Source organism: Castanea sativa, chromosome 5 (assembly GCF_040712315.1).
Source record: "Castanea sativa cultivar Marrone di Chiusa Pesio chromosome 5, ASM4071231v1".
NCBI lineage: Eukaryota > Viridiplantae > Streptophyta > Magnoliopsida > Fagales > Fagaceae > Castanea > Castanea sativa.
Window position 1 is genome coordinate 47,443,405 of NC_134017.1, and position 144,179 is coordinate 47,587,583.

The window sequence follows — 144,179 nt, forward strand, 5'->3', positions numbered from 1 at the left end:
ATCCCACACACACTGTTTTGGAGCTGAGCTGAGTTAACTCGTCTTGTCTCGTATCGGGTCCGATATTTTAGAATTGCGTGCAAGTGTAAATCATGGTGCTTTTGGTAAAGACCAGAATCGACCTTGGCAATTGGGGTTTTTTTAAAAAAAATTATTGGACCGACATGTGTATATTTATTTGTGATTTGTTTGTGTATAGACAAAAATTGAAAAAGAGAGAGAGAAAAAGAAAAAGTTGGACACAACAAAGTGGGGTACGGGATGTTGAAATTGAATGAAGTAGTCATGGTTTGTTTGTTTTGTTTGAGCAGAGTAGGCAGAGAATCCCACTTATTGCCTGTCTCTTATATGAGAGTAGCTATCATTTTTCCTTTATCTTTTCTTTTTCTATACTATTACTATTTTTCTTTTCAGATTCATAGCTATTCTTTTCTTTTTCTTTCTTTTTTTGCCTTTTATGTTCTTTTATTTTTTAATCTTTTTCTTTTTTCTTTTTTCTTTTTTCTTTTTGTGCTTTATTCTGTTTTTTTTATTTTTTTATTTTTTTGGTTTTGTTTTTTATGGTCTATAAAGAAAAAGAGATTGATAATTTGATACCCATCATCACCCATGGCATTTCTATTTTTTCATAGTTACGTGATTGGATTCTGCATAGTGAGGGTATTTTTCATTAGGGGACCTTTGGGGGAGATGATGTTAACTTTGTGGAATAGCTTTTTTGTTGATTTAATCAAAGTCATATAATTGTGGTATAGTGCATGGTGATCTTTCAAAAAAAATCTGACTTGTTTTATTGGTCTAGCCGTCTATTTTGTTTGCTAATTTGTCCATGTTATGCTCAAGTCTACATTCATCTAGTGGGGATGTTTTTCCACTTTACAACTATTCTTGAAGGATACACTTCCAATTGTTTGAATCGGCAAATGATGATAGAATTTAGCGTTTAGAGTCTTTTGTGCACTGTGAGATGCCTCCAATTGCAGCCAAGAATGCATTTTTCTTTTCTTGAAATCGCAGCCAATAGGTGTCAGGACTCAGGATATGTCTTTCTCAGCTTAAAGATAAGTCTTTTTCTCTAAAAGTCAAGAAGTAGAGTTTAATAATCATAATATATGCAAGCTGAAATCTAGATAAATGATACGGTTGCTTTCTTGTGGAATAAGGTTTAGGTGGAAAAGGAAAAAAAAAAATGCTATCTAAAGTGTGGTTGGATATAAACTTATGTATTATTGTCTAAATCACAATAAAATCTCACAATATTTTTACAAAGTTTAAGGCGTTAGTTTACCAAAACTCAAAACAAGATTATTGTGAAAATATTATAAGATTTTTGTTATATTTTCACAACAATTTAAGACATCAGCCTACCAAAACTCAAAACAAAATTATTGTGAAATTTTTTTTTGGTCTATAAGCTTATACTAAATTTATTTTTATTGGGTTTTTTTTGGGACAAAATTAATTTTAAAGTGTAAATGAGCAATAAGTTTATTATTATATCTAAACTGACTCTTAGCTTGGGTTTGAAAAGAGGATTACTTTATTTGCATTTCTAAGATATTATTTTTGGTTAAGTGAACACAAAGGTAGAAGCCAAGTATTTTCCAAGGTTACCGATACCGTACCGGTACCAGCCAATGCACCGGTACCGGTACACTTTTATTTTGTACCGGAAAAAATACCGGCTGTACCGGCCGCGTACCGACCAATTTCGGGCAAAACCAGCCGATACTGGGCGTACCGGCCGGTACAGAAAAAAGCTTTTTTTTTTTTTTTTTTGTAATTTTTGAATTTTGTAAGGGCATAATGGTAACTTATTTACATTAACTTATTAATATTATTTGTTTTCTTAGTATGCAATGAACAACTAAGCTTTCTATTTTTTATATTGTGTTTTTTTTTTTTCCTTTTTAATTTATACTAAAGTCTAAAACTATGAATAATTTGTTCTAAATTGAGGTAATATTTTATGATAAACTTTTATATTTACTATAATATAAGTGAAATATTATATGCTTATGAACATGGTTCTAGAGATTTTGGTGTGTGTGTGTATAAAATAGCGGTAAAGCCGAAACGGTACACCGGTATTGACCGGTATCCGAAATATATCGTACTGGTGGCCAAATCGGTACAGCTTCTGGTACGGTATTGACTTCCTTGGTATTTTCCGATTGAGCTACTAAATGCAATTGATGTATTTATCAACTTATTGTATTATTTTTCTCATAGACTATATGGTATAAAGTAAAAGTCTTGTGAGAAGTGAGAATTTGTCATATACTGTTACTCGTCAATTAATTAATTCACACTTTATTTGGAGCCTTGTTATAATTTCCAAGTAGTCGGTCTCGAAGGCTTAGTTTCACTCAACGGTTAAATTATTAAGTCCCTCATCATCCTTTGAAGCTGACATTTCAATTCTCAGTTGGACATGCAACATGGAGAAAAAAAACAAAGGAATGTTGAATGAATGTATTGTAAAGAAGATAGCGATGGAAGAGTCAAGAAAATAATGGAAGAAAATGCCGTGACATTTGCGTGGAGAGACTCAAACTCTTAGAATAGAACTCACATAATTAATATAAAACTAGTGATAGAATTCTCGACATGGCTGTATTCTGATCACTGTATCTAAGATAGGTATTTCATTCGCATCTTATATAAGTAACAAGGAAAAGAAGACAAAATCTTTAGCTATTGAATTGAATTTTAACTAGCTTTGACGTATCAAAATCATCTAATGCTTTTTTATTATTCTTTATAATCATTAAAAATTAGAAAAAAAGAAAAGGAAAGGTGGGTGTATGTTAAAATAAATGCATAGCTTCTAGTCGATGTTAGGACTATCTGCTTTACCAATCTCTTTTGGACCATAGAATTGGGACTCTCTCATGGAATTTAATCATTTAATTAGAGGTCATACTTTTAGCTACGTTTATGGTATACTTTTCCTTCTTATGAGTTTCTGATAATTAAGCAAATCTTGTTTACGTGAATTCCTCTTGTACATTAATATGGCGTTTGGAGAGTTCAAAACTAGATTGTTTTGAACTTTCTTGAGAAAGAAATTGGTTTTCCAATCTAGTTAACATTAGACAAAGACTACATGAAAACTACATGCAACAAATAATGTAATCACTTAATTACGTGAACCTTTTTTCATCATCATTGTCATGATCAATTGATTGACGTTAGGAAATCATGATTAAAACATGATGAGGAGGTGACATCACCTAACTTAGAATTATAGATATACGATGTTAAATTTCATCAAAAAAAGAAAAAAGAAAAAAAGATACACGATGTTAAAAGTGCAGTTATTAGAATTCAGAAAAAGAAGTTGAACGCCTAATGATAACCATGTGGACAGGTATGCTAGAGGGTTAAGGATACAGCTCAATTTGGGACAAGTACTAATCATCAATAACTTTGTTATTGGTAGATAAAATAAAAGGTGGCGTCAATGATTGACCCATATAAAAACTAATAAAAACTTGCGAACTTAATAGTTGTAAAACATGTTATGTATGTAGTATTACTAGTAATTATCTCCATCAATTTAATTGTTACTTGCTGCTTGTTTCTATATGGATATAGTGTAACTATCGTAATTACTTTTGATACAAAAGACTCACCTTTAATAAAAGAAACGGCATCTCTCTTGAGGGAAAATGCACCTATAACCATTGAAGAATGAAGTCAAATCACAAAACTAAAACAACTATAATTGGACGCTAAGATTTAGTCTAAACATCAACCTTCGTGTTTAGAGTTTAGACTTTGCAAAGAGGAATGATTAATTTATGAAGAATGGTAATTTTTAGATCTAGCCTTTTACGATTTGTGGTGTTAACATGCAAAATTAGAATCATATGGTTTACTCTTCTAAAGAAAATAAAAGAAAAAAGAACCATATGTTTCCCTTTGTTTCCAAACACTTCAAATGATAAAATGTTTAGTACCAATTATTAAAAATTAAAATATTCATATTAATAAGTTGTATGATACAGTTTACCACTTCTAATTGCAAATTTTCTTCTTCTCAAAAAAAAAAAAAAAAAAAAAAACTGCAAATTTTCTAATGCATGACAGGGTGAAGAGCAATAAGTAGGCAATAACCAAAATGTAAAACCTATAAGGCTCCATAGTAATGAAATTAATGCTTATTTATTAGTTTCCTTGCTAGTATGAATAAGCAATAAGTGATTGATATGGGAGTCATTTAAAATTGCTTAACATTAATTACTATTGGATTAAGTGCAAAAAATTAAAGTTTGGGCTATTGCTAAGTACCACCACTATAAGAAAATATTTTTTTCTTATTTTGCATGTAATACCCTTATTTTCTTGTCAATAATGTTTCTTTTTTGGGAAGAAGGATCAAGCCCAATACAATAAATATTGATTTTTTATTTTTATTTTTTAACGCTCATGTCTCCTCCCCTCTCTCTCTTTCCTTTTCTTTCTCGTCCATACAAGAATAGAAAACCCTAAATTTTTGTCTTTGATTCTAAGACTATAAGCGTTTACAAATTCAGAGCTTCTCTTTGAATCAAATTACAGGTGAGATTTTTTTTTTCTTTGATTTACTAGCTACACTTTTGGCTTTTGATTCAAATTCATTTGGTTGTTTTAGTGGAGAGAGAGAGAGAGAGAGAGAGTGTGAGAGAGAGAGAGAGAGAGAGAGTGTGTTAATTTGTTAATTTTTTGTGAATTTGCTTTTCGATCTCATTCTTTGAACTCTAGTTTTCAATCTTTTTTTTGCTGTTTCATTTGCAAGTTTAGAATAAGTTTTCTAGATTTTTAATTTAAAGTCGCAATGATAAAATATAGGGTTTATTGAAAGTAGCAGATATATTACCTACAAATATTAGGTGTGATTTTATTTTCCTTGTATTCTCATTTTCTTTGTTACTCGGCTTCAATGCATTCTTCATTATTGATTGATCTTGATAAATTAATGCATTTGAAGTTTAAAGTGTGGTTTTGTTAGTTTGGAATTGGATATTGATTTTTGATTGATCTTGTTAGGGTAGGTTTTTTTACTCATGTGGATCTATGTGCTGTGTAGTAAATAGTAACCGATTTGTGTTTTTTGTGTAATTTGCAACAAGTGTGAGTATTTTAAACTGTGAAGTCATATTTATAAAATTGATCGTTAGCATGAACTATAAGAAAAATAAAATACTCAACTTAAAAAAAATGTATTAGTTACACAACAAAGCATTTCATGCTACTTACTTTGAATTGGTTTGACAAATACGTAGGGTAGACAATTTATGTTCTCTGGATGCAATGAATGGATTCAACAAATTATTGTGCTTGTTGAAAAGAATAGATGATCAGGTGGTTCACTTTGTCTGACATCTTCTTTTAATCGATATTTTTCAAAGCTATTCTTGTTTGATTCTTGAAATTACATCTCCATGTACAAATGTTGAGTCATTTTGATTATTGGTTGTCATTTCCACTAATATTAATTTGTATAAGAGGTTTTCTAGAGTCTTCTGGGATTTTTGGCTATGGATTGTACTTTATATTTGTTGATTCTACGTATAAAAAAAAAATGGTGTTTGGATGTGAGTTTTTTATGTTTGGATATTTCTCATGCTTTTAATTTTTGGCGGTGTTTTTTTTTAATATATATATATATATTCGGTTTGTTTTTAAAAGTGTTATAATTTCATTGGTATTGTGAGGGTTGGATATAGTTTTTTGTGTGAATTTAGAGGAAAATCAAGTAGTGTCACAAAATGGGGTTCCTTTAAAAAATTTTAAGCTCAAACTTGACAATTCTTAAAGGAACAAACTTTTAATTCAATTTGTGTGAAGAATATTTTGGGTTTACGTTATATTTTATTGAATTTCTCTTTTTTACGTTTGCCCTTCAACTATCAACTAGCTTTTTCAAAACAAGAATAGAAACAAAATCATACATATCATTAACCAGCTTTTTCAGAATTTCAAACTATGAACTCCAATGAACCATTAGGGTTCGTTTGAATACAGCTGAAAATTGAAAATACTGTAGCAAAATAATTTTTAAATGTGTGAATAGTACTGCGGGACCTATTTTTAATAAAAAGTTGCTGAAAAGTGCGTGAACAGTACATGTACAGTACGTGCACAGTAACGTTGTCCCCAGAAACGCATAGCAGAAAAGAAAAAAAAAAAAAAAAAAAAGAAGAAAGAAAGAAAGAAGGAAAACGCGTTCAGCGCAATCCAAACAGATACTTAATGAGAAAGAAGGGAGACCCGTTATTCTTTCTCTCTACAAAAAAAATTTCAAATTATATTTCGGGAAATTACATTTTGTTACCCTAAATTATGCTCTAGATTACATTTTGTACCCTAAACTATTTTAATGCATATTTTGCACCGTAAACTATCACATTTATCACACTTTACACCACAGTATTGCTTTTGCTATTATGTTTGATTGAATTCTACTCTATGTGACAAACACATGCTTTTTACTTAGGTAGAACAAACTTAAATGACTAAACACCCTTCTTCAAAATCAATTAAAATAAAAAGTCAATTTTTTCCACATTTCTTTGTCTTGTGTGTGTGCCTCTCCCCAAATTCAAATTCTTCTCAAAATCTCAGGCCAATTACAAAAAGTGAGAAAAAGTAAAAAAGTGAAAGTGTTAAAAAGTTTTTATGAGTGGAGAGGGAGTAATTGCATTGGGTGAAATAAGCCTAATCTTAATCCGATCCGGATGCAAGGAACCCCAATCAATAAATAAAACAAATCACATAGTTCTGTTTTTAATTGAAAATTTGAAGCCCCTAAAATTTAAGAAACTCTTAGATTAATCATTTTGACATTTTGTCTAAATTTCCATCTCCTTGCTTCGAAAAAAAAGAAACGTAAGAAAAAAATAATCTTTAAACAAAATTTTAACATCAAAAGATGATTTTGACCCCCAAAGTTTATGTGATTTTTAATTTTAATTTTTTTGTTGGTTGTAATTGACCTAATATTTAAAAGAGGTCATAAATGGGTCCATGCAAGTGTGAACATCCAATTGCAAAGCCATCCATTAGATCACTATTTAGAGGTTTTGGGCTTTTAGCCCATCATAAAGGTTAAAGACAAGCCCAAGTTGAACTTGACCCAAAAGCAAAGTCCAAAACCAAACCCACACTCTCACACGGTAAACCAAAAGCTCAACCCGCCCACCATTCACTTGAATTTCTTACTTTGCATTCCCATCTAGTTCTTGCTTCTTCTTCTTCTTCTTCTAAAAACCCTCAAATTCTTTCACTCCAATTCCTACTTAAAACCTTTGCTTCAATTTCCAAACCTTCAATTCTAAGCTTCCTCTTAATCAAAACCAGTAATATACTCATTCAAATTTCACTTTCTAAGCCCTAATTCACCAATTCTCAAATTCGACTTTACTCAAAAAAAACCCTAGCTCCCATGGCGTCGAAGAATAAACAACCCGAAGGCATTGCTCTGTTGTCAATGTACAACGACGAAGAAGACGAGGACATGGAAGACCTCGACGACGAAGAAGAAGAACAAGAACAAGAAGAAGAAGAAGAAGAAAAGGAAAATGAAAAAGCGGAGCGGAGAGAGGCAGAGGGAGAAGAGCAATACGACGATTACAGAGATTCGGGAATGGCGGAGGGAGACGATTCGATGGACATTGGAGAGAGAGTGATTGGCGGTGGTGAATCTGCTAACGATGGAACGCCGCCGATTGTTAACGACGATGCGGTGCCGGATAAGGGGCGGTTTGGGAACTCAACGCCGCAACAGCCTCAAGTTTCGCCGCAACGAGAGTCGGTGGTGCCTGCGGCGGCTTCGGATAGTTCGAGGAGGAGTAGGAGAGGGACGCTCACCATTGTGGACTATGGTCACGATGAAGTAGCTATGTCTCCTGAGCCTGAGGTATTCCTTTTTCCTTTCTGAGTTTTAATGTTATAAACTTTGTTTGGTTGCTGAGACAGTTGAAGGAATGAAGAGAGTTGAATTCTTGCATTTTTCGTTTCATGTTGTTTTAGGCTAAAGTTCTGTATTTGTGTATGTGTGTGTTATTAATTCCAAAGAATGAAAATTTCAATATTTCGCATTAGTAAAGAGAGGTTGTAATTGGTGTCTTTATGTGAAATTGAATTATGCATTCACCTGCTGCTGGTGTTTCCAATAGAGATGTCCAAGGTCCAAATCCCCCTCCCCCAACTATCGAGTTATCAAAAAGTTGAATTTTGCTTTTAGTTATTGAAGAGTGTAGTTTTTTTTTTTTTTAATAAAGTTTGTGGAAATTACTTGAATCACTTGTGAAGATGAGTTGATAATGATTTGAGACGATGGGTCTGAGTTGATCACTGTGGGTGTGTGCCTTAGGGTGGGGGTGAGGGACAGTAGGGTGAATGGTGAACCTACTATAAACTGCATGGTCTTACTTTATGTTTTGCTTTTGTGCGTTTTTTGGCAGGAGGGAGAAATATATGGAAGTGGTCGGGTCATGTTTGGAGAAGAACTTCAAACTGCTAATGGTATGTATGATGTGCTTATGAGCTTTATATTATTTCCTTTTGTTTGTTTCGGATCATCTTTATCATTTTTTTAATGTGACATTCTCCTTTTCATCTGACATTCTATATATTCATAATGCCCTCATCCTTACAAGTAGCGTGGTGAATGGGTTATGAACTCTTGCTTGTCAAAATTGCCCTTTTGAGTTTATATCATCAGAATAAGCTTGTTATATTTTTTATTTTTGAAGGGACCAAACGTTGTATGTTGGAAATTATCTTTAAAACAAGGAGTTTTATTCATTTATTGAAATGGTCACACTTGGAATTGCCAAATATGTGCCTAAGTTAATTGTTCAGCTAAATCCTCTGCCAGTTTTCCTTTGATTGCCAAAGTTAGGCTGCGTTTGGTTGAATGTAAAATATTTTTCGAGTGTAAAATATTTTCAGGTGAATATATTTTCGGGAAAGTAAAATATTTTTTTAGTGTTTGGTTGCATTTTGAAAATTGTATTAGAAAATATTTTTAAGTGTTTGGTAACATTCTGAAAAATACAAATTTTCTACTGGTTTCTCACATTTTCTCAGCTTCCAAACAAATTTATAATAGAAAATTGCAAGATGTAAACTTTAAAAAAAAACAAAAATCAAAATAAAACCATTAACTCGGTCAAACAGAGAGGGGGAGGAGGAAAGAGTGAGAGATCGAGAGAGGTTGAAATCGGGTCAAGGCTCTGATCTGTGTGTTGGCGTTGCCGACGAGCTTCAGCGGCGACGAGAACGAGATGACAAGGCTCTGATCTGTGTTTGGCGGTGACGACAAGCTTCAGGCAGCGACTATGAACCAGCGGCGGCGATCTGATTCTCCCAGGTTCAAGCTCTCTCTCTCTCTCTTCGGTTTCACTTTCCCTTCAAGCTCTCTCTCTCTCGTGTCCGGTTTCAAAGCATAAAACTTGATTTGAAGGTATGGGTGAGTTTGAACGAGGGATGGGTCGATGGAGGTGGGTCAGTGAGGACGAGGATGAGGGATGGGTCGGTGGAGGACGAGGACAAGGGATCGGTTGGCGAAGTGGCTTGCATGCGACGGCGAGGCCGTGTGTAGAGGGGTGGTTCTGGGCATCACCGGCGAGGATGGGTTTGAACAAGGACGGCGATCTGAACAGCGAGGATGTGCCTGGCTTCTTTAGGTGGAGTGTGCTTGAGCTCTCTCTCTTTGGGTGTGTATTTTTCAGAAATTCATTGAAGGTAAAATAAGAATGGAAATGGATTTACGGGTGAGAGGGGTTATTTTCTGGTCAATGTGGATTTGAATTTCCGTTTGACCGAATTTTCTGTAGCTACCAAACATTCAAAAGGCTGGAAAATAATTTCCTGAAAGCATTTTCAGCCGAAACAAACGCAGCCTTAAATTGTTGGAAATTCAGAACTGTAGAATTTTATTGGAGTGAGAATGAGCATTCTGTATGAATTTTGTCACCACCCAGTCAATGTCCTAGTAGATTGGATTATAGCTTTACAATCCTTATCCTGTTTTACTCTTTTTGATATGTTTGAGCATTGTAATTTGAGAGTTTGATTGTACTGATCCCATTGTACACCCCCAGTGTTCTTGGCTTTGTTTTGTTTTTAATAAAATTTTCACTACTTATAAAAAAATATATAAATAAAAAAATGAAAGTATAAAATGCAAAGTGCTGATAAAAAAAGTATCACAATGGATGTTCTAATTTGGATCCTTATTTGAACATTATTTATGTTCACGTTATCCTTCTCTCATAACAATGGGTTGGAGGGTGAGGTCATGTGTTGAAGGCTCAAATTTTTCTGCGTAATTGAAAAAAAAAGAAAAAAAGAAGAAGTATATTTGAGATCTTGGGCCTTGGCTCAGGTTGTGAAGTGGTAGTGGGGTAGGGTGGAGAGGTCATGTAGACATCTTACTGAAAAAGAAGAGAAGTGAAAAATCAATGAAATTAAAATGATATGAAATCAGATGTTTTTGTTCTTTAGTACTTTTTATGCCCTATGTCCCTTCTTTTCTATCTTTAATTATCTAAAAATTGCTTGATATAGGTCATTTCCAAGACAATACACCTCCGGGTACTGTTCAGGCACCTAGCCATCAAGTAACTTCTCCATCATTTGATCAATCACAATCTGATGCAATGAATTATATTGTGCGTGATTCGGAGGGTGCACAGGTTGAGGAAGCTGTTATGGAAGAGGGAAAAGAAGTTGATCCATTGGATAAATTTCTCCCACCACCACCCAAGGCAAAGTGCTCGGAAGAGCTGCAAGTAAGGTCCTTTTAAACACGTTTTTTTTTTCTTTTTTGGGTGAAAAGATCAATAATGTTTGAATGTGAAGACACACACACACTTGACTATGACAAGCTTACAGGTACAGTTTTGAAAAGTACAGGACTATCAATCCCAAACTGTTCCCTTTAATATCTTCTTTGAATTAGTTTGAAGTAATGTAATTTCTCTCTAAAATGATAAGTTCAAGGCATTGGCCATTATGTGCAATATACATATGGTAATCTATGAGTTTATAAAGACGAGTTTTGTTTCTTCCCTCTTTCTATCAGCGTGCTTTTTCATATATGTTCTTCTTTGGGTGGGGGAAAGTGCTATGGCTGCCCCTTGAATAATCACTCTCAACAGTGTTCACTTTTAAAACATGTAGTGTGGAGCACAATATTTGCAATAAAACATACCTTACTTATCAAATATATATATATATATATATATATATATATATATATATATATATGTTTTGTGATAATTCAATAGTTACAAAGGGGGAGGTGGTATTTGAACCCTGGATGTCATGGAGATACCAAGAGATGCCCACCATTTGAGCTACAAGGCTCCTGACAAAACCTTTATTACCTATCCATATATATATATATATATATATATATATATATATATATATAAAATGTAGAGCACAAGTAGCCCCTAAACTTCACTTTTGAAATCAATGTTATGAATATGAATGGAAAGCTATCACATGAGTGGCTCATGGTAACCTATTACCTATGTTTTATTTTAATACAAATTTTCCCTTTCAAATGGAATTGTAACATTCGAAGATAATTGACGTAGGACAAGGGGGAACAAGGTAATCTGATTTAGAACTGTTGGGGCAGATCTGGTATTACCTCTGTTTTGAGGGTTTAGGTTAGGTTTTGGTGGGGAATAGGCTAGAAAATAAGAGGGATAATAGGGTTTCCAAAGGGACAAGGATTAGTAGGGTTTGGGGATGAAATAAAGGAAAACAATCCAGGTTTGGGTTGCTGTTCCTGTGTTGTGAACAGTGATCCGTGAACGGTAAAATTAAAGAAAGAAAATAAATAAATTCTAGGAATCATGCCTAGACTTCCTTGGCATCACACCTAGGAGAAGGTTGCGTCACACAAACCATAAAGAAAGCTTTATTGCTTTTAAATTCTAAAAACATTCTTCAATAATCAACTCAATAGAAAGTGCTACAACTCTTTAAATAGAATACTAATATAATTCTAGTTGAACTAGGATTTTTTAAAACCCTAATAAGATTTGGACTTGGACTCCAGCTTTTACTACTAAGCGCAACTAAATAACCAAACTTAAAATAAAGCCCAAAAGAAGATCTAATGGACTGTTAGCACAGCCCATTCCAAAACATTATGAAATTACAAAACGGCCCTTGATACATAAAATCAAATAAAATATTATAAATCGGTCTTCCCATTGCCTCCTGCATCAATAATATTGGTTGAATGAGATATAGGTTTTTGAGGGTATCACAAGGATCAGGTAAAAGCAACATATGATTGTGTGGTTAAACCAAGTGTAACCTTGCTGAAAATTAGGGCCAGTTTGTGCCAGTATCACTTAATATAACCTGAACTCCTTACATATCCAATTGAATTGTGTATGCAAATCTAGGTGATAGATTGTAGGGATATGCTGTGGGCTGATTTTTGTATGAAAAAAAAGCATGGGTTATGCAGGACAATGAAGTCTATCGGGGAACTTGTGTTTTTATATGAAAAAAAAGCATGGGTCATGCAGGAGAATGAAGTCTAAGGGGGAACTTGTGTTTTGGGATATAAAAAGATAACAAGAAGGGGTAGGATCTAGGAGTTAGGTCTTAGGGTTTGCTTGGAGTCACAGTAATAAGTTGATTTGGTGGCTGCTTTTCTTCATCTTTTGGATTCTTATTTTCCTTCGTCTAGGGGTGGAGATCAGGTGCATAATGTGCATTGGAGGTTGACTAAAATGGAAAGTTTGATACTCGTTCTTTTTACATTGCTTTGAGGGGGTACTCTCTTGTCACTTTTCCTTGGAAGGGTATTTAGGGTGTGAAGGCCCCTCGGAGAGTGCTATTTCATTGGAAAGTGGCATGGGGGAAGATGAATTCTGGTGACAATCTTAGAAGGAGAGGACATACTATAGTGGATTGGTTTTGTATGTGTCAATATAGTGGGGAGGGAGTGGATCACCTTTTGATTCATTGTACGGAGGCTTATTAATGGTGTTTTGTATTTAGATCTTTTGGTATCTCTTGGGCCTCGCCAAGGAGTGTGAAAGATCCTTGTTTGGTTGAGAAAACATTCGATGGATATTTGGAATTTGGTTCCACTTTGTTTGATGTGGATTCTTTGGAAAGAACAGAACGGGAGAATGTTTGAGTATATGGAGAGTACAAGGGATTGGCTTCTAATTCACTTTTTTGGAACCTTGTTTGATTGGTCTCGAGTTTGGGGACTCATGAATAGAGATTCTGTTCCAATGTTTATTGAGTCCATCTCATTGGAGACAATCTTTTGTATTTATTTGTAATTCGTTAGGATACTTTATGCCTTTTTGCGTATAGTGGTCTCTTTTCAATCAAATTTTCTTACTTATTAAACAAAAAAACTTATGAGTTAGCACCTCAAGTTGCTTGGAATTAGTACCAAGCATGTGATAATGATAGGAATGTGTGGTTGGGATGATGGAAAATGAGAGGAGAAAATAGAGGTGATTTGTGTATTTGGTTGGGAAGGGAGGTGGGACTTTTGGTGAGACCTGGGTGTTTTCTCCCTGGGCCCACCATTTGGGGTGATTTTGGAGTCTCCTTGAATTGGGGAGAAATTGGGGAGGGAGAGGGGCTTAGATGGGAATTTACCCATCTGCCCTCTCTCCTCCCCTATTAGGTGTTAGTTCCTTTTTTTTTTTTTTTATCAAAGTAATGTTCATTTTTATTTGCTTACAAACAATTATTTATACATGTAATATGGGCATGAGAGTAAATTTATACAAACTACATTTTCTATCCTCTCATTCTTCTTCTCAACGAAACAAAAAGAATTTTTTATCTCTCCACTTTTACATCCTCCCAAACACACATGAGGGGAAACTAAACCTTTTCTATCTCCTCTCTTTCCATTACCCCACCATTTTCTATCCCCCCAACCAAACAAAGCCTAAAGGTCCTAAACTTGCTTGGAGTCTACCAAGCATTGGATGAAAGCTTCCAACCCAATTTTCATTAATCCATGATCAACTATTTACAATAGTGAACTTGGGCTCATAATGAGATTACATCATTATGAAAGAAATACAAATAGCAATAAAATCCCTTTAATAAAAACGGGGAGTTTTTTTTTTTCTCCTGTTTTTGTGCTTCGTTTTGGGTAGGTTTTACTATTATAAAATTATTTTCTTATCTAAATGAAGAAGGATTTTTTTTTTATGGTGTCAAGCGAAATTTTATATCAAAGAGTTTCCTTGTATGATAGGATGACTGCCGTGGGTAGCATGATAGCATCCCCTTGATGCCGTTTGTTGATTTTATCGATTTTTTTGTCTATGTAATTATATTCTTTAGAAAAGGATAGATTCACATCTTTCGTAAGTGAGCTTCCCTTCTTACTGAGAGAATCTAAGTTATTGATTTGTGCTTAATACATCATAAAAAATTCTGTTCTCTGCTAACTTTGGATTAATAAAGTACTAAAATTACAAGCATGCTGCTATTGCTTTCAGATATAGGACATTTTATTTACTCTTATTATCCTTTTCTTTTCTCTCATGTAATTGCAGAGGAAAATAAATAAGTTTCTTGATTACAAGAAAGGTGGAAAAAGCTTCAATGCAGAGGTACGCCATAGGAAGGATTACAGGAACCCTGACTTCCTGGTGCATGCAGTGACATATCAAGATATTGATCAAATAGGGTCTTGCTTTAGTAAAGATGTATTTGACCCTCATGGATATGACAAAAGCGACTACTATATTGAAATAGGTCAGTAAACAGTTCCTTTGCAGCTCTTTGTCTGCGTGCATGTGTTGTGTAGGTCTGTTTGAGTGGTTTATTTATTTATTCTTATGTGTGCATATGTGCTTCTATTTGTGTGTCTGTGTACTTGCTTTATAGTATTAATTCGACCTCATGTCTAATTACCCAGAATGTTATTTTTAGTCAGGGGGGAATATACCATTATAGGATGTGTTTGGTATAGTGGAGAGTTAATTTTAAAGTTGCTGTGGGCTGTATAGGTTTGTCGCTAGTATGAATAGTAGATGCACAATCCAAAACCTTTTTTTTGGGGGGGGGGGGGAGAGGGGTGTGTCCTTTTAACAATTGTGAAAGTTAACAACTTAACTTTTGTCTTTCTAGCATTAGGGCCATGCAATGCAAGAGTTATTGAATTTTTACTTTTAAAAAAAAAAGTTGTTGAATTTTTTATTCCATACTATGGTTGATATGTAGAAATGTGAAGAGTGCATTTCCTTAGCAGCCTTGAATATCTTAGGTATATTTCTTTTCATAATTGACTGTAAAATTTTATTAGTCTTGGCTTTGCCTAGTTGAAGATCTGCAAGGTTGAGGTCCTTTATATTTTTGGGTGGGTGGGTGGGTGGGTGTGTATGGGGGGGTGGGGGGTGGTTAAGGTTGGTCTTTTATTGCTTTCCATGCTTATTTGTGAATTATGCATCTTCCTATTGCATTAGTTTCTTTGTTTGCTGGTTGTTTGTCTTTTAAATTATGTGATAATGTCTACATATTACTGCAATCATAGATTTTTTCAACATAATTTCTTGCCACTTGTTTTCTGGTATGCTCTATAAAGCAGAAGCTGATATGAGACGTGAGGAACTAGAAAAGAAGAAGAATCCAAAGGTTGATTTTGTTTCTGGAGGAACACAACCTGCAACAGTTGCGTCTGCACCAAAAGTTATCATACCTATTCCAGGTCCAGAAACAATCTTATTGTTAATTCAATGGGATAAGTTGGCTTTCAGAAAATATTCCCTTTTTTTACCCCATTTACGTGTGGGTACTGGTGTGTTCTTATATTGAGTCATTTTGCAGGTGTTTCATCTGCAGCTGCCACTGGTCTGCTACCTGTGCCACCTGCAACTGATACCACTACTAGGGACGGTAGACAGAACAAGAAATCTAAGTGGGATAAGGTTCTCATCTGTGCATGTGGTGTTTGCAATTTCTCTATCATATCATCGCCATATTTTATTATTAATTTGTTTTTCTTTCAGGTTGATGGGGATCGAAGAAATCCTTTGCCCTCTGGGGGGCAGGATTCTATTTCTGCAGTTGGGGCTCATGCGGCACTCTTGTCTGCTAATGCTGGTGCAGGATACATGGCTTTTGCGTAAGTGTTCTTAACACGGGATGCCTCATAATCATCCTGTACAATATTTCTTGTAATATTTAATAAAATCTTGTTAAAAAACAATATATTAATGATCAACTCTTTACCCCAGTATTTATGCATGCATGATTCTAACTTGCGTGTCATTGAAGCTGCACACATGACGGGTTGGCTCTTCTACTTCACTTATAATATAGTTGCCATTTTCTAATTCTACTCTTTCATCACTTTTACAATTTTTTCTATTGACTATCCCTTCCTTGCACTCTTTCGGTAACTTTTTTCATATGTTAAAGCAACTGGTGACTAAGTTTCCCCTAATGATTCTTAAAGAATTCTCTGATATCTATTGTTTACAAGTGTTGCCTTGCAAGTTGTACTAATTAAAAAAAAACTTCCAAGTTGTTAGAAGAATATGAAAACTGCCAATGAGCTCTAGCTCAATTGGTATCTCATCCCCTTGCAAGTGCTAGGTGAAGGGTGAGGTTTACCCATGAGATGTGTGTGTAACTTACCAATAAAGGCCACATTTGTCTTGGCATAAAACATTTTCTGGAAAATGCATTCCTTATTTTCAGGTGTTTGGGATGGTTGAAAAACTTTCAAACCAAAATCAGTTAATGTTGATCATAAAAACACCATCTACGAAATTAGAGTAGTAAATGAACCAAGCTATTAAACAGCTCAAGCTTGACCCAGGAAAATGCTTGTTTGTGTTTGTTTATTTAGTAAATGAGTCAAGCTCAATTCTAAGTTTAGGATCGAGTATTAAACAAGTCAAGCTCAAACATAATAAAGTGTTTGTGAACAAGCTTGTGGGTATGAGATTTGATTTAACTATATATAATATTATATGGTTATATGTATACAAGTATGAACATATGCTTGCTTAGACTTGAAATTGGATTGGGTAAGTTCGTAAACAAGTTCATAATATATCAAATTATTAAATGTAATTTATTGATAATATAAATAGTTACCTATCAAAAAAATTGATAATATAACCAGTCCATTTATTAGTTAAAATTATATGTATACTTTTAACAATACAAGGTTGATGAATCTAATTTTTATAAATTCATAAATGAAAATCATTCATTTTAGGAGTTCCCTTGGGTTCGATTCACATTGGGAGTTTCCCTAGATTACTTGATGCACAGTTTTGACAAGTGGGAGATACATAGTTTGACGAGTAGGGTCATGTATCTGTGGTCTACTCCCTAGGGGTGAGTCCAAAAGGCCCTGCCTTGGTGAGGTTCCACATCATCAAAGAAAAAAAACCAAGCTTAAACATGCATTCTAGTTTGGTGATGAGCTCAAGTTCAGCTCGTCTTTGAAAAAAAATCAAATGAAAAATCCTAGACTTTAATACTTGCTTCGGCTTGGCTCTTTTCTAGTTTTATTTTGAATTTAAATATATCAGCCTCAAGATAACAAAAACCTCCAAACTGAACAAATACCTTGAACATTTAAAATGCCATTGAAGCATTTAAAATGACCAAAATTTCCTCGAAACTTCTCTAATGTAAAAAAAGACTCTAAAAACGTCTAAAATGACAAATATTCCTAGAACCTACAAAGTGAATTCCTTAAAAACCTTCAATATAACTGAATTTTTCCATTTTGAAAATTTTAACACTAATTTCTATTTGATTTTGCTTGTAATTACATTTAGTACTATATGTTCATCATCGTGAACATAGCCGTACTCTTTTTGATTAATATACTCCTATTACATGTCCAAAAAAAAAAAAACTGAAATTCCCCCTAAGACCATCAAAATTACAAAAATATACCCCCGAAACCATCTAAAAGATGAACATACCTCCCAAAACCTATAAAATGACCACGATATGCCTCACGATTTCGGGATTTGCCCCCAAACTTTTGCAAGTCGCACAAAAAGAACTTTCAAGTGTCCTTTTAAAGGTTTTAGCTGTTTTAAATTATGCCTGTGAATGTGCAAGTTTAGTTGATATTTTTTTGTTAATTTGTTCAGCTTTTTGAATAGTTTTATTATGATTGTACTTATTTAAATTTAGCTGTTTTGTTTTAATAATTTAAAGTGGTGAATTAAATTTTTTTTTTTTAATCTATATAAAAATATAGGAAAATTTGTGACTTTTTGTACAAGCCAAATGCTTGAAAATGTTTTCTGAGCATTTTTAGGTACACAACCAAATACCAGAAAAGAAGCAATTTTCCCTGAAAATGTTTTCGGCTTAAAAACGTTTTTCTACAGAACATTTTTCATTGAAATAAAGGAGCCTAAATGTGAGTGGTGTATTAGGTTTCTTAACTGCACTGTAATTTACTCATTTGAGGATACTTAGGGTTACATACTTGAGTTTGGATAATATATTACGCTCCATAATTCATACGTTTTACCATACATTTTTGCAGCAATGGCTAGTACGTCTAATTTATTGGTTATAAAAACTGGATCAGTCGTGTGTAAAGATTTGTCAGGGTTCTCAATTGCCATAATTTACCCATTATTTGTGGACTGAGGGTCCCGTAGTTGGGTTTGGGTAGGTTTGCATATGATATATCATTTTGGTCTATGTACAATATAAATTCATCATTTATGTTTTTTATAAATGCTAGTACACAGTTATTTGAGTTAAACGGTAGGTTGTAAAGCTTGCAACTTTGATCTACTACTGTGTTCAGTATTGGAACTGACATGTAACTTCTCTACAAATGGCTATCATGGTCAGCCAGACTCAGCCTTTACAATAGTAAGGTAGTGTTGTTATATGATAATAAGTGGTTTGATTTTGTTTTGTTGCTTTTGATGGGTAGATATGCATTGTTTTCTTGGGGGATAACTGATAATAATTTTGTTGTCACTTGAGCTTGATTTGATGGTGAACTGCCTGAATTCTTTGGTCCTGTTGACACTTCTGATTAGATAGTGTAATAAAGAGTGTTTAGTCAGAGTGTTTCACTAAACGATCCATTGTTGATTATGTTGCAGGCAGCAAAGACGGCGAGAAGCAGAAGAAAAAAGATCCAGTGAGAGGAAGGTAGATAGAAGATCTTGAACCATTCATTGTACTACTCACAAATGTATTATCATACAACATTTTGAGGTGGATAAATGAATTCTCTTTGCCCTCATTTAAGGCAATGGTAAGGGCTTTTATTTTTCAAATTTAAATCATACATCTTGTATATGGCAAAAAAAATGAAAATAGATTATCTCATTAGTGCCTTTCAGCTTGTAACATGACCCTAGCCCTAGGAACCATTTTATCTTTCGAAAAACCAGCAAGCCCCTTTCCCTTTACTTTAGATTATATTTGTAAAGGGCAAAGTGAATGAAATTGTGAAAAGTTTGGAAGATCTGTCTTAAGAATGTGATAGCCCTATTGGGGGATAAGCCCTAGGAAAGTTGAGTTGACTTGTTTTAACAGCTTAGCACTTCGAAAAAGTTCGATACAACTTTGATCATTATTAGAACTGCTGGCTTGTAAATCATTTATTTTCTTAACATTTCTGCAATGAATAATTTTTCTTCAGTGAAGTAGCAGTGTTTATCCTGATAGGTTAATTGTTTTGCTTTTGTTTCCTTCCCCATGCGTCCTTTATTGCGGCTCATCTTAGAGAGGGGGGAAGGGGAACCCCTTAAATGGTCATGCTTTTTGGGACAAGTTCATACTACTATAGCCACTGTAAGTTTTTGAGCCATTTTCAGTGCTGCTGCTTTTAAAGCCGATATAAGTAGCTACACAGCTTTTACCGAATTTGTTATAGTTGGTGTTTGTGGAGTTCGAGATTTCTCTTTTGTTCAGCCAACATTATGAAGCTGTCCTTGTGTTGGTTAGCATTATCAAGGACCTATAGCGGCTAGCCAATATCTTTTAGTACTTTATTGAAAATATGCAATCTAGATTAGTTGAATATAGCTTGAGGATCGAGCAATTGGCCAATTGTAGTAAAAGCGTGTGGTAAAAAGTGGGAGAGTTCTTCCTCTCCAGCATTCACTCGCTTTATGACACTTGACCCTGGTCCTCAAAGCCAAAAATGCCCCCCCAAAAAAAAAATAAAAATGCACATGCTAATGAAGAAAGTCGGTAACGAAAATGTCATCCTTTTAAGATAATATGCCTCAGTTGAATGCTGCCATCTTTCGAGAAAGGTTACAACCCATAAAAGGAGAATAGTTTAAGAAGGAAGCCGTTCCCGTATTGTAACCTACTACTAGTGCAGTTTGATTTTTTTTTTTTAATAAAAAAGTAGAGAGAGAGAGAGAGAGAGAGAGAGTGATGAATTTGCATTGTCATATTTTTATTTTCCTAGACAAAATTATCCTGTAGATGCACGTTTAAAATCCCAGTCAAAAGAAATCTCTTTGCAAAGTGTTTTAAAATGAGGCAATAACCGCACCTTGTCTCAATTACACTGTCATTCTTGGATGCCATCTTACAATCATATTCATGAGCAGTCTTTTTGCCTTCGTTTCGATATTCATGCCACTCGACAAAATTATCCTTTCACTCATTCTTTGCGAAGTGATATTCGATGTTTGGTTCATGATTACTACTGACCCATCAAAATGATATTCTTGGAACCCGGTTTCATGGGTTCAATTGAAAAAGAACCTCATTTTTTTAGGCTTCATATAGTAACGGTATTTAAACAACGAAAACTGTTATTTAAACATCACACTACATATTGATGTGGGATGAAAACACTCAACCCGTCCTTGGACGGTCACCACCTTCGCAGCCGTCCAGAAGTTATCCTCAAGACGAGAGTAACGGACAAGGACATCCAGAGGGTGATAGCGAAGCTACATCCCTCGTCCATGGGATGCGCACAGCCTACCTTATGAGGACTCGTCCATATAAAGATTCGTGGACTAAGATGTTACACTTAGAATTAACAGGCGCGATCGATGAAGGAATTCCAGGACGAGGGTATCATACTTAGGAGAATCTCCGAATATAATGTGACAATCCCTTATCCCACGCATAACGGTCATGAACCCGTTGTGGAATAGAAGTGTAACTCCTAAACGGTTATGGCAGTTACGTTAAGCCTCCTTGAATCCAGGAGAGGTTCCTGTCTCAATAACCGTCTATAAGAACACTATATAAAGGCTGTTTCAGACAAGGCCAAGGCATGTTCAGTTTTTACTCCAAAAAAGTTGGAATTCGAATAACTTAGAGGAAAAAACTAACTTTGCCATCGGAGGATTTTTGGCCGGCAGCCCCGGTCGCCTTTGATACGCTTTTCTTTCTTTTTCAGGCCGTAGAAAGAACCAGTAGTCCTTTCAAGTCCGAAGCATCCAGCCTACTGATTTTCTTGGCATCATCACATATTTTTATACAATTTTTCACCCACGTATTTCTACAAAAGTATTTATATATTACTAAATGAAGCATAGCATTTAATATTGCTATGCTTACGTTGAGTCACATCAGCAGCCACATCATCATTTTATTTTCTAATTTTTATTATATTTTTTTTAAACGTTTTCTCATTTAAAGTGACTTAAAAACTCCATTATTTAAAAATTAAAATATCTTTTAACTATTATTTTTATTATTAATTTTCCAAAACGCTCCCTCCCTTTTACCTCTTCATCTCCCTATTACTTTTTACCTTAATATCATTATTTCTCTACCTTTTGATCTTCATTTATTTTGACTCTTCTTATTCTCAACATCTTACTATAAATTTGACATTTTCTTTTTCATTCTATGCATAGGTTTCTTACACAAAAAAAGTTACTTCTCTCTCTCTCTCTCTCTCAATTTGTTTTTCATTTTTTGTTTGATATTTTTATTTTTATTGCATCAATTCTTTAGGTTGATGAATTTTTGTGTTAATTAGAATTCTTCTTTGGGTTAATGCAATTTAGTTTTGTGTTTTAAGTTTTTATCTTTTATATTCTCTTTGATTAAATATTATACTACTACATTATACATATAGTATATAATAATATTGTAGATGCTCATTTTTTCTGGGAAGCCCAGCAAGAAGAAGAAACCCAACAACGTGGGCAGAAGAGAGTTGAAAATTGGATAGAAAAGCCATTAAGCCCAAGCGGTAGAAATAATGGATCATAGGTCCATAAAGCAAATAAATGGACCTTGAGGAAGCAAATTAGCCTAAAAAGGCCCGGAAAGGAAGAAGTAGCAGACCTATGGACAGTATGGATGTAGGAAAAAGTGAGAATGAGCCACAATTGCCACAGCAGGCCCAAAGTAATGTAAGTAAAGAAACTAAGGGGCAATGGAGAGTCCATAATCTCCAAGGATGAAGGATAAAGTAATTGGGCCAGGCAAGCCCAAGGAGTTAGTAAAAGCCCATGGGAAGCACAAAATTAGAAAGGGCCAAGGATGCCCCAAGAAAGTAAATGGGCCAAGAATGCCCAAAAAGAAGTAAACGGGATACGGGAGCCTACGAGTAATGTAATAAAAGGCCTAATAAGCTTCTTGGGCCATTAGAAAAGAAATAAGTAACAAGCTCAAAGAGGCCCAGCAGTTCTGGGTCAAATAACATCACGACAGGAATAGCAGAATGATGCGGCAGGAAGTAACAGCAAGACCGTAGGAATAAAGCAAGGAGAATGGCACGAAGGAGGGGAAGCCCACAATTGAGCAAAGCCCAACCCCTAAGGGAGCAAGCCATAAAGAATGGGAAGTCAGGAAAACAGCCCACACCATAAGAAGTCAAGGACGAATGGCAAAATGGGCAGACGGACTTCCAGATCACGGCAAACGCATGAGCAGCAAGTAGATGTTGGATGAACATGGAAGTGAGGCACGCGTAAGGCCCAAACACCATCAGCCTACACCTAACCAATACAGGAAGTGGTGGGTCATGGGTCAGAGGTAAGAGGGCATGGTCTGGCGGTGGGGAGAGGGGAAAACCTATTTTGAGGTTCCTGCTCAGGCTCTTTTGGAGGAAGTGTCCTGTTGGGATGACATACCACCCAAAAGAAGCAAGGCTGAGTTGGAACCACTAGGTGCACGCCATGAGGGACGGACAGAGAGAGAGCACCCACGCCGTGGCAGGTAAAAATGTCACGGCAAGCAAACAAACAAACAAAATAGTCTTCTTCGTCTGGTAATGTGAAGTGGCCCGGCCAACACAAGTAAGTGGTGCTGGCTGGGCGACTAACTAATCAGTAATGGTCAGTAAGGACACCCACACCAGACAAAGACGGTTAAAGGCTAAAATGGTAAAAACCAGCCGCGGTAGGCATTATATAAAGAACCCTTACTGTGCATAGAAGAGGGGACGGTAACAATAACCTCTAGGGAAAGAACCACAACAACTAAGCAAAAAACCGAGAGATAAAAACGAAGGGAAAAGAAAGAAAGAATCGGAGAGAACAGGAAAAACAAAAAGGGGAGAGAATAGAATGGCAGGGCATGCACTGGATAGGTTGATTCCCTCTCTCCTTCTCAAATCATGCTCTCTACTAAGGCGAGGGACTTTTCAGGGCACAAGTCATTTAGGCCCATTCCCTCAAAGCAGTTAATTTCTTCCCTAGAGAGATTATTCGCATTGAGGAAATGGCTTCCTTCTTGACTTAGACCCCATAACGTAATTTGACATGGCAAACTAATATTTCTTTTGATCCAATAAGCTCATTACTACCTCTTTCGTATTTATTTTTTGTTACTATTTCATAAACCATGCATTCATTGTAATGACTCATTATTTACTTTTTTCTAAATAGTGAACGAATCTTTGTTATTATCTTTATTATATCTGCTTGCCGTAATTACCATAGCGGCTCTGCTTGCCATGAGCATGTGATCAAAGCCTTGGCAAAATGGGGCATAGTTTGTGCACAAGCCGGATCAAGGTGGGTTGCAATTGGACCGATCCCAACTCCCTGATCCAGAACACTTTGGGCCTAGCACGACAAGAAGCAGTCCAGCCCAATACTGCACAAAAGGCTTACCACAAATATAATGTTATTATATTACATAGGATGACTTGGATAATTTGATGTTTATTGCTATATATTTTTATTTTTACTCTTTTTTCCTCTCATTTTATTTTATTCAACATTTAAATCCAGTCACATTCTCCATACTATTAAATTATGCAGTACAAATCAAGAAAATCGCTAGACACAAACTTGTCTTCCTTTACATACATTGAGGGAATCAATATATTTGTGTGATAAAGGGTCATATAATTTAAAATTTAGATAACACCCTTTGTATGTGTCTAGGCTCATAGATTGAACAGTTTGTAGACTTAAAAGCTATTGAGAATGAACTTTTTGAATCAAGTCTAAAAAAATATGAAATACTATATATCATTTAAATAAAAACTATTATCATGGATACGTTAATTTTTTTTGCCACAAATTTAAATCACGCAAATTTAATAATTTTATATTATGTGTTAGCATCGTCTCTACTTCTTTTTATTCTTCTCACAAATATTATGTATCATCTTTAAAGGATGCCAACAATATTTATCTTATGGGAAAAGTTATATAAAATATTGAGAAAAAAATGTTTTATATTACAATCTACTAAAAATGTTTTTGAAATATCTAAACCTTTCTATTTTTCGTATCACTAACGTGATTTATAACTACCACATGTGTACTTAAGTCTTAATATTCTTAATTTTTTCCGCCCAAAAAAAAAAAAAAAAAAGGTTGTCACAAAAAAGGAGTTATTGTAAAATTTCTTGCAAAATGAAATATCTGTTTTGTAAGGCCACCAAACTTGATAATTTGCAAATGATGGAACCACTGGCAATAATATTTGCACAGTTATATAGTTGCAGGTAAAGAAATTGTATATAATTTTAGTCTTCAAAAAACACACATTTACAAGTGGTTAAACGTTCATCTTGGGTAGTTTTAACTTTTCATATAATTTTACCTATATTCATCTATTTTAATTTAATTTTTTTTCAAATTTTTTTTATTATTAATTTAGATATTTATAAGTAAACAATGAAATAATGATTCATGAATAATAATAAAAAATTAACTATACATAATTGTCTTGTGCGGTTGTAACTTTACATATAATTTTGCATTTATATATTATACTTTAATTTAGATGTTTATAACTTGATAATGAAATCTATAAACAAGGTAATAAAAGCAATTGTAGGGATACAATTTGTACCTAAGCCCAAAAGAGGAAAGGGAATAGGCGTAAAGAGCCCAATACAATGAATTTGTAAAAAATGGGTTGAAATCTAGGTTCTAATGAATTGTATATCAACTGTAGTGGGCTAGGATGACCATAGAATAAAGATGAAGTAGTTTTATACAGTAAAACCCCTCGGACTAAATCCGAGGAGGCTGGTTCCTCTATATATCTCACTTAATGATAGCTTACAAATATTGTTCTTCAGTCTACAGTGTTTTCTTTCATTCTTCTCTGATCCCTCCATCTTGAGGGTTTCCTCTCTTTTTTATACCATCCTTCCTCCTCTCTTTCCCCTCCACGTATGGATCAGATTATTGGTTGGATACTTGTCCCATCAGTACCTTCCCGAGGCTTTTGAAAGTAGTTGTAAGGCTGAATACTGCTGCTCAGGTATCACTTCCTCATTAATGCGACCGGAAAGTTAGTTGCAAAGCATTCAATGTGATGGTAACATCTTTCTCTTAGATATTTCATAGCCTTTCATTGTGTGCTCTCACGATGTATATCCTTACCTGTAGGATCTCCTAGAACGTTGCTTCTGGGTGGTAGACTGCACTTTTCGATCTCGGCTTTGCTCAACTAAGGAAGTATTCCTCCTCAAAGCACCTCCTCGAATGATCTTGATCAAACTTTACATCTTTACTTACCAACACGAATTCTTGAGAAGATATTGTCCCATCCTCGGACTACTTAATGTCCTTGGATTGGGCCTCTGGCCTAATAGATACATAGATATGTACTCCTAGGCCTATCACCCCTACAACAATCATATTTCTACAATTCAAGAAGTCACTATTTCTTTTTTCAAAAAAATTCCTTTTACATTTCCTTGGAATTATTTAAAATTTTTTTTTTATAAAATCTTTGACATACCACTAACCTAACCACTTCATACATTAAAAAAATTTAAGGCTCATTATTACTTCCGTTAATATATTATGGATATCTTAATTGATTGAGACCAAACTAGAGAAATGACTTTCATATTTCTTGAAAATTCAGAAGGAAAAAAAAACCCTTTGACATACCACTAACATAACTACATCTATAACTATTTAAGCTTGATATCTATTACTTATTGATAACCATAAAATTTACAACTAGCATGGGAACATACAAAATAATAAAGAATAAATGAAGGAAGAAAAAAATAAATGAAATCAAACGTCAATTAATAACTGTTATTTGGAAAAATTTGAACTTAAATATAATAAAATCAACAATTAAATATAATAATACAAAATTTAAACTTAAGACCAATCAAACTCAAACTAGGCAAATAATTTTTATATATATATATATATATATATATATATATATATATATATATATGAAATCATAATCTTCATACACCCTGACTTAAAAAAATTTAATGGATTTTTCTACCTCTTGTTTAATGTCTATGTTATACAAATCATCAACCAATAAATATATGATAATGGTAAAAAATGTTGTAGATGAAAAATATGATAAAACTTAAAAAAAAAAAAAAAAAACTCTTTATAAAGTCTAGAGACTAAAATAATATTTTATCTAAAAAATTATCATGCGCAACGCGTGGGTCTGCGATTAGTTTCTACAAAACTTAGGCAACATTACTAAATATCTCTTACCAAACGGGCCCTTAACTTCTTGAGTAGTTAGGGTTTTGCGATCAGATTGCTTACAATTAGCTCAACTACAATTAGTTCAACTACAATCAATAAGGTTTCCATTTTAGAGAAAGTATGACCTTGGTATTCAAAGACAAATTTGTGCTGCTTCATTACAAGGTTTATGCTAAGAGTCTTATAATTTAATGACACTTCTTAATGTTTTCAATGGAGACATTAGGTTCAAACCCCTCATCTTCCAATTTTCAAATTATTTTTTTAAGTTTTATATTAAATAATAAATTATTAAATTCTAACGCCAAAAAGAAAGTCAATCAACTAGGTGTTAAATGCCCAAAAGAGAAGAAACAATTTTTAATTATCTTTACAATTAAGTTTTTAAGAGTAAAAATGTTCTTACACTCTTGTACTTTTATTTTAGTTAATTTGGTAATTAAACTTTGGTATTGTAACAAATAGACTTCCTTAACTCTTTTTTCCCCAATTGAGGACATAAACTTTGATATTGTGTGTGCCAATTTAATTTCTTTTTGCACCAAACTATTAAAATTAAAATTAAAATGAAGGTGTCATGCACTTATTAAACAAAATAAAAGTTTAGGGGTCTATTTGTTATAATACCAAAGTTTAGATACTAAATAGGCCAAAAAAAAAAAAACCCTTAAAAGGCCTATTTGCTATAGTAGTGGGTATAAGAGCATCAGCATTGAATGGGCCAAATCTCAAATGCATGCCAAATCCCAATGTAGTTTATAATCCAGGCCCAAAAGAGAACTCCATTAGATGCCGCAAAATACAACTATTGCAAAAAAAAAAAAAAAAAAAAAATTGAGTTACAGTGCGATTCTAAATGTAGAATCGCATTGTAGCTCAAAGGTAAAAACAAAAAAAATATTTTTTAATCGATTTGGTTCTCTCTCCTCTCTCTGTAGATCATTATTTTCATTATCTTTCTCTCTCTTTCTTTCTACTCTCTCTTCTTCTTGCTCTCTCTTTTTTAATGGCATGGAGGCAATGGCGTGGAGGCTCGATCAGCTTTTGTGGTGGAGGCGTGGAGATCGTGAGTTTGTTCATAGGTTTCTGGCGTGGGTTTGTTCATGGGTTTACGGTGTTTGGGTCGGATTTGGATTGGTGTTTGGGTTGGCATTTGGGAGATTTGTTCCGATGGGTTTGCTAGGTTTGATGATGGATTTTGATTTTTGATTTTGATTTGGCTGGATTTTGCTCAGTGGAGGTGGGTGGTGTGATTCAGAACGGTAGAGATTGGCGTGGGTTTTGACGAGATCGGTGTAGGTGTTGACAACAGTGGAGATCGGCGTGGTGGAGATTGCACTACAAAACACGCGGGTCTTAGGCCGCGTTTGCAAAAACGCGGCCTAAGACCCTAGTTGGGCCACGTGAATTGAACGCAACCCAAGCCCAAGTTTTTAGCTGCGTTTTTTTGGTACTACGACCACGTTTTTCTAGAATGGGCTGAAGCCGCGTTTTAAAAACGCGGCTTCAGACCCATCTGAAATATATATATATATATTTAATTTATATCTTGAAGCCGCGTTTTAAAAACGCGGCTCTACATTGTCCTAAGCCGCGTTTATTAAAAACGCGGCCATAGATATGACTGAAGCTGCGTTTTTTAAACGCGGCTTCAAGAATCCCTGAAGCAGCGTTTTAAAAAACGGGGCTAAAAACCCTAGTATAAATATGAAATAAAAACTCATCTCACCAAAACTTCTGTCAAGCCCGATATCTCTAAGCCCTTTGAACCAAATTCCCTCAAAACCCAAACCAAACCGATCGGTCACCGGCCACCATCCCGGTCCTCTCCTTCACCGGCGGCCAAATCGGCGAGACCCAACTCAAACTCAAGTCCGCCCCATCGGACACCGCCCACGCCACCCTCACCCACATCGTCACTGACCTCCAGACCAAGCGCCGCGGCACCGCCTCCACCTTCACTGCCTTGGGTCTCTCCCTCTCTCTCTCCAGCTCTCAATCTCACTCAAGACACTGACTGGGCCGACTAACAGTAAGTTTTTTAAATTTATTGTGTTGATTTTTGTTTTAGGGTTTCAATTTTTGGTTTAGGGTTTTCATTTTAGGTTTAGGGTTTCGATTTTGTGATTGTAGGGTTTCAATTTTGTGATTGTAGGGTGAATTTCTTAGGTTTAGGGTTTCGATTTTGTGATTGTAAGGTTTTGATTTTAGGTTTAGGGTTTTGATTTTAGGTTTGGGGTTTCGATTTTGGGTTTAGGGTTTCGATTTTGGTTTAGGGTTTTGATTGCAGGGGTTCATTGATCTATAGCAAGATAAACAAGAACCATAGTTATTTATTTATTTATTTATTATTATTAGTATTGATAAGGATTGCTAAGTCAAACAAAAACCACTCGTACATGATAAGATTGTTTCCCTTTTTTTATGATCTAAAAAATTCTCTTCCGCCAATTCCTCTTCGACCAAACCCACCTTTCTCAGGTACTTTTTTTTTTTTTTTTACATTACTTTGTTTAAGGTTTTTAAGGTTAACAATAACACAAACACCTTTCGTTCAATATTTTAACGTCTTTAACTTCTTGTGCTGTGTGGTAAATTAATTTGAATATGTTCCGATTCTGAATGGTGAAACTGTCAAATGGGTTCAGCCCAATAAATTGGTTCGGTTCCGAGGAATGATACAAGACATGTTGGGTAATGAATTTTACGTTGGTGCTTTCAAGGATGGTGATGTTTGGAGAACCAACAAGTTTATGGATGTTTCTCACTTCCCTATGCCTATGGCTTCTACTTCTTCCTCTCATATGCGAGTTTGGGAACGCCGTTTACTTTATTGTGTTCCTGTGAGTTCTCTTCTCATATATATAAAACATGCCCACCTAGCGTCTTTTGTTTTTAATTAAGTTTTCTTTTGGTTTGATGTGTTTTTTTTTTTTTAAATGGTTGTCTTAAGGTTCCGGGGCGGAATTCTTGGACGGAACCATCGTCTGAATCGTTGGTGAATCGATGTGTGGATTGCTCATCCCAACAGAGAGAGAAGCGTCGGAGAATGGATGATGAATCCGTTGATCACATGGATATGCTTGTAAGTTCCATCCCTGCAATTGTATTTATTTTTTTATTCATTTTAAGTAGCTGCTCAAGAATGATTATGTAATTAAGCATCAAGAACGAATGCTAAAGACAGAAATTTTCACAACTTTCTAAGGCGACATGTTGTGATTGGAGCACTGTTACTTTCACACACGCTGAAACCACTAATATAGTATGTACTAATCACAATAGGTAATGTCAGCGGTTGTGGAAATAAGGACTTGATTTAAGTTTGAAAGTGTAACTACTAACTGCAATGTGCTTCCCCTTTCATTACTTTGAGGCCGTATTACCTTCCTATTTTGGGTTGGCTCCAAAGTAGTTATACATCAATGTTTTAGTTTGTAAAGTTCTATGGGGTTAATGTGATAGAATTATACACTAATCGTACTCACTTTTTATTTGGACTTTTGTTTGGATATTGGGTGATTTTATATGTCCTTGGTTTATCTAACTGGCATAACATGTTCAATGTCAGGTCTCAGATGAGGGATTTCAAGGTTCCCCTAGTACCAAAAAGATGGTAAGTAGAGATGATTATCAATTGTTTTCTTTTTTTGGTTTTCTTTCTTTCCATTGGTTGGATAAGAATCTGCTGATATTTTGATTCCTATAGTTAATTAATGTTATTAACACCTGGTATGCGTAACCTTAATTCACATATGTTGGGAACCATGAAAATTCTGGGTTGTTTGGTTAAAAGGAAAGGTGTCATGGACTGCCTTGATCTAAGTCTATTGAGAAGGGTGATGATTAATCCAGGAACTTGTAGACCCTAAAAACCTCTAAATGTGGAGCTATAAGTCACAAATGGGAAATCCTTCATGTCTCATAGGGTCAATGTCTAAGAAATGTCACTATCGGCTACACAAGCAGAGAAAATGGTCTACTTCATAATTGCTCTTAGTTTACGTAATGCACCCATATTTGTTATTTTTTTATAAAATGGAGCTGTCAACCTAACCATTTTTCTTGATAAGTTGCAATTCCCTAAGCTTGAGTGCATGCATGCACACATGCTAACCAACAAGATAATCAAAAGTTATAATAGTTAATTGATTAGAGGCTTTAATTAATTTAATCTTAAACACTTTTGATACTCATTTTCCCGAGTCTTGACCATTTCTTTCTTATCAGTTAAATGAGATTCTTGAGCTGGAAGCAAATAATAAGGAAGGCTTCCTTTGAGAGATTTTCAGCTAATTAAGAGGCTTTTAGTTTCCGGTTAATGCAAATTGTGTGTATCTACGAAAACTACATCTTTGTATAGAGGAGCAGCCATGCCTAGTCTCATTAATTTTCAATCTAAGAAAATTATTATGTAATCATAGTACAACTAACATGATATTCTAAACTAATAATAACAAATTATCTTATACAAAAGTTTACTTTTCACCTAATTCTTGAAATTATGTCATATTATTTATTAGGTGTACGACTTTTTTTATTGACATTATCAAAGTGATATAATTCCAAAGTTCTTAAGAGTCCAAACTACTGTTTTTACCTTTTCTTGTCCTTCCATCTCCTCCCAAAAGCTTTGATCATATTTTAGCATCAAAATGGAGCAATGGTTTTAGATTGATGTAATTGTCAAAACGATGGTAATTAATCATCAAATTTTACAGGTTTGTCATACAATTGTTTGATTATGAGACCTTGAGCATATTGAAATTAACCACTTCAGCACACAAGGAGTATCAACTAACCAAATACCCCAATTTAATTAAGAACTGTTCTCAACAGTCTAATATGAGCAACAAAATAAAATTTTCAAAAAGAGCGATGCATTTTAATTTAGTCAGTTGCAGATGGTGTTATAGTAGTCAATCATTCACAGTTCTTGAAACTCAAATATTAGGTGAGGTAGAGCCTAACTTTATGAATTTCTTGATTGCATAAGGTCTTGCCAACCCTAAGTGCCTGTCAATTTTGACTTTTATTGATATTACTTAAAAGTTAGAACTTATGGTGCTCATAATGCAAACTGTCCATCCTTAAAGTTGCTCCTTTATCAATTTATTTCATTCTTCATGTACTATTGCAAAAGTTTTTTCTTCAAAACACATTTTGACTTTGGACTTTAGCTGGTTCACTAAATAGCCGACAATTTAGTTGACAATCTTATCAATCTGCTGTTATAATTGTATGGTTCAGACCAATTAACACCCTATCATGGGGTGGATTCTACATAGTTGATCTCCAGCTGTAATAGTTGCACAAACAAACTAGCATTTCCCTTTTTTCCTCGCTGACATAGCTTATTTTGTTCAAAATGATATATATCACTTTCATTTAGAATCATCATTGACACTTTTCTTATTATGCACCAATTACAATAAAGCCAGACTCAATTTTGTTCTTTTTCTTCTGTTAGGTTGCTCATGTTTGACTGTTGAATGTTTTTTGTTGTCTGACAGTGTCTTTTTCCTTAATTATTTAATTCATTTTCCCTTTATTTTATTTTATTTTATTCTCTCTTAGTCTCAAGAAAGAAGCTTTTAGTCTCGAGAAAGAAGCCTTTTCAGTTTTGCGATCATGTGGTTGGTCAGATGAGGTTTTTAGTTTCATGAGATCAAAGAAGAGGTTACGTGAAGAAGCTGGAAATGGTCCATCAAGTACTAGTGAATTCAAGTGAGGTATCCTACAACTTTTACATGTATAATGTATATTTAGGAACTTTTATTGTATAGTCAAACTTCAAATACTTGCATTTTCTTGAAGAAACGTATCTGAATTCCTGTGTGGTCCTTTTTATCTTGTAAAGTGCAATACATTTCATTAGTAGGAAAGCTTTGCAAGGTTGTAACAGTTCTTTTTTTGATAAGTAATAAAAATTATATTATAAAAAGAAGAAAAGTGTCACCTGAGTATACAGGGAGTATACATCAGGGACAAAGAAACAATTCAAGAGCATAAAGTACAAAATTCCATAAACCCATGAACTGAAAAAATATCATGAAAAGATTTTCTGTGCTTTGTGTTGAAATTCAATCTCAGCTGTCAAGCTCTTGACCTTATTAGAATCATGTTTGACTTTAAGGGTCTATGTTAGTTTTTTTTTCCTCTTTTAATTGGCATTCCAGATTGTTTTGGGTTCTATCTGGTACTCATGATATGAAGGCATCTTCTGGAGGTGTTAAGAAAACAATGCATATGAAGCATGGATATCTATGAACAAATCATATAAGCTAGTTGCCTGATTTTCCGGGAAGAGTGGAATATATTTATTCAGTTCAGGGATTGGATTATTTAGAGTGGAGTGGCATCCTACTTCGAGAATTGAACGTGATTCCAAAATTTTGAATCCTGTTTGATATCAGTAGTTCTATGTATTCTGTTGTACAATTTATTTATTGTTAGTGTTTTCTGGCTATATGTTTCTTTGTAAACTGTGATAAATATAGTGGTAAATAGTTAAATATGTTGCCACTTTGAAAGCTAAACAAGCATTTTACTATTTTGGCAAAAATGATGTCTGACCTGCTTCTGTAAGTTATTACAGATCTGTCAATTTTTAATGTAATTAATATTTGCATTCATTGTTACTATTTGTCTTTTACTGTATGTTTGTTTGATGTTTTTGAGTTACTTTAAAATTCCTGAGTGAATATTTGTGGTCCATTGGATAAGAACCTAGAACCATCTGAAAACCAAAATTGCAAGTTGTTTTTTTATTTTAGTTTTACTTTCTGCTTCCAATTTGTGCTCTGTGTTTTCTTTATTTCATACATTTCTTTCTTTTTTGGCTTTCACTTTTATGTGCAGCAAATATATATGATATACATAAATGGTTCATTTATCTGATTTTTATTTTTATTTTTAAATTGTTTTTTGCAACTTTTCTTTCTTTGAATGCCCCATTAGATGCTTGGTCTCTATTCTAGTTATAATGAGGCCAAATGCAAAGGCTGCTATCATGTAGCTGGATTTTTTTAACGGTTCAGACTGTAGAGTATAATCAGATATTGTGGACATCAAAGCCACGAACCAACATCAAACCTTTATCTTGTCTCATTTGTTAGAAGCTTGTTGAGCATTTTTTAGGAGATGTCCCAGGCTAGCTGCATGTTGTTTGCTACAGATATAGTTTTTATTAGTGAAACTTGGTTGAGAAAAGTAAGTGGCACCTCATATTGGTTAAAGTAGGAGTAGAACTGGGCTGTGGTGAAAATTTATGCCTAAGAGGCCTTTTATCTAATTTTAGATTGATTGTACCTGAGGGAGAGATTGAGCCAGAAGTTCCTGCTGATATTTATTTGTTTATATGTTTGGATGGTTGAGGGGAACTGGTCTAATATGACTTTTCGATCTTTGACCTATTTCAATGCATGTGCTGGCATGAAAACGCGGAAGGACATGTATCAATTTGAGAATAGACTAGAATAGAAAGATTTAATAGAAGATATAACTCTAGCTATAGTTAATGGAGTTGAATTTGGAGGCTTTTTTGTTCTACGTAACTTATACCAAGATGGGTCATGATCTATGATTTTAGTGTACAACTTGAATTGAAATAAGGTTTCTTGTGCTCTATCCTTTTGGCCTGGCATGTGCCATCACGAGTGAATTCGCTTATTGATTGCACATTACATGCGTTAAGAGTACAACTCTATCACACTGTTTTATTGCATTTAGTCTACAACTGTGTCATATTGTTTTATATATAAATTTAGGGTGCCACCAAAAGATTTTGATAAAATGATGGAAGAACGCTACAAGGATGGTTCTAATTTCGTCAGATATGGCGAGGATGATTTTGAGAACAAAAGAGCAATTGATAGAAATAATATTATACCCAATTTGACTTCATTGCTCTCTGGCTGCATTTTTTACTTATATACTTTTTCTTTTTTCTTTTTTAATTGTAGATTGTGGCTGTGAATGATGCACGAAAAAGAGCAACAGTGAAGCTTATACCAAGAATTGATCTACAAGCAATGACTGCAAAAATTGTAATGCCAATTTTTTTTCCTGCAGTATTTTCCTTATTTTTAGTTTTGTGGAAATAATTAATGTTTTTTGCCAGTATCATTTGATATTAAAAAAAATGACTGCATCAAATTTGTATACCTTAAATGATGGGTTTTATGGAATTGACAATGACAAGTCTTAGAGTCAGTGGCTATTTCCTATGCAAAAACTTGCATTTTATGTTACCTTTTTTATATTTAACCATAATTGTATATCTTCTCTTGCTTTTTTAAACAGTAGAGTTGTACCATTATAATTCCCCCTTCCCCATGAGGGAAAATTAGGATGTGTAGACGATGTTCTCAACAATTATGGTTTGCCAATTCACTAATAGTTATAAATAATTAATTCCAAATATGTGTTGTCATGTAAATATACTTCTTAGTTTCCATGCAACCAAGAAATGTTGGGTGTTGATATTCAGTTGAGCCTGGCCTACTCTACTATGTACTGAGCCTCTCAAAGATACTAGGCAGCCATGAACCCTTTTGCCTTTTTTTTATTTGCTATACCCTTTTTCTTATCACTATAAATAAGTAGATTCCAATTGAGTTTGTTACAATCAAATTTTGGTTTAATTGGAAATCTAGTTGTTTAGAAGTTGTGGTGCTGTGTGTGTTAAAAATCAGAACATCCTTTTTTTACAGGGTGGGGGAGTTAGCCTCAAGAAAAACTCCACTCCAGCACCAAGATTGATCAGCACAAGTGAACTTGAGTAATATGCATGATCTTGTCTTTTATATACTTTTTTTTATAGTTCATCTTGGATGTATTTGTAGGTAGTTCTTTCATAAGATTATATGCAGCAGTGGTTGCAATAATAATGCATGATATGTGTGTGATAAAATGCCTGTCTTGAAAAGATTATATTATGTGGAATTTTTTGCTAAATGGTTTACTTATTGAAGTAATTCTCTATAACTTTTTTTTGAAATCAAATCAGCATGTGCATGAAATGCTTACTTATTGGATTAATAATAGATTTTTAGTGTTTAATTGGAAGAAAAACTAAGCTTGAAATTGATCCTATCAAACTTATCCAACATAGGCATTTCTGCAGTAGATGCAACTGTTAGGTCCTAATAATAAACTTAAGTTCAAGTTTTGTACAAGCTCTTGCTGATTATTCTGTTTATTCCTCCCTTTCACTTGCTTTTTCTACTTTGGTTAATGGGTTTCTTGGACATCTTAGTTGGTCAGGTGCTCTTACTTTGTTGGTCACCCTTTCATGTCTCTGTCACCATTCTTGTACTCTTTCTTTGGCTATGTGTCTTTCATTCTGGAAAAGAATGGGGTTGAAGATTCATGGCCAAAGGGAGAGCAGGAAAAAACAAGGCTATAGCCGCGTTTTTAAAATGGGGCCATAGTAATGGGCTGAAGCCGCGTTTTTAAAAACGCGGCTTCAGCTCAGAACTATGGCCGCGTTCAAAACGCGGCTAATCTCTTTTCCAGGCAATCAATATTTGACCTATGGCCACGGCTAAAAAAACGTGGCCATTGGTCCCGGCCTAGAGCCACGGCTAAAAAAACGTGGCCATAGACTCCTCTAGGCTATAGTTACGCATTTTAGGCCATGGGTAAAAACGCGGCCTAAAAAAACGCGGCCATAGACCAAATCGACCTATAGCCACGTTTTTCTGACCTATAGCCACGTTTTAAAAACGCGGCTATAGAACCTTTTTTTTGTAGTGTTGGTAGGTGGGGAGATTGGCATGGCGGAGATCGGTGGAGCTGTGGTGGCTGTGGTGTTGTGATCGGCGTGGGTGTTAATGGTTTTTTTTTTTTTTTTGGGTTTGCTGGTATATGTGATCGGCGTGATGATTTTTTTTTTTTTTTTTTTTTCCAGTTTCGCCGATCTGAGTTGATATGGATGATGGAGGAGTTGGGTTGATTTGGATGATGGAGGAAGAGTCTGGAAAATGTGAAAAGTAAAGTAATGGAGGATTCTGGAAGGTACACGTGGAGGATAAAATTGGGAAAAAACAAAAAAGGAAAAAATATATTTTATTGTGAAGATATATTATTTTAATGAGTAGAATAGAAAAATAAAAATTGGGATGTTGGGTGTTTTGAAAAATAGTATTGTATAATTGATAAAGTGATTTTTTTATGGTAAAATATAATAGAATTGAAATAAATCAATGTTGATGCTCTAAGTATGACTATCTCAAAGTTTAGGGAGTGTAGGTGCATTTAACTCTTTAAAAAAAAAAAATACAATAAATCTCTATTTTTTTTAGAATAAATATAATAAATCTTTTAAGCAATCACATGTACAAACTGTCATTTCTGGTTTATTCTAAAATATTAATAAATAAATATAAGACTATGCAATGTTCATGGTATGGTACAGGCATACAGCCTCAATGGTTGATGACTCGATTTCACTGGGAACAACCTCTATAATTTTCATAAAGAAATTAACGCACAAAGCGAATAATTTCTAATATATGCTCTAAAAGTAATTCTACAGTGATGTTGGAAATTGTGCTGCACATGTTATAGAGTTTTTATTTTTTGGGTTGAAAAAACAGATTAATAATTGCAACAATGAAAAAAAAAATCTGTTGGATGTTAATTGTCAAGTGCCGTAAAACTCATTACAATATTGATTCAGATTATACATAAAAAATAAATGAAATCATTGTAATAATTCAACAAGGTTACTAATTATAGAGTTTTTTTTTTTGGGTTGAAAAAACAGATTAATAATTGCAACAATGAAAAAAAAAAATCTGCTGGATGTTAATTGTCAAGTGCCGTAAAACTCATTACAATATTGATTCAGATTATACATAAAAAATAAATGAAATCATTGTAATAATTCAATAAGGTTTCTAATCATAGAGTTCTACAAACAGGAGACAATAACATGCATATTTGAATTGCAAGTGTATAAAATAATATTTTTAGAAATAATTAGTTGTTGATTTATACTCCGCCTAAAAGTTAATAGTTATTGCATAAAATTTATATTTTTATGAAACCTATAAAATTCACAATTAAATGAAAATATGCAAACTTTTTTTTTTAATGAAGAAAATATGCAAACTTTGGCATTGGGATCAATTAACTACCATTTTTAGTTACACTCTTTGTAAAGGGTTATGAGACAAATTATAATGTTATGTTTTTTTTTAATGATTATTAATAGTAGGTTTAGATAAAGATCAGTAAAAACTTGTTAACTTTATGATCGTAAAATATGTTGTAAAATGTAGCATTGGTCTATAGTGGAGTTTAGAAATGGCACTATAGGGCAGACTTATAGTGACGTTTTTAGTGCCACTATAGCAGCATTTACAAACGCCACTACTGTACTGTCACTGTACACCTATTGTAGCGTTTTACAAAAACGCTACTATAAGTTTGCCTTATAGTGCCATTTCTAAACGCCACTATAGACCAATATTTTTATTTTTAAAAAAGGCTATAGCAGCGTTTTAAAACTCTACTATAAGGCAGACCTATAGTGGCATTTGATAGACTCACCCCTTAGTAGCCAAAAATACCAACAAAAATTAATTTTTGGTAATCAAAAGTTATTTTTTTTTAAATTACAATTTTAATTAAATTAAAAGATATACAAAACAAAACAAAAAAACATAAATTAAACAGGATACAAAAGTGAAGTACTGAGGGCAGATTTCTTATAAGAAGTTTTACGTTGAGTAAGCTGTTTGACCGTTGAATCGTTTTTTCTTCATTGTAATAATGGAATCCAAATCATATGACCCCCCAAAAAAAGGGTATCCAAGTAATGTGATGACATGACCCTTTAAGACCGGGATATCCTTTGTGTAGATGCATCTTAAAAAGTGAAAACTACCTTCTCCTTTTCCCTACTTTGTGATCTGGAAAAAAAAAAAATAGCTTTTACATCTTTTTGGAAAATAATATACAAGTTGCTCTGCATCTATATGCGGTGACAAAAATTTGATTCTTTTGTGTAGCTATTTCTTATTTTATAAACCAAACATGATTATTCTACTTGTTCTAATTACTTTCTAGTTAGGAGACACTGATGTGATATTGTTTGGTTTTTGTTATTGACCATTGAATCCAATCTTGGTTTTAGACCTAGATTATATACACATTTGCGTTATTTAGGTGGTCTTGTCTCCATAACACAACAAAAAAATATGATTAGGATTTAGTTATTGAATTACAAATCCCATTGCTCTTTTTCCGGTCTTTGATCATGCAACAACTTTATATTGGACTATAATATATAAACAATTATTGGCCATGGAATATTGGGCACAAACAAGCACTATTATTCTTCATAAGCATTTAACTTATGGCTAGGTTACTTCACTACACGGATTGGGCCAATGTCCCATATTTTCTTTGCTACATGGATTGGGCAAGGTCCAGGCTTGCAACTGAGATCACCATCAAAGGGAGTGCTCTTAGAAGCACACAATCAACTAGCTCCCACAACGTACTTGACAACTTATAAGCACTTTCCTAGCTAGCACAAACACCTCAGATCTTATCACTTCGTAAAGCAATCCAACATTATTTTCTTTACTAAGCTGTTGGACCATGGAACAAAATCCACTGACAACGCACAGAAACCCTTAATGGTATGCTTGACTCACAGAGAAAATCCTTGAAGATTGCTGATTCTTAAGGAACCTTATCATTCATATCAAAGAAGGTGCTCATATATACTCTTTAGCCTCTTGGAACTCACACAACAACTACTTCCATAATTTCATACGACAATCATTTTCTTTTGGGGCCTAAACCTACGAATCACATACGTAAAGAGAGGCTATTAGTTTGGTAGGTATGAGACAAGTTTCGGGAAATGAGGGACATGGTACTCATGTACCTTGAAACGTATGTGTTTGGGGTACATGCATTAAGGGAATGACAATCCATGTCACAAGTGACACAACCGAGTGCGTATGCCTCATTGAATCGCAGTGCAATTTCTCTTTTTCTCAAGGATGATTTCAGTCATTATTGTAGCTCAATTAGTCTTAAAATTCTCCCTCCATTGATATGTTCATCAATGGAAAAACCTGAAAATTTTCTAGAGGATTAAGTTATATATATCAATAATGTTTAGTTCCAACAAATAGTTTATTACTATATATACTCAAAGCATATATATGTTTGAAAAAAACTTTGAGTGAAAATTTGAGAATCATATAAAAGAAGTGATCACAACAATCTTCCTTTTATATGGATCATTTACTAGGGTTTCAATTGTCGACTCTTCCAATCCCCTTCTTATAAAGTAGTCATTAGATGAGCACTCCAGTTTGAGCAAGCCTTCAAAACTGTATACATATGCAAGTAGAAAATGTTCTTTAGATGAACATTCTAAAGAATAAATTACGCTTATGGTTGAAGAATATTCTACAACATGAACATCTCAAACAGAAAAAACAATAAAGATGGTTTTTATAATCAAAATTGTGGATAACTCAAACGGCTTGTATTAATATAGTTCATTCTTATTGCCCCAAGTAATCAGTAAAGTTAATTATAGACTTTAGTAAGTTTCGAAAGAACAAAAACTTATGTGAGGTGTTGTTCATTAGATTCTCTTATTAAAATTCTGCCATATAGCTATTTAATTAAAAAATACACTTCCATCTCATGAAAAAAATAAATCATATGACAAAATCTTAGGAGGAGAATTTAAAGAATAGTACGTAAATACTATACCTGAATCTTACCCATTTAAAAAAAATATATATTGAGAAAAATTATTTTTAAAATAATTTCAATTCATGCCTTAAGTCACTAATAACTAAAAGTAATACAAATTCACATAAATTGTGACAAAAAATCCTACCATGTAAAAGTATAGGAATTTTGATCTATTATCACTAAATTAGTTATTATCGCCAAGATAGTACGATAAGATTATTATTATTGTGAGGACAAAGGGTCCATGCCATGTTTTTGGGCATTGGGCCTGATCCGAGGGTATTAACTTGTCCGAGGAGGGTTTAGTGGTAGTAAAGGTGTCTAACTTAAAAGCCCACAAGCAAGCTATTGTGAAATAGGCTGATGGAAATTATCTGAGGAGAGGCAACTCCTCGGCTAAATGAAGTGAAGATCATATGAAACGCCATGATGTTTAGAAGGAGATTCTAGTAGGTTTGGTGAATGAAGATGCGTTCCACAAGGGTATAAAGAGGAAGAACGAATGAGAAATATCTTAAAAAAAACTGCTGCCACCGCATTAAAGACTCTGCACCTACCCCTCTGGTCATATTAATGAAGAAATAACATCTGAACAGTAGTGATCAGCCTTACAGCTATTGTGGGAAGACTTCAAGAGGGCGGTGGATGTGACAAGTATCTGGATCGGTGATCTAATACATACGTGGAGGATGGAGGAGGAAGGAAGGGAATATAAAAGGAAAAAAAAAGGCATTCAAGAAGGGGGATCGGAGAAAAGAGAGAGAAGCATTGTATACACAACCCTCAATTGTAATCTATCTTTAGAACAAGGAAAAGCAATGCAAATCGTCCTCGGCATATGTTCGAGGAGAGTTTTTGTTACATAAACTGTTCGTTGCATGTGAATTGGAGATTTAGCCCATCATTTTTGTTATCCAATATCCATAGAACCTAGGTTTCAAGCCCATTCTCTACAAATTTCATTGTATTGGACTTTTTGGGTCTGGTCTCTTCATACAATTGGGTTCGGGTGCAAATTTTGACCTTACAATTATATAAACTCATGTCATGCTCAAATCATATTATATCTACTATATGTAATAATAAAAAAGTGTGGCTTGGTTGCATCAAATGGATGCACTCCCCTTTTGTTATCATACATTCTAAACAATGGGAAAATCTATAGCCAAAATTTCAACAAAAAAAAAACTAATATGATTAAAATTATAATACCAATTTTTTCCTATAAATTTCATTATTTATTTCATAATGGATTAATAGTCTACCAAAATATTTTTGTTTTAAGTTTTAAGGGAAAATTATACTTTATAACCCTAAAGTAGTGGTAGTAAAGGTGTCTAACTTAAAAGCCCACAAGCAAGCTATTGTGAAATAGGCTGATGGAAATTATCTGAGGAGGGGCAACTCCTCGGCTAAATGAAGTGAAGATCATATGAAACGCCATGATGTTTAGAAGGAGATTCTAGTAAGTTTGGTGAATGAAGATGCGTTCCACAAGGGTATAAAGAGGAAGAACGAATGAGAAATATCTTAAAAAAAACTGCTACCACCGCATTAAAGACTCTGCATCTACCCCTCTGGTCATATTAATGAAGAAATAACATCTGAACAGTAGTGATCAGCCTTACAGCTATTGTGGGAAGACTTCAAGAGGGCGGTGGATGTGACAAGTATCTGGATCGGTGATCTAATACATACGTGGAGGATGAAGGAGGAAGGAAGAGGATATAAAAGGAAAAAAGAAAGGCATTCAAGAAGGGAGATCGGAGAAAAGAGAGAGAAGCATTGTATATACCACCCTCAATTGTAATCTATCTTTAGAACAAGGAAAAACAATGCAAACCGTCCTTGGCATACGTCCTAGGAGAGTTTCTGTTACATAAATTGTTCGTTGCATGTGAATTGGAGATCTAGCCCATCATTTTTGTTATCCAATATCCATAGAACCTAGGTTTCAAGTCCATTCTCTACAAATTTCATTATATTGGACTTTTTGGGTCTGGTCTCTTCATACAGTTGGATTCGGGTGCGAATTGTGACCTTACAATAATATAAACTCATGTCATGCTCAAATCATATTATATCTACTATTTGTAATAATAAAAAAGTGTGGCTTGGTTGCATCAAATGGATGCACTCCCCTTTTGTTATCATACATTAAAAACAATGGGAAAATCTATAGCCAAAATTTCAACCAAAAAAAAAAAACTAATATGATTAAAATTATAATACCAATTTTTTCCTATAAATTTCATTATTTATTTCATAATGGATTAATAGTCTACCAAAATATTTTTGTTTTAAGTTTTAAGGGAAAATTATACTTTATAACCCTAAAGTATGTCCTATATTATACTTTGCGCCCTAAATTATTCAAATGCACGGTTTGCAGCCTAAACTATGACTATTGTTACACTTTGCACTCTAATGTTAGTTTTACTGTTAAGTTGGATGGAATTATGAAGCATGTGACTTGCATGTGTGTATTTCTTAAGTGACACAAACTTAAAAGACTAAAAACCCTTCCCCAAATCAAAATCCTTGGAACCCTAAATTCCCAAATCAAAATCATCTTCAATACCACCACTACTCCACCACTGCAACAAGTAGCTTGACAAGTTTGGTAAGAGGCATTATCTTTCTCACCTCGACGTGCAATGTAAGAAATTTGGCTTCTTTACTGGCCATCTGTTGATTGATGTTGAATTTCTGCAATATAGAATAGGCGTTGCAGAAATATTATTTCAAAGAACACTAATTGTCCAAAAGCTTCAGTGCTTTGTCTTTTGTTCCATATTAAATATATACCGTGCTTCATGGAGCCTACCTCGTAGAATAGGGATACGCAGTAAAAGGCCAATTCCTTAGCTTTTGAATTTCATCATACTTTCAACTACAAATTTGACGGTTTCTTTTAAGGGCTTCTTTTGAGCAGTGGTTTTATGGTGGTAGAGCAGTGGTGGTGTTGAAGATGGATGATTTAGGGATTAAAAAAAAATTGTTTTTAATTGATTGGAAAGAGGGGGTTTTGGTCTTTTAAGTTTGTGTCACTTAAGTAATACACACATGCAAGTCACATGCTTCATATTTCCATCCAACTTAACAGTAAAACTAATGTTAAGGTGCAAAGTGTAACAAGAATCATAGTTTATGGTGCAAATCGTGCATTCGAATAGTTTAAGGTGCAAAGTGTAATTTAGGACATACTTTAGGGTAGTAAAGTGTAATTTCCCCAAGTTTTAATAATAAAATGTGTGTGTGTCTCTCCTACTTGCAAGCATCACAAGTTTTTTGTAATATATGTAGGTTAATGTAAGCATTACAATTGTATAACATAATTTAGTCATGTGAATCATTGTAAGTACATTATAAATATTAATATACTTTACTTTAAATAAAACTCTATTACCAAAGATTTAATAAAAATAAAATACCATTCCAAGTAGAACTCAATTACCAAAAGTTTCAACCAAAAAAAAAAATTTTAAAAGGTATTTTATTATTTATTTTACATTATTTTATAATCAATTATAATCTTTAATTTTTTTTTTTAATAAAAACTTGATCTTATAAGATATGCATTCATCAAATAACTTGAAGTAATTTTTGTTCTTTTATTTATACTATCTAATTTTATTAATAAATATTATTAAATAAATTTCTTCATTTTACATATTATGATGTTTTCTTTTTCATAACATGATTCTTTATGTTAAGCCATAAGTGGCATGGACATAATACTAATTAGAATAATTTTTAAAAAAAGATTATTAATACAATTTTGTTAAATAAATTCTAGAGAGGTGTTATTAGATAAATTTAAATATATCTTCACAAAACATTTGCAGTGAAACTTTTAAGAAGTTAGACCATGGCTTCACACACCTCTTTTCTACTATTTTTTTTATACTTGATGATTGAGTTAGAGAGAATTTGAACTCTAAATATCTTTGTTAAAAACAAGGATTGATGTATTAAATTAAGCTACATGACTCTTCTCCCTCCCTCCCTCCTTCCTCTTTTCCTTCTTTTTTTTTTTTTTTTAGATAATTCCTACTCATTGTTAAGAAAAGTAAAAATTATATTTATATGAGGAAGGAAATTTCCCCACTTTAATTGTCATCCCCATCACCCATAGTCTTTTTACATGCATCTTTAATTCTTAACGGCATCTTATAGTCAATCATGTCTCATTCCAATTTTTAATGGCTGAGTACCTTGGTCAGCATCAATGCTATCCGTGGCCACTCGACAAACTCATATCCTTGACCACACTAATTCTTTCGGTCTTTGTTTTGGCCCATCAAAAGTGATATTCGGTGTTTGTTTCAAGATTTCTGGACCCTAATTTATCAAAGTATACTCATTTGTTTTAATTACATTTATTATTATTATCATTGTTTTTGAAACTCTTGGGATTGCTATTTTATGAGTTATAATCGAAAAAAGTTGTGCCTGTTGCTGCATTTATTGTCAGTTTGATTCAAATCGAATAGGCTCCCAACTGTTCTTTTTTACAGGTCAATATAATATAGTATGCGTGAAAATGAAACACTTTCGTGGGATTATAATGCTGTAGAGTATAGAGTATAAAGTAAGGACTAGTAGCTTTTTACACATATGGATTTTGAGTACATGTTAGCAGTCTCTTTTTTTTTTTTTTTTCAAGTACTGGTATCCAAGTAGTATCACCTATGACAGGGGAGGGACATTCTTGGAGTACACGTATCTTCTAAAGTGATAGTTAGCTTTCCCTTATCCGTTTTGACCTGGGAAAAATAATTGCTTTAAATTGATCTTTTGCATCTTTCCGGAAAGTATACAACTTCTTCCTCATCTATATGCCGTAACAAATTTGATGCTTTTTGTATATCTCACTTTGCTTTCTGGGTCGTAGATAATTAAACCAAGCATTATTAATTAGTTTACTTGTTCTAGTTATATTTTAATTTAGGAGGGAGTGAGTTGATCAATGTAACTTTTCTTCCTCATCCACATGCTATTAGGATATTTGTGTGTCAGTATAAGAATATGAGTGGTCTTGTCTCCAATACACCGCAAAGATAATATTATAGAGTTTTGTAATTGAATAACATATTCGATCAGTTAAGTGCAAAAGTCTCCTTCCTATTGCTATCGTTGGTGGTAGAATTATCTCTTATTATCGTTGCAAGCAATAGACCTCTCAAATATGTAACTCCAATCTCCGCATATTCATAGGGTTCACATATTGTGAGAGAGAGACCGACTGTATGCAGCTAATGCAATGGACATGTATGTCTCCTTTTAGTTTTTTGAGACTTGAACTTGAGTACTAAACCTTTTTTCCCCTTGGAAAATTCATTATATTGCATTGAAATAAACCTAAGAGAGTTAGCTACTAGAGTGGACACACACCTGGTGCAGCTGATTAGATATCCGAGTGATTATTCTGTTGATTTCTTATTGAAAAATAGAAAAGAATTCTGCTGCATATGTATTAAGAATCAAGAAAAGTTAGGGATTCTAACGTTATCGGAACATTTTTCAATCATACATTTAACGGATGGGAAGGCAGCTTTGGTGTAGCAGAACTGAGGAACTTAATTTGTCCTTTTACAAAAAGCAAAGTACTTTTGGAATAAAGTCCAACAGGAGGACCACCTTATAACCTACACAGTTTTTGGGTTAGCTCCCATCTCTCAAGAAGCATACAGCATCAGCATTATCCTTTCAGAAATTACTCCCACTCCCACTCATAGATTAGATTTTACCTATGAAGCACGGGTGCGGGTGCGGGTGCGGGTGCGGGTACGGGTACGGGTGCGGGACTCGGCAATTTTTAAAAAAGTGGGTGCGGGTGCGGCGGGACTCGGCAATTAAAAAATTATTAAAAATATTTTTATTTATATTTTCTATATATTTTTACTATTAAAATATTCTTAAAAAACATATTACTAATTTACTATGCCTTGATTCACAAAACAAAGAAAGAAAAAAGCAAGAAACACAAAACACAACACAAAACCAAAAAGAAAACACAAAAGAAGCAACAAATATTCAAAATAAAATTAAGGAAGGATAGATTTAGGGTTTTTGGGTCTCATTTAGAGCTGATTTCGGCGGTTGCAGCATGATTAGAGGCATTTTTCGGCCTGTTTCGACCGTTTCGGGTCTGTTTCGGCCGTTTCGGCCGTTTCGGTCGCCGGCCGATACGGACCGATACGGCCGAAACAACCCGATTCTGGCCGATTCTGGCCGAATCGGCCCGAATCTGCTTGAATCGGCGCCGCGTCGGCGCGATTCAAGCCGCGTCGGCGCGATTCAAGCCGCGTCGGCGCGAGTCGGCGGGAAAAAAAAGATGCCACGTGGCCGACTCAGCCGGACGCCGCACCGACGCGCGAGCAGCGGCGTCCCTCGCGCGTCGGCGAGTCCCGCCGCGTCGGACGCGGGTGCGGCACCTCCGGTGCCGCGTCCGTGCATCCCAGGATTTTACCCATACATGTTAGATCTCCTAAAGTTTATAAGAAAGAGAGAGAGAGAGAGAAGGAAAAAACTTTATATTTGGCCTAATCTATCGGGGGTAAAGATGGTGCGAGCACTGCACAGCAACAGTGCTCACTCTCTAGGTCTAGGACCTTAAAGCTGAATCATTTCAAAATTTATGGTAACATAAAGAGACAGCAACATTTACTTTCTCATTGCTGGAGCTTTCTATCACTTGGTGGGGTTTATTCCATGACATCAAAGTGCTTTTGCAATTGGTATTAGAGACTTTCTTGGTAGCCAAAAGGTAGTATCTTTAGCAGACCCAAAAATGATAAAGATGTTATCTTTTGAATTTTTTCCGTCCAAAGAAAGAGCCATCCCCAAAGCATCTTACATCCTATCCTCCCTTTCGCAAAATTCTCCTTAAACTACTGACTGCGAGAGTCACAACTCACAAGAACGGTATTTTATGCAAATTTTCATTTTGGCCATGATTTCATGCGGCTTTTTTTTCTTGGGGTAGTCACCACTGTTGGCTAGAAAGATAGGAATATAGCCTCTTTGGACCTTGAAGTGCATAAACTGAATCTTAAGACACTTCCTAATTGACACCCTACAAAAATAGGATCCTAATTTGACTTAAAAAGACATTAAATATACCTAAAATCAAGGAAATAATAATCCTAAATCTAAAATTTTGAAAATTAAAAAAAAATTATAATTAATATAAAAAATATACTTAACTGTAGATTATGTCTTATATTAGAGATGTTCAGTAGAATATCATTAAATTGGAAATTTGATTGGAATTATTTTTTGGTAGTTACAATGAATAGAGGAAGGGTATCCATATAAGAAAACCAAAATTATCACTAAATTACAAGATTCATAAGGAAATAGAAGGCTCTTGATCACTATAGGCAAAGTTTTTATTTCATTTTCATTCCTTTGAGTAATCCTTTTTTTGGTGTGTAAAATAAAAGCCAAAATGCATAAACACATGATTCCTTTCAATTTTTTCGTGGTAACTCCTTAATATTTTCATATTCATAAAATGGACCATTGGCATTAACTTCTATCTACTCTCAGCAATAAAAAAGAATCATGCAACCATCAAATTACACCCAACAACTGATTCGCATAAAATAAAACATAGATAGCAATGACATAGAAGAAATTAGCAATTTTTTCTCAAATTTGATAAAATAAATTTCTTCTATCATTGATACACTTGTTGCTATGAATTAGCTGAGTGTTTATTATATGATGGTCGCATGATTTTTTTTTTTTTTTTTCCATTATTGAAAGTAAACAGAAGCTTATCATTGAGAGTAATCAGAAGTTTGTCCAAATAATCGTTTCATGAATGGAAAAACCTTAATTAAAGAGTTATAAAGAAATTTTAAAACCCAAAATATCATTTTGCAACTTACTTTTGTTTATGACTACAACAAAACAATATGTCAAATATCTGGCAGAATCCACAGTAGGAGCTTTGTAACAACATAGCTACGTTCCCTGATACGCACATGCTACGTTCTGATACACTACAAATAACTTTTTATTTCATAGACAAACTGATACAAAAAGATTTAAGCTTTTCAAAAAATAAAAATAAAAGATTAATAAAAGGCTAATATTTTTTTTAATTTGATTTATATTTTTTGAAAAGTTGGTTGGTCAGTTTGGTCTGGGCAAGTGGACAGAGCGGTAAATATCATGAATTTTGCAGCCACTTTGACTGTGAGTGCAGGTAAAAAGTGAAAAAAGTGAAAAATAGAGCAACATGTATTGGGGCACCGGGATCGATGCTGCTGCTTGTCTTGGCATCCAAATAGAGACGTTGGAGATTCGTACACTGTTCTTTCACACGTTGGGGCCTAGTCAGACTCTCTGTTTATTTAATCAGAAACCACGAGCAGAAACAAGGCACCAATCACCTAAAAAAAGAGAAACTCAAATCATTTCTGAAAAAGAAATTTCTTGCCTTGGTATGGGATTTTTAAGTAACTGATAATGACCTGCAATCTTTCAAAATTTTCCCAGTTTTTCAAGATAATTGTATGTTTCTTGAACCATTAATTTGGGGTAATTTACAAACCAACAATTTTTTTTTTAACTTTCATGTTGAGTTTTGAGTTTTGACCTCTATTTTTTTTAAAGGTTGTCTTTTGAAAAAAAAAATTGGTCTAATAAAAAATAAGCCAAAGAAATTTAATAGAATCAAGTTGTGAAGCCATAAATTGAACATTTTTTTAGTTGGTATGTTTAGATGTTTCCATTAGATACACCAATATGTGACAACCAATTGAGTAAATAGGCTCTTGGTATAAATTGCACTCTTAAATACCTCATTTTGGCGAAAAAGGAACCATGAACCTCTCAATTTCTTTTGCTATTACCTTCCTTAAGATCGCATCATATGTGTGGATATACAAATATTTAGAAGTTAACCTTAAAAAACTATAGTTTTATGAGCTTAGGATTCATATGATTTTTTTTGAATATTTTTATTAAACTGAAGAAATAAATTTGATTAGACCTACTATTAAATATTAAAGTCTAGGATTAATAAATTATAAATATTAAAGTTTAGGATTAATCAATTATAAATAATAATTTTTTATCCTATAAACTTCTACTATTAAATCTCAAAGTCTATGTAAATATATTTTATTCATATAGACTTATAAAAATATAATATTATATATACTTAAATCAACTTTTATACTAACAAGCTTATTCAAGTACACATTATTAATATTATGTTGAAGTTCGTCTTGCATAATTCTTGAGCTTAATTTAGACTCAAGTTGAGTTATTTGTTTAAAAAAATAAATATGAATAATTTTTTTTCTCCTACTGCAACGTTTTTATAAAACTGAATTACTTGATCAACTTTTTTTTTTTTTTGAGAATCTTGATCAACTTAATTTAACCCTCCTTAATCTACGGAAAAAAGGATTTGAAGTCACACATGTAATGACACTCATGCAATGACAACGGGGACACCAGATAGCAGATTAGCAGTTACCTTAGCACAGTGGCATGTCATGGATATTAAATGTGGTCAATTCTCAATACTCAATAGCTGTACCTAACAAAAATAATAAAAACAAACTAATTCGCCTATGCGTACAGTACGGTCAAGAGCATTTATTCTTTTTGTTTACACTAGGACTGTGTTTCATAATTTCATTACCATGTTTGGCGCAGCAGAGATTTTTTTTTCTTTCTTTTATAATTATTATAAACAGGTTTAAAAATTTTATTAAAAAAAAAAGAAAATAAAATAAATTACTGTAGTTGGTCAAGTTAAATCACTCGGGATATAATTATGATTAATCCGATAAATAAAAATATTGAAATAAAAGAGGAGAGAAGGAGAGAGAGAGAGAGGAGAAAAAATATATCAGCCAAAAAAAAAGAGGAAAAAAAAAACAATAAATTATACTGCTTTTATTTTGGGAGTTCATAGTTTCCAGTTGTCTGTCATAACTCATATTCTATAGCTTCAAGTAATGATCAAAATAATTGACTATAATGGAGAGAGCATGTACCATGTTCATTTATGCATTAAATTGAGATGGACGGAGGTGATGAACTCTTCATTTTAATGATCCCATTATCCCAATTTTATAGCAAACCAAACATGCAATAAAGAAAGGAAAAAGAAGAAAAAGTTTTTTATTTTTATTTTTTTAAATAGAGTTTCAGTCTATGACGTCCGCTTCGGGTGATTATGCTTTTTATCATTAGAATAAGACAATAATCGATTCTTTGTGTAGACGAAAATTGAATGATTTCTTATTTAACCATAAAAAACTTTACTAATTGGACTAACTGAAACTTATAAAAATGTAAACTCTTAACTCAAATGAAATTCAATCAATTAGTAATAGTAACACAAAATGTGCGAACTTTTTCTAATTACTATTGGAGTGACATTATGATTGATGTGTAATAAGAATTGTCTAAATAATAAATTGGAAGTAATTTTGTACTCATCCCAATCTATTGCCTAGAAAATTGAGAAAAAGTTAACTCCCCATAACCACGACTTTCTTGTGTTGGGCATATATTGGACTAGATTCAGGTGGCAGCCTCTTCTTATAGCCAAGGCTGTTTTACCTCAGTAAACTCAGATGAGCAAAACTGGGTTGGAGCTAGCTAAGCCTAAGTATGCCAAATTGCCAAGTGTATAACTAATTGTGTGATTTGGATGGAGGATACACCTCCATGTGTAGAGCATGTAGTTACTCAAGATACGTATAAGCCTTTACTAAAACTCTATGATCTTTATATTCTTTACATAATAATTTATTCTCCTTTATAAAATTTATGTAATAAGCAATAAATTTTGGGACAATTACATATTAACACAAATTTATGTAAAATGTACTTATCTAATTGTTAAAAGATCTTTTTGTTCCTAAGTTAAATTTTTACTTAGAAAAATAAAAATAATGTGAGCGGTGAGCTAACATGAAAGTGATATCAATCTAATAACATTTTATCACCTCGAAAAAAGATGATGAATTGTTCAAAAAGTCATATACTTAACATGCTCAATAAAATCAAAAGGAAAGTCGTAATGATTATGTAAAATCCTAATTTTGCCACTTATGTTATAACTTGTTATAATTAATATATAATAAAAATAATGTGAGTAATGAACTAACATAAAAGTAATTTTATTTAATTATATTTTATCACTAAAGATAAAAGACGATGAATTGCTCAAAAAGTTATATTCTTAACATGCTCCATAAAATTAAACCGAGAGTCGTGCTGATTATGCAATATAAGCACTACTTTAATATATATACATGAGATCATCATCCACCCACTACCTTTGTTGTCTGTTTTTTTTTTTTTCTTGGGGGTACAATGGATAAAATTTCATTACTTTAAATGAAAATGCCTATCCTTAGTCTCTCTTTTTCTTTCTCTCCTTTTAAGGTAAAAAATTAAATATTTGTAAAGATAGAAGCATCTCCCACACAAATAACAATTTTCTTTTATCATGCTTCCTTTTAAGGGTAACAAAATTACCAGCCAAGTATATTAAAGAAGTTGCCAATGTTAAAAATTAATGGGAAACAGTGAGGCAACGGTAACATTCAGTTTGGCAGTTCCTTAAGGGGCAGTTTGGGAATTACGGACAAAAATAAAAAAAAAAAAGCAAGCTCAACGGAACTTTTGTATAAATCAAAAAGCAGAGCAACATAGAGAGACAGAGTTTTAACTCTACACACACTCACACAGAGAGAGGCCTCAATTTAGTGGGCGGCAACTGCAATTTTTAGTCTCTCTTTTCTACTGTGAAATCTTTCTCTCACTCTCTCTCTCTCTAAACTTTTTTATTTCTTGAATCTCTTTCTTTTGCTTCCTTCAATCCCGTTGGTTTTTTCTCTTTCTGCTTTTCTACTTTCATTGACTTCCTCTCCCTCCTTCTCTTTCTCTCTCATTGATACATTAAGCCAAAAAAAAAAAAAACCATTCATTTTGTGAATACCCCATTTGGATTTGGAAGCAAAAGGAGAGAGATTTTGAAGTGGGAGTGAGCCATGGCAGCTCCAAAACCAGAAGAGATAAGCCACCCAGCAATGGACCAACTTCAAGGCTTGGAATACTGTATTGATTCAAACCCATCTTGGGGTATGGCCAAAGTTTACTCCTTTACTCAACACCCCATTTCTTCAATCAATGATTTATTATTAATCTTTTTCAAAGCTCTAGCCACCCTTTTGTTTTGTGTATCAAGTTGATTGTGACCCTTATTCATTTCTTTCTGCATGTGAAAACAGGGGAGGCAATAGCTTTGGGTTTCCAGCACTACATTTTGGCCTTAGGAACTGCTGTTATGATCCCATCATTCCTTGTTCCTCTCATGGGTGGCACTGATGTGAGCTAATCTCATCTATCTATATTGGATTGCATGTCATTTAAGTAAATCTACTATGAAGTTCCTAAAATCTTCAATATTCATTGTTAAATAAGCAAGTTATTTGGTTCTCAAAAACAAAAAGAAAGTTAAGTTATTTAGATTTTACCACATAGTTAGTGTTTTAAGAAAAATATTTTATAGCATTAGTTTGGCACCTATTTGAGTCATTGAAGACTTGGAAAAAAAAAAGGATCGAAACTACCCATTTACAAATAATTTGAACTTAAAGAACAACTCTAGATTATCTCAGTCCTCCATTTTCATTGACCTTGATATCTCAGAAAATTTTCCCACGATAGGAAATTTGAGAATTAAGTATATTTTATTGTTTTTTTATTCACTGTCTTTTTTTTTTTAATATGTTTCTTGATTTTATGATTAACTAAAATATGCTCAAAGGTTGTTTTTTTTAATGTTTGTGTTTGTCCAATTGATTGTTCAGGGTGACAAAGTGAGGGTGGTACAGACTCTACTCTTTGTTGAAGGGATTAACACACTAATACAAACACTGTTTGGGACTCGATTGCCAACCGTGATTGGAGGGTCCTATGCATTCATGGTCCCCATTATTTCTATAATTCATGACTCGTCCTTGGCGAAAATAGATGATCCTCATCTGGTTAGTCCAATTTTTGTAACGTTTTTCAGCCCCTGCTTCTGTACCATTTCTGTTAAAGCTGTACTCACTATCTTGAAAAGACAAGTTCTTTCGGTGAATAATTGTGTGTCCCACCCACCCACTTAACCCAATTGACTTTATCATATCAAACAATATCAAGGTAAGGGTATATTGGTTAATGACCTTAAACTAATCAAATGTGAGTCATGTCAATGTGTAAAGATCCAAGGTTGATACAGCATGGGCCAATCAAAATTTTTTTTTCCCACATGACATGAACTTGTTGTTGTATACATTAACCTTATGCGTGTGCGTACAGTGTGTATGCATTAATCCTAATTAATACTACCTTTAAATTATGAATTTGTCAAATAATATAATTCCATGGCAACAAGGTGCAACAAGCTTAAATTTACTTAGTAGCATTCCCTGTGAGGTCCTGTTTTAAAATAGATTTTGTCATAACAAATGCTAACTGATAACTAATGCTCTTGTATTTTTTTTTTTCTAGAGATTTCTCAATACCATGAGAGCAGTCCAAGGTGCTCTGATAGTAGCATCAAGCATACAAATTATTTTGGGATTTAGTCAGCTGTGGGCCATCTGTTCCAGGTACAACTTTTGATGTCAAATGAATTTTTGCTCTATTAGTAAAAAGCAACTAATTTCAGAATTATTTATTTCAAATACCAAATGTTAACATTAATTTTACATTTCAGGTTCTTCAGCCCTCTAGGAATGGTTCCAGTGATTGCACTAGTGGGTTTTGGTCTGTTTGATAGAGGCTTCCCTGTGGTATAGTTTAAAGAATATCACCGCGATTTTTCTTTTCAATCCTTAATATTGAACATACTGAAAATATATATCGTCCATTATGCTACTTGTACTGCTTCTCATTGATTCATTGAACTTGTATTAGGTTGGACGTTGCGTGGAAATCGGCATTCCTATGTTTATTCTATTTATAGTCTTCTCCCAGGTACTGCTTCTATTAGTTCTTTTTTAATCGGATTCATGTATAAAATTGTGATAACACATTTGATAACATCTTGTTTGAAAAAATTAGAGAAGCCAGATTAAAGTAACGCACCATGTCAAGTTTTTCAAAATGCAGTTTATCATGCGAAGTCTGCTTTCTTAGTTGCATAAAATAGATACTTGCTAAATAGAAAGGCAATCTAATTATCATTATTCTTTCTCTTTTCTTTTCTTTTTTTGGTATGCAGTACTTAAAAAATTTTCAGGCAAAGAAACTGCCGATACTGGAGCGGTTTGCTCTCCTCATATCAATCACTGTTATATGGGCATATGCACACCTCTTGACAGCCAGTGGCGCATACAGACATCGACCAGATTTAACACAAATTAACTGCCGAACTGACAAGGCGAATCTCATTTCTTCTGCTCCATGGTTGGTAGCTAAAGTAGTCCTTATCAGTCAAATATTAAAATCTAATAAACTAAAACACTTACCGAATGATGACTAAAAATATGCGAAAATTCCTGCTGAAAATCTAGGATAGTTTCTGAATGACCCTCAGGACTCAAATCAAGCAAATACCTTGTGCATTGCCATGCTATGAGGAGGAGGATGCAGTCATCTTATAGGGAAGTTACTGTTCTTAAGAACAAGAAAACTCCACCAAAAGAAAAGATGCAGTCCTCTTTGTTGGAAACTGCTGGTGCAGAAAATGGGTGGCATCCAAATGCTCTTTTGATTTTTTATTGAGTACCACTAAAAGCGGCACCAAGCTAGAAAAGTTTGGCTGCCGTCCTTCATCATCTCACATGTGCACTGAAATGTAATATTATTAGGAGAATCTTTTGATTTCTGATTAGTCAAACACATTTTTTTTTTCCAAACTTAGTAGAGATTGTGAAAAAATCAGATGAAATTTTTAGCAACTGCTCTTTTTTTACCATGAACTTGATTTTTGTCAGGATCAAGATCCCATACCCTCTTCAGTGGGGTGCTCCTACCTTTGATGCTGGTCATGCTTTTGGAATGATGGCTGCCACTCTAGTTTCATTGATTGAGGTAATACTTTGAAATATACGTAGAGAGTTGATGAAGGAGATCATTGTGGATCAAAGAAAGTAAAAACTTGTTGTTTTCTTGACAGTCAACGGGAGCTTACAAGGCTGCATCACGTCTAGCAAGTGCAACCCCACCTCCAGCTCATGTTCTTAGCCGTGGTATTGGCTGGCAGGGAATTGGGATTCTGCTGAGTGGACTCTTTGGGACTTTGACTGGTTCAACAGTCTCTGTGTAAGCATTACTGCTTCTTGCTTTTAACTTTCTCATTTGTTCACTGCAAGTAGACTAATTAATAATGGAAAACAACAGAGAAAATGTAGGGCTTCTTGGAAGCACTCGCGTTGGAAGTCGCAGGGTTATCCAAATCTCAGCTGGTTTTATGATATTTTTCTCTATGTTAGGTAAGTGACTTATTATCACATATATAAGTTCACTTCTTAATGTCAATTTCTAAGTTGATTTCTTGATTCCTGCAGGAAAATTCGGAGCTTTGTTTGCGTCAATACCCTTCACTATATTTGCTGCAGTATATTGCGTTTTGTTTGGTCTTGTTGGTGAGTATCATCATGACTTCACATTTTAATACCATTTTATCTCGTTTCTTGTCTCTTTTCTCTCTGCATATGATTGTTGATACATTTTTTGTTTCCAGCTTCGGTGGGGCTGTCATTTTTGCAGTTCACAAACATGAACTCGATGAGGAACCTGTTTATCACTGGTGTTGCCTTCTTCTTGGGTTTGTCTGTTCCAGAGTATTTTAGAGAATACACAGCCAAGGCTCTTCATGGTCCTGCTCATACCAGGGCTGGATGGGTAAGTTTGTCTTTTCATCAGTAACTCAGGCTTTGTATCCTACGTTGAAAGAGAAATAACACAACCTCTGTTGGCAACTTCATTGGACCCCCGTAATTTGTTTGGGGTTGTAAGCAAATTACCATGAGTAAGAACTGTCTATCTGAAAAATGACAGACTCTGTCTTGAAGATGCTGACAACTTATGTGGACCCTGTTGTGTGGTAGATAGCCTATTTAAAATACCTTTTTACACATGATTGCGGAAAAGAACTTTTTGCAATGACTTGACTCAGAATCTTTGAGCTTAGGCCGTATATTTAGGCTATTATACTCCTAATATCTTCTCCTATATATGCTTATAATGATTTTTTTTTTTTATTGTATTAAGTTGATAAATATGACCTTATAAAAAAAAATTGATAAATATGAGAGCATATCACTAGTTGCTTCTTCTCCACAATTATAGTTTGTATATTTTTGCATTAACTTTGGAGACCTTATTTGCTTAGTATGATTGTGAACATACCTTTTTGGGTTAAACTACTAATTTGGTCCTCCAATTAGTAGGTAAAGTTCAATTAGGTCCTTCAATTATTAATTGTGTCAATTTAGTCCTTCAACTATAAACTTCATTTGGAGGATCAAATTGAACCATATACCCCTAATAGTTCACACACACACACACACACACAGATATTGCAATGTCTATGGACGATAAGGAAAGTTCAATTAGGTCCTTCAATTATTAATTGTGTCAATTTAGTCCTTCAACTATAAACTTCATTTGGAGGATCAAATTGAACCATATACCCCTAATAGTTGAAGATCAACACACACACACACACACACACACACATATATTGCAATGTCTAGGGTATAGAATAAGGTGCAAGACACTATGGACTAGTAAATTCTTCCTATAAGAACAACTTCCTATAAGAGCAACTTCCCTTCCCTTCGTGGTGGAAGAACTCTACATTAATTCTTAAAGCTGTATTCTGAGGGTGCTTTAATTAGTCACATTAACTCACGTTTATTTGATGTGCAGTTCAATGATTTCCTTAATACTATCTTCTTCTCATCCCCAACTGTTGCATTGATTGTTGCAATTTTCTTGGACAACACACTTGACTACAAGGAAAGTGCCAGAGATAGAGGAATGCCATGGTGGGTTAAATTTCGGACATTTAAGGGCGACAGCCGTAATGAGGAGTTCTACACCCTCCCTTTCAATCTCAACCGTTTCTTCCCTCCATCTTGAAGTAATGCCATTAAAAAAAATGAAAGATGTTAGAGGAAAAGCATCATTTCCATATAAGGATTATATGATGATCACAATTACAGTGAAGAAGAGTAGTGAAACAAGGATCCATATGTTCTGAATTGCATAGGAATGAATGAAAATCTTTGCTTTTCTCTTCCCTCTTTTTCATTGATTATATATATATATATATATATATATATATATATATATATATATATATATATATATATATATATATATATATTTGAGTTGGGTTCTTTTGGTATAATACAATAAAGCTATTTTATGTGCCCTGAATTCAGTTTGATTCAACATAAAATTCACCTCATTTTTTGGTTTAGTTTTGAGAGATTTCAAGAATAGAGTCTGTATATTGTAAGGTGGAAGTGATAGTTTCAGCTCAATGTTCATGGAGGTGGTATAGATACAACAACATTTAATTAAATGACTATTCATCAAAAAAATTTAATTAAATGACTTGTACATGTTATCTTGGGAAACCTTCTCAGCCACCCAAGAAAAAGGGGAAAAAGAAAAGAATTTGGCTATATAAATTACAATTTTCAAAGGTTATTGAACAAATCGAATTTTACAATCTGTGAAGTCACTTGAAATACTCGACTATGTTGGACACAGATGAGAAAAATAACAAAGGATTTAAAGAGCCTCAAACCAAGTTATCAGCATGAGATGTGCTAACGAGCTTCTTTGCACATGCATTCTGGGCATCTAGGCTGACGATAAATGCTTCGACCAAAGCCCCTTGCACGCACCCTTTGACCTTCCTCGATCATCTTTTTCACTCTATCTTCAAAACCGTTCCACCCAATGGTGCTATTCTCTGACAAAATTGCTGCCAGCCTCTTCTTGTTAGGCCGCAAGGTAGGGGCGTGGCCGCCACCATAATAAGTCCGAAACCCAGATACAAGGGATGAAAGTTGGCTTCCAGAGTCAGTAATGGCAAAGACATCAGCTGTTGCACATGCAATAAAGTCCAATGCTGCCAGCTGCATCCATACCAACTCTCTATTTTAGTAATGTAATCAAATTTAGTTGACAATTACAGAATTGCATGGTATTGAATATTCAAGGCCACCATTCCTATCAGGTGAAGAAACCACAGTTGGCCCTAGAGATTTGGCTCCTAATGAATGTTTGACGATTTATGCGTTTATAAGAACTAAAATCTTGAGTAAGGAGCATTCATTGAAACTGTTACCAATCCAATTAACAGGCATCCATCTTATGCATAACGTTTGTTTGATTAATGCCATGTGACATAAGGGAAGAATTCTGATTATTAATAACTCAGGTCATGGTGTTAATTAAATACAAAATAGCATTGCACAACAATATGAATATGGTTTGAACGGCAAAATCTCCTTGAGATATAGTTCAATATGTGTTACTATTATGATTTGATTTACACCTTTGCTTTAAGTTAGTATGTAAATTTTAAATACTATTATCAGACCAGATGATATGATAGACAGAGTGCACACAATTCGTAGGTATGCAATACATTTTTCAATGTCTGTTCAAGTCGAGCAGTGAAAACTAGGCACTTGGTCCTGTTTACTTCTCTAGGTTACACATTAACATGGAAAGCATATTTTATAAATTCAAATTCTTCCTAGACTTTCAAGAGATAAATTCCCATACTTCTTGTATGTAACTTGTGTCCATTTTTTTTTCAGAGAATTCTAGTTATTTACCTAACATCAAAACTAATCTGTCTTGAGTTGAATCAGCAAATGCTGCTCTTTTGACTGTTTGGATTTTAGCACTCTGATATTTGTTTAACACTCTTTTAGTTATGTATAAATGAGACAAAGGAATACAAAAAATAGTATAAAATGCTTAAGACATCCCTCCTTAATCTTGCAGTTTTCTGTTTGTTATTTTTTAAAAACTGCTAAAAAAGAATCAAGTGGAGCCTACATGAATTTTGTAACTGGTTTAAAACACCCACACATCATGAATTCATAATCAAATGAATGTTGATAAGAACTGTCAGATACCAGTGAGATTTAAAATAAAGTTTGATACATTTAGAAGTTAATGTGATATGTTACACTTAAAAAATTAAATTGATAACACTCATTTACCTGAGAAGAGAAATTTCTAAACGGTGCAAGTTCATCAGATGTGAGGAGACTTTCCTTTGTGACCAAGTTGGGATAGAGGCTGGTGAAGGGATACATCCTGGATTCTCCTCCATAGATATGGGATCCAGCCAAATAAATGTAAGTTCCACGCTTAAAACCAAGTCCAGCTAGAACTAGTGCTGCTTCTTCTGGTGTCAATGGACATCTTCCCAACTTTCTCAACTTTGTAGGAGAAATAGGGCTGCAAACACCAATATTTTTAAGGGAGATAGATCAGTCATCTAAAAAACTTGCTCATCAAAAAACATTAGAGAAAACCATAACTTGATAAGCCCCAAGAAACTACCTTGAGTTTTTTAAGCGCTCAATAAGTAAAGGAAAATGGGTTTCTCTGTAGGCTTGAAGATCCTTTTTCTCATTTTCTCCACCTCCAAATTCACATAGGGAGTAGGCCACCATATCCGCTTCAAATCTCAAGTGTAAAGCAAGGTATTTGGATGGGCCTCTAGAAGTATCCTGCTTGTTTGAGGAATTTTTGGGCCCGAAGTTTCCAAGCAATTGTTTGTCCAACATTCTCCTGGCAGCATCATATTTTCTTATCCTTCTAACCAACAATGATCCAGTTTGTTGAATTTTTGGTACAAACTTCAAAGCATGGAAGTTGCATTTGCATCTTAGTTTCTGCAATACATCGAAGTTTATTTAACTGGATTATAAAGGCATTGGGATCATGCACAAGAGTTATATGCCACAATATTATACAAATACACAGAATTTTTCACACTTCTGAAAAGTATAGGACAAACTACTTAAAATCAACTCCCAAACAAGTTCTCAAGAAGATATTATGATATTCAATAGGAACAAAGGTAGGACATGCATTTTCTAGCTAGTAGCTTTCATTGCACAAATAACTATTTTGTGAAATATTCAAACCATTAGGGAATTGTTTATAACCTGAAGATTAGAAGGCAATGGATCAAAGCCCAGTCGGTTTCCAAATCCAAGGAAGTGAACAACTCCATTTTTTAAGAGAGGAGGAAGTACACTTCTAATGTAATCAACAGGCTTTGCCTCCTTCACAATATCTGCATCAGTAATCTGAAAAGGCAAGGTTAAAGATTTAAGATATTGTTCTCGAAATGTGTGCAATTTATTCATCTAAAGTATCATACACAAATTACCAGGCTACCAAGTGCTTCAAAGTCAAGTGAACTCAGATGAGGAGGGAGTTCCTTAACAATGTTGACTTCATCCTTCAGGGTACTCATAAAATACTCCTCTTGATAAATATCACCAAACTGGCTGCACTTAAGTCAAATTAAATGTGTGCATCAATAAAGGCATGTACATCACAATTAAAAAAAAAAACACTAACTGTATCTAGGCATTGATTAAATCATAGAGGTCATTTAAAACCTATCAAGTAATCAACCATCCATTCTTGGAATGGATGTACAATTCACCACAAGCAACATTTTATTGTTCTCTAATTGATATCAATCAAATGCTCAGAAGCTTAGTTTAAGCTAAATGATATCCATATAAATATAATTTTTTTTTTTTGTAGATGGGGAAAAGAAATAAATTTTATATGAATACGTCTCAAGCCATCTGTGATAGTTATCAACCACATTGCATGCTTAAGATACTTATTTTTGGTGTGCACCTTAAGATGCAATGTTCACTTAACAGTTTATCACATGAGATACAATGGAGAAAAAACCAAAGATCCCAGGCATACTGGGCTTTTGAAGAAAAGAAAACTTTGGTTTTAACAAAAAATATTTTGCTGAAAGGATAGTGATAACTACAAGTCATGCCTACTATGTGTGTGTTCAAGAACAAGAATTGCTAAACAAGGCAATGTTGGTTTTGGCATCCTACTCTTCTGTAGTTATAATAGCCAAAGTAATACTATGTAATATGTACAGTGGTAAACAAGTAATAGAGAACTGTTATTCATATCTGAAACTATCTTTTTAGGATTCAGCTGAAGTAGAATGACATAATAAAATACCAAGACTGAACTGAGGATTTGTTCTATGAAAACTGAACACAAATCTGAAATTAGATAGCATAACATTCACACATAACCAGAAATTCATGAAGCAAACCATATAACTAGAAAAAATTATTTGTTTATTTGGGTGCTACCAACATTGACCTACAGAACTATGTCAATGCCATCCTGATAATGTGAAAAGTAACCAACCTAAAATTACTTAAAAAATTTTCAAAAATAATATCAGATATGATCTCAAACCTGGGATCCTTCCAAACATTGCTATAAAGAAATCTTGGAAGAACTAGAGTGGCATTAAGAAGAGACGCCACAGCAACGGCATTACAAATCTGTAAGCATTAACAATAACTTAGTCAGTTCCACTAGTGGAGGACATAACTGAATAAAAGATCAGAAAAAGAGACTATAAAAAAGTTCCTCCAGAACACATACCTTAAAAGAAACTAGAACTAGTTGATGAAAAAATGGAATCAAAATTGAAACACGTGAGACATTGTTCACATATGCTTCAATCACTTTTAGGTAGAAGTTATATACAATTCAAATTTTGTTTGGAAAATTAAGTATGCAATTAAATCTGTATCATTGAGACAATAAGAATGGTCCAGTAGAACCAAATCTCAAACACCTAGCCCCATGTTTATATAACACAATTTTTACACAAGCATCCTTTTCTGAAAACCCAAATTCTTCTGGATGTTCATTTCCATGGATACTCCTATATCAGATAATTAGATGAAAGAACTCAGAGAAAATCCATATCAGTTACAAAAGAAATCATGATACTTGATAGTGACCCTATCAAACATACAAAACCTAAGACAAAGAGCTGTCTAATGTCACAAGCTTGGAGCTGTCCAAAGTATTTCTTTTCTCAGTAGATGGAATTTCAAGATTGTCCTAAGTAATTTCATTTTTCCTACTCAAAAATTTCATTAGGTATCAGATTTTTGTTGTAGAAGGAAAACTATGACTCAAGGAAGCCAAGGTACTTACGGCAACTCGCTGTTGATTGAGACCACCATTCGCACTGATTAATATGTAGCCATTATTTTTGTCAAATTTCCCTGTCCAAAAGCATGACAAAATTTAGAGTGATTTGCATGGTAAAGGATGCAAGTTCAACTGTAGTAATTGACTATCATTTGAAATGCATATTTCTCATGCATCGACCAAGGTTAAAGAAGAATAAAATACCCTTATTCATTGGAACTTTTCTGTCTGAGCATGGTTTCCATGCAGAGGCCTGCTGATATGGTTCCTCCAAGAACCTTGATGACTCTTGCTTAAACTCTTTCTAAAGCATAGTTAATGTCTCAGATATTCGCACACCTAATTTCATGAGCTAATCTGAAAATGCGTACCAAACATTACAGTTATGAAGCTAACCTCAGCAAGAGCACTGGATGCCAAGTTTAGAAGCCGGTCATACATCACTGGTGATTTTTCTTCATTGATGTAGGCATCTCTATCTTCCTCCTTTGGAAAATACATGCCATTGAAATTAGATATATTAGTCAGCATGATTTAATAATATTTCCCTAATTCTAGAATTAATAATTTATCAAAGTTTGCTTGTGTATTAGATAAAATCCTTGCCACGTGACTAAAGAAACTCCACACACTAACTAATGGACATAAAGCAGACTCAGAATGCAAATTGCCCATGAACAGTAGCAGCTGAAATCCTGAGCCTGAAGAGTAAAAACACATATGCAAACATGCAAACACAATGTTCCAAGTCTTGCAGATAAAAAAAAATGGACATGCATTTCTTTCATCCCATATGCCAATGCAGACAGATCACTTAGTACAACATATCAGTAAGAAAAAATGTTCTAAAAAATGCTAAATGGATCTATCTTGAGCATTCACCCATAGGTGGAAAAGATAGAAACAAAAGAATCAGACACTCAATCATCACAACAGCAACAGACTATCAATGAACCGGAGGATAAAATAACAAGAAGAAAATATGAAAGAAGCTACCATATTAAGAATTGAACAAATAATATTGACTAAATTCTTGCTATTTAACTTCTTTTCAAACGCTCAGTCGCCTACACTTTCATTGCTACATTCTTGCCTATTTAACTTCTTTTCCTTGAGTTTCAAGTTACTAATTGACCAGTTCTTACCTAGGCAGCTAACTCAAGAATGGAACATAAAATATTGACTCAAGAAGCATTTCAAAAAGTGTTATACCTTGAGTCCAGCTGATTTTCTTTGGGCTAAATGATGCTGAAAATTTCGCAAATCAAAAATGGACATCATGAGAGATTCAATCAATAGAATAAAACACATCAACCCCAACATGAAAGCAATCAATTTCACATGCTTTCTAAGCCACAAATTTTTCTTCCCCACATAAACTCCCTTAGAAGCATTATATTTTGCAGGATCATTCTTCCACCCATGAAGCAATACAGTTTTGGAAGTCCAATGGTTATCACCCCATGAAATTCTCCTTCCAATAGAAGTATCATTACCAGGTAAAGTATCTGGGCATCTAAACTGATACTCTTTCATCACTAAAAAAGAAAAAGCCTTGGGGACACTTGCTTCCCCTTAGACCATTATCTCTCAGCAAAGCTTCGAGTATTCAGAATTGTAACACAACACCACAACTACCATCTCATATTCCAACAAAATTTTGGCCAGTAATTAAGCCTAAAACAGATAAACAACCTTAATACAACGATTTAAACATACCTATCAAGCCTGTGTCACCCTCCATTTCTCATTCTGAAACCGACCCACCAACCCATCAAACCATACAATCAGGAAAGTTCAGTGTTGGGTGGCAAATATTGACATGAAAGGGAAAACAAAATTTATTTTTTGATAAATTAAGAACGTCCAAGAATTAATTCAAAGTGAAGCTAAGAAGTTGGTGACAAAGATGTGCATAAACAGATGAGTGAAAAGCAAGCGAGAAGCCAAAAAACATACATTAAGGAACGAACCTTATGAAACAAGAATCACATATGGAACAGCTACTTGTCACCAACCAGGAAAAAAAAACGTTGGTTCGATCTGTGCTTTCTGGGTTTCCATTGTCGAATCAAATGTATTCCAACGAAAGGTTTTGAACACAAATATGAGAGTTTTATGATTTGGTATTGGCGGGCCCTTTGAACCAACCGTTTATTTATATTTAAGTTGGCTCTCGGTAGCGCACACATTTTATTAATTTAAGCATATGCTAGAAAAAGAATTTTGAACTTTTTTCTTGCGATTGGTGTGGTGTAATATGTAATTTTGATATGGATTTATTATAGACACAATTTTTATTATGCATCAATTACAATGTATTGCTATAAAAATAAAAATTATAGCATACCAATTTAATAGTTGTGTGAAAAGCCTTGTCACTAGATTTTTTGGGTTAACTAGTAAAATCTTGATGGTTGAATAACATATCTGGAGTTTAATTCTCGCCTACACCAAAAAATTGACCGGTATTTTAGTCGAATAATAAAAAGTTATCATCAGAAGCAGACAAAACTTTCTAAAAAAATATCTTTTGTAAAACCTATATGTGCTACTTTAGATTAGGGTGAATTTTAATAAAAATTTATTTATTTAATCATTTAATAAATTGTGCTATTTTATTAATATTTTTTTCTTCTAATTTTAGACTAATGGATATTATTATGTATGTTTTTAGACTTCTAAAAAATAAAATTTTATTATAAATTGACGGAAAGTTGTAAAACAAATGAAGAGGATTCTAACACATAAAAAAGCGATATATAACTTTTCATTTTGAGCTTTTTGACCTTTGAATGCAATGAGGAATTGGTTTAAAGATAATGTTATTTCCTTGAATAATAGAATCGAGGTAAGATTGAGGATTTAAGATTGTATGTTATTGAAAAGAAAATTAAATTATGCGCACTTTTTTTTCCTTCATAATTTGATTGTTACAAATAAAAATACTAAAAATTGCTAGTTAAATTACAACACTTTTGACATACTCAAATGTATAAAAAGTCCTAAATTAATTTAAATTCAAATTATTATAATTTTATAACTTATATTTTTTTTTTTATATAGAAAAACTTAGTGTAATTGTATTATTGGAATATTTGTGATGTCTCTCAATTCAGCATCTTTCACAAAGAATTGTCTTATTTCTGATAACATTCATGTGGCTTTTGAGACCCTTCACAGCATGCATAATCACAAGAGTGGTAAAATGGGGTATGAAGCTCTTAAACTTGATATGAGTAAAGCTTATGATATGATGGAGTGAGATTTCTTGGACGATATTACGAGGAAGTTAGAATTCAATGAAAAATGGATCACTCTTTAGGTGTCCTTGAAATTGTGCACTATGATAAATATTTGGGGTTGCCCTTTCTTGTGGGCAGACGAAAGAAAGCGAGTTTTGATTACATCAAAGAAAGAATGTAAAGGAAACTTCAAAGTTGAGAAGAGAAGCTATTATCATAAGTAGGTAGAGAAGTGTTGATTAAAGCTGCGGTGCAGGTCATCCTAACTTATTCTATGAGTTGCTTTAAGTTGTCTTTGGGTCTTTGCCATGAACTTGAAAGTTTGATCTGTAAATTTTGGTGGGGATAGCGTGGAGATCATCGGAAAATTCATTGGGTTAAATGGGAGGGTATGTGTAAATCCAAATCAGGAGGCATGGGTTTCAAGGATTTACCTCTTTTTAATGATGCTCTATTGTCTAAGCAGACATGGCAATTGTTACATAATATGAACTCATAATTCTATCGAGTTTTTAAATTCAGGTTTTTTTCAAATTGTTATATTATGGAAGCAAAGGAGTTGAGGTCAAGGTCAGGTACTTACGCTTGGAAAAGCATTTTACAGGGCAGAGATGTTATTAAAAAGGGTGCCAAGTGGAGAATAGACAACAATGCTTCAACCAATATTTGGTCTGACAATTGGCTTCCCTCAATCGCTTCTCCAAGAGTCCAATCTCCCATGGTGGCCGAACTTGAAGAAGCCACTGTTAGTCACCTTATTGATTCGTCTTCTCGCCACTGGAATATGGACATTCTACCAACAGTTCTAAACTTGGAGGAAGTTGAGATTGTTAGAAAAATTCCCTTGAGTCATGTTGATGCAGAGGACTCCCTCTTCTGGCCTTATGTGCAATCAGGTGTTTATTCGGTTAGGTTTGGTTTTTTTTTTTGTTTTTTTTCTCAAGAATGATAGCCAAAACCTTTCCCCAAACTCCTTAGCTCAGGTCACGTGGCCTAGTTCTTTTTGGAAAAAAATTTGGAGTATTTTTGCACCTAATAAGGTCTGCAATTTTCTGTGGAGAGCTTGCCGGAATGCCATTCCTACTAAAGCTAATCTGGCTCGTAGGATGGTAGTTGATTCAGCTATCTATGATCACTGCAATCATAACTCAGAAGATGTTCTGCACTCGCTATGGTCTTGTCCACATCTTGCTTCAGTCTAGGATAAGGACATCTAGTGGAGTTTTCGACCAAGCCTACAATTCTCAGATTTTTCCCAACTGGTTCTTCAAGTTATGGAGACAAATCTGGACTTAGATTTGTTTGCTTCAATGGTTTAGACAATTTGGTTTAGGAGAAATTCGATTAGGTCCTCTCCCTTAGCTTTTCCGATTCAGATGGTGATTCAGTGAACCCATGATTCTTTGGATGAATATCAAGCTGCACAACCCCGGTCACAGCCAGTTCTACACCGCCATCTTCGATAGCCAGTTTTGTGGTCACCACCTCAAACAACTAATTTCAAAATAAATTTTAATGGGGCTGCTTTTCAAGACAAAGGTATTACTGGTATTGGAGTCATTATTCAAGATAACAGAGGTTTGATTATTACTTCCATGTGTTGAGAAATCTGCTCTCCCCCATTCAATTGTGGATCTTGAAACCATTGCTGCTGGAAGAGCTTTGGCTTTTTTTTCTTGAGGTTGGCATTTTTTCAGCTATTCTTGAAGGAGATTCTGCTATAGTGATTAATACACTAAAAGATTCCTCTCCCTCGGTAGCTTCTTTTGGTCTTTTAATTCAAGATATTCGCCTCTATATAGAGCATTTTCATCGCCTCTATATAGAGCATTTTCATTGGATTAGTTTTTCTCATGCATGTAGAAATGGAAGCTCTGTAGCTCATAACCTTGCATACACGTCATGTCATAGGTTCTCTTGTGTGGATGGAAGATGTACTTCCACAAGCTTTGTCATTTTATCTTACCGATTTGGCTTATGTTTCTTAATAATATTTCAAGTTTTCTTTCTCAAAAAAAAAAAAAAAAAAGTCTATTGAAATAATAAAAATGCAAAGATTATAAATTTATCGAATTGATGTTAGAGGAAAGCTTGTTCAAGAACTTGGATTGTTTGTAAATCAGGTGGGGTCCTTTTCTAAGAAGGCATTAGATGGATTATTATCAATAGAGATAGTTATTCATCAAAAAGTCTTGTAAGTTGTAGTTTAAGTAGCACCATTTATCATTTCTAACAAACTCATCCAGTGATCATGTCCCCTTTTTTTTAATTATTAAACCCCCTCAAAAAAGGGAGGTCTCTTCTCATGCTTTTGATTCAAGAACCTTAGAGAGGGATGGGGGCATGATGTTGGTAAAGCTTGTGTTTGTTCAATTTAGATTAGAGTTATAATTTTGAGATTCTCTCATTTATCTTACCAAGTTTTATTCAATTAAATTTGAAAGCTATTCCTATGAAATTTTCCTCTTAATTAAATTAGCTTACAATAATACAACGACGTGGTATTTCCTTCTCTCACATAATAACAAATTTTATTAATTAAATTTAAAGTGGGATCTATTGTTTATGTGAGGGGAGGAAATACCAAGGCTATTAGGTCTTATTTATGTTGGCAATTTATGAGCAAAAAAAAAGTTTAAGTGTCTGTAGAAGTTTATTTTTGAAGACAAAATTGCTGCAAAGCTCTGCAGTTCAAAGTTCAAATCTAGAAATTTCGATTGATTGAAACTGAAGTTCGACCAATCAAAAATGATAGATCAAATCAATTTGTAGATTTTAAAGCCTAGCACATCGTCAAATCTACTAGGGTTTTGTGTCATTTATTTTACACAATATAAGAGATTGTATTGGATCTAAAGAAGAGAGAGAGAGAGAGAGAGAGAGAGAGAGAGAGAGAGAGAGAGAGAGAGAGAGAGAGAGAGAGAGAAGTGCCTCTTATGCCTCCTATTCTGGATTTAGGATTTCTAAACCCAAAACTCTCTCATATCTTCTACTAGTGATCTTCTTTGAAAAAAACTCAAGATCCAATGTTGTAGAAGCTGCTTCCTCATTCTAATCATCAATGGTGCTAAAGATATGAATCTTCAATATGATTGAAGTGCATAGATTGGAGGTTCACGTTGCAAAAATTCACTATAAAGGAAATCTGTGGGATTTAGAGCTTAGTTCGGTAATTGAAGTTAGATTTACTACAAATTGATATTCTTTACTGTAAATCTCCAGCTTATAGTGAAACTGTTACCTTAGGATTGATTAGGTCAAGTCTCCTAGGTCTTTCTTTTGGAACAAGTTGTTTCATAAGGTTTCTTAGGTCATTATATCTTGTGTCATTTACTTTTCCGTTGTACATGATATGCTCAATTAATTGTTTAACTTACGGCTTTCATAATAGATTTAATTAACAATTTAGCCTTAAAACTAGTTAAACACTGTGTCCCATGTGAAGCGGGATAGATCAGATTTCTAGCTTTTGTATAAACAAACAATGGAAATATACGAGAAATAAGTACAGTTATACAACTCTACTCCAATCTATGGTTTGTCAAGCCATGATCAAGACAAAGAGAAGAGATAGAAGAGTGCTACATGTACAACAGCTTTTGACGAGAACCTACAAGTTTCATTATAATAATCAATTTGATAATAATATGCTTCATTTTCCCAAGGTCCCTTTACACCCCTTTATAATAAAACCTCACCTACCTTACAACTAGGATTCCTAATCAAATTAGGAAATATAATAAAGATAGAGATAAAGTAGGAAAGTAAATAAATATATATCCTAATTCAAATATAAATAAGACTCCTAAGTCAACTAGAAGACTAATAAGGGAAATAACTAAATTGGAAATCAATCAAAGATATGATCTCCTACTTTCCAACTTCTATGTTTGAACTTCTTATGAAGATAAACATCATCCCTTGGAAATAATTACAACAAAATGTACCTAAATATCTTTGGCAGAATTTATGCATGATTGGCCGATTAACCTTGACGAAGGAACGCAATCTTCTGGATGTGCTGACCTCCTATTATTTTTCCCTAGTTTTTGCCGTGGAATGCCATCAGTCCCTCGGTTCTCGCTAAGTGCCGAATCTCCAAGGTTGCTGCTGCAGAATGCATCATCCTCGCCAGATGTGCTTATACATCATCAGGGGTCTAAAACTAACAAGGCTATACACTTCATGACAATGACTATTGAATAATTTCCAATGCCTAATTTTCCAAAGATCCAAACATTCTTGTCCCTAGCTTGTAACTCCATGCATATGCATGGATACACTTAAAAATATACAATAATATGCATAATATAATTCTTATATATATAATTTAAATACTATTGATAGTCATTTTTATATTGTGTTAACTCATTAAAAAAATTTGTAAAGATATTATTAGATATAAAATGTAAATTGCCCATGTTTATTTATTATTGTGAAACACTTTTTTTTTTTACGATTAATTTATTCTAGACTCTTTGGTTTTTGTACTTAATAACTTTTTTGGATGAATATTTATAACGTGGTCCCACATTTGATTCTAAAATTAAGAAATAAAATTCTTAAAGAATAAATATTTAGGACACAAGGCGCAAAATTGAAACTCTAATTTGGAATTCTCATTTAAATTTCTCTGTTTCACCTAGCTATTATTATTATTATTATTATTATTATTATTATTATTATTATATATAGATTGTGTAAATAATAGCATTCTTGTTAAGGAGGTTTTTGGTTAAGAGGTTTTACTATTTCTCAAATATAAACTCTATGGCAATCTCTCTTGTCCTATGTAAATGTTCCTTCAATCATTGTTAAATGTCACATTTGGGAGAAAATCTACCATGTTTCTATTGCATGCTTCCTCTCCCTCACATGAAAGTGGACTCCGCGTTGAGGGTGGATGCTTCCTCTCCCTCTCCCTCACATGAGGATAGACCTCATATTGTGGGGTCCACCCTCATGTGAGGGAGAGGAAGTATGTTATGAAAACACAATATACCCTCTCCACATTTGGGCATCTCACAGCCTGTGGTTGCCTTAATATTTGTGCTTGTGCAAGTTTGGTTGAGACAAAATTTTGCTTTCTTCGTGTCTTTTCGTCTCCTTGAGATTCCAAGGATGATCCTTTTTCTTTTGTGTTTGGAACCTTTGGCTACACTGAAATAGATATTTTTAAAATGTAAAAAGCTAATTCTAACTTGAATGAAGTTTGTAATCAGAAAACGGTGGAATATTGTCATGCAAAAGCCCTCTTCAAGAGAGCTGGTGACCATCTAGGTGAATTGACAAAAGGCCATTTATGGGCTGGTTTAAACTCTTAACACTTACGTATCTTCACTTGGCAATGTCGGAATTGTAGGTGATGTAGGACTCATAATTAAAGAGACTTTCAAGAAGAATGGGTGAAGGGTTTCTTAGGTCATTGGAATAGTTACCAGTATTTTAGATTTGTAGTAGAGCTATGGGCGCTCTGAGATGGGCTTCTTAGTGCTTAATCTTGAAATTTGGTGTCTTTCTTGTAGAGATGGATACTAGGGTGGGAGTAAGTTAATTTGCTTGAAGGGAGAGACTATTAACAATTTTTTTAAATTTTGCATGGATTGCCTTTTCAAGTTTTCAACTTAGGGAACATTTTTCTCTCTACTACAAAGGGGAGAGGGTCACAAGAGTTGAATTGAGTATATGCCTTAAGAGCAAACCTTAAAAGAGGATGTCTCTGTTTTATTAAAATTCTTCATGTTGTTCATCAGATTATAATGTAAGCTAGATTAAAGTTATGAAATGAATGGTATGGAATGCTTAACGTCACGACAAAATAACAAAAAAAAAAACTTTAAATTCATTTTTAAGTTTTATTTCAATTCTTGAGTATTCTAAGTATTCTTTATTAATAAAAGTTGTAGTGGGCTTGTAAAGAAATGTTAATATTATTATTAGCTAGAATGCCTTTAACGTTTCCTTTTTCATTCACTATCGAATGGGTGAAAAATGTTTTTAATATTTTATCGCCTTATTATTTGTTTTCTTTCATATCTATATTAAAATGACAAAGAAATAGAAAAAAAAAATGGAAATACAAAGCATGTTTTAGTCAAATAAAATTGTGGGATCATACAATTCTATGATCCCACTTTTGTCCAATCAAGCTAGTAGATCAGATTAAGATCGGTGGAGGAGCATATGTTCATATTCAATGGGTTATGTAAGATACTAAGATCACAATCCAAAACCAATCTTACCCAATTAATTATGACATCCAAGAGGTCCAAACCTATGTAGGGTTTCTTCGTCGTTGGGCTAAATGAACCTCGAGATGGGCTGATCTTGTTTCATTTAACTAGGTGTTTTCGGCCCAAAACAACCCATCTTTACACCTTATACCTAGGCTCAAGTTTCATCATTGTTGCATTTTTCCTGTTTCGGTCCAGACCTTTATTTCTATGTACTTTTTTGCCGAGGTATCCAAAACAGTGTCTGAATTCTAACGCTTTAAGAGCATCCACAGCAGTGGAGCTAAAAATTTAGCAATTTAGCTTCACTAAAAGTTACTTTATCTATTTTACCTACACACATGCTGCAGCAGTGGATCTATTTTAGCTTTCAACACAATAAAATAATATAAACATCACAATAAAATAATATATCTACCACAATAAAATAATACATCTCACTACAATAAAAACACCACAATAAAAAAGGTAATGTGAACACAAAATAAAAAATTAATTTTTTTTTAGCTCTCTTGAACAGTGTACATCTATCTATAGATGTGCACTGTAGCAATGAGCTAAAAAAATATAAATTTAGCTCCACTGCTGCATGCTTCTTTTTGGTGTTTTGGTGGAGCTAAAATAGCTATATAACTATTTAGCTCCACTGCTGCAAGTGCTCTAAGGGAACAAGTTCATGTTATCTTCTTTTCTTTTCTTTTTTAATTATCAAAAAATGTTATCCTGTTTTTTTTTAATCGACCCCATCTTTTTCCCTGACCATACAGTAATCAATGGTGAGGTGACTAACATAGACTTTATTGTGTTAAAGGGATAGGATGTGAATAATAAAAAATACACAAAGCTCGTTTATGGTCAATGTCTTCTTTGAAGACTGAGAAAGGACAATGTTACTTTCATAATTTTCAAAGGGAGACCTTTGTGACCGACTTTTTCATGTTTGTTTATTATTCTTTTTCATTTTCCCCTTATGTCTTCATAACTAGGTTCACATAACCATTTCCAGGGCTACCATTCCGTCTTATTGGCAAATGTACCATAACTATAAAATCAGACACCAATGAATGGGTTCCAACAAAGATCTTTTTGCAAATGGAGTTGAAACAGGCACTTTGTTACTATAGGATTACCACGCTCGCACTTTACTTTTGTTTTTTGGCCCTATATCCTTCCATTAAGCAAACTTTTAAGTCTCATTATATATGCATTTATTTTAAGAGATTAAAATGTAAAGAAAAAGAGCCAAATTCATGCAGTGTGTCACACCAAACTCACGTTGATCCCCAACCGTAGAATGTAGATTGCTTCGGTCCACATACATTATAAAATATAAGTATATATATATATATATATATATATATTTTTTTTTGATAAACATAAAAAAGGGGTGTTTATGGTTGTATTAAACCCCCGGACAGGGCGCCGCGTCATACATATTCGTAAACGCGTGTGAGAGTCACCTCATTTCTGAGTACACCCCTCACTAAGGATGTCCACCAACAGAAGGCCGCGTCATATATATTGGATTATCATATGCCCTGCTCATTAATCATAGAATTCTTAAAAATTATTATTCAAATTAAAGAAGGCATTGATTCTCAACAGAAAATAATAATAATAATAATAATAATAATAATAATAATAATAATAATAATAATAATAATAGTAATGAAGGCATTGCGGTGAAAATAATTATATTAGGCATGTTCAAACAAATTGCTAAGCCTGGATATAGGCTTATAATCAAGTGGGGCATTACGATACTTGAATCTATGTGTGAGTTATATGGTTTTAAAAATCAGAATGGTCAAAAAACCAAAAAAGAGATCAGTTTTCGGTTTATATTAGACCGGTTTTAAATCTGATTTCCCGTTCAACCGATTGCACCGGCCGGTCCAATTTAGTTTTTAAAGCAATAGTGAATTGCCAAGGTAGAATCACGGCCTAAGTCCATGGATTTTAATGGGTCAACTCTGCCTTACATGGGCGAGTAGCAATCACAAACCATTGATCATTAATATTGATTGTTTTCCTCACATGTCACACTATAGAGTAGACAAATTTTATCTCACTAGATCATTATATTGAAAATGATGTATAAATCTTTAACAACTACTAATTTTGTATTGGCGAAAAACTCATTTTCATCCCTATATTTTCACGTGATTCCCACTTTGGTCCCTAACTTTTTTTTTCTACCGATTTTAGTCCCTATTCGAGAAAACGCGTTTCATTTTAGTCCCTGATGTTATATCAGAAACAAAAATTGCACAGCTGGCAAACGGAAAAAATTAAAAAAATTAAAATAATGTCTACGGAGTCCACGTGGCTTTCAACGTCAACCTCTAAATTAAAAAAATTAAAAACAGAAATAAAAACCAAAAAATTAAATTCAAGAACAACAACAAATTCAAGAACAACAATAAAAACAAGCACAGCCAAACCCACACCCAAATCCAGAAATTTGAATCTAAAACCTCCACAAACACATAAACAAATTTCTGGGTTTGTTTATCATCTGAGTCTCAGCCCTCTCTTTTCCTTCTCTACCTCTTCGCTATATTTTCTCTCTTCTTTTCGCGTGATAGGCGATGGCGTGGTTCAGTGGGTTTCGTGGATGTGGGTCAGTGGGTTAAGATTGGCAATGGCGTAGTCGGTTTCGTGGTGGGTCAGTTTCACATGACCGGCGATGGCGTGGTTCAGTGGGTTTCGTGGATGTGGATCGGTGGGTTTTGTGGATGTGGCGGTTTCTGATGGTGAGTGCAGTGGTGGCTGGTCTGGTTCAATGGTGGTCTGGGTTTGATGGTGGTTTTTGTGCCTCTTTTGGTCTTAGTTCGACGGTGGTCTGGGTTTGATGTGCAACGGTGGTCTGGTTTTGATGGTGGGGTACTGGCCCAACACTCTTGGTCTGAAAACCAAGCTCAAATCTGTTGGGTTTTGAGGGTGGATCCAAGGCACCATAATCTGGAGGTTGTATCTGTTTATGTGCTTGTTTATGTGTTTGTGGAGGTTTTAGATTCAAATCTCTGGGTTTGGCTATGGTTGTTTTAATTGGGGGTGATGTAGCCGTGGGTATGGTGGATTCTGGAGTATTTTGGTGGTGTGGGGGTTTGAAATATAAATTTGAATTTGTTGTTGTTCTCGTTGTTGTTCTTGAATTTAATTTTTTGGTTTTAAATTTGTTGTTGTTCTTGAATCTGTTGTTGTTCTAGTTGTTGTTCTTGAATTTAATTTTTTGGTTTTTGTTAGGTTCTAAGACCTTTAGGTTTAAATGTATTAGAACACTAATTTGTATTGTTGACAAACTATGATCAAAACGTTTTAGTCTTGTTTAGACTGCTCAAAATATGTCTTATATGTAAAGTTGGAATCGAGTTGCTGCAGAATTTATTATGCAATTCTGCCTGGCTCGATCGACTGAGAATTAGACTTGACCAATCGAAAGTCGTGCAGATTGTTTTTTTTTGTAGATTTTTCCAACTTAGCCCAAGCCCATTAAGGATTAGGGTTTCTGATCTACTTCTCTCACTATATAAAGGAAACCCTAAGCACTTTTTAAATGCTTCTAAGAGAGAGAAGAGCGTGCCTCTTTTTGTATCTAGGGTTTTGTACCCAAAGCTCTCTAAAGTCTTGTTGTTGCTTATATTGTTGTTTGTGTGAATCTCTTGTGAGATCTAAGAGGTGCTTGTCTTCACACAAGCTTAGGAATATCAAGAAGGAGATTTCTTCAAGAGCTTGATGATCATTCAGTTGCTACCATAAGAGCTTAAAGATATACAAGCGAGAGTGCTTGTACTTGCTGGAGAATCCAGGAAAGAAGGAGTTCGTGATCTCGGAGCTTGCATGTGGTCGTGTCAGTAAGTTTTCTACTGGTGGGTAGCAATAAGATGCTAGTGGTCTAAGTCGCTATTGTACAAATTTTGATTCTTTCATAGTAGATTCAGTTTTACCTTGAGAATAGGTAGGTTAAGTCCTCCTCAGGTTTTTTACCGGTTTGGTTTTCCTTGGTCATCATATCATTGTGTTATTTATTTTTCTGCTACTTTGCATGATATGATTGTTTTGTGTTAACCTAGATCTGCATAATCTACTTAATTTAATAACTAGGTTAAACTGGTTGTTTTAAGGGGTCAAAAAACGTACATTTTTTATTTATGCTTTTAATTTTTTTATTTAGTTAAAATTAATAAATTAATTTTTTTTAATTAGAGGCTGACGTGGAAAGCCACGTGGACACAATGAGAATTTTTTTTTTCTCTTTGCCAGCTGTGCAATTTCCGTCTCTGATGTAACGTCAGAGACTAAAACGAGACGCGTTTTCCAGAATAGGGACTAAAATCAGTGGAAAAAAAAGTTATGGACCAAAGTGAGAATTGCGTGAAAATGTAGGACTAAAATGAGTATTTTGCCTTTTGTATTCTTAATTCTGAATCACAGACTTTCTTTTACTTGTTTTCATTAAATTTCAAACACATTAATTGCAACTCGTGACATATTTGTAATTAGAGCTAAAATGATGGTAACCTCAAATTAATAGACTTGTCGAGTTCTTAGCTTACATTTCATAGTTTTTATTTAATTTTTATATTCAAAAGTTACGACTTACTATAGAAGAGGAGGGATTTAAAGAAGAGGAGTTATAAGAGCATCCACATTCATTTTTTTCAGTTCTATCATATTTTACCATCCAAAAAGCCATTTTATCAATTATACAATACCATTTTTCACTACACCCAGCATCAAAACTTCTATTTTCCTATTCTACTCATTAAAATAATATATTTTCACATTAAAATATACAAATCCAAAAAAGAAAAACCCAAGAAACAACCACGCCACCGGCCAGCAACCACCACCACGCCACCGGCCAGTAACCACCACCACAACCAAACTCACCACCAACAACAACCACAAAAAACAACTACCAAGAGGGAAAGAAACACAAAAAATTTCCACCACACAAAAAATCTTAACACTATCAGAAAAACCCAAATCAATCCACCACCTACCGATACACCACCTCGGCACCACCCCGAGACCCACGGCGGCTTAGTCATGGCGAGCATGGCACCACCCTGACCTGCCACATTTGCCTCCACATCAAACCCGAGCACCACCAACCCATGAGACCCACGATCCACGGCGATCTTGGCTCCACCCCGATCCACCACCACGACACCACCTCGAGACCCACGGCGGCTTAGTCACGGCAAGCACGACACCACCCCGACCTGCCACATCTACCTCCACATCAAACCCGAGCGCCACCAACCCATGAGACCCACGATCCACGACGATCTTAGCTCCACCTCGATCCACCACCACGGCACCACCTCGAGACCCACGGCGGCTTAGTCACGGTGAGCATGACACCACCCCGATCCACGGCCACGGCACCACCCCAATCTGCCACATCGAACCATGCTCCACCCAATATGAGACCCACGGAGGCTTGATTCAAGGGAAAATAGAGAAAAAAAGGAAAAAAGAAAAAGAAAGGGAAGACAGGGACGAGAGAGGGAGAAGGATTGAAGGAGAGAATCAGAGAACTGAAAAAGAAGAAAGAAAAAAGAGAGAGAAGAGATGAGAGTACCGGTGAGAGGGTGAGAAGATAAATCAACAGTAAAACTAATAAAATAATAATATTTGGTTTTACAATTGAGCTACAGTGTGATTCTACATTTAGAATCACACTGTAGCTCAATTGTATTTTTTTTTTACAATAGTTGTATTTTACACTTTTCAATGAAGCTGATGTTTTGAGCCTAAATGGTATAATATCCTTGCATTTGCCATATGCCCTCTTCGTTGCGGATGCTCTAAGCTTCTCATAACCAATCATATCAATTATTGGGCTAGAAAAACCCATAAATTAGTTGAGGTTTTTTCATATGATAATTTTAATGCTTGATGTGCAATAGAATCAATGGAACCGACCTTTTTTTTTCCCGAGCAGATTGATTGATTGAACCGAATTAAACAATCCGTTTTAAAAGCTATTGACTTCTTGTCATGGTGACATGAACTTAATGCAACAACTAACGTAATAAATTTTGCTTTGTTCTATACTATATTCATTACTTCTTTATAGCTTCAACTCCCTTGCTTTTTAAGTAAGCACCAACTACTCTGTTATGTGCATTATTCCCCACAATTTGTCCTCAAACAAAACTTTCTTTATCTTTATAATTTTTTTTTCTCCTTTTAAGATTATGAACCAAAGATATAATCTTCCCCTTGCTTTCACAACTAGGGCACTTGGTTCGCAGAACCGTTCTTTTTTATTTGCTTTCTCCAATAACAAGTCTACCATGAGCAACAAGCCACCCAAAATTGACTCCTCTTTTGAGTTGATGCTCAATATGTCGATAATCATCAAAATTTATATATACTTTTTATTAGCGTTGCACTCATACCTAATTAAATTCAATCATTTGGTTGGATTGATCAATACGTTAACATACAAACAATACAATTTTTTTAAGAATAAATAGATTTAGCCACGTCATTTCTGATCAATATAAATACATTGTTAAATTTATTTGAAAAGCTGATGTCACAATACCTAAGAAAATTGTATCAAATTTTACCTTTGAAGAAAGGGAAAAATAAAAAATAAAAAACTCAACAAATTAGACTTAAAATTCATAAAGGAATATCTGCCCATCATTATTCATTATGTTGATATTCAATATTTTTACGTTTTCACACGAGGCCTCAATTATGTTTCAATGTCAACAAAAATATTCTTCAAATTGTCAAGAGGTATTGTATAATATTACTCTACTTTTTGCGGGGTAAATTATATTACTCTACTTTGTACCTATAGATGTGAAACATCCTTTGAGTTTCATAATTAAGTCGTAAGGTTATGTATTATTATGTTATATAGTAGTTGATATTTCATTTTTTCTTCCTTTCACATTAATAACATTTTAAAAAGAAAATACAATTCAAAGTGGAGGAGGGAGATTTAAACTTTAGATGTTGCCATTAAAATTTAGGAAGTGGGATTTGAGTTAAAAGTCATTAGGTATAGTAGCCACAGGCAAGGTTTCAATTAGTATATTCTAATGCCAACAAAAATATTCCACAGCATAAGATAATATTACCTTATTTATACTTTGCACCTAGAAAATGTGAAACAACCCAAATTGAGTTTGATAAGTCATAACATTAATAAAGTAACAACCTAATAATATAGCCTTTACCTACATGTTTTCTATCATTGTAACAGAAGTTATACGCCTAACGTTTGTTTTCCATATTTAGGAAGAAAGCAGCCGCGAAAAAGTTGAAAACACACTCATTAGGCCTAAGAAACAAAAACCAAACAAAAAAAAAAACCAAACAAAGAAAGAAAGAAAATGAATAGAAACAAATTCCTTAAGAACATTGTTTTAGAAAATGTTTTTATGAAGAAAAAAAAAATTAGTTTTTACAAAATCTTTCATAAAAATAGTTTATTAACAAAGGTCTGGTTAACAAATTCGTTTTTTTTAAAAATTTATCAAAAATTAATAAATTTTTTTTCAAAATGGTATATTATTGTGTGCCGGTCTAAGTTAATAAAATTCTATTTGAAATTATCTTAACTGCCCTCGTAACGGCGCCCATAGAAAAAACTTGCGGACGGACAAAATAACAAAAAAAGGTTCAAAAAGCCAATCATGGTTGACGTCGGCAGAGAGAGAGAGAGAGAGAGACGAAATTGTTGAAAAGGTCAGTCTTCGTAATATGAGTGAACAGTGAGGGGTGTTTCTGGCAACATGTGAGAAGAAAAGAAAAGAAAAGAAAGAGAGAAGGGAGAGAAAAGAAAAGAGAGAGAGAGAGAGAAAGTGTGGGAGGAATCAAAATCACATGGGCTTGTTGTAGCTGTAGCTGTAGCTGTAGCTGTAGTTGTAGTTGTTGTTATTGTTGTTGTTTCTCTCTTGGGTCCAAATTCCTCTCTCTCTCTCTCTCTCTCATGATTTCCTTTTTCTTCTTCATCTTCGTTACCAGCTGAGCCAGCCTACAACAACGACAACAATATTCCTCATTCCACTGCCGTGCCGAGCTGGACATGGCTGACGACAAGGTACTCTCCGTCGTTTTCCCACTCAAATTCTTATTATTGTTTTTTTAATTTTAATGTTCAAGTGAATAAAAAATGTGGGATTTTTTTTCCTTTGCTTTCTCGGCTACCAAACGCCGTGTTAGGGTTTTCTTTCTTTTGTTTTCTCGGTTGATCTCGATCGCTGAGCTGTGGGGGGGGGGATTTTGGAGAGAGAGAGATCCTTTTTTGCTTTTTTTTTTTTGGGTTTTTGGTTTGGTTTGATCTGAGATCGGAGCTAGGGTTTTCGATGTTTGAATCTTCGTTCTTCTGCTTCTTATATCTGAGAAGGCTCCGATCTCTCTCTAGGATTAACAATCTTTTTCGTTTTTTTACAAATTTTTTCAAATTTCGGAGCTTGATTAAGCTGTTACCAGGACCAAATTTGTGTTTCCGAGCTGGATTTTGCTTTAGATTACTGTAATTAGCTCTTGAATAGGTTTGGTTTTGATAAACAGTGGCTTCTTTGAAGAAATTGGGTTTGATTCATATGTTTTTTTTACGATTTTCCGTCAGATCGAACTTACTTCGTAGATGCCTCGGCTTCTGACTAAATTTTTTTCAGTGTTTTGTATAATTAACTTAGTGGGTGATCTTTATATTTGGTTAAGATTGCTTTTTGGATAATTTTAACATATACAGAAGAAAAAAGAGCTTTGGGAGGTTAGTGGATTTTGATCCCCATGTGTTATTTAGCAACAATTTCAAGTTCTAAAGCATTAGGGCTTTTTTAGCTGTTTGGGTTGAATTCGTGTCTATAAAAGTTTTCTGAGCTTTTTGGATACCTATTCTTCTCATGGAAATTTTGGGCACTTGTAGTTTTTATAGTCCAAGCTGATAATATGCTCTGAAAGTGCTGTGTTAAGTGTGTTTCTTTTCTTTACTAGTACTCGGCTGCAGTTGCCGATTGTCAGCTATTGTCTGCTAATTAGTGAATTCTACTATATAAAGTTTTCCAGTCCTTGCTGGAAGTAGATCGTTTGTAAATAGTGTGTATAACATTTGAAATTTTTTTTGCTTAAATCCCTCAAGTCTTGATGTGATTTCTTTTGCAGGAAATTTCTGGTCCTGTTGTTGATGGAAATGATCCGACGGGTCACATCATTTCCACGACAATTGGTGGCAAAAATGGAGAACCTAAGCAGGTAAAGCATTCTCGGGAGATGGGAATACCTGTTTGTTAATCTCTGGTTCATTTCCTTTTGTAGCTTCATACTTTTGACTGTTCTAAGCATTAAAATATAAAATATAAAATGCTGAACAATCTTAGAGATTTAGACGGTTTAATAGCTGATGAGGTTTCAGTTTCTTAAAATGGGAAGTTGATGCCTTTGGTGTGATTCTTCTTGCAGACAATCAGTTACATGGCAGAGCGTGTTGTGGGGACTGGCTCATTTGGAATTGTTTTCCAGGTATCCTAGTGTTATGTTTGTAGCTCATCCTACATGTTTATCTGTCATGTCATTTGCCTAATATTTCTCTTTTCTTAGGCAAAGTGCTTGGAAACTGGAGAGACTGTAGCTATAAAGAAGGTTTTGCAAGATAAAAGATATAAAAATCGGGAACTGCAGTTAATGCGTGTAATGGATCATCCAAATGTGATTTCTCTGAAGCATTGTTTCTTTTCCACCACTAGTAAAAATGAACTTTTTCTCAACCTGGTTATGGAATATGTCCCCGAGACCATGTATCGGGTCTTGAAGCATTACAGCAATGCAAATCAGAGAATGCCACTAATCTATGTGAAGCTCTACTTGTACCAGGTATACATGATGGTTTCCTATATTGTTGCGTTATCACACATTCTTCCAGATATTAACCATGGAATGTCTTCAGATTTTTAGGGGGCTGGCTTATGTACACACTGTTCCTGGCGTTTGCCATAGGGATTTGAAGCCCCAAAATATTTTGGTACGCTTCCCTTTTATTTTTAACTGGAATTAGAACTTGGGACTGAAATTTGTTAAAATAGAAATGAACAGTCAATTTGTTACTTTTATTTGTTAAGAAGATTAAAATTACAATGCTGTAACTGGTTTTACTGACTATATTTGGCTTTCTACAGGTTGATCCTCTCACTCACCAGGTTAAGCTTTGTGATTTTGGAAGTGCAAAAATGCTAGTATGTTGACCTCTTTTCCTCCAATATTCAAAAGTTTCCTCCTGTTTCTGCATTTCTTTTATGTTACAATTGGCCAATTATTTATGCTCCAATTATCTTTAGGATGTCCACCTGTTGGTAACTTATCATTCTCATAAACATTCACGTAATTTTTCTTCTGAGAGATTTGATTGGTGAAATTGTGGTATATTTTTATTCTAAGTGATTGCAGTTAAGTTATAGGTTTGAAGTTCCATGTTGAGCATAGAAAAAACAGCTCCAAAAAGTGTCAAACTGTTTAATACCTGCCAATATATATTGTCCTTCCTGCTACAATGTGACATTTGTGTAGCAGTGAGAGCAAGATGGGTCATGCTTTTTATTTGTGAGCTTCCTCGTTTTATCAACAGTCAGAAATAGATATATTTTCTCAGGTTTTTCTGGTTAGGGGGTTGGTTACATACCTACAGTTATTAAAATAGGTGTCAGAAACTATGAGCTTGGACAGGATAGAATGGCGGAGAAGAATACATGTTGATCCTGATTAGTTTGTTGAGAATCAAATTTTGGAACCAAGGCTTTGTTGTTTTGGGGGGGGGGGGGGGGTGGGGTTACATTTTGTGGGTGCTAGTGGATTTGTCATTTGTGTCTTTAAGCTCCCTAGTTGGCAAATTTTTTACTCTGTATTTGTAGAGACGATTTGTGTGATTGCTGATCATTTTATGTTACCAAATATGATTCTATTCTTTAGTCTGTTTTCTAATATATTTTTTCCATTATTCACCATAACTTTACTTTTTGATCAGGTCAAAGGCGAAGCAAACATATCATACATATGTTCCCGATTCTATCGGGCTCCAGAACTTATTTTTGGTGCCACAGAATATACAACCTCAATAGATATCTGGTCTGCTGGTTGTGTCCTTGCTGAGCTTCTTCTGGGTCAGGTTAGTTGTTCCCCCCTTCCCAATTTTAACTTTCCAGCAGTCTTCACAAGGTAAGTTTTTCTTTATTGTAAGTTGTCTTATATCTGACCTATTTGTTTTATAATTTTTGTAGCCACTGTTTCCTGGAGAAAACGCAGTGGACCAGCTAGTAGAAATTATCAAGGTTTGGTTTGATTGTCAATGCTTCAATGCATGCAATTCTAGTGATCATGTGTAGACTTCTAATGTTGTTATTTGTACAGGTTCTTGGTACACCAACTCGTGAAGAAATACGTTGCATGAATCCAAATTATACCGATTTTAGGTTTCCACAGATAAAAGCGCACCCTTGGCACAAGGTTTGCATTTCATTTCCTTCAGTCACGAGATTAAGTTGATATGAGGAGGTGTTGTCCGACTTTTGTATTTAGACTTTTTTAGCAAATATATGTTCATTCTTGCTTATGTTATTTGCATGTTAGATGTTTGTAAACCTAAGGCTCTTAATGATGCAAACATTAGCTTGATTATTCTGATACCAATTATATTGGTCCTCTAACATAGTCGGCAGTGAATTTCACTTAAATTTTTTTTTTTTAAAGAATTTGGCAGTACATTTCAGCTCAGTTTTAAGTTTCTGGATTTAGGTTTTCCACAAAAGAATGCCTCCGGAAGCAATTGATCTGGCTTCACGACTGCTGCAATACTCTCCTAGTCTTCGCTGCACAGCAGTAAGTTCATTTCTAGTTTGTGCTATTTTATTATGGGTATATGATTACAACTTGTATTTGGTTTAGCCAATAATCATGTGAAGTTAGTTCGTCAATACTTACATGCCAATGGATTATTTGGTGTCAAGAGTATTGCTATTATGATATTTTGTGTTTTTCATGTGAATGGGTTTATATTATGCAAGTGTATGTGGATATTTTTTATATAGTGTGTACATTGCACAAGCGTGTGTTTGTAATTGCTCTCCTTTCTTACTAGGATTTACTTTTGTTATTGCAGCTTGAAGCATGTGCACACCCTTTCTTTGATGAACTCCGAGAACCCAATGCTCGCCTACCAAATAGTCGCCCATTGCCACCGCTCTTCAACTTTAAACAGGAGGTACATATTCAAAATTTATCAATTTGTACTGAATATGCTTGTCCATTAGTGATTAGATTCAAAATGATGTCAGTATGGATTTTTAACGTCCAAATACAGAGGCCAATAATTAATATATGTCTCTATGTTAGCGTGTCAAATCTAGGAGAAAGTTAGTCCTTTTCGGTGCCTGCTAATGCATGGATAGGGCACTGCTTTTTAGATTGCTAGTTGCTCACAATTTTTGTAGGGCTAGCCATCACTGTTCATTTTGTGTAGGGCAGAGAGGGAGGTGGAGAGTTGTTAAATGGGAGTTATCAATTGTCCCAGTGGCCAGCAGTAGTCTGTCTTATTGTACATGGTCCTTTTGTCCCCTTTAGGAGGTTTATGATGTTTGTCTTAATCTTCCTACATGTTATAGAGAGTAATTATTAATGGTGGGAAAATATCTTTGATGTGCCTTTTTTGGGTGATTAGGTAAATGTTCTACAACTGATATGTTTCATTTGTAATAAATTGCTTACATGATTCATGTGTGCTGATTACAGTTGTCAGGGGCATCTCCAGAGCTTGTTAATAAGTTGATACCAGATCATGTGAAACGTCAAATAGGTCTAAGTTTATTGCATCCGGCAGGCACTTAAGTGTGGAAAGTCATGTGGGAATGGTTATCTTTCTGGTTGATATGTGACCCAAAGCAGTAATATCTGTGTTCAAATCACAATGCATGAGGCCTGACCAATATCAGTTCTTGCTATACCGAGACGCATAGAGACTCAAGTGGTTGGATATAGCTGCACTTCATGTTGAGTTCATTTCTACGTTTTTCTCCCTATTATCCTCCTCCTCCCTCCCCACCCCTCCCATCCCAAAAAAGAATCGCTCTTTCCAATCCCCCTCCTTTTCTTAAGATACCTTTTTGTTTCTGTACATGTTTGATAGTAAAGGTAGCTGGAGATGAACTGGTCAGAAAGCTGCTAGCAGAGGAAAAGCTAGGGAAAGTGTATCTATAGCTAGGATGAAAAGCCCCGATTAGAATGGCTGAAACAAAAGGGGGTGGTCTTCTTGTTGGTTTTTGCAACTTGTTGGGTATGGTTTACTTGCATGTTGTTTTCCATTAGTTCCTTGGTGGTTTGGGGTGGCTGACTTGTATTTGCAGACAAATGCTTTCACCTACTATTTGTGCGAATTAAATGCTATTGTTCTCTATTTAGTACTGTTTTGCTTACTACTCGATTCATTTGCTGGGCTTTTTACTTATCTTTTTTGGTGGATTCATAACATGTTGGGATTGTGAATTATTCTTTTCTAGAATATGATTGGTTTCTTATCAAAAAAAGAATATGATTGTTTCAATGCGGCATGGATCTTGCAAATTTGCATTTAGAGCTCATAACTGCACTGTTATAAAGTGATGGAAAGCTTAGGTGCGTTAAACTAAAAATGGTGGTTAACTAGATTTTCTTACTAAGCTCAAATTATGACAGGAGAATGCATAATAGGAACAGAAGGTTTTTGTAAAGGATAAGCAGTACTAAATATTAGTAATTTGATGTTGAAATTACCCCGGACAATGATCCATTTCATTCTCCTAAACAATCTCAATTGTGAAGATGGCTTTGAGAGTTGGGACTACTTGTAGGATGTGTTTTAGTAGATTTTGTTAACGAAACAGGCACCCATCTCATCCTCCCTTTCTCCATAGTCCCTGCCACATCCTTCACCCTTTCCTGCCAGCTAAAAATTATGGAAGTATAAAAATGAATTTATTTTAATAATTAAAAAAATAATAATATGGAATGTACAAATATAAATTAAGAATAGACTCTTATCTTTTCCACTATTATTTCTGGTTCTTTAGTCACTTTTATTTTTGGATTACTGGAATCTGATATTTGACTACCAATAAGGGAAGAGTAACACTAACACCTTACTGAGAGCAAGAGTGAAAAACTCTATAGTGTGGGAAGTTAAATTTGAGGCATTCAAGCCATGCCTGTAATTCAAAAGCATTATGAAGAAGTCTCAGGAGGAGAGCTTCTTTGGGGTGGTTGGTTAATCAGAGCAGATCCTATCCGATCCAATATCCATGTCCCATTCTTCCCAACCACAAAGCCGACCAAAACATTAGGGGTCTCATGACTCGTGAGTTTGTTGTCACTCACTCACACCATCACTCTCTATCATACTTGTCTAAATCCAACAAATTTTAATCATTTTTATCTTCTTCAGGATCAGGAGAGCATGAGCATCCCATGTGCTATTATTGTCTTTGACAAAAAACCCGGTCCCTTGTTCCTTCCAAATTGAGACCAACTTTGCTCACTTCCTATATGCTCAAATAAAATGTAAATGTGATTCTCAAAAAAAATAATAATAAAATGTAAATGTTATGTACATCTTTTTTTTTTTTCTTTATATACTTTTTGGTTATGACACTCCATTGGAACAAAGATGATTGCACATAAAGAAGGAAATGTAAATGTTATGGTTGTCTAAATCCAGGAATTGTTTAACATTTTTTTCTTCGTGAGAGCATCACCATATGCTATATATCTATTATTGCCTTTCAAAACCTAGTCCCTTATTCCTTCCAAACATGGTGGTTAGGATAACTTAGGAATCACAGGCTATTTGGGTCTCTTTTTTTTGGTTGGTACACGCATCGCATTCTAATGAGCCAGTGATTGAATCCGGATTCTCCATGATAGTCTAGTCTGAACTCTGAAGCTCATGCCAATGAATCACTTGTTGATTGTTACTGTTGGGTTTTCCTTTTAGCAATATATTATGGGTTTTCCTTTTAGCAATAAAATAATGTAGTAAGCGGGAAAAACAGAAAAATAATGAGAAAAAAGTGTTCTTTTATGAAAATAATTAAGCTTTAAATCATACAAAGAGAAGTGAAAAATATATATGTAGAGAGAGAGAGAGTGTGTTCTTGGTGATGGTGATAATGCTAGCAAAGATGTCTCATTTTCCTCTATTTGATATATATGAATCTTTAACTCAAACAAATGTAAGGGCTCATTTTGTGAGGATCTAGCCCAAAATTCATGTCGCTTAGCTTGATTGGTGGTGGTTACGGATGTTCTTTTAATTCCCTATAAATCCACAAAAGAGGGGGAGGAGGGAATCATAAATATAAGATTGGTTCTTGAGACACATTAAATGAGATAAAGAAGATGGGCAGAAAGAAGGTGAGAGAGGGAAAAAGTGGAGGAAGATAATATAATCTTAGGATCAAAATCTATCACAGTTCATTAGAAATTAGTACTAGCGGTACAGTTTTAGAGGAAATGATTTAAATTAAATTTGAGAAGTCACTCCTCCATAACAAAAATATTCCCACTACTCAACCTTTCCGCGAAAGCAAATTCTAGATCTAGCATAGCTGCTACACTAGGTAGCATTTAACATTCTCCTTTTACAATACGGGTAAGTTTGTCTTTTTTAAGATTTTTCCTTGCTGTTATCTTTTAGGTTTTAAAATAGTTATTGAAGAGAGATACAATTTTTTTTTTTGGGATGAAAAAGAGATATACAACTTGATTAGTATCTCAATGCATTATTTCTAATACCTTTCAAAAATTAGGAAGGATTAGGATTTCTATGGTTTGATCTCAAAATCCCAAAATTTTCTAGGTAAATATAAATCAACCTTTCAAAAATTAGGAAGGATTAGGATTTCTATGAATTGATCTCAAAATCCCAAATTTTTGTAGGTAAATATAAATCAATTAATTGGCTAGAGGTTTATGTGTAGATTATCATGTAAAAGTTCAGTGAAACAAAAATTGGATATAAGGAGAACATAGAGATTATAGAGAAATGAGTTCAATTATTTAATATTTTTTTTTGGCCAAAATTGAGTTTCAAAACATAAGCATTTTGTTAGATAGTTTAAAAAAGAAGAAGATATTTTGCTACATAATTTTCAAATTAAAGGTAAATACTCATTTTGGCCCACTTAAGCCACGCAAAACACTTGGATAGTAACACATAACACCATTACAAGTTTATTGGCATCATTTATATAATTGTTTGCAAGTATTCCCAAATGGGTTTAGTGTCAAACGATCAAAAATGAAATAAGAATACCCAGAAACTGATTTGAAGAAAACCAGAGTCATATAACTGAAAGCAAAGAAAGAAAAGAGTTAAGAGAGTTTAAGAAACATGGTAGACCATCCAAAAGCCAAAGCTGCTTCTGAATTTCCTGATTTTTTTTTGTTTTTTGAAAGTTCTTTCCGGGTCGGTTTGAGTAGGTATTGGCAATCAGGTTTGAGTTGGCTTATGGCCATCCCTACAACATCAGCGTTCAACAACACTAATGGCCATAACAGAAGCTATCATCCAAGACAAACTCTGGGGATACAGCAATCCCATCCTATTACTGCCGATAACAAGGCTTGAACAAATCATAAGTTCATGACGACAATGGCCTTTGGCAAGACTATCAATATGTGGTGCCACTCCTAGTTTTCAAGAAGGTTTACTAACTACCTAGGCAGGCTATATCAATATACCCAACCAACTTATGGTCATGTGCTAGTTAAACTGATCTGTTTTGCTGGACACCCCATCCCAAAACGTTTAAAAAAAAAAAAACTGAGGCAGTACCTAGATGAAAATATATTGACAAATAGAGTGTTTGGCCTGAGCTTATAAGCTCGTGCTTTAATCTTTTAACTTTTATCTTTTAATTTTTATGTATAGCTTTTCAAAACTTCATTTTTTTTTTCTGCATTTTCTTACATTTTCAACAAAAAAAAAAAAAAATATCAAGGTATAAATATACTTTAGCACACTGAAAGTTTAGACTGAAACCTGTACATAAACTCACAGTTAAAATAAACTAACAATTTAAGCTAAACCAAACCAAACAAACATATACTAAATTCATTGGCTTAGCTTAAAAAAAAAGTTTGGATAAAAATAAAACCTAAAAAAGTAATAACAAAAAAATATATATATTTAACGAATCATGCAATCATCACTCTTTATAAATCTCCTTCCCCTACCAGCCCCTCTCTCAACTAGATTTATTTAAGAATTTGGCAATTTTGTCCTTTTTGTCTTAGTAGCAAACATTCCCTAAATGCTTTTTTTTTCCCATAAGAAAATTTACTTGATCGTCTGCCAAGTGATAAATAACTTTTTAGCAATGCATGGAAATGTGATCCACCCCCATGGATAAATTATATCAGAAGCCAAAAAAAAATTTGAACTAAAATCTAAAAAAAAAAAAAAAAAAAAAAATTGTAACAGAGACAGAAGCAAGCCCACAGCAAGCCCACGGCAAGCCCATAACAAGCCCAAGGCAAGCCCACGGCAAGCCCATAACAAGCCCACGGCAAGCCCACAGATTCTCAAAAAAAAAAAAAAAAAAAAACACACGGTCTCGCAGAGCAAACCAAACCCCAGACAAAACAGACCAAACCCCAAACCCCAAACAGACAGAGCAAACCAAACCCCAAACCCCAATACAGAGCAAACCAAAGTACCAGCTCGCTCGTCGTCGCCGCAGCTCGCTCGTCGTCGCCGTAGCACGCTCGTCTTCGTCGTCACTCATCGTGGATCACACCTCATCGCAGATCGCGCGTTGCTCATCGTAGATCGCCCCTCATCGCCTCATGGCCCTCATCGCAGATCGCGCGTTGCTCATCGCAAATCCGCCTCCGCCGCCTCATCAGAGATCGCGCCTCATCACTCATCGCAGATCGCAGATCGGGATCGCAGAGCTGCTCCGGTCTCGGTGCTCGATGATCGGTGATCGGGATCTCAAGGTATTTCCCTCTCTTTTTCTCTCTCACTCTCTCGCAGTCTGTCACTCTCTCTCTCTCTCGCTATCTGAAATGAAATCTATGAAATGAATTAATGAAATAAAATTAATGAATGAGCTTTTTATTCTAACTCTCTCTCTCTTTTGAGTGGTAGGTTAGTGATTGGTAGATTTATTAATATTTTGTTTTTTGCCTTTTTTTTTATTTACTTTTTAAATTTGGTTTTATCTTATTCTTACCCGCTTAGTGATAGTCAATTTGTGTTGGTGTTAGTGAGATATGTGTAATGTGTATTGTAAATTTGTGATTGTGAAATTTTCTGATTGACAGTTGGTTATTATAATTGGGGCATTAGGCATGAGGCTTGTACCAATGTGCTTGTCTCTTGAGTGGGGTAGGGGTAGATGGGCACATGGGGTTGAGTTACACTGCTTTAATTATTGTGTTGCACATAAGATGTGTAATGACTGGCTCTTTTAGTGTAATATGTATATGAGGCTAAACAATATAATAAATTAAAGTAGTATAATTAATGACAAATAAATTAAATCAATATAGTTTATTGTTACGCTAAACAACAATAATTAAAGCAATATAATTAACCAATACAGTATAAAAGATAAACAAATTAAATTATGTTAAACTAAACAACAATTAATAATTTAATAATTAATGAAACAACAATATAACAAATTATAATTTATAAAAAACAAACAAATTAATGAAACAAATAAACAACAATAATTAATAATTTTATTAATATTTCAAATAAATTTATAGTTTATTATTTATTCTTTTGCTAAAATTATGGACAAATATTTGATAAGAAAACCACGCATTCAAAAAAAATTTTCTGAGAAAAATTTTTAAGAACACCCTAGAAAAAATTCCTGGAGCCGCCACTGGAACCATGTACCATAATATTAACCAAAAGTTGGCCACCCTTGATAATCCAGAACCATATTTAGTTTGTCATGTAACATAATATTAACTACAACCAAAAGCAGGACACCACTCATCATACATAACACTAACTAATTATAAATATATGAAAAAGTGAACTTTAAAGACTGATTTTGGTTGAGTGCAGGTTTGTCGAAATTTGTTAATAGATTTGAGCTTTTGCATGTTTGTCAGATGCCACTGCAACCACCTCCAAGTGCGTGAGACATGGCTTCAATTTCGTCGTTGTCCTCCAAATTAAGCTGCACATTCAAATCAATAACTTATAATTAGAATGACCAATTTTAACATACTCAAGTAACCTTAATTAAAAACAATAGCAAGCCAGTGTGAGATAGTTTACAATAGTGCAGACATACATAAGCAAATAACACACATTTGCATGACATAATGCGAGTTAAGAGAGTTTGTAGCAATTCATATGTTACTTAATATGCTTTATGGGTCATAGAATTAGTAATTTATTTAAAATGAATCAATTCTTAATGTTTATGTCAAACACATAGAAAGAGATATAAAGCCATTTACAGTATGGTCATTATGAAAGTGCAAAACAAAGCAAAAACAAATTTCTTGAAAAAATATGAAAGAAACTTACTCTAGCTGGTGTGTGGCTCCCGAGAATGCGTTGGCCGTCATGGAAGAATTGGTTGGTCCTATATTCCAATTGGCACTTGTCACAGTAGGCAATGAAGAGCTTGATGAACTTTGTGTCAGACCTAATCTTAAAGTACAGATCTCACCCATCCTACAGTAAGTAAGAAAGAAATGATGGTAAAATGAAAGCACAAAGCAGCACTGGATTTGTTGTTGTAAAAATTGTACGATATGGCATATGACGATAAAAGAAAATGATAAAATTTAGGAATTTAAGGACATATTGATCTAAGAAAATTTTGTTCAGTTGAATCAAAACGTTGGAATCCAATTCAAGTACTGAATCATATTGAACCAAAATGCATTGTGTAAACTCTTTATCATGAATGACTTATTGCTCTATTTTTGGTTCAATGGACCACAAACACCTTAATCACTAGTTCTGCTCTCAATGAGTCTACCCTTAGGTATGTTTGGGATGGAAGGAGTTTTTCCTTTGGGTGGGTGGGAGAGAGAGAGAGAGAGAGAGAGAGCAAGCTAAGCATTCCTATGAATAATAGCAAACAAACCAAATCATGCGAGTTCAGAACTGTAAAAACTCTCCAAACTCTTGCGAAACAGACCTGACAGAGAAGGAAAATTAAAAAGGGAAGCGGGACAAGATCTAATTTATCATACCTATTACATCTACAATGGATATAGAGTGTCACTAAAGTGGCCTTTTGATCATTTCCTGCCATATAGTCAAATAGAATTTTTCCCATGAACTCAAGCCTTAGTGAGTCATTTTTGCCAAGATACATTCCAATTTTCCTACCTCTCCCACAAACAACAAGCATAATATATGTACAATAACCAGAGCACAGGTTCATAACTATGCATTTCAAACTATTTTAAGCGCTATTGTGGCCACATTAACCTATCTCAATATGTACAATAACCGCCAAGAGCCCCGTAACACAGCGACATTGCCTGATCTGCTTAACGAAGAGTACCAAGGTTAGAGTCTCCCTCCTCACTTGTTGTAACAATTGAATTATCAAAAACAAAGAAAGACATTACAATAACGATTGCTCTGAACATTGCCCTGCCCCTTGATACAATGCAGTGTGGAGTTAACATTCCATGAACATAGAAACACACACACATACACATGCAAATGCAAGTACATCTTCATCTCTCTCCGTTACTCCTCACTCCTATCTACCAAAAAATTGAAAAAATCAGAAAAATCCACATTACCAAATACCCCTTTTTTTTGGCTGGGAATCGAGCAACTTAATACTAAACAAAAATACACAATAAATAATGATTATTAACATTATTACAAAACAAAGACCAGCAGACATTTTAACAATAAAATAATGGAAAGATTGAGAAAGCACAGATTTTTGGGAAAATGATTACCCAGAAACAAAGATTTATATATATACCTGACCCTTGACCTTGAGGTTGATACTGGGCACCTCGCTTGGCCTACTAGACTTACTCATTCTTTTCAGCAAGCTTAGCTACTTCAGAAAGAAATAATCTTTGTCAAAATTCTTAGAAACCCAAGTGTAGTGTCCTTGTCTCTGTGTTTATATACAAAGAGAGAGTAAATGGAAGGTAAGATTGGTGGGTGAGGTTTGGGTCTGTGGAGTGATGACAGGAAAAGAGGGGAGTAATGAAAAAGAAGCGGAAGAAGGAGCTGATGTGATCTGACTTGATTAAGACCAGTCATGACCTGTGGTCTGTGGTGTGATGACATTTTTCATTTGAAAGAAAGAAACAAGGTGCACACTGAGAATAGAAAAAGAATAATGTATGTGAGGGCAATGCATGTGATTTGTGAAGGAAGTGCAGATAAAAATTTGCCAAAAATGGCTACTCTGTCTTCTTTAGTTTTTTTGGCTCATTGCTTGATTCGTAAGAGAGAGAAAGAGTTAATTAAAATGGGTGACGTTGTTTGGATTTGATTTTTGATTTTGTGGTACTGAGTCTGAGAGAGATGTTGCTAGACTTTTGATTTTGTGGTACTGAGTCTGAGAGAGATTTTTTATTTTCATTTATTATCAATTAAGTCATCCATTAACAATATGTTAGTTGCGGCTGTTATCCATAGCAAAACAACATTGTTTCATCTTTTTTTTATTTAAATTTATTTAATTTAAAAAAAAAAAAAAACAGAAGTTTGACTTTGGGCAAAACCCTCCTGAGTCCTAAGCTTTTTGGAAGTGTTTTCTGTTGTGAAAGGTTCATACTTAGAACCATTGAAAAAAATCATTAGAACCATTGTAGAAATCATTTTGCTACAAAGATCTTGTAGTAATATTGAATAGAATTAAATCCCTAACAACCCTTAATCTCTTTAAATTTTTGTAATGTTTAGAGAGTGATTAGTTCATTTTACCTTTTGCCTTTCAATCATTGGAAAGAAATTTGTAGAATTCATCTTACTTTTTGATCATTGGAAAGAAATTTGTAGAGTACATTTAAACTTTTGATCACTAGAAAGAAATTTGTGGAGTTCTTGGTTTACCTTAAGAAAACCATAAACTTAAGACTTTTATTCCAATTCTTTTAGTTGTGCTAGAAGGGTATTCAAAATGAGTTGAAATATGTGTGAATAATAATGAGTCCATATCTAAATAGATATTCTTTTTTTCTTTTCTTTATTTTGCGGTAAAAAGGAGATTTCATTCAAACAAACTAAGAGCGTCCACACAGAAGTTCGCTTTCCTATAGCAGTGCACCACCTTAATTTAAGGAACTTGAGCATTTAGGTGCCTACAATCAGCCATAAGGGATGAATTAATAGCATTAGAGATGTTTTCATTGTTCATCAATTTAACAACAGTTTGTGCATCCAATTCTACTAACTGTCAAATTTAAACACATGATTATCCCATCCCTATTTCCCACAGTTTAGCTAGGAAGCTAGTGGAATTTCCTATGTTTCTAGAGAAAGCTTGTATCCAAGCTCCCGAATCAAAGCAAAGAATGACCCCTCCTCCTGCTGCACTTGGTTTTCCAAGAGAAGATCAATGTTTAGTTTGAACCGGCTTCTGTAAGGTCTTTCCCACCGGATACTGCTCTCAACACGAGGTCTCTTTATAGAATTCCTTTGAGCACAAAATGCAGGCTCAGCTGCTCTTTGAATGATTTCTAAGTGGATGGTTTGGTTGGGGCTTTGCTTTTGGAAAACAACTCTGTTACGATGCTGCCAAAGAGTCCAAACGCCAAAAGCAAGTCTAGCAACATCTCTCTCAGACTCGGTACCACAAAATCAAAAATCAAATCCAAACAACGTCACCCATTTTAATTAACTCTTTCTCTCTCTTACGAATCAAGCAATGAGCCAAAAAAAACTGAAGAAGACAGAGCAGCCATTTTTGGCAAATTTTTATCTGCACTTCCTTCACAAATCACATGCATTGCCCCCACATACATTATTCTTTTTCTATTCTCAGTGTGCACCTTGTTTCTTTCTTTCAAATGAAAAATGTCATCTCACCACAGACCACAGGTCATGACTGGTCTTAATCAAGTCAGATCACATCAGCTCCTTCTTCCGCTTCTTTTTCATTACTCCCTTCTTTTCCTGTCATCACTCCACAGACCCAAACCTCACCCACCAATCTTACCTTCCATTTACTCTCTCTTTGTATATAAACACAGAGACAAGAACACTACACTTGGGTTTCTAAGAATTTTGACAAAGATTATTTCTTTCTGAAGTAGCTAAGCTTGCTGAAAAGAATGAGTAAGTCTAGTAGACCAAGCGAGGTGCCCAGTATCAACCTCAAGGTCAAGGGTCAGGTATATATATAAATCTTTGTTTCTGGGTAATCATTTTCCCAAAAATCTGTGCTTTCTCAATCTTTCCATTATTTTATTGTTAAAATGTCTGCTGGTCTTTGTTTTGTAATAATGTTAATAATCATTGTTTATTGTGTATTTTTGTTTAGTATTAAGTTGCTCGATTCCCAGCAAAAAAAAAAGGGTATTTGGTAATGTGAATTTTTTCGATTTTTTCAATCTTTTGGTAGAGAGGAGTGAGGAGTAACGGAGAGAGAAGAAGATGTACTTGCATTTGCATGTGTATGTGTGTGTGTTTCTATGTTCATGGAATGTTAACTCCACACTGGGCAGGGCAATGTTCAGAGCAATCGTTATTGTAATGTCTTTCTTTGTTTTTGATAATTCAATTGTTACAACAAGTGAGGAGGGAGACTCTAACCTTGGTACTCTTCGTTAAGGAGATCAGGCAATGTCGTTGTGTTACGGGGCTCCTGGTGGTTATTGTACATATTGAGATAGGTTAATGTGGCCACAATAGCGCTTAAAATAGTTTGAAATGCATAGTTATGAACCTGTGCTCTGGTTATTATACATATATTATGCTTGTTGTTTGTAGGAGAGGTAGGAAAATTGGAAAGTATCTTGACAAAAATGACTCACTAAGGCTTGAGTTCATGGGAAAAATTCTATTTGACTATATGGCAGGAAATGATCAAAAGGCCACTTTAGTGACACTCTATATCCATTATAGATGTAATAGGTATGATAAATTAGATCTTGTCCCGCTTCCCTTTTAAATTTTCCTTCTCTGTCAGGTCTGTTTCGCAAGAGTTTGGAGAGTTTTTACAGTTCTGAACTCGCATGATTTGGTTTGTTTGCTATTATTCATAGGAATGCTTAGCTTGCTCTTGCGCTCTCCCCCCCCCCCAAAAGAAAAACTCCTTCCATCCCAAACATACCTAAGGGTAGACTACTTCCATATCGTACAATTTTTACAACAACAAATCCAGTGCAGCTTTGTGCTTTCATTTTACCATCATTTCCTTCTTACTTACTATAGGATGGGTGAGATCTGTACTTTAAGATTAGGTCTGACACAAAGTTCATCAAGCTCTTCATTGCCTATTGTGACAAGTGCCAATTAGAATATAGAACCATCCAATTCTTCCATGACGGCCAACGCATTCTCAAGAGCCACACACCAACTAGAGTAAGTTTCTTTCATATTTTTTCAAGAAATTTGTTTTTGCTTTGTTTTGCACTTTCATAATGACCATACTGTAAATGGCTTTATATCTCTTTCTGTGTTTGACATAAACATTAAGAATTGATTCATTTTAAATAAATTACTAATTCTATGACCCATAAAGCATATTAGGTAACATATCTATTGCTACAAACTCTGTTAACTCGCATTATGTCATGCAAATGTGTGTTATTTGCTTATGTATGTCTGCACTATTGTAAACTATCTCACACTGGCTTGCTATTGTTTTTAATTAAGGTTACTTGAGCATGTTAAAATTGGTCATTCTAATTATAAGTTATTGATTTGAATGTGCAGCTTAATTTGGAGGACAACGACGAAATTGAAGCCATGACTCACGCACTTGGAGGTGGTTGCAGTGGCATTTGACAAACATGCAAAAGCTCAAATCTGTTAATAAATTTCGACAAACCTATACTCAACCAAAATCAGTCTTTAAAGTTCACTTTTTCATATATTTATAATTAGTTAGTGTTATGTATGATGAGTGGTGTCCTGCTTTTGGTTTTAGTTAATATTATGTTACATGACAAACTAAATATGGTTCTAGATTATCAAGGGTGGCCAACTTTTGGTTAATATTATGGTACATGATTCTGGACCGTATATCTCAATTTTCATTTTGCTTCATGATATAATTTATCCATGGGGGTGGATCACATTTCCATCCTCTACGTGTAGCATTGCTAAAAAGTCAATTATCACTTGGCAAACGATCAAGTAAATTTTCTTATGGGGAAAAAAAAAAGCATTTAGGGAATGTTTGCTACTAAGAAAAAAAGGACAAAATTGCCAAATTCTTAAATAAATCTAGTTGAGGGAGGGGCTGGTAGGGGAAGGGGATTTATAAAGAGTGATGATTGCATGATTCGTTAAATATATGTATATTTTTTTTTGTTATTACTTTTTTAGGTTTTATTTTTATCCAAACTTTTTTTTTAAGCTAAGCCAATGAATTTAGTATATGTTTGTTTGGTTTGGTTTAGCTTAAATTGTTAGTTTATTTTAACTGTGAGTTTATGTACAGGTTTCAGTCTAAACTTTCAGTGCGCTAAAGTATACTTATACCTTGATATTTTTTTATTTTTTTTGAAAATGTAAGAAAATGCAGAAAAAAAAATGAGGTTTTGAAAAGCTATACATAAAAATTAAAAGATAAAAGTTATAAGATTAAAGCACGAGCTTATAAGCTCAGGCCAAACACTCTATTTGTCAATATATTTTCATCTAGGTACTGCCTCATTTTTTTTTTTTTTTTTTCGTTTTGGGATGGGGTGTCCAGCAAAACAGATCAGTTTAACTAGCACATGACCATAAGTTGGTTGTGTATATTGATATAGCCTGCCTAGGTAGTTAGTAAACCTTCTTGAAAACCAGGGGTGGCACCACATATTGATAGTCTTGCCAAAGGCCATTGTCGTCATGAACTTATGATTTGTTCAAGCCTTGTTATCGGCAGTAATAGGATGGGATTGCTGTATCCCCAGAGTTTGTCTTGGATGATAGCTTCTGTTATGGCCATTAGTGTTGTTGAACGCTAATGTTGTAGGGATGGCCACAAGCCAACTCAAACCTGATTGCCAATACCTACTCAAACCGAACCGGAAAGAACTTTCAAAAAACAAAAAAAATCAGGAAATTCAGAAGCAGCTTTGGCTTCTGGATGGTCTACCATGTTTCTTAAACTCTCTTAACTCTTTTCTTTCTTTGCTTTCAGTTATATGACTCTGGTTTTCTTCAAATTAGTTTCTGGGTATTCTTATTTCATTTTTGATCGTTTGACACTAAACCCATTTGGGAATACTTGCAAACAATTATATTTTTTTTTTATAAGTAAGAATGATATATATACGAATGTTGCTCTATGCCTGAAAAACACATAGCAACCCAGAAATACAAGAAAAAGAAAACAAAGAGAAACAAGAGAGAAAACTAAACAGCAAAGAAATTACAATAGGAGAAGGGAACAAAGAAAATAAGAGAGTGAATCACTAGACGTGAGTCCCCACGCCCGAGACCAATCAAAAAGAGTTCCACAAAAAGAAGCAAGCAACTGATCACTAGAGCTATCCAAATCCTCAAAAGTCCTCCGGTTCCGCTCCTTCCAAATACACCAAAGGATGCACAACGGGACTAAATTCCAGATCTGAGACGAATGCTTCTCCAGCCAATTCCACCATCCAAAAAGCAAGTCTGGAATCGAACTAGGCATAACCCAAGCCAAGCCAAAAATTATAAAAAGAAAGTTTCATAACCGATAGGCCACCTCACAATGAAGAAGAAGGTGATCTACCGTTTCTCCACAATGACGGCACATAATGCACCAATCCACAAAAACTAATCTCCTCAATCTCAGATTGTCTCCCGTTAGGATCTTATTCCAAGCTACACACCAAACAAAAAAAGAAACTCGCCTAGGGGCCTTTCCTCTCCAAATAGCTTTCCAAGAAAAGATAGTTGAAGGAGAATTTCTTAATTTGTTATAGTACGACCGGATGTCAAAAGCCCCATTAGGCTTCAATTTCCAACTCATCCGATATCCAGCATCCATAGGAGGGATTATAGCACCTAACATACGAAGAAACCGCAGCCCTTCATCCATCTCCCAATTATTAAAAAATCTACTAAACCGAACATTCCAAAATCTTCTATCCTCCGCCCCCTGCCTATGCAAAGAAGCTTCAACAGAAGCCTCCTTATCAATGGCAATGCCATACAGCCTAGGAAAAGCCAATTGAAAAGGTTGATCCCCATACCACCCATCCTGCCAAAACCTCACCCTATTCCCCAACCCAACCACAAACTGACAATTTTTGCTGAAATCCTCCCAACCCATGCGGATGCTTCTCCACAAACCACACCCATGAGCTCCCCTACCCAGCTTTGAGGTCCATCCCCCCAATCTTCCCCATATTTTGAAGCTACTACCCGCCTCCATAAACGACCCTCTTCCTTACCAAACTTGCAAACAATTATATAAATGATGCCGATAAACTTGTAATGGTGTTATGTGTTACTATCCAAGTGTTTTGCGTGGCTTAAGTGGGCCAAAATTAGCAAAATATCTTCTTCTTCTTTCTTAACTCAAAACTTCTGTTTTGAAACTCAATTTTGGCAAATAGAAAATATTAAATAATTGAACCCATTTCTCTATAATCTCTCTGTTCTCCTTATATCCAATTTTTGTTTCATTAAACTTTTACATGATAATCTACACATAAACCTCTAGCCAATTAATACCTACAAAAATTTGGGATTTTGAGATCAATTCATAGAAATCCTAATCCTTCCTAATTTTTGAAAGGTTGATTTATATTTACCTAGAAAATTTTGGGATTTTGAGATCAAACCATAGAAATCCTAATCCTTACTAATTTTTGAAAGGTATTAGAAATAATGCATTGAGATACTAATCAAGTTGTATATCTCTTTTTCATCCCAAAAAAAAAAAAAATTGTATCTCTACTATTTTAAAACCTAAAAGATAACAGCAATGAAAAATCTTAAAAAAGACACTTACCCGTATTGTAAAAGGAGAATGTTAAATGCTACCTAGTGTAGGAGCCATGCTAGATCTAGAATTTGCTTTCGCTGAAAGGTTGAGTAGTGGGAATATTTTTGTTATGGAGGAGTGACTTCTCACAAAAAAAAACCCAATACAGGTAACAGAGCAAATCACTTCTAAATCTATCCATCAGGACCATCACTAAAGGTTTTATCAAAGAAAAAGAAATCACTAAACTTCTAAAGGCCTAACCTAAAGCAAACCTATTACCTAAAGACAGCAACGCCGTTACGCCTCAGTCCCTCAGAGCAAGAGCAACGCCGCCGGAGATCTGATCCAGTCCAGATCGTCGTCGGAGATCGATAGTCCAGATCGTCGTCGCTCGCCCTCATCGCCGTCGGAGATCGCTCGTCGGTCGTCGCCAAATACAAGCAAACCAGCATTCCAACCAAATTTAAAACGTTTCACACATCAAGCTTGATCCTTTAAAGAATCCCAACAGAGCACAAAATAATGACCATGCGAATCTAACAACTGAATCGATAAATGACACCCAGAAATTAATAACCCAATTTTCCTTTTTTTTTTTTTTAAATCCCAGCATCAAAATTCCACAAACTTCATACTCAACGAAAGAAATGGAGAAACAGAGATTGTAATACCTGGAAACTTGTAGAGCTTGACGGAGTGATCGATGGATCCGGAAGCGAGGCAAGTGGAGTTGGGGCTAATGGCGATGGCGGTGACGCCGTCGCGGTGGTGGCGGAGGATCCTGGGAGCGCTTGACGGAAGAAGAGGGTCGTGGATGGAGATAGAAGGATCGGAAGCGGAGGCAGTGACGAGGTGATGTGCTTGCTGGTCCCACACCACGGAGCAGAAGGAGCCGCCGCCACGGCCATTGCTGGAGGAGGAGGCCTTGTGGGCCTCCCTGAGCTTCACTGACCGGACTTTCATGGCGGCTTTGGAAATGGGTTTGGCTTGGCTGGGTAGGTGGGTGGGAATTTGTGGATTTGACTTTTGGAGTTGGGGGTTTTGTGGGGTGTGTTCGGGGATTTGGCGAGAAATGGGGGATTTTTGGTTTTAGATTTCCCGAGAGGGATTTTGAGCGAAAGGAAGAGAATGAAATTACCAAAGAGGGTATAGAGTTAAGAGATTTTGCTTTGGGGGCCATTGGTGATTCTACTCCTTTGAATCAGGCTCATTTGGAATAAAATCAGGCCCATTTGCAATAGACAGTTTTCCTCCAAAGTCCAAATTTACTAAGGCTTGAGTTTAAAAATTCTATTTGACTATATGGCAGGAAATGATCAAAAGGCCACTTTAGTGACACTCTATATCCATTGTAGATGTAATAGGTATGATAAATTAGATCTTGTCCCGCTTCCCTTTTTAATTTTCTTCTCTGTCAGGTCTGTTTCGCAAGAGTTTGGAGAGTTTTTACAGTTCTGCACTCGCATGATTTGGTTTGTTTGCTATTATTCATAGGAATGCTTAACTTGCTCTTGCTCTTGATCTCTCCCCCCCCCCCCCCATCCACTCAAAAGAAAAACTCCTTCCATCCCAAACATACCTAAGGGTAGACTCATTGAGAGCAGAACTAGTGATTAAGGTGTTTGTGGTCCATTGAACCAAAAATAGAGCAATAAGTCATTCATGATAAAGAGTTTACACAATGCATTTTGGTTCAATATGATTCAGTACTTGAATTGGATTCCAACGTTTTGATTCAACTGAACAAAATTTTCTTAGATCAATATGTCCTTAAATTCCTAAATTTTATCATTTTCTTTTATTGTCATATGCCATATCGTACAATTTTTACAACAACAAATCCAATGCAGCTTTGTGCTTTCATTTTACCGTCATTTCTTTATTACTTACTGTAGGATAGGCGAGATCTGTACTTTAAGATGAGGTCTGACACAAAGTTCATCAAGCTCTTCACTGCCTATTGTGACAAGCGCCAATTGGAATATAGGACCATCCAATTCTTCCATGACGGCCAACGCATTCTCGGGAGCCACACACCAGCTAGAGTAAGTTTCTTTCATATTTTTTCAAGAAATTTGTATTTGCTTTGTTTTGCACTTTCATAATGACCATACTGTAAATGGCTTTATATCTCTTTCTATGTGTTTGACATAGACATTAAGAAATGATTCATTTTAAATAAATTACTAATTCTGTGACCCATAAAGCATATTAAGTAACATATCTATTGCTACAAACTCTGTTAACTCACATTATGTCATGCAAATGTGTGTTATTTGCTTATGTATGTCTGCACTATTGTAAACTATCTCACACTGACTTGCTATTGTTTTTAATTAAGGTTACTTGAGTATGTTAAAATTGGCCATTCTAATTATAAGCTTTTGATTTGAATGTGCAGCTTAATTTGGAGGACAACGACGAAATTGAAGCCATGACTCACGCACTTGGAGGTGGTTGCATTGGCATCTGACAAACATGCAAAAGCTCAAATCTGTTAATGAATTTCCACAAACCTGTACTCAACCAAAATCAGTCTTTAAAGTTCACTTTTTCATATATTTATAATTAGTTAGTGTTATGTATGATGAGTGGTGTCCTGCTTTTGGTTTTAGTTAATATTATGTTACATGACAAACTAAATATGGTTCTGGATTATCAAGGGTGGCCAACTTTTTGTTAATATTATGGTACATGGTTCTGGACCGTATATCTCAATTTTCATTTTGCTTCATGATATAATTTATCCATGGGGTGGATCACATTTCCATGCTCTACGTGTAGCATTGTTAACAAGTTAGTTATCACTTGGCAAACGGTCAAGTAAATTTTCTTATGGGAAAAAAAAAAAGCATTTAGGGACTGTTTGCTACTAAGAAAAAAAGGACAAAATTGCCAAATTCTTAAATAAATCTAGTTGAGAGAGGGGTTGGTAGGGGAAGGAGATTTATAGAGTGATGATTGCATGATTCGTTAGTTTTTTTTTTTTTTGTTATTACTATTTTAGGTTTTATTTTTATCCAAACTTTTTTTTTAAGCTAAGCCAATGAATTTAGTATATGTTTGTTTGGTTTGGTTTAGCTTAAATTGTTAGTTTATTTTAATTGTGAGTTTATGTACAAGTTTTAGTCTAAACTTTCAGTGTGCTAAACTATGCTTATACCTTGAATTTTTTTTTAAAATGTAAGAAAATGTGAAAAAGAAATGAGATTTTAAAAAGCTGTGCATAAAAATTAAAAGATAAAAGCACGAGCTTATAAGCTCATGCCAAACACTTTATTGTCAATATATTTTCATTTAAGTACTGCCTCAGTTTTTTTTTGTTTTTTGTTTTTGTTTTGAGATGGGGTGTTCTACTGAAGGCAAAACAGATCAGTTTAACTAGCGAGTCCAAACCTTCTGTCTCACTTTTCCTGCTCTACTCTATATCCCATCAATAAAAACTTGCCACGTGTTTACCTAATTAATTAAATACTATTATTAATTAATAACGATAGCATTAATAAGTTAATAATGGTAATATTTAATGATGTGTTGTTTTTGTTTGACTTATAAGTCACGTATTGAAGAATCTACTGCAATGAAATGTGTTTTTTCTTATATGAGATACTTACACAAAGTTTGATTTTTGCATAATTACACTAGAAAATGAGAGAAATAAATGCGTTTATGCATCTAACAACTAGCACCTACTGACCTACACTGACAACATTTTAAAATATTTATCACATTACAAATGACCTTTTCAAAGGTGTTATTTTATTGCTAGCTCTTAATTGTTCATAAATAAACATTAAAATAAATAATTTTTTTTGGGATTTTTACATACCATCTGTTAAAATTCAAATATGAGAAGATTTTTTTTTTATTACCTTCAAATACTATACAAATAAGTGTTTTTATACTATTAAAGAGAAAATACATATATTTTTTATACTAGCGGATAATTATTGTTCAAACATGTCAAGAATTAAGGATTTTAGGTCTTAAAATTTGAAGAATAATTGAAATTTGTAAGCAAAAAAAGAAAAAGAAAAAAGAAAACAAAGAAAGGACGAAAACGACGTCGTGTTGAAAGTCCAAAAAACCGGCAAGGCGGCAACATAGGTATTCGCGCCAATAGCTAGCACTTGGATTTTCAAAACCTCTATACTCTGTCAGTGTATGTCCCCACCCCCCCAAAAATAAAAAATAAAAAATACTCACCGTCGATTAACAATTCCGAAACCAAATCATAAAAATCGAGCGGTCCCAACAAGCCCATCATGTACATACATCTCAAACGAAACAAAACACAAACACAAACACAAGTACACAACACAACCCTATACAAACACACACTCTGTACAGTGTGTTTGAAAAATTTAACTGAAAAACCAGCCGACAACTCGTGTCCACTTCCCAAATCTCGAGCTTCTCTCTCCTGGTTTCACGCACAGCGCCACCTTCACTTCCATTTTCTAATGCTACTACTTAGTTTTAGAGTATAATAATTATACTATAAATCTCATTTTTTTTAGCTTCCCTAGGCAAGAGTTCATGTTTCAATCAATTGTGTATGACTTTTTGTTCAAGCTAATTACATTAACATACTAGTACATCATTCTGAACCAACCTGAGTGCTTAAAAAAACCCACTAAAGACTTCCAAACTTGTCTGGTTCTTGCTTTTTTTTTTCCCCTTTTTAGTATGGACTGTGCAAAGTTGGGTTTTTTTGGGTTTTGTTTCTTCTTGTGGTCGCCAATGGTTGCTGCCTCTGACAATCTTCTTTCTCCAAAGGGTGTTAACTATGAGGGTATGTGCCAAGTGGGGTCTTCTTCAAAAGACACAAAACCCATGTCTTTTTGCTTTGTTGTGTTCTTCTTCTATTTTTTTTCTTTTGACTGAATCTCTGACTAATTCTGTGTTTTTTGTTTTTTGGGTGAAGCAGTGACTGCTTTGATGGCGGTGAAGATTAAGCTAAAGGACGAGTCGAATGTGATGAATGGGTGGGATATTAATTCCGTTGACCCTTGTACCTGGAACATGGTCGCTTGCTCTGCTGAAGGTTTCGTTGTTTCCCTGTGAGTCTCTCCCCCATTGTAATCATTTGCTCCTTTTTTCACATTTGGGAACTCAGAAATTGAAGAAAAAAAAAAAAACCCTTTTTGCTTTCTTAGTTAGCTAACCTAACAAAGAGGATTTGAAAGAAAGATTGGTTATTGGGGCTTTTTGCTTTTCTTTTATGTTCGTTTGGGGGCATTGCTTTCTTTGTAGTAGTAGTGGGTTGTTATTGGTTAATGAAATCTGAAATGTATCTCTAATGTTACTTGTTTCCCATTGATGTTGGTAGTGAAATGGCCAGCGTGGGCTTATCAGGAACTCTTTCACCAAGTATTGCCAATTTGAGTCACCTTCGGACAATGTGAGACTTCTCTCTTTCCATTTCTGCTGGACTTCATGGCAACTCCATTTGTCTATTTCTATTTCTTTTGCCCATTTAGTCATACTTCAATAAGTAATTAATTGCTACTCATATTTTAAGCTTAAGTAGTTAGTGCTCTATTTCTATTCCACCTGATAATGAAATGATGAGAGAGAATCGCTTGAAATGGTATGTTCTGCTCATGTTTAGAGGAAGGTGATTAATGCATTAAAAAGAGTGAGTTGATTCAAGTGGAGGGAACCAAAAAAGGCAGGGGAGACAGAAAAAACATTAATGGTAGTAAAAAAAAAAAGAAGTAAATTAAGAAAGTAACAAAAAGTATGATTTTGGATAGAATAGAAACTAATACATGTGGTTAATCCTAACTAGTCTGTTGAGGATTTATAGCCAACCCCAAAATTTTGGGACTAAGGCTTAGTTGTAGCTGTAATGTTTTTCAATATGGCTAATTTAGGAGCTTCAATAATGCTTACTTTTAGACAATTCTTTCTGTCTTTTTGTGCGTGTGTGTGGAGATTTTTGTGTTAAAAATTAAAGTAATCAAAGGTAATAACTGGCAATGCATGGTTCATGCCCATATTATGTCATGTTTTAAATTGATTTTGGTGCAGTGCACTGTATACGTGATGTCATACTTAAAAGTGTGTTAGCAGACCTAGATTTTGTAGGAAGCACTGTGCTAGGACAGATGAGCTTGATCAGAATTCATTGCAAGGGGGTATGAAATACTAAGTGTTCTTGTCTGTCTAGTTGCTTGATAAAAGGAAATATTTTGGCGTATAAGTTATGAGATGTCTTATGTCTTTTTTTGTGCCACTGCAGAAAAGATTATTTGAATTTAACATTTACCAATAAATATTTTCCATTTCTATTGTTGCAGGTTGTTGCAGAACAATCGGTTATCTGGCCCTATACCAGCTGAGATAGGAAAGCTCTCAGAGCTTCAAATGCTTGACCTCTCACAAAACCAGTTTGTTGGAGAAATTCCAAGTTCTTTGGGGTTTCTAACTCATCTAAACTACTTGTGAGTATGAATTGAATGATAAATTGTGCACTACAATTACTATGGCTTTAGCATTTTGTTTGCTCTAACTATTTGTTCTCTAAACCTTTGCCATGCAAGTTTTTCAGGCGGCTCAGTAAAAACAATTTATCTGGACAGATTCCTAAGCTTGTTGCTAACCTCTCTGGTCTTTCATTCTTGTATGTGTTTCATCAGATTTCAACTGTGTTTTCTCTTTCAACATGTTTTGAATAATTTTAATTTTGTATAACTGTATTGCATAGGGATTTATCGTACAACAATTTCAGTGGTCCCACTCCGAAAATACTAGCACAAGGCTACAGGTGAGGCCTTTAGTGAAAAGAAATGTTATTTTATAATAATAAAACCTGATTTTTATTTCCAGTCCATAGTTTTAACTGATTATAGTTCATCATTTTATGTCAAGTGGAGCATTCAATGGTGATCAATATGCTAAAATTCCCACTTGATCATTAGATAGGCCATCCTATCTAGTTGCTTAAGCTTTTGCATTGGATGCTCTAGCGCAAGTATCCAGCTCTTGCTATTTTATTCTATTTCTTTTAGGTCCTCCTATGGCTTCGGATTTTTTTTTACCGAATTATAATTAGTTTCTGATATGTAAACAATCCTATCTGATGAATCTTCATTTGGGGAGTTTGCGTTGGATGTTGTGGAATTTTACTAGAAAGGCAGAAAGAACAAAACAAAGATACTAGAAGAACAATACGACTTTTCTTCATACACAAGTGTTATCCTTAAGAGGAATTATGTATGTATCCCAAAATGTGGTAAAACAAAGACATACTGCATTTGCTCTTTTTGAATGTGAGTCATTAGTTTGTATTTAATAAATACAATTTCATATAGATTAGGAAAAGTCAGCTACCAGTGATGTTATGTTCAGTAGTTGATATTAATTTGCAATATTCCATTTGCCTGCGTTCTTCAATTTTTGTTGACACACTTCAACAGCTGAATTATTTAAAATCCTTCCCAATATGTTATTTCAGCTAATTGACAGCTTCATGTTTTCATTGTAGTATTACAGGGAATAACTTTCTTTGCGCTTCTACATCAGCACAAATTTGCATGGGTGCTTCAAAACCAATAAATGGTAATATAGATATAACCTGTAAAATATACTTTGCTAATGAGTGCCTAAATATACTTGAATGAATATGCAAGATGGCGTAATTACAGATACAAGGTCAACTCAGAAAGTCAGTGGTCATCATCAGTGGGTGCTTTCTGTTGCCATTGGCATAAGTTGCACATTTGTGGTTTCTGTGATGCTGCTTGTTTGTTGGGTGCATTGGTACAGATCTCGGCTACTCTCTTCATCTTATGGTACTAAACTACTCTTTTTTCTATGAAACACGTAGATGATAGGGATCTGGAGAATTTCTAAAGATTCAAATGTGTTAAAAAATGCATATTTTCAGTGCAGCAAGATTATGAATTTGATATTGGTCATCTCAAGAGGTTTTCATTTCGTGAATTGCAAAATGCCACTGGAAATTTTAGTCCCAAAAACATCCTAGGGCAAGGTGGATATGGAGTGGTTTATAAAGGATGCCTTCCAAATAGGACAGTGGTCGCGGTTAAGAGGCTGAAAGATCCAAGTTACACAGGAGAAGTGCAGTTTCAAACTGAAGTTGAAATGATTGGCTTGGCTTTGCATCGGAACCTCTTACGTTTGTATGGATTTTGCATGACATCCGATGAAAGATTGCTTGTTTATCCTTATATGCCAAATGGGAGTGTTGCTGATCGTTTGAGAGGTTTGTACCATTGTTGCTTGTCCCTTACCCTCTCTCTCTCTCTCTCTCTGTATTTGAAAATTTTGATTAATTTTTACATTGAATTTTTAGTTGTTCTACATAATAATGTTGTGGGTGTATGTTTTGGTTCATATAATTATTTTTAATTTCTAAAAATATTAATGATTATCCATGTGAACCAAATAACATATTTTCTAGTTCATTTTTAAGATTCAAACGCAAGAAATGAGTCAATTTTCTAAAAAAATCTTTCTACAAAGCGAGTCATTTTCCAAAAAAATAATTTTCCATCAAAACAAATGGAGCATGAGAATCTATTTTCATTTTCAGCAATAGTTTCAGAAAATGATTATGATATTTTTTGTAAGATATTGATTTAAATCCTTCAACTAGGTCTTTGTGTTAGATATCTTTTTTGATTTTATTGGTCTTTGTGTTAGATATCTTTTTTGATTTTATTTATAAGTCCTTTTAAATATGAGTTTTACAGTATAAGTCAATGCTTAATCATGGGCAAGACTAGAAATTTTTGCCTTTGGCTGGGAGGGGTATAGTATTGTCACACAACTCAAGTCAAACTATATGCGTGTGTATTACATGTGTATAGGTGCGAGGAGGGAGGGAAATTTGTTAGAAATACAATAATGGTTTGTGTGTTTTAAGGGAATTCAAGTAGAATATTGAATGGGAAGCAATGAGAGATTAGGTTTTCATGGATTCATGGATATTGGTTTTTTTTTTTTTTTTTTTATATATATATATATATATATATATATATATATTAAATTTTATGGTTGAATGCGGAAGTGTGGGCGTGAGTGGTTAACAGTTTGGAGGGCTTGGATAAGGAATTTAGATCATGGGAGGGTTGGCCACAGCTAAGGCAGCAAGTGTGGATGTGATTTAGGATGGATTCTTGAAAGGAAAATGGCTTAGGGATTGATGGTAATGCAATTGGGGTTTGGAATGGAAAGTGGAAGATTGATGGTTGTTGGAGTTAAGGGTTTGAATATATGAACGGGTTGAGAGATGGAATGAGTTTTGACTGCTTCTTGAGAGTCATTTTCTCCCTCTTTTGAGACCTCTTCAAGGGAGTCTCTTCCTCTAATGCAGGACAATCAAGTCTAAGCAACACAAATTGGCAATTTCATTAATGAATTGGAAGTGTAATTATTTATCGAACCATAGAACTAATTCGACTGGCCCACATGGTCTTCTCTTATTGGTTCTATTATTCCTCTTGTGCAACTAATAATTCTAGCACGTGTTTATATTATTAATAAATGTGTTAAATGTAATTAGCATGCTATGGAATGTAAATAACTATTCTATCTTATCCTCTACTAATTAACTTCTAACTACTTGGACAAGTTGATTTGATTACACGGGTTCACCCCAAGCTAATCCCCTGACTTGAATCTAGGGTTGTCAATACTTGTCTTGAATTACCACAAAGGTTCTGTGTGAATATGGAAGCAAGGAAAGGAGGATAAGGCTGGTTGGAGCATATGGTTATTAGAGAGGAAAGGGTTGCTTGGCACTTATTTACTAGTTCCAAGTTCCTTCTGACACTTTTGGTCAGAAACCGAATCTTTGTGTTCCGCCTTCATTCCTTGAATCAATCAGCTTGTTCCTAGAAAGATGAAAGTATGTGTGCATCCAAAAAAGAGAAAAGAGTATTATATGTGTGTGTATATAGGGGGTACATGTACATGTTTTTAAATTGAGAGAGAGAGAGAGAGAGAGATGTCTCAATTGTTAAATTGTAAAGAAAGTCATAACTCATAAGTATATTTTATATGAAAGTTATCAAATCTAATATAGATATTTATAGTATAATTATATAAGATAATTTAACATCTTTCTGAATTCTATGAGCATGTAAAAGAATTCACCAAAAAAAAAAAGCATCTTCCATTAGAGTTTTGCTTGATGAAGATATAAAATTCATTCACATTCATAATGGGGACCAAATTTTAATTTTAATATAGGGTATAGAAAATTTTAAAGATCACATAGTATAATGTGGTACTGCCCTTGTGCTTGCTCAATATGACACCCTTAAGTTTCCTGGTGGCATCACATTTTTGAAACTTGAATAATTTAATAACTGGTCATTTAAAAATATTTCTTCATGGATCGATATTTAATTACTTAAATTTATTATTTTCAATTAGAGCTACACCCAAGTGCAGCCTTTTTCTTACTCCTTTGTTAATTCCTAAATTGCATTCTTCTTATTAGCAGAAACTTGTCGAGAGAAGCCCTCTTTGGATTGGAACAGAAGAATGCGGATTGCCATTGGGGCTGCCCGTGGACTTCTGTACTTGCATGACCAGTGTAATCCAAAAATAATTCACAGGGATGTCAAAGCTGCAAACATTTTGCTTGACGAAAGTTTTGAAGCTGTTGTTGGGGATTTTGGTCTTGCTAAGCTGTTAGATCGGAGGGAATCACATGTCACTACTGCAGTACGTGGCACTGTAGGACATATTGCCCCAGAGTATCTTTCAACAGGCCAATCTTCTGAAAAAACTGATGTTTTTGGATTTGGCATACTACTTTTGGAACTCATAACAGGGCAAAAGGCATTAGATGCTGGAAATGGTCAGGTTCAGAAGGGAATGATTCTTGAGTGGGTAAGTGGTTTCTATCTGTTGTTATATTCGTAATGAAATACTTAAGAAAAAAAAATTCATAATGAAATTGAAATCATTGGACTTTGTTTCTCTTCGGTCTTATGGTTCAAGATTGATATAAGTTCATGATGATACTGTGACACAGTGAATGCCAGGAGAATACCATGGTTATTGTTTAGTTTCCAGTAAATTAATGGAATTGTGATTGATGCGAGTGTTTTAATAGTATATTATGGTGTGCTAAGTGGTAACTGATTATTAATATTATTTTAAATGCAAAGTGGATGATGCATCTTCAGACTTGAGCATAGCGAGACAATGTATACTGAAACCGTGAAGCTTTTCCTATCGATGCTGGGACACTCGCATGCTTTATATTGAGTGCACGATGTTGAGTCCACATCAAGGAAACATAAAGAAAGTGATTAGTTGATATACATGATTGAAACCCAAGCTATGGAATTAGGGATGGGAGTGGTGTCCTTGCCTTACTATTACAACCATATTCTAATTTGGTTTTTCTAGTGGTATACTGCACTTTACTTTCACCTATTTCATACTTCGTAATTTGTATAAGATTTTTATTCTTTCTTCATACACTTTCAGATATAATTTATCATCTCTGTGTCTTTTGTTCTCTAATTCATGCTGTAAAATATCAAAGCTACGTAACAAATGTTTGTCTTGTATTTGAGCTTATTCCTCAGCAGCCTTTTCATTATTCTCAGTTTTGGCATCAATCATAAGTTTGTAAATAATAATTGAATAATGCAGGTAAGAACCTTGTTTGAGGAGAAGAAGCTGGAGGTGCTAGTTGATAGGGATCTAAGGGGATGCTTTGATGCATTCCAGTTGGAGAAAACAGTAGAGGTAGCCCTGCAGTGTACTCAATCACATCCCAACCTCCGGCCAAAGATGTACGAAGTTTTGAAGGTCTTGGAAGGCCTTGTTGAGTCAGGACAGGCAGAGGATTCACAAAGTGGAACCAACCTTTGTGAGGCAAGGGCTTGTAGTTTTTCCAGAATTTACAGTGATGTTCAAGAAGAATCTTCATTTATCATTGAAGCCATGGAGCTTTCTGGACCCCGCTAACAAGCAGTTTAATTTGTTCCTGTTTAAGTTCAAATGTAAATGAGTTTTGCGCTTTATCATAATCATATACAAATTTATACATTTTCTATTAAGTTAATGCTTGTTGGATTCTATTGTGATTTGGGCTTGTGCAAATAGTATCGAGTCCAAATCTTCTGTCTCACTTTTCCTGCTCCACTCTATACTCCACCAATAAAAACTTAACACTTGTTCACCTAATTAATTAAATACTATCATTATTGACTTATTAATGCTACTGTTATTAATTAATAGTAATATTTAATTAATTAGGTGAACACGTGGCAAGTTTTTATTGGTAGAGTATAGAGTGGAGCAAGAAAAGTGAAACAGAAGATTTGGACTCAATAGTACCACAAGACTCAATTCTATAATAGTAAAGACAAAGTCAAATAACAAGTACACAAAGTATGCTAAAGTTTATGTGATTTGACAAATTATTTATTTTTATGGGCAGTGGCAAGGAGAAATTTCATTATAGAAAATAAGGAGATAATACTGTGGTATAAGAACATTCAAACCTAAACTCCAAAATACATCCCAAAAAAAGTCTTAACAAAGGAGTATTGTCGATAGCGCAACATTATGGTACAACTCAAACTTACCATGGGTGTGGAATTGTGGGTCAAGTTCCCATGGACGAACCTATGAGCAAGGATGGAATTTTTTTAAAAAAAGTGTATTAATTTAAGCAATTTTGCTTTATTCAATTATTTTTTGTTTCCTTTAAACAATATCATTGATTCTTTTAAGAGTAATGTTATACTCAATTTTTTTACAACATTTTTACAAATTGTTTTGATAGCAAATTATTATTGGTTGCATATAGGCGCACTACTTACATCATTTTTTTTATTTACCAGCAACTATTTAACACTTTAGTAATTTATAATAAAAAAAAACTTGTAACTATAGCTTTTTCCTCATTTTAGTGAGCATAAAAAAATAAATAGTTCTAAAAACTAAAAATATATATATAAACCCCAAAAAAATAGCTCAATAGTAAACATTACCATTAGTAAAACTAAAAAAAATTTAAGCTCATTTAACCAATTTTATCCAAAATAAACAATACTGCCCTTTAAAAAATTCTAAACAAAAATAATTTTGCTCTTACTCACACAAAATAAAAAAAAAATAAAAAACCTCAGCAGCTAAGTAGTAGCAGTGTCAGAGGTTGAAACTGCCGCACATAGCCAATGAAGAGCCTTCAGGTCTAAGCAGATTGCATTGGAGATGCTTAAAGGAAGGTTTGTCTACCAATTTGAAAGAGCTAGAGATTATTATGAAGATCTGAAATCTTCAAATCTAGGCCCCACAACTAAAATTAATCTACACACACCCACATTACACTTCAAACGAATGTATGTATGTCTAGCTGCTTGTAGAACTGGATTTATGGAGGAATGTAGACAAATTCAGTCTTGATGCTTGTCATTTAAGAGGGTTTTTGAAGGGAAAACTACTAGAAGTTGTTGGAATTGATGGGAAAAACGGGATGTACCCAATAGCAGTTGCTGTTTTTGAGGGCAAAAACAAGGACAATCGATCATGGTTTTTGGAATTGTTGTTAGCTGATATTGGTTTTGTGAGGGAACATGGCTGGACCTTCATTTCTGATCAAAAGAAGGTATGTAATTATTTGTGTAAGTTTAATATTATATTTGTTGTATAATATTAGACTTTATTAAGTGTTCAAATGATTTAATATCTACGTACTAACCAATTAATTTGTTTGGTTTTGAAAATAGGGCTTACTTCCTACTCTTGCAAAAGTTGAAGCACATACGAGGTTTGTGTTAGGCATCTATATGCCAACTTCAAGGAGGACAAGGACAAACAATTGAAGGATTTAATGTGAGCAACAACAAGAGAGACCACAAAACTCGGGTTTGAGGCAAAGATGGAGATGATGAGAAAGGTAGATGTTAATGCTTATGGGCATTTGATGGGTATTGACTATGCACATTGGAGTAGACATGCTTTTAGTACATGGCCTAAGTGTGGCATGCTATTCAACAATCTTTGTGAGTCATTTAACTATAAGGTTGTTGATGACATGGATAAGTCCATATTGACTATATGTGAGATGATTATGAGGTATTTTATGAAAAAGATCCCAAGAAATAGGAATACAATGTTGAAGAATTCTGGCCCAATTTGTCCTAAGATTCAAGATAAATTAGAAGTTAACAAGGAAGCAACTAGGGATTGCACATCTACATGGCCTAGTGGATCGAAGTTTGAAGTGCATTGTAAGGAAAAACAGTTTGTAGTTGATCTAGAGAAGCATACATGTGCTTGCTACAAATGAGATTTGACAGGCATCCCTTGCAAGCATGCGATTTCAGCAATTGCTTACAAAAAAGAAAAGTAAAAAAACTAAGTGCATAGCTATTACAAGGTTGAGACTTACCTTAGAATATACTCACACCTCATCCAGCCTACCAATGATGAGGACTTTTGGCCAAATGCAGCAGGTGATAAGATTCTGCCTCCAAAGATGCTAGTACAGCCTAGAAGACTAAAGGAGAACAAGAGGAAGAAATGTAGCAATTGTGGACAATTGGGTCACAACAAAAAAGGATGCAAATTACCCCCTCCCCTCCCCCCAGATTTAATAATGCTAATGAGGGCTAGATTTAGCAAAGACAAGGAGCAATAGCGAATAAGGAGCCAAAACCATGTATTTGTTGGGGTTTGTGCTCTAAAATCCAATTTCTTAGCATGTCATAAATAATTAAATTGTTAATTATATACTATTTGCAAATGAACTAGTGAGATATTATCATAGTTTATGAGATGCATTGTATGTGATTTAGTCACAGAAAATATAAATTACAAGTTCCTTGTAAACTCAAAACGTAGTTCATAGTCGGTGATAAAATTAGGCGTTTCATCTGCGAAGACTATAACATATCAATTAAGATGGATTGTCTTAATCATGGAAGTGGAGACTTCTAGTTAATGTGTCTTAAGTGTTAAGACATATTAAACTGGACCGTTGTGAGATTAATTATTCAGTTAAAAACTACCACATGAATGACTAATCTTACAACTTCTAATTTCATAGACTCTACCACTGCACACCCTTGGTGCGATGGTTACTTCACAGGTATAAATGCTTGTGGAGTGTGATGGGTAAGGGCCGGGGTTCAAGTTTTCAGGAGGGAGTTTTACACACATATACACTTAGATTAGGCTAGAGTAGAAATTCTATCTTGTATAAATAAAAAAAAATTTCATAGACTCTCAATCTTGAGAAGATAGTGAACGCGATCATGAAATGTAAGTTACTTTGATATATCAGAAGTGAGATCTAATATTGACGGTCAAAATCTCAGTATATTGGGTAACCACACGTAGTGTTAAGGGAACACATATTCTCAAGATGGAATCTATAATCTCTTTTTATAAAAACACGGAATATTTCATTGAGATAAGTTTAATGGGAACTAGTTATTCAGGGTGCCCACTTTAGTAAGGAGTTACTAAAACTTATATTTATTTAAATCGGGTTTCAATAAATATGAATAACTAAAAGATTAAACCGGGTACCCAAGAATAAAATAGTTGTTTACAAAGTGGCATTTCATTATGACTTTATTCACTATGGATATTTCATGGGGGTGATATCATTAGAGTCTTGGGATATAATTTATTAATAAAGTCTAGAGTGCAATTATATTTATATAGTGGTATTAAATATAATTAATAGTAACTTTGGATTTGTCAATAGTTGGCAGATAAGCCCATGGCCCATTGAAGCTAGAGTCTTATTTGTTCCTTTTGATCCCATCTCAAGTTATAAACTAAAACCCAATTGGGTAGGCTCAAAAGGCTAGCCCAATTAGATAGTCAGTTTTTATTAATAAGAGTTATTAAATAAAGTAATTAGCAAGGTAGTTAAAATGTATATATGATGAAAAGAAAAGAAAATAGTTTTTCTCTACAATAAGAAGAAGAAGAACAACATCTTTTGATAAAGAACTTTTCTTTGAGAATCAACGTACATAAAAACTGATTGAGAGACCACTCTTCTTAGGCACCATGTGGAATTGGGATGTTGATTAAAGGTATTCTCAAGTCTTGATTTTGAACTTCACTGCATCAAGGTACGCTTTCTATTATTTGTTCTAGAATTCAAGGTTACATGTTATCTCTCATGAATGAAGTAGATCCGTGATTGTTATTTCCACTGTGTGTTTTGTATGAGATGCAAAACCAGATTTTCCAACAATATTAATACTTGCTAATTGCTAAATAAGTTTTTTATTGTGCTACTTACCTATTGTAGTTACTAACTGCAAACTTGTTGAACTTGTTGAACTTGTTGTAGGTTAGGAGAACAGGAAGCGATCATGTGTTTATGGGCTTAAGAGTGGAAGAGGATCATCTCCCATTAAGTGTTGTTGGAAGTTAATCCACTATAATAATTGTCATATTATATATATACTACACATTGTGCTTGTTAATTGCATATTGCTAGTAGTTGGTCATTGAGTTTGTTGTGCATACATGCTTACCATATGATCTAATGTATCTATTATTCCAGGTTTCAACCCAAACAAGTGTCACTAGTAGCAATGAAGTTGGTAGATATGGAAAAGGAAATGGAACTGTTGGAAAAGAAAGAGCTAGAAATGGAGTAGGAAAAGGATGAGGGGCAACAATAGTACTAGTTTGAGGACCTTTTATATGTTAGGACATTTCTTTGTTAGAACCTTTTGTGCTTACTATTTTGTAAAGCTGTCCATAAGCTCATTTGATGGTGATAATGGAGAAAAGTAGCCTATTTTGTGTTGGTCTTAGGTAGGACCTTTGGTTTGACAAAAATTATTAGTCACTATTTTGTAAAGTTTTCCATATGCTTATATAATGGTGATACTAGACATTAAGTATCCTATTTTGTGTTAGTCAATAGTTTACAAAACCTTTATGTGAACAACTAAATATTAAGGAAATGTGAAATTTCTAAAGTTTCTCTGTCACTAAGTAAGTGAGTACTCTCTTCTTCACTTAGGCAGTAGAATTTGTTGTCCCTTCCATTCGAAGGAGAGTTTTGTTTTCTCTTGGGATAACAGGCTTATCTTGGGAGTTAGTTGGGTTTCTTTTTGGGGGTGTAGGGAAACACTTTTCTATCTTTCTCACTTGCTTTAGTGAGACATGGAGGATTTGGCAGAACAATAGAGCAACTTCTCCCTCTCTGAAAGGGAGAAAACAGGCTTTGTCTTGAACAAGGATCAACGATCAGGTGAATTCATCATAGCAGCGCAATTCTTAACTCCTGGTTTCTTAAAATGGAAGCGATGGCAAGAACCTTCAAGCAGCTGTGGAGGTCCACCAATGGCTTTGAAATCCATAACCATCAGGACCACAGGGTTCTTTTTGTTTTTGATAATTTAAGCGACGTTGACCGAATATTACAAAGCCAGCCTTGGAGTTTTGATAAACACTTAGTGATGGTCCAAAGATACAATACAGAGGTGCCAGTTTGGGATTTGACTTTTACGAAAGCTCTCTTTTGGGTGCAAGTTCATGAAATTCTAGTTTGGTATATGATAAAGAAGGTGGCTGAAAACCTTTGTGAAACTGTCGGGGAAGTCCAAAAATCAATCGATGCGGTTGATAATGTAGGTGGCCACTTTATCAGAGTTCGTGTGATGATAGATGTCACCCTTCTTGTGTGTAGGGGTCGTCTAATAACAATGGGAAACGGAGCAAAACATTGGATTTGGTTTAAGTATGAAAGATTACCAAACCTGTGCTTCTGGTGTGGGCGACTAACCCATAGTGACAAGAATTGCAAATTGTGGATAGAGAGCAAAGGCACCCTCTCCCCTGACCAACAACAATTCAACTCCAGTTTGAAAGCAGCACCATATTCGGCTACAGGAAAGGATGTAATTTTCGTTCCTGGTTTCTATGAAGGCAGAAAATCCAGTTTTAGAAGGGCAAAAGAAGTAAGTTCATGCTCAGTTCCGGTGGTGGCCAGCTCAGGAACAGGTTCACCGGAAAATATCTAGTCCAACATGGAGGTAACGGTGGAGGAAGGAAGCAATAAATGTAGAGAGCCATTAAATGTAGAAACTGTGTGTAGGGGGAAAACGTTACGAACAGAGGCTACATTTATTCCAAACGGGAAGACTTTACAAACAAAGGCTACCTTTATTCCAAACGGGAAGTTAGCCTCAAATGAATCCGGACCAAATTTGAACCAGATTCCATGTGAGGAAAACATTAACTCAAAGATATTACTTCCCAAATCAATCTCGTTTTTAGAGCTGTTTGATATCCAAATAAGGGAAATTGATGAGGCCCTAATCAAGTTTGGAAAACGCACGGATGGGGAAATAAAGGCAAAAGAGGCAAGCAATGTGGAAATTACTCAGAATCAATGTGATGAAGCAAAGGAAGGGAGTGGGGCACATGAGGTAGGGTTGGTACAAGCACATGGGCACTTAAAGGGCCTGGCCATGTGCATGCACAATCTTTCCAACAGAAAATTAACATAGCCACCCCTAAAAAAACTTATACCAAAGGAGGAAGAAAATATCAAGCATATGCAAGGGTGGTAAAAAAATATGGGGCAACAAAATTAGTATGTGGCAAGAGAGGTGGGGAGGATCATCTAAAGTTACCGGGCAAACGCAGACTGGTTTCTAAGGATGATGGGAGCTCTTTTTCAATGGTGGAGGCTGTGTGTCAACCCCGCCAATCGCCATGAGTAGCCTTGTGTGGGACTATCGTGGGCTTGGGAACCCATGTACAGAGAATGAGCTTGCAGATTTGGTGCGGGTAAAAGATCCCTCTGTCGTGTTTTTAGCCGAAACATGGGTAGATGAAGCTAGGCAAAAAAATATGTTGAGGAAGATAAGGTGCGAGAATATATTCATTTCCCTAAGATCAAATAGGGGAGGTGGATTAGTGTTGTTCTGGAGATCGACCATTGATGTAACTGTAGAGGTTTCAGGCACAAATTACATCGATGCACTGTTTCAAGAAGAAGATAAGGCAAGGATTGGAGTGATTATTCGAGATTGCCAAGGAAGGGCTTGGCACGTGGTTGAAATCATCCCTCTCCCCCTAACTTTCGTGGAGCTTGAAACTTTGGCTACATCAAAGGCTCTACAGTTTGCTGCTGATCTGAGCTTGAATAATGTCATCCTAGAGGGAGATTCAGAGACGGTTATAAACGCTTTGAATGCAAACTCGTACTCTTTGGCATCCTTTGCTTTATTTAGTCAAGATATTAATTGTTTTGCAAATTTATTTCATTGTATTAGGTTTTCACATGTTCATAGAGAAGGAAATAGTGTAGCCCACAACCTAGCTCGACATATACGACATGTCACTGGTTTTCAAGTGTGGATGGAAGATGTCCCATTGCACACCATTGCTACTTATCATGCAGTTTTGCCTACTATTTAATAAAGTTTGAAGTCTTGATTCTCAAACAAAAAAAAAATATTAAGGAAATGTCTACTAATTTAATTATTTTACGTGATGTTTATGTGTATGGTATCTGATAAAGTCAAATTCAATTGGTAAAGATTTAAAGAATTGCAAATATGCATAATTGCACTCTACAAGTCTTATGTAATTGCAATTTGCAGTTATGTAATTGCAATTTTCATTTATGGATGGCTATTTCAATTATAATAAACAATATTTTAATAAGAGACAAAATTAAGTGTGAAATTTCATTGCTAAAAATGCATTTCAATTTCCATTACAACATAATAAAATGAGCGGCCATTACAATTGTCATCACATTAAACAAGATAAGAAACTAACCACTCTTTCAAAACAATTATCACTACAATCTTTCATAATGACTAAACTAGAATTCACCTATTCTAAATACAAGTTCTTTCCTTGGCCTTTTGCTTTCACATTGCCAAACTAATTAGCCTTCTCTAACTGCAAAATTGTAGCTTCCAACTTGCTAGCCTTTCCTACTAATCCAGAGATAATTTGCTTAGCTTTGATACAAATTTCTCTATCAATTCATTTACACTTGAGTGCAATTTTAGAATAAGCAAACAATTATTCAAGTTTGATAATCTGGCCAAAACTGGGCAACCAACAAGGATTCTATCCTTAGCAGGCAAGCCTTATCAACCATCACTTATCTCTGCGCCCTTATCAGCATTATCAATACACACTCTATCAGCATTAGCAACATGCACTCCTTGCAACTTTGGACAAGCTTGTGTCATATCAGAGCCAATGTAGAATACAAAAAATGTTTTTATGTACAATTTAAATTTTACAAGAGCTGAAAAGAAAATGAAAAACTTGTCACTTAAATATGTCAGTTGCATTAACATTTGGGGGTGTGTGGGGTGGGGGGGAATTAGGAGTAACAATGAGCTCCATACCTGTTATTTAAGTTCCTTTTAGCCCAAGGTTGACTGAGTTTGTCCCTCCACTGAGCTGCAAGTAGAGCATCAAAAACATGTGAATTCCAAAGCTCTAACATGGAGGAAAAATCAACCTTTTTTTTTGGGGGGTGGGAGGAGGGATGCACTGGTGCTAGCATTCCATTTTATTATAGTTCATTAGGGGTACTCAGGATGTTTTCGAAAAACCCAGACCGCCAATGATGGGATCCTTAATAGCATCAATGCATCATTCTTACAAAGCATTAACATCTTGTTATTATTGGATTTTCCATAATGACTCTAGTTAGAAAATAGGGTTGTGCCTTCAAATGATTAAGAGCAAATCACTATCTTCATTTTCTAAAAAAAATTAATTAGAGGGTACAATAACTGAATATTTTGATTAACCGAAGAATACCATACACAAAATGACTAGTTCCCTTCCAAGTGATGACACCTAATGGTCAGAAAAATCAAGTTCTTACAAACAAGACTCATAGCCTGAAGCCCCTGAACCCGCTTACTAGCAGAAAGCACAATTTCATATCAAAATCAAAGGCTATTGTTCAAAATTGCATTAAATTGCCATTAATAAGTCACATAACCAAATTCCTCACTATCCATGCTACTAAGTTTCAAAATCAACCACATTGTGGAAGTATCCATGCTACTTAGTCTCAAACTCCATGCCAACCAAAAGGTACCCAGTCCACCACAGTATCCATGCCCTGAGAGGAATTTTTGACATCCCATTAAAATATCATCAAAACACTGCTAAGGACAAACATTATACTCAAAATAGGAAAAAAAACAACAATTTTTTTTTTCTTTTCAATACACTTGAGTTCAGATATATACAGGACAAACTGGGAAAATAGGACAAAAACACTACTAAGAACAAACATATCATCAAAATAGAAGAAATCAAGTTTCTTATTTTCAATGCACATGAGTTCAGAAATATTCTAAACAAATTGCCTACAATAAGAAATTGGTTCAACACAAGGTGCTAAGGGAGGGTATACAATCCTCCAAAGGTCAAAATTACTACAATAAGACTAGTTAAAAGCTACAATATGGACTCTTCAGAATCCAAGAGACTTGCCTGACTTATGAGAAAGGGCTTAGATAAATTCATCCAAGTAACATACATAAATAATAAATTGATATAATGCAACTAATTTAACAATCAATTCACAAATATGGCTTCAAAAATAAAATAAAATAAAATAAATCCTTCTAGTCAAAGATAACTAATAACCGTTGCTATGGCCGTGGCCGCCACATTGGACCTGATCTAGTTGGGCTGATGGGCTCACACGAGCGGAGGAGCTGGGTTCGTGGTTAGGGGAGGTCTGGTCGCGTGGGGTTCAACAAGCTGAAGAGAAGCCTTTGACGGACTAACTCACGGTAGAAGTTGCAGAGCAGAGGAGTTGTGTTTTGGATTTTAGAGGTAGGTCCTCACGGTGTGGTTTAAGCTAGATGTTAGAGAATCTCCAATGGTAAAAGCAAATTAATCTCTATAATAGATAATGTGACCAAAAAAATGGTCTCTAATGGATTCTCTAAAGCATGATTTTTTTTTTTTGGCTCATGAACAGTAGCTCATCAAGTATGATGGGCGACTGTATATTAGCAAAAGAATAAAATTAAATAAATAAAATTGGCAAAGAAAGGAGTGGGGATGGGGTATAAGGATATGTGTGTTAAAAAATGAATAAATAATGAATGAAGAAATAATATTTAAATGAGATAGAGAAAATGATAGAGAATCTGTTGGAAGATGTATTTTATAAAGTGGGTAGATAAAAGATAAAAGTCACTGTTCACTCACTAAACAGTACAAAAATTTGAAGAAACTGCTAAAGATGCTCTTAGTACTTTAACTTTAGGCTATAACGATGTAGTTTTGATTTGTGCCAGCTCTTCTCTTGGTTATAGCTGAAATGACGTAGTTTAGGCTATGTTGTTTTGGGTGAAAATAAAATTTGGAAAACATTTTACACCATCATGTGTGTTTGGGAGCACATGTAAAACTCGGTCAAAGGGAAAATCAAACCCTTTGACCGTAAAATAAGAGCCCTTCAAGTGTAAAATATTTTACACCTTCTAATTACCTTCAAACAAAATTTTACAGACTGAAAACAGAGAAAGAGAGAGAGAGTAGCGGCAAGGTTGGTCAGTCTCTAATCCACCCAAACCTATCACCAGTCAGATCGCGCCGTTCAATCCCCTCCACATGCTGATAAGTACTATCTTCTTGTCTTCCACTCTTCCTTGGTTTTTCTTCTCCTGATTGCCCCGCCTCAGCTCCTCTGTCGTGCTCAAACACATCCCTCAAACCCAAAGGCTTTTCTTCTCTGATCCCTCAAACCCATCCCAAACCCAAAGGTATTTTGATTAATATATATATAAATGAATATTTGTATTTTTTTATTCAGATATATTTATAAGTATTTATAGATTTTGTTGAGGACTCTTTTTTCGCCCCACGTGACACTACTTCATTGGCAACATATGCCACATCAAAATATTATCGATTTTTTGTATAAATCTCTATAAAGCCCAAAATAAGCTTATATCTCACAGATTAGGCTCACATGGCCCACAAGATCCTTACTTCAAGAGGTGAGTTCATGGTCCGCATTTCCTCTTCATCAATTGGGATCATAACCCCACGACATCATCAACATCAACATATGAATCGGGCTTAAGCAATGAATCAAAGCTCATGGCCCATATTACCTTTTTTACACTCATGGCAAGCGGCTTCTTCAACAAGAGCCCATATTTACACAACATCACAACAAAACCCGAGGTACGTCATCTCATCTTCGGCTTATGATCCAAGCTCATAAGTCTCTTCGAGGAAACTTTTGGAGTCGTGGTTTGGAGGGCCAAGAGGTATGTCCAGTAAAGCTCCAGCAGTTTAAAGTTGATAAAAGAAGCATATTGCTTGGCATGTCTTCTCCAACTCCCTAAACTCTGACGAATCCGTGTGTGGCAGGTAACATATAGTAAGCATCTCTTATCACGTAGCACTTAAAATGATAACATTTCTCATTGCTCTTTTCCTAAAGCTTAATATTCATCACATGACACATACTTAATATCCCCAGCCATCTAGCTGCTGGGAATATAACTACTCATTTAATCCTTAGTTGTTGCTATACAAATTTGAAAAACTTCATTATATTATTCTACATAATCTCATTACTGCTTTCAGCTAAAATCCAACTCAAACACATGGCCTAATCTGATTGGCTATCTTTTATCTGTAACTTTGTACAAAATATTCATTATATCTCTTATGCTCAGATGCTGTCTGCCACAACCAGACCATATATTTCTCTACCAGCTGCTAGAGTAAAACATTAAAAACTCTTCTTGCTCACCAAGATTAAGTTACAACACAATAGGACCTCAACTAAATCTCTAAACCTTCATTACCTTTTAACCAATGCTTCTATTACTTGCTAGAAATGTGTTGTAATGGAACCTTGCACCAAAAATACAAACACCCAAAAAGGGAAACATTTCCAGCAGACCCCCAGCAGTTTATTCAGCACTTGACACCTGGCTAGGAGTGACATCAGCACCCATTTAATGCTGAAATCCTAGCTGCCAGCTGCTATGCCTAAAATAGCATGATACCTTTAAAAGTGATCTTACCATTTTCAGCTAAAACCATAAAGTAAATGCTAAATGACATCTCCAAGACTCTTCAATCACCATGCTGACCTCTTTTGCTTCTGCCCAAAGTGACAGCTGCTCCTGACAGCTGGGACAGTTGCTCCTAATAGCTAGGACAGCTTTACCTGACAACTGGGACAGCTTTTTTAGGACAGATGTGACAGTTGTACAGCAGCCTGGGCATTACTTTTTTTTTCCACATTTGGCTAAAACCAAAACCAACTTTGTAACTATATTTTCTCTTGTTGAAATACATTCATTTTCTGTTGCTTTTTCCCCAGCAGCTCTTACCCGAAAAAGCTAGAACATCTTCAAGCTAAACTTACCATTTATGCCCAAATCTTAAGATGGATTTTCTGAAGATTCATTGCTATTTGGGACAGATTGTGGCTGATATTATTTGCTAAAATACCCCCTCAAACTCAGCTTTAAATGGCCTCATCAACACCTCAAAGGTGGACACAAAAAGGGAGGAGAACTCTTTCACAAACCTCTCTATTCTCTCTCTCTAAGCTCTGAATGAAGTTCTGAGTTTTTAGTTTCAAAATCAAGAACTAAACTCTTCAGCACTTAGCTCACAAATGCCTTCATAAGCCCTTATCCACCCTCCAGCAGCAAATCCCAATAGTAAATTCCAGCAGCAAATCTCAGCAGCTTTGCTAAACACACTACAGCCCTATTACCTCTCTTATACTGATTCTCTCACTCTTCATAATTAGAAAATAGACCTATCTTACTGCTCCCATCTCCAAAGACTTATACATATCTCCGTACTCTTCTCCTACAAAATCTTTCCTCTTGGAAAGCAATCTCTCAACTTCTCCAACGGTTGTAATCTCATACTTTTACTATCTTCAACTGCCATATCTTTCATACTTTCATATATCATACATATTACAAACACTACATCCCACAAAACATCTCTTTCTTCACTTCTCTTACACAATCTCATACATATTTACTACAACATTACATATAACACACTACAGTCTTTTAAACTCTACTCTCATACTCTCTCACTCTAAAGTTCTATTGTTTTGCTGCCCATAAACACATATCAATACTCTTCTCTATCTCCCTTATAAAAGCCTTTCTTATGGAAGGCATAAACTTTTAATGCTAAAGCCCTTCTCCTAGAAGGCACCAAGATCTTTTATCAAAACCCTTCTCATAGAAGACACAAATCCATCTTACATAAAGTCATTCTCTTAGAAGGCATAAATACTCCATACAAAAACCCTTCTCATGGAAGGCAACACTATTCATAACTTTACAACAACTAAAATAGCATTGTCAAGGGGAAAACTCATTTAAGTGCATGATAAGAGGAGAAAGCTTAATTAGCCCCTACACACAGCTGGACATACTTTATCTCCCTCCAGTTGCACCCATGTTTCCCCCTCAATCTTGAAGTTGTCATGGCAAACTGCTTCTCTACCGCTGAGCCACTCTGCTGGGATATTATCAGCTCACAAAAGCTGTACAGCTGGGCTACAAACCATACAAAGATAAGTGACTTTACTTCCTTATCTTTAAATTTATATTATTGAGCACATGAATACTTCACATTTAAATATATTTTACTTTATTCCAACCATTATTACAATCATTAACCAAGGCTTAAACTCATTTAAATTGCATGATAAGAGAGTCAAGCTTAACTAGCCTCTACCGCTGGCATTCTGCTATAATCCTATCAGCTCACTAATGCTACATGACTAGGCTACAAATCATACAAAGGAAGGGCAAGCTTAACTAGCCTCTATCGCTTGCAGTCTACTAGAATCCTATCAGCTCACTGTTGCTACACATCTAGGCTATAAACTATACGAAGATAAGTGACTTTACTCCCTTATCTTTAAATTTACATTATTGAGTACACGACTACTTTACCTCTAAATAAATACTACTTTATCTCAACCGTTGTTACAACTATTAATCAAACCTATTATATCAAGCACATGTTACATATTTATTCAACCATTATCATGATTCTTAGACTTTGGCTTTAATGGTTTGGTAGGAGTAAAAGGTACACTGGTAGCCATTGGACCACGTGGCCCAATGTTGAGTTCCGGGATGCAACTCCCCAAAAAGAACCCGGGCCTAGCAAGGTCACCCCTTCAAAGGACACACGTGGCCGAGCAACCAAAAAAGGCCTCCAAATAGATTTTATTTATGAATAAAAAATATATGTGCATAATGTTATCTCCAATAGTGTTTGTGAAGGTATATGGCAGCTTCTGTGTATTTTGGTAAACTGATATTAACATTGTTCTTGAATTGGGCTTGTTACAATACTTTGCCGAGATGATGTTGAATGAGTCTACACTGTCTTGTATTACAAGTTGTGTTTTGGTAAATATCATCTTCTTCCTTACACATTTGATTGAATGGTATGTCAAATAATTTGGTATGCTAAAAATATGTATGTCATAACGCCAAATTGAGTTTTTAAATTGTTTATCCTATTGACCACCTAAAGGGTAAGACATACGTCGTGTTTGTTGGTTGTGTGCCTGGGGTGTACGACACATGGGAAGAAGCCCGTGCCCAAGTCCATGAATATTCTGGGGCAAACCACAAGGCGTTTAAGCGTAAACTGGATGCAAATTGAAGGTGGGAATGTGCAACAAGGTTCTTCATCTAGTACTCCTTCAACTCCTTCAACTGAAGAGAGTTCCAGCACAGGAGATATTAAATACGATTTATTGAAATGTCAATTAAATATTGCAATTGAGCGGCGGAACTATGCAATGAAGATTGCAAAGTTGAATGAAAGAATACTTAATGCAGTGGCATCTCAAGTCTTACCCGATGATGAGCTCAATAAAATGACACATCTAAACTTGGGTGAATGACCAAGAAAGTTGTGTTAGGGTTATGATTTTGGCATGTGGGTACCTTTGCCATTGTTATGTAAAACTTGGATGTGTATAATGTTCATATTTTTGTGATTGGAATTAATGGATGTGCATATATGATGTGTATAGGTATTTTGAGATGCCCAATCATATTATAGATATATTATTTTGGCATTTTCCTGAAATATTTTACATTGGGGACCAAACGCTGGAAAATATTTTCTGGAAAAATGATTTTACATGCACAACCAAACATTGAAAATACTTTTCTAGTGTATTTCCTAGAACCCAAAACAAACATCTGAAAATATTTTCCTTTTCATAAAATATTTTCCCCTAAAATTATTTTACGCTTGAAAATTCATTTACATGGAGCCAAACACAACCTTAGACACTTATTTGGCAAAAATAGAACAATTCAACATGATGAAGTGTCACTTAACAGCATAAATTAACCGTGAGGGTGAATTGCTAAAGGATCCAAACCTCAAAGTGTAATATCAAGATTTTGAAACTTTGAAGTTTAATATCAACTTACACCAAGTGTAACTTGAACCGTTGGATGCAAATTTTAATAAATCAACCGTTGGATTACATAATCTTTGTATATTCTCCATGTTTGCAAAATTTTAAGGTAATCAAAAATCAATAATCAATAGTCATGTCATCAATCAACCATTTAAATTCAAGTTTTTGTAGTTTAAAATATTGCATAAAATATGAGTTTAGAAATCGTATAGTAAATAATATTTGACTGGTATAAAAAATGGCATGCATGTTAAAAACATATAGAACATGTAATCCAACGGTGAGATTTTCAAAATATGAATTCAATAACAAGTTATTGGATGGTGTAACGTTGCTTAGAATTATACAAAGTGTAACTCGAACCCAACCCATATATATATATATATATATATATATATATATATATATATATATATATATAGCCCGTAACTGTTCTTGGGGCCAGGTGCAATTGTGCACTTACATATATATATATATAAAGTCAATTGAGTTTTTTTTTTTTTTAATTGTTGATCCTAAATTTTGGTAAAATCCCTACCAAGTACCGGCCACTGCCATAGATAGGGACATAACTACATAAATTACATGAAATATGCCAATATAAACTATATGAAAGATTTGGTTCAAAATTTTCATTTTTGAACCCCTAAAATTAAAAATTAAAGGTCCGTTTGGTAAAAGATTTCTAGTAATTTTGTTGTTTTGTGGAAATACATGTGGATGAAAAAGTGTGCAGAAATACGTGTAATGTTGTTTAAACATTGAAAACTGTTATTTAAACAACAGTACCAAACACCTCCTAAATCTCCTAAAAATCCAAAAGTTAAAAGTGGGCAACTAGTTCATATATGTGATTGGTGGTCCCTTTCCGAAATAAAAATCAAAATAAAAAATATTATTTTCTAACAAAAACTATCAAACATTCTCTGCTATAAAATTGGAATGGAATTGGCATACTTGTGACCCAAACTTAACAAATTGGAATGGAACTTTGGAATTTGGGTGCTACCATATTGTCTAGCGCTGCCTAAACTATTATCTGAGTTTTTTGTTTTACATCAACAATAAGATGACTTTATAATTGAACAGTATTATCAAAGAAAATTTATTTCTAATGTTTTCTTTTAGAGAGTTTTAATGGGCCTCGTTTCTCTTATACAACCATAAAAAAAAAAATTTACCAATTAAGCTAATTGGAACTTAACTCATAAATTTTTTTGGTCTTGTAGCTGAATTGATACCTCCCAAGTGCTTGGAGGTCTAAGGGGAAAGGATTCGAACTACAGAGTTGGTAGCATGTTGTAATTATTTCTCCAAAAAAAAAAAAATTCTTGGGCAGATATAACAACCCACGCGCATCCTTTATTAAGGAAGTTTTTCACCAAAAAGAATTATTTAATGGATTTTCATTAAAAAATTTATGAAGGATAGGTTATAAGTTACTTTATGGCCGGAGAGTGTCATGGAATTATAACTCAAAGTGATGTGAGCTACCCATAAATGTGACAAAATCAGTGGTATGTGTGATCTTATTACTACATGTCCAAAGTGATTAAAAAAAAAATGAAATCTTAAATAAACAAATAAATTTGCTCAAATAAATAAATAATTGGTTATCATAGATTTTTTTAGTTTTTTGAGAAAGGGTTATTACAGAATTTGGCTGAACCTAACATCAATTTTGAAGCAATTCATAGCTCAACATGAAAAAACCATGCAGTTATTACTCATTGTGATGTGAATTACCATTGTGACAAAATTAATTTCATGTGTGAATGTATGACCATAGCCTAATCCAATCTACGTCCAACAGGACTTTGGACAAGTTGAAGAACTTGAATAAGCCTTTGATGAAGAGACATAGAAACTACAATATAATGCCCACAAGCCAATCTACGTCCAGCAAGAGATATATCATGTATTCATTCCGTATCCATATATATTTCTACTTTAGTCTAGACATGGGAATATTTTAACTGACAAAATAAAGAACACTACTTTTAAAAACTTGAGAGGGTACCACAATTTCAAAGGATCACATCCATAGATACAAAAATTTCCAAGAATTTCAAAGTATCACAAGTTATCATAAGTTTTGCCTTTTGCGCAAACAGCAAACATATCCCAACGTCACATTTCACGATAAGTAATAATGATCTTCCATTTAGCTAACAAAAAAAATAAATAAATCATTTCTAAGGATGAATGCTAGTCAAAAAGAGAATTTAACTCTTTAGAAGTCAAAGGTAAACTCGCTTGAATATCCAAAAAGGGATCGTGAATAATGTTTCGGCCTGTAACATATCCTTCGAAGATCAACATTTTCCTATTATGCAGCAAATGAGATCATGCAGCAATAATGAATATAGTTTTAGCACAACCAAAATTTTTAAAGAGCAACGATCAGATACAAAAAGAAAGAAATTTGAAAGTCTCGCGCGTACACTTACACGTGCATGCACAAATGAGTAAGGAGAGAAATTTAAACAATTTAATTGGTCTTTCATTACCTCCTCGGCCTCTAATGTCATGTTGCCTCTTTTGGATTTTCACAATATAGGCATTGTGAAAACTCACTAAGTGTATAAAACACTTATAAATGTTTAGACCCCCAAATACAAATTTTCTAATACAAGCTTATATTCAGATAATAGATGTGCAGAATATAAAATATAAGCAATACCTAAATTAGCAAACTACTGTAAGCCATTAATTAATCACAACCAGCAGAAATTAAAAGCTAAGAGTAAGAAAAAGAGAGATGCAAATACAAGATAACACCGACACATGTTATCAAAGAGGAAACCGAAAAACTCAGCGAAAAATCTCTCCGCCGCCCTCCAAGCAGTAAATGATCCACTAGAAAATTAGTTGGGATACATGAATAACAATAGACCCTCCAAGCCTAATCTACTCAATGCACCTAAGCCCTCCAAGTTTCTTGCTCCAACAAGGTTATGCCGAACCGTGTCTTCTCTAACTTTCCGGATCCCGCAATTAGCCCATTGTATCAACTAATATGAATTGGTTCTCTCTTGAACTACTTCCCAAACACTAAGAACCTTCTCACTACTTTAAATTTGGTGATGTAAGGATTTGGTTTATAATCCTCTAATGGGTTTGACAATGGAAATGGCGAGAGTAGAGGAATTTGGAAAATCAAGTGTATAAGATTGTGGATGAATCAATCTTATTTTTCTCTAGGGTTCTCTCTAAAAAATCTCTACATTTCGTGGGTATAAGGGTATTTATAGTAAGGTATGAGATGGAATGTGAAAAGTCACTTTTCAGCAAAACATGGTGCACTGGCGAGTCACTCGCGACTGGGACGAGTTGCGAGTTCCAATCGCCAGTTACCAAAGTAGGCCAGACTGTACTTTTTGTCCTGTAGTGATCCAGCTAGCCTGACTCTTTATCTTCCTGCATGCTTCACACGTGTGCTTCATTTTGACTAGTCACGACTCGCAAGTCAGTTGTGAGTCACCTTCTTGTTGCACACTCTTAATCAAATCTTCAAACTTTCTCACAAACAACCCTTACATTATTCTCACCTAAATACAGGGTTTCTAAATGCTGAATTACAAGCAAATTTGGAACAAAATAAAGCCAACACATAATTGAATAAATTCAACTTTACAATCTCCCTCTTTGGCTATTCTGTAATAGAACTCTAAAACAGTTTCTAGACTTAAAAATGTGAGTTAGGAACAGTTTCCAAAACTCACTCACACCTAATTCTAGATCTATGAAGCTCATGAACTATACAAACAAGTCTCCTGAAAACAATATCACAAAATGCACTCATTAAGTTCATTGTAAGCGGAAAACTTAGAATGCATATGGAGCAAGCACAATACGATCAAGCAAGTATGAATATGATAATGAAGTATAACTTGACCATACAAGAACAATCACTATAAATAGTGACTACAATGAACATTCATATGGTGAATGAACATCTGGACATGCAAGCAAATAAGCTCAATGCAAAGTATCATTTGCATGTCCAATACTCAACCGATGCAAGAACACTAAAGCAAGAAGCATTAGGTTTAAATTGCATCAAGGATACAAGATCCAACAAGGACACAAATGTACTAAAGAAAATGCAAGACATTAACTAAAAGTACTAAGCTACATAAGCAAGGGTACATAAAAGTATCATAACATAGTCAAGTACACAACATAAGCTTAAAATATGAAATATGAACATAGACTAGTAATAGCAACAAAGAAAAACTAGAAGAGCTCGTTGTTTGATTGCTTGCTCTTGCATTGCTTGCACCCCTTTTGATTTAGCTCTCTCCCCCTATCATAGCTCTCCCCTTATAATGAACACCATCTCCCCCTTTCTCTCATGGAATAGCTAGTCATCATCTTTTTCTAGCTTCCTTTGGATATGATCCGATTGAGTTTGGAGAGGTAAACTTTGTCTCAAATCAAGTGTGCTGAGAGTATATGATAGTTGTGAGGCCGAACAATTTTGTGCTAATGTTTTACACGGAAGCCATGATGTTGTCCAACTTTTCCTCATAGGAGTGTGAGCTATAGCTTGTATCACATTGAGGAGCATTACTCTCTTGCTTGACATTCTTTCGGACATGGCCTTTTATAACATTGAGAGTGCTAACGTGGATTGGTCTTTGCTTTGATTGAGGAAACTCATCTTCCATTATGGGTACTCCTTTTAGCTTCAATATCTTTGTGATGAGGTAACAAAATGGAAGACAATTCCAAGAGGCCGTCCTCTCAGTAGTTTTGACCAAAATGTAAAAGATATGAGAGCATACATCAATTTCTTCATCGGTAATCAAGTCATGAAGAAATAGAGTTTGACCAAGATTCAAATATCCGATGCTCAAGAGAGGATAGAGATTATAAAACATTATTGTTATGAGAAACCTCAACTCGGGAGATAAAAATGACAGACCAATTGATTTCCCATTTGAAGACACATCAAATTTTCTCCGAAAGCGTCACGAAAAATTTTAAGATCCGGTTCCATCTCATCATACGATGGTGGTTTTGTAAACATTGGTCGATTGATGTTCAGAATGAGAGCAAGATATGAAGATGTTATAGTAAAGTCCTTTCCTCTCACCCAACATCGTAGCTCTTCCCCATCAAAGAGAGCATTTGCATAAAACTCTTTCACAAGCTCTTCATAAGGATCATCAAGATTCGATAGAAGGTAGTTCAAATCCTTAGAAGCGAGTCATATAGGAATGTTTGTATTAAGAAGAGTAGCTTGCTCAACAACCCGTTCAATTACCATGGGGGCATTTTTGAAGTAGCTTGAATACGCTTGAAATGCAGTATAGGATCTGAATCGGGTGTCATTGAAAACTCCAGCTGAAGATTGAGTTTTCTTTGACTTAGGGGAGAAACTAGTAAGGTCAAGTTCCTTCCCTTTGTTGCTACTTCCTTTCACTGCTGACTTTTTGAAAGGAGACATTTTCAAGTAGAGATCATGAAATAGCAAGAAGCAAGATGAAAACAAACGGAAACAAACTGGATTAGCAGGTTACATAATGTTCGGTTAAATTCGTATGGAGCAATACCTTGTAGGCACCATTTGTTTTTAAAAATTGAAATTGTAATGTTTATAAAGAAATTATTATGGGCTTTATAAAAAATTAAAAGAATAAAGGAATAGTTTCATTATTTCTTGTCCATTTTATTGGATAAACCTACAATGATGTCACCCTTCCTTTCACCCCTTTTCTCAATTTGCGGAGGAAAAAGAAAAAAAAAAAGTGGGGTGGCGGTGTGGGATGAGGATGATTATATAATTCTAGGTAATGGAGATAGCATCAAGTTTTGGTTGATCATGGAATAGACTGATATGACATCATTGAGGATTTTGCTCTCCTTTTATGTGAAAAGTAAAGTATGCCTCTTAAAACCAGCATCCCCTTTCAGCAAATTGAATCAGAAGACAGAAATTTGAGATCTTTTTAATTCATTGCTAAAGTATTTCTGTTGTTTATTTATTTGGTTATTTGGTTTATATTAGCTTGGAAATTTGGAATGACACTTTGGCTATGCCATATCTGTTCCATACTTTTCTAACTTTCAGCTTTTTATCTTCTTTGGATCGTTTGTACAGGTTGCATTCAGGACGAAGGTCTTTCACCCCAATATCAATAGCAATGGGAGCATTTGTCTTGAAATTTTGAAGGAGCAGTGGAGCCCTGCCCTTACAATATCCAAGGTTTATTGTTTTACATCCAATGAAGCATTCCACCTTTTATATATAAATTCAAGGTTTATTTGAATGTTCTATAGAATATAGCTTTCCTCTGTGTTCCGCATTAATAAATATATTATGGATAATCTCCCGATCTGAATCTATCATTTTGTATGGGGCCATAAGAAAAAAGTGTGAACCATTATTGAAAGGTGATAGTCATATATGGCAAATTGGCAGTCAAATAGTATTTTAAAAATGATCCCATGCCATCAATTCTTGGTAATGGTCGTGCTTCTCTATGAAGGCCCCATGCTAGATGGAGTATTCCTTGATGGCCATATCCATGTATTTAGACAAGCTATGTAATTGTTGCTATAGTCAAATCCTGTTTGCCTTTTGTGAGGGTCTGTTTTTTGTACGGTGTCCAGGTCCGAGCTTAAGTAAGGACCCCGACCCTCTTGTTGTAGTTTGAAAGGACTGGGCTTGGTTTACCGCAGCTAAATGGGCTGTTTACAAAACAAGTGATGCACCGGGCAAAATTCCTACAATACGTATACACTAGCAAGCGAGAATTTATGTATTGAACAATAAGAAAATAGCAAAGGAAGGCAATGTAATAAAGAAACACACAAAAATAATTGTTAGAGGTCCTCAAATCAATAAAGAAATACTCCATCAGTTCTCTTAATTATGGATTACAATATGCTCACTAAGACGTGATACAAGGTCCAAATGAACTCAAAAATTACAGACTTTGATGGCCCTCTCAGCCTCCAAAACTTGCAAAGTTTGAGCTCCTATGGATCCGAGCATGTTCTATAGTGGCTGCCTTGGTACACCGGACAATATTTCTTCTCTTTTCAATACGTTTTTTGAGTTTTGATAGAGATTTCTCAATAATTCTATTATGATTTCACTATTATTGAATAATGCCTTTAACTGTTGCTGCTTCCTTCTTTTATAGCGTCGCCTTAGAGCTCCGGGGAACCACTGGTTCTCTCTCTTTACTCTCCTGGGCAACAAAGCCCGTAGCGTGCCTGTAGCTTTGATGACTGACCCATTCCTTGTTTCTCATATTTCTCTTCTTTTGGTGCCTTTTCTGCAAATGCCCTTTGCTTACCTTCCATTCTAAGGTGTATTCAGGAGAGCTGACCTTCAATTTCTATTCCTCCAAGGCTTCTCTATCTTCCTTTTTTCCAGACTTAGCCTTTTGGCCGCCCCTCCTTTTGTCATTTTTCCCAGTGAGCCGAATCCTTCCCTGCTAGGTCGAAGGTTTTCCCAGCTATTTCCCCTTATGGTTCTTCTTTCCAGGTTCCCCGAGATACCAGCCTTTTGCTCATGAGTTGTTGCTCTCCAAGTCCTCTTGCATCACTAAGTATTTGAGAATGACGTAATTGTCCTTCGTTTCTTGTGCCTTTTGGTTCCCCTTTTGAGCTATCTCAATCCCTCTTAAGCTGTGCTGCACGTCCCAGGGATCCCGGGCCCTTGGCAATCTCCGAGATCCCGGCCCAGTTCTTTCTAGTGGACTTTCTTTGGTCCTCTGATCCTTGGCAAGCTGAGCACTTTTCTTTCTTCCCTTTATTTCATGGATTCTAAAACTGGCCCCTTCATGGATCTCGAGCCTCAAATCTATTGGGCCTACCATCCTTTTCTTTTTGTGAGCTCAACCATTTTTTTTCAATTTTACTTTCCATAGGTTGGCCCAATGTGCTATTTCTTTGGGCCTTGTGTCATAATTTTTTAGACATCAACACCTTTTAAACTGAATTCAACAATGTGGTTGTATTGCCCTGCAACTAACATGGTCAAATTCAATTGTTTTTAGGAAAATGGTAAATTTTACGTACATTTCCTTATGTGTAGTGTATTAGGTTCCCCAATTGAATTCAATGCAACTATTGCCCAGGCTGCTTCTTCACCCTATCTTGTTGAGCTAATTACAGCATGTGTGCTATTTATGTTGTTCACTACTTTTCTTTTCTTTCTTGTTTTCAACTTTTCCGATTTCTTCTCTTTTCAATTACGTGTAACATGGCTAGAAATTTCTATACATTATAATTTTTTATCACTGTTAAATGAGAGATTAAAGAGGTTTGAAACTGAGGTGTAGTATGGGCAGTTGTTGCTATATATGTATGTATCTGCATTTGTGTATGCTGAATATCTAATGCATGAAGGAAGTATTCAAATAAGGCCTTGTTGGTAATATATTAATATCCATTACGTGGGGTTTGTCATTATAGGTTCTAAACTACCTTTCCATTTACTGTTGGGGTAATACAAACAATGTCTTCTGCTAGGGGTGTACACGGTTCGGTTTGGTCGGTTTTGGAGAAGTTTTTTGCACCACACCTATAGGGTGCAATTTCACCCTATGCTTGACCGCACCTCGCTTTTGGAAGGTAATAACCGACCAACACAAGGTGCGGTTAATCTTAGCGGCTCAATGCGGTTCGTTTGGTTATATGGGCTGGACTTTTAAAAATTACTATTCTAAGTTTTGGGCTTTTGGGCCTTTAAAAAATAGCATTTTGAGCCCATTTTGACTTCTTTTTAACTGATTTATTTTTAACTGAGCCTTTCTTTATCAAGTTTCAACCACAAGAACACAAAATCTCAACCTGTCACAAGACTCACAACATTCCAAATAAAATACACAATTATAGAGTATCAAGCCTCAACTGTAATATGACTTAAATCTCAACCTGTCAAATTAAATGTGTTTATTAAACACATTAACACATATTAATAAATCTAAACTTGTCACAACATTCCAAATCAAACACACAATTATAAAGTATCAAGTCTCAACCATAACAAGAGAAAATAACCCTTAAAACAAAATCTAACAGCATAGAAAAAAAAAATAAACATTAGTGAACACAAAAAAAAATTATAAATAGTATGAGAAAATAACATGAACTCTTTAAACCTTTGAGATTTAGTCCTTTACTAGGCTGAAGCTGAATATCTTAAATTACCCCTAAAATTACAAGAAAATAACCCCAAAAAAATAAAAATTAGAATCAACAAGAAACATTCAGTAAACTCAAAATAAAACAAAAAAAAAAATTAGGAGTTACGGTTACCAAAGACAGAACTACATAGTGGCAGAGCCACGGTGGAGAACAGAGATGAGAAGGAGACTGACTGAGGGCAAAAGATTAGAGAAAAATGGTTAAGTGGGAGCTGAGAATCTAAGATTGAGAGGGAAACTTTACTATTTGTTCGGCGGGAATAGGGTTTGGAAGAAAAACTATGTGGCAAAAGAGGAGAAAAATGGTTAGGTGGGAGAATGACATTTTGAGATTGAGAGGGGGAAACACTAGACTTTGTTCGGCGGGATAAGGGTTTGGAAGAAAATAAAGGTGAGTAGATACCTGAGCTGAGTGATTGAGTGAGTTGAGTATGAGAGTAAAAGTCTAAAAAAGAGAGAAAGAGACAAGTTAGACAACTCAGTCTCAGGGTACCAAGTATGTGTGTGGCTGAGAGTAACCAAGAAAAAAAAAAGCTTTCACCCTAACTTTAACAAGACAACTTAGACAAGAAAACTTAGTCAAAAAAAATCTTACAAACGGCATCATTTTTCTTTTTCTTTTTAAATGCAAGACAACTATTCAGACTTTTTTTTTTTGTTTTTTTGGGAAGACAACTATTCAAACTACCACATGCTAACACTTTTTATTTATTGATAGGCATGTTCACGTTTTTTTTTTTTTTTGACTTCGTACGCAAGTGAGAAACTAAAAGAGTCCTCATACCCAAAAAAAAAAGGAAACTGAGAGAGCCTGAGAAACTAAGCACGTCGTGCTCTGTTTAAACTGAGGAACTGAGAGCACGGCGTGCTCTCTGCTCAGCGCACCATATATTAAAAAAAAAACAAAATTATATATATAAAACATACTTGGTGCGGTTCAATTCTCGGCGGTGTGCACGTCTCGGAGCCGATGGCCGCATCAGTCCGATGTCAGTATTGAAGAGATGCTGCTGACCACCGTGCCGAAAACCTTCGGCAGAGCTCTGAGGGGGGCAGATCTGTTCGATCAGACCGGTTTCAGTCGGTGCCAGTAGAATAATGAACAGGCCTATCTTCTGCCACCAGTTACGAGTCCACTACTAGTGGGCATATGTGCAATATGGATCAGTGTGTGCTAAGGACCTCCCTATCTCTCCGTAATTTTGGTAGGAGGTTTATGGATGTTAGCATTAGTTGTCGGTTAGTATTAAATCAATTTAGTGTTGTTACATATTTGCCTTGTCATCTTCTTACTATCTTTGCTGACCATTATATATATGCCTTGAATTTTGTATGCGGGACTCCGATCAGGCATGTAAGTTTTTCAAATGGTTGGACAAGAATACATGCCCACGTGGCCGTGCAACAGCACCACTTGTTTGGGAAAGGTTTACGAGACTGTTGGATGAGGCAGCGGCTGCAAGAAATGAAAGGGATGTGGCTCGTGCAATGGAAGCAGAAGCACGGGAGCTGGAACAAATAGCATAGCGCAAGGCTGAAAACTATAAGCTTGCATTTCAGATTGCTAAAGACAACGTCTACAAGTATAGGCTGACTTTAATTCTGTCTTGGACTGTAGTTATGGGTTATTTTGTATTCTTTACTGTTTTTGGAGGCCATGGCCATACGCAGCTGTGTCTACCATGATTTTATTTACGGTCACGTGTGTTATGTTTTATACTGATTACATGCACTGGTTTGTGTTGCTATATATCTTACTGGGTGTTGGACAATGAACTACTTTGTGCAATTCATAGCATGCAATTAAGTCATGTGAAATTTCATTCTAGTAGTGGCAATATTTTTTGAAGTCTGATGGTCCAAATATATTTCTCATAGTATTGACAATATTTGTGACCACATGTTGTGGGTATACCATGTATTCATTGCATAGTTTTAAATATATTTCTCATAGTATTGACAATATTTGTGACCACATGTTGTGGGTATACCATGTATTCATTGCATAGTTTTAAAAACCAAAATGAACAAAGAACTAGAAAAGAGACTGATTACCGATTTTATGGTCCAATCAAGGTCGAACCAATGAGGTCATAATTAACATAATTTAAATAACTTTTATATAAACTTTGAATTTTAATAACTTATTTTAAGAAAATATAAAATATAGAATTTTTTTTCTTTTTTTGCATACTACCCTTTTTTTCTAGTCAGTAACTACTGACCCAAAAAATAATAATAATAATCTACTGTTAAGGTTTCATATATTTATTTTTATAAATAATAGTCTAACTTTAACTATTTACCTATTAAAAAAAACATTAAAAAAAAACCCCAAAGTCAAGTGACTAGACAACTCAATGACATACCAATTATTATGACCAATCCACTTTCCCACCATCTCCTCCCATCCACACACGTATACCCTCCTTTAATGAAAGAAAAAGGATGGGAGAATGGCAAAGAGAGGTAATTTCGAAGAAATGTCCAGTTTGGGAAAGTGGAAGGGGATTTGTATTGTCACACAGCACGCACTTTAGCACACTTCCATTTCTTTCTTTTTCCCACATTCATACAAAGTGAGAGAGAGAGAGAACGAGAGAGAGAGAGAGAGAGAGGGAGTGAATATCACAGAGACACAGAAGCAGTAAACCTAACTCCAGAGCTTGAAATCAACTTCACCAACCTCTCAATGTTTTTTCTCCATTACCTCCATCCATCCATCTCTCTCTCTCTCTCTCTCTCTCTCTCTATCTCTCTCTCTCTCTGTGGAAGTTAGATCTCCATCAGATCCTCTCATTCACTGTCTCACCAAAGAGTTGTGGTTTCAAGTTTCAACACCAAGCATGAGCATTCAGTAATTTTCTCACTCTCTCAAGCCAAGCAAATCTGAGAAAAAAGATTTTTTTAGCAAAAAATTTGTCCTTACCCACTTAGACCAGAAAATCTAAGAAAAAATAAGATTTTTTTTGCAAAATAAAGCTCTATTTCAAATCTCTTTCATCAATTTTGCAAAACTGATTTTACCATTTCCAGTTAAATCCGATTTTTCTTACATTTTCGATTTTTAAGCATAACCAAACCTGATTACCGTCCGCAAACCGGCCAGATGAACCGATCAAACCGGCCAAACAACACACAACAATGACGTAACGGTCCCCTATTGTGCCAAACAATTCATCATTCTGATTGTGAATGCGTATGAAATTTTGTAGAGCACAGTACACAACAATGATGTAACGCTACCTAATTTGCTTGAATTTGCATTAAATTCAAAATGGGTAAACAAGCCTTTAATATTCCAAAAGATTTCTTAATAACCGTCCGCAAGAACGAGTGTCTATAGTTGTATAACTTTTTCTTCGATGTTGGCCATCTATTGCTTAAGCAGAGCTTTTGAGCATGGTACCTAGTTGACTTGTGAGAAAGGAGAAACTTAGTGCCAATTAAAAGTCTGAATCCACCAAATAGTATGACCCTACACACACCACACACAACCAGAACGCACTTCGGTTGTTCATAAACATACTACTTACAATGGAGAATAACATTCTTAAAAGTCACAGTAATGGATAGTACCTCTTAATAGCCAAGGTTGTTATAATCGAGATCCTACGTAGGATCGTTGAAGGTAGGTGGGATCGTAAATCGTAAGATCGGATCGTGAATCGTAAGATCCTACATATTTTTAGATTTAAAGCAAAAAACACATTGATAATGACTTTGTATCATGAATAATCGCGTAAACTATAAATTCATCCACAAAAAAACTAAAAATTGCATTAGAAGATGTAATTTGCATGTCATATATTCGCTAAGTCTATAAATATATTTAAGTTTTGACCCAATGTATTTAAAAAGTTCAATAAATGTTAAATTAGCAACCAAATACCAAAATATATATCAAAACATATGAAAAATATTTTCCAAGTTCTAAATTCCAAGTTTGAAATCCAAAATAAGTTAGCAAATGGAAATAAGCTAACTACAACATGAAACCCAAAAGTAAGATGAATATTAAGGTAAAGTGAACATTTAATTATTCTTATTCCAAGATTCTTATAACCACCGTCCTAAATTCCTAATCACTATCATGCATGTAGACATTATATATTTGTATACTAGAACTAGAAAAGACATCAAGATACAATGTCACTCAACTATTCAAGTTATACCACTTAGTAACAATTAAAGAGCATACTCAAAAAATTTAATCAATCAATATACAAATACAAGCATAGCTGATAAAATTTATATATAAATATAAATATTTTAGTAATAGTAGGAGATGAATAACTAATGTAGAATCTGTTTCCTAGTAAATATATCTAAAACCCAACTCTCATGCCATGAACATTATTGCTTTTGATATTATACGTTCTTTTCTCCCTTATAGGCGCATTGGAATGCTTTTCCGTAAAAGTGTGTTTGGTTGTTACCGAAAATTGGGTCAAACTGAAAATGTTTTCAGGGTTGACTGTAAAATAAAGGACCCAAGGCATAAAATTATTTCCGTTCTTATTTTCACTTCAAACCATTTACACCCCTAACACAACACTCTCTCTGAGCTTCTCTCACATGCACTCCTCACAGCAGCAAGTACTCTCCAAGCTTACTCACACCGAACTCCACCCTTTCCCTCACGCCAAACGCAATCGATCCTCTCCGTCACAGTAGTCCGAGCTCCACCCACAGTCCGCCGAGCGCCAAAGATCCACCCACGGTGAGTTTCCTTTTCCATTTGATCATTTCTCAATCCGCTCCACACACCTCCGACCTCACCTCACCTCCGACCCACCCTCTACAAAAACTGATCCACATTCCCCCTCAAACCTAGCTAGCCAAAATCCACCCTCAAACCCATAAATACTCCTACCTCTCGAATCCGATCTATATATAAATATATATATATATATATATATACATACATAAATATTTTTTTTTGTTTATTTATTTATTTATTTACTTTTTTAATTATCCATTTTTTATTTAATTATTGATTTAAGAATTTAACTTTTATTAGTGTTACAATTATACATAAATAGAATGCAATGTGATTTGTTAGTGTAAATATTGATTGTGATGGTATTATATTGTGTACGTTGTTGATGTTACAATTATACAGAAATATGTGCTTAAAAATTTTGGTACTCGTTATCAATGTGGTTTGGATGTTTTCTATTTGTGGCTGTTTTTATCTATTGTGTAATCAATAGCATGCTTGTTTACATACCTCTTAAACCACAATGTTTGTGATTTTTTAGATGAAAAAAACCAAAGCCGCAATTCTTGCCTCAGTTGTATCTATCCTCCTTGTGGGAGTTGCATTGTTAAGGAAATTGCGACGTAGACGACAGCCTAGGGCGCCGTATGTTAATCATGCAGCCAAGAGAGAGAAATACATAAATAGTATTCTGCATGGACATGAGAGACATTGTGTGAATCAAATTAAGATGAAGCCTATAGCTTTCCACCACTTATGTCATATCCTCACTGAGGAGGAGCACATACGCCTGAATATTTACATGTCTATTACAGAGCAAGTGCTAATTTTCTTACACATTATTGGTCATAATGTGAGGTTCCGTATAATTGGTAGTCGGTTCTATAGATCCACTAAGATTGTTCATAGATACTTCAAGGTCGTCCTTAAGGGGGTCCTGAAATTATATAGAGCTCTAATAAGACTGCCTAGCAAAGATACACCCCCAGAGATAAGGCATAGCAGAAGGTTCTCCCCATATTTTAAGGTAAATATTGCAACTTGTGTATTTTTGTAAATTGTGCAGATTTGTGTAATTTTAAACCATTATGTCTGTCGAAAATTAGGATTGTGTTGGAGCAATAGATGGTCCACATGTTTGTGCATCTGTGCCACCTAAAATACATGGAAGGTTTTGTGGTTGCAAAGATAGAACCACGCAAAATGTGCAAGCTGCCATTGGTTTTGACTTAAAGTTCACGCAAAATGTATTGGCTGGATGGGAAGGCAGTGCACATGATTCACGTGTGTTAAATGATGCATTTGTTAGGCCTGGGGGATTTTCAATTCCCAAAGATATTATAGGGTTACTTCACCTTTTTGGTTTATTAGTTTAATAAATATTGTGCATTTTCTTAAATATAGTAGTGATTTGGTTTAATTTTTGAATATATCTAGGTAAATATTATCTTGGCGATGCTGGGTTTGGTAATAAAAATGGAATTTTGTCACCTTATCGGAGTGTGCGATATCACTTGAAAGAGCTTAGTGATCGTCCTTCTGAGAATGAGCAAGAATTGTTCAACCTCCAACACTCTTCATTGAGAACTACCATTAAGTGAGGGTTTGGAGTGTTGAAGAAACGTTTTCGAGTGTTGGATACGGAACCATTTTGGTCTTTTGAAACCCCAGTGAAAATAGTATTAGCATGTTGTGTGGTTCATAATCACAAGAGTTGAACCAAATGACCATATTATGGAAGCTGCAATGAACCAAGTAGAGTCTAGTGACCCCCAACAAGAAACACAGTCACGTCGGGACTCTATTGAAGACAATAGACTGTGGAATGCTAAAAAAGATAAGATATGCCAAGCTATGTGGTCTGATTATACCAAGTGTGGAGAGTAGCACTTTATTTAGATTTCTATGATGGTAATATGTGCTATATTTTTTTCTGCAAGGACAACGTATTTACTATAAACTTTTGGTAGTGTAAGGAAAAAATACTATCAACATTACCTTGTTATTTCTAGTGTTGGCATGTTTCGTTCTGTTGTGCAAATCTATAAGCGTGGTTGTATGTGTGTTTCATTTGTTGTTAATATTCCGAGCGTAATTACTAAATGCTACTCTCATTTTTAAATGTTACTCTCACTATACAATTTTCATATGTAGTAATGTCGAAGGGAAATGAAAAGGTGGGCGTCACTAAGCAGTTCAAGTGGCCACCCCCTGCACACGGCTATGCTTAGGCTACTTGCTGAGGAGACTGCGAGGGGCAACAAGCCTTCTATCACTTTCAAGGCCGGCTCCTTTGCTCTTGTAGCTAAGGAGATATCTGCTCAATTTAGGATTGAGTGTCACCCCTCTTATGCAGA

The 144,179-nt window shown here is 34.7% G+C and overlaps 9 protein-coding genes across 21 annotated transcripts in view; 7 read left to right on the forward strand and 2 right to left on the reverse strand.

Annotated features, from left to right (window-relative positions):
• LOC142637189 (calmodulin-binding receptor kinase CaMRLK) overlaps nucleotides 1-410 on the forward strand; it is a 3,237-nt gene extending 2,827 nt beyond the window's left edge. Inside the window, exon 2 of the mRNA XM_075811473.1 lies at nucleotides 1-410. This exon is cut by the window's left edge and continues 633 nt beyond it. Coding sequence (XP_075667588.1) covers nucleotides 1-32 — 32 coding nt within the window. The 3' untranslated portion in view covers nucleotides 33-410.
• Nucleotides 411-7,187: 6,777 nt separating this feature from the next.
• LOC142636720 (uncharacterized) lies at nucleotides 7,188-19,667 on the forward strand. The gene is made up of 8 exons (XM_075811007.1): nucleotides 7,188-7,906; nucleotides 8,454-8,514; nucleotides 10,564-10,787; nucleotides 14,568-14,769; nucleotides 15,602-15,721; nucleotides 15,841-15,941; nucleotides 16,023-16,138; nucleotides 19,119-19,667. Exons 1-8 carry the CDS (start codon nucleotides 7,433-7,435, stop codon nucleotides 19,183-19,185), a joined length of 1,365 nt encoding a protein of 454 aa, XP_075667122.1. The 5' UTR covers nucleotides 7,188-7,432; the 3' UTR covers nucleotides 19,186-19,667.
• A 9,149-nt stretch (nucleotides 19,668-28,816) lies between these two features.
• Nucleotides 28,817-36,996, forward strand: LOC142637356 (mini-chromosome maintenance complex-binding protein-like). 3 transcript variants are annotated; one of them, XM_075811636.1, is made up of 8 exons: nucleotides 28,817-28,929; nucleotides 29,621-29,740; nucleotides 29,851-29,982; nucleotides 30,469-30,513; nucleotides 32,475-32,629; nucleotides 34,862-34,945; nucleotides 35,612-35,679; nucleotides 36,811-36,994. In XM_075811636.1, exons 2-5 carry the CDS (start codon nucleotides 29,651-29,653, stop codon nucleotides 32,493-32,495), a joined length of 288 nt encoding a protein of 95 aa, XP_075667751.1. In that variant the 5' UTR covers nucleotides 28,817-28,929; nucleotides 29,621-29,650; the 3' UTR covers nucleotides 32,496-32,629; nucleotides 34,862-34,945; nucleotides 35,612-35,679; nucleotides 36,811-36,994. The 3 variants fall into 3 exon arrangements, with proteins under 3 accessions (XP_075667751.1, XP_075667750.1, XP_075667749.1); XM_075811635.1 differs by having other exon boundaries at nucleotides 28,828-28,929; nucleotides 29,546-29,740; nucleotides 32,475-32,624; nucleotides 36,811-36,996; XM_075811634.1 differs by having other exon boundaries at nucleotides 28,828-28,929; nucleotides 29,546-29,740.
• A 15,314-nt stretch (nucleotides 36,997-52,310) lies between these two features.
• Nucleotides 52,311-57,924, forward strand: LOC142636216 (nucleobase-ascorbate transporter 2). Its single transcript, XM_075810351.1, has 13 exons — nucleotides 52,311-52,763; nucleotides 52,913-53,010; nucleotides 53,495-53,671; nucleotides 54,183-54,283; nucleotides 54,391-54,466; nucleotides 54,591-54,650; nucleotides 54,898-55,082; nucleotides 55,613-55,709; nucleotides 55,795-55,940; nucleotides 56,019-56,110; nucleotides 56,186-56,263; nucleotides 56,362-56,522; nucleotides 57,552-57,924. The coding sequence occupies exons 1-13, from the start codon at nucleotides 52,673-52,675 to the stop codon at nucleotides 57,762-57,764; spliced, it is 1,575 nt and encodes a 524-aa protein (XP_075666466.1). The 5' UTR covers nucleotides 52,311-52,672; the 3' UTR covers nucleotides 57,765-57,924.
• A 264-nt stretch (nucleotides 57,925-58,188) lies between these two features.
• LOC142636215 (O-fucosyltransferase 8) lies at nucleotides 58,189-64,979 on the reverse strand. 5 transcript variants are annotated; one of them, XM_075810347.1, is made up of 12 exons: nucleotides 64,868-64,963; nucleotides 64,614-64,646; nucleotides 64,107-64,142; nucleotides 63,291-63,380; nucleotides 63,099-63,198; nucleotides 62,898-62,968; nucleotides 62,142-62,230; nucleotides 61,060-61,180; nucleotides 60,833-60,976; nucleotides 60,222-60,556; nucleotides 59,876-60,116; nucleotides 58,189-58,774 (listed from the first exon to the last, which is right to left on the reverse strand). In XM_075810347.1, exons 4-12 carry the CDS (start codon nucleotides 63,333-63,335, stop codon nucleotides 58,463-58,465), a joined length of 1,458 nt encoding a protein of 485 aa, XP_075666462.1. In that variant the 5' UTR covers nucleotides 63,336-63,380; nucleotides 64,107-64,142; nucleotides 64,614-64,646; nucleotides 64,868-64,963; the 3' UTR covers nucleotides 58,189-58,462. The 5 variants fall into 5 exon arrangements, with proteins under 5 accessions (XP_075666462.1, XP_075666461.1, XP_075666463.1 ...); XM_075810346.1 differs by lacking the exon at nucleotides 64,107-64,142 and having other exon boundaries at nucleotides 64,868-64,979; XM_075810348.1 differs by lacking the exons at nucleotides 64,107-64,142; nucleotides 64,614-64,646 and having other exon boundaries at nucleotides 64,868-64,966.
• Nucleotides 64,980-80,176: 15,197 nt separating this feature from the next.
• Nucleotides 80,177-85,811, forward strand: LOC142633767 (shaggy-related protein kinase eta). Its single transcript, XM_075808017.1, has 12 exons — nucleotides 80,177-80,449; nucleotides 81,520-81,609; nucleotides 81,817-81,876; nucleotides 81,955-82,227; nucleotides 82,301-82,375; nucleotides 82,530-82,586; nucleotides 83,372-83,512; nucleotides 83,625-83,675; nucleotides 83,755-83,850; nucleotides 84,139-84,222; nucleotides 84,503-84,604; nucleotides 85,132-85,811. The coding sequence occupies exons 1-12, from the start codon at nucleotides 80,435-80,437 to the stop codon at nucleotides 85,225-85,227; spliced, it is 1,140 nt and encodes a 379-aa protein (XP_075664132.1). The 5' UTR covers nucleotides 80,177-80,434; the 3' UTR covers nucleotides 85,228-85,811.
• Nucleotides 85,812-91,282: 5,471 nt separating this feature from the next.
• Nucleotides 91,283-101,582, reverse strand: LOC142634428 (protein ENHANCER OF LHP1 1-like). Of its 4 annotated transcripts, none has more exons than XR_012844175.1 (3): nucleotides 93,363-93,827; nucleotides 91,931-91,988; nucleotides 91,283-91,574 (listed from the first exon to the last, which is right to left on the reverse strand). XR_012844175.1 is itself a non-coding variant. In XM_075808718.1 (3 exons), exons 1-3 carry the CDS (start codon nucleotides 101,436-101,438, stop codon nucleotides 91,475-91,477), a joined length of 450 nt encoding a protein of 149 aa, XP_075664833.1. In that variant the 5' UTR covers nucleotides 101,439-101,582; the 3' UTR covers nucleotides 91,283-91,474. The 4 variants fall into 4 exon arrangements, 2 of the variants coding, with proteins under 2 accessions (XP_075664833.1, XP_075664834.1); XR_012844176.1 differs by having other exon boundaries at nucleotides 93,337-93,827; XM_075808718.1 differs by lacking the exon at nucleotides 93,363-93,827 and adding an exon at nucleotides 101,147-101,582.
• A 3,199-nt stretch (nucleotides 101,583-104,781) lies between these two features.
• Nucleotides 104,782-112,894, forward strand: LOC142633557 (putative LRR receptor-like serine/threonine-protein kinase At5g45780). Of its 4 annotated transcripts, none has more exons than XR_012843932.1 (12): nucleotides 104,782-105,270; nucleotides 105,406-105,538; nucleotides 105,808-105,879; nucleotides 106,781-106,924; nucleotides 107,032-107,103; nucleotides 107,188-107,247; nucleotides 107,968-108,041; nucleotides 108,113-108,274; nucleotides 108,370-108,708; nucleotides 110,956-111,347; nucleotides 111,629-111,874; nucleotides 112,122-112,258. XR_012843932.1 is itself a non-coding variant. In XM_075807796.1 (11 exons), exons 1-11 carry the CDS (start codon nucleotides 105,165-105,167, stop codon nucleotides 112,437-112,439), a joined length of 1,872 nt encoding a protein of 623 aa, XP_075663911.1. In that variant the 5' UTR covers nucleotides 104,799-105,164; the 3' UTR covers nucleotides 112,440-112,894. The 4 variants fall into 4 exon arrangements, 2 of the variants coding, with proteins under 2 accessions (XP_075663911.1, XP_075663912.1); XR_012843931.1 differs by lacking the exon at nucleotides 111,629-111,874 and adding an exon at nucleotides 112,809-112,894 and having other exon boundaries at nucleotides 104,800-105,270; nucleotides 108,128-108,274; nucleotides 112,122-112,576; XM_075807796.1 differs by lacking the exon at nucleotides 111,629-111,874 and having other exon boundaries at nucleotides 104,799-105,270; nucleotides 112,122-112,894.
• A 4,872-nt stretch (nucleotides 112,895-117,766) lies between these two features.
• Nucleotides 117,767-118,483, forward strand: LOC142635309 (uncharacterized protein At4g02000-like). The gene has a single exon (XM_075809492.1). The coding sequence runs from the start codon at nucleotides 117,767-117,769 to the stop codon at nucleotides 118,481-118,483; it is 717 nt and encodes a 238-aa protein (XP_075665607.1).
• Nucleotides 118,484-144,179: the final 25,696 nt, after the last annotated feature.

Coding starts and splice junctions, on each gene's coding strand:
- LOC142635309 (XM_075809492.1), top strand. CDS start 117,767: ATGGCAAGAACCTTCAAGCAGCTGTGGAGGTCCACCAATGGCTTTGAA.
- LOC142637356 (XM_075811635.1), top strand. CDS start 29,573: ATGATACAAGACATGTTGGGTAATGAATTTTACGTTGGTGCTTTCAAG. Junction 29,741..29,850: donor GTTTACTTTATTGTGTTCCT/GTGAGTTCTCTT, acceptor GGTTGTCTTAAG/GTTCCGGGGCGGAATTCTTG. Junction 30,514..32,474: donor CCCCTAGTACCAAAAAGATG/GTAAGTAGAGAT, acceptor ATTCTCTCTTAG/TCTCAAGAAAGAAGCTTTTA.
- LOC142636720 (XM_075811007.1), top strand. CDS start 7,433: ATGGCGTCGAAGAATAAACAACCCGAAGGCATTGCTCTGTTGTCAATG. Junction 8,515..10,563: donor AGAACTTCAAACTGCTAATG/GTATGTATGATG, acceptor TGCTTGATATAG/GTCATTTCCAAGACAATACA. Junction 15,942..16,022: donor AGAAATCTAAGTGGGATAAG/GTTCTCATCTGT, acceptor TTTTTCTTTCAG/GTTGATGGGGATCGAAGAAA.
- LOC142634428 (XM_075808718.1), bottom strand. CDS start 101,438: ATGAAAGTCCGGTCAGTGAAGCTCAGGGAGGCCCACAAGGCCTCCTCC. Junction 91,989..101,146: donor CAAGCTCTACAAGTTTCCAG/GTATTACAATCT, acceptor ATTGGAATATAG/GACCAACCAATTCTTCCATG. Junction 91,575..91,930: donor GGAGCCACACACCAGCTAGA/GTAAGTTTCTTT, acceptor TTGAATGTGCAG/CTTAATTTGGAGGACAACGA.
- LOC142636215 (XM_075810345.1), bottom strand. CDS start 64,430: ATGAAAGAGTATCAGTTTAGATGCCCAGATACTTTACCTGGTAATGAT. Junction 62,969..63,098: donor AAAAGTTCCAATGAATAAGG/GTATTTTATTCT, acceptor GCTTTTGGACAG/GGAAATTTGACAAAAATAAT. Junction 60,117..60,221: donor GAGCGCTTAAAAAACTCAAG/GTAGTTTCTTGG, acceptor TGGTGTTTGCAG/CCCTATTTCTCCTACAAAGT.
- LOC142633557 (XM_075807796.1), top strand. CDS start 105,165: ATGGACTGTGCAAAGTTGGGTTTTTTTGGGTTTTGTTTCTTCTTGTGG. Junction 106,925..107,031: donor CTAACTCATCTAAACTACTT/GTGAGTATGAAT, acceptor CAAGTTTTTCAG/GCGGCTCAGTAAAAACAATT. Junction 111,348..112,121: donor AGGGAATGATTCTTGAGTGG/GTAAGTGGTTTC, acceptor TGAATAATGCAG/GTAAGAACCTTGTTTGAGGA.
- LOC142633767 (XM_075808017.1), top strand. Junction 81,877..81,954: donor CATTTGGAATTGTTTTCCAG/GTATCCTAGTGT, acceptor CTCTTTTCTTAG/GCAAAGTGCTTGGAAACTGG. Junction 84,223..84,502: donor CTAGTCTTCGCTGCACAGCA/GTAAGTTCATTT, acceptor TTGTTATTGCAG/CTTGAAGCATGTGCACACCC.
- LOC142636216 (XM_075810351.1), top strand. CDS start 52,673: ATGGCAGCTCCAAAACCAGAAGAGATAAGCCACCCAGCAATGGACCAA. Junction 53,672..54,182: donor AAATAGATGATCCTCATCTG/GTTAGTCCAATT, acceptor TTTTTTTTCTAG/AGATTTCTCAATACCATGAG. Junction 55,710..55,794: donor CTCTAGTTTCATTGATTGAG/GTAATACTTTGA, acceptor TTTTCTTGACAG/TCAACGGGAGCTTACAAGGC.